Source organism: Ochotona curzoniae, unplaced genomic scaffold (assembly GCF_017591425.1).
Source record: "Ochotona curzoniae isolate NIBS_2020 unplaced genomic scaffold, NIBS_Ocur_1.0 contig_2754, whole genome shotgun sequence".
Classification (NCBI taxonomy): Eukaryota; Metazoa; Chordata; class Mammalia; order Lagomorpha; family Ochotonidae; genus Ochotona; species Ochotona curzoniae.
Genome location: NW_024465582.1, coordinates 19,346,430 through 19,490,608, shown reverse-complemented (window position 1 = coordinate 19,490,608; position 144,179 = coordinate 19,346,430). Strand labels below are relative to the sequence as shown.

Below are 144,179 nucleotides of genomic sequence, written 5' to 3'. Positions count from 1 at the left end.
GCTGGACCAGAGGCACCCAGGATGAGCTCTCCACACAGTGAATGGCAAGCCATGCTGAACACAACCTGGACATGGAGAGCCTGCTCTGACAGTTCACAATGAGTTAGACCAGAACATCAAAGCCTCCTGTTCACAAAAAGCAAGTGCAGAGTGAAGTATATGATTGTTGAATAATGCGTTCTGTGGAGCCACTCAAAGACTGAGGTGGTGTCATCTATTTTTGCATCTGAGTGTGTTAAACCTAACTCAATAATCTCACTGCTTACAGAGTATTTTCTTAGCGCAGTGATAAATTCCACAGCCATAGACAGATAAGAAATAGTTCTAAAATGGTCCTTAGAAATCACCCAAGCCTTCCAGCTAACTTTAAGGGGGAAAATTTGGACATGCGCAGTCATGTGATTTATGTTAGTATGTGTCTGATCTTTCCACCAGGTAATATCACTTCAGAGGTGTGAGAGGAAGTAGAATTCTTGCATTCTGGAATGTAGTCAATCCAGGTAAACAGGGAATGACACCAAAAAAGCCAGATCCCTTATATTGAATCCCCCTGCTACCGTTCACTGCAAATACTTCTGTCCAGGTTCAAAAATCATTGGGCACAAGAGGAGAAAGAGATGGTTTGGTGCATGTGGTGAATTAGGGCAAATCTACTTCCAGTGAAATAGTTAGGAGCAGATAATGTTTCCCTTTTAAGAGGTGTATCTGATTATTGCAACCTATGCATCCAGGTTTTTCTCTCCTTTTAAACATGATTCCTAGAAATATATTTCTGTCATATTTCTTGAACATATCCTTATAAGTCATTCTATCTGTATCTATCAACTGAATTTCAGATGAACCCATTTGCTCTTAGTAGAGAATAATCAGCATGTTTGACTCTGCTCAGTTCTGCCTCCTGGTGCCCAGATGAAACAAAGTATTCTTCACATGTGAAGCTGTAACCCTTGAGCAAGGAAGAGCTCAAAGTGGAGCACAGGATCAATCCAGCTGCAACAACAACGTGGGCCTTGTTAACCTCCACTTTCACTATCTGTGCTTTGCTGCAGGCTATAGCAGAACAGATTATAAATGAAAAAAAAAAAATGCTTCTTTCTAGCTCCCAAGTTCAGAATTTTAAATTCAAGACAATTTATTATAAGAAAGCCAAGTAGAGTTTGGTTGTATACAGGAACTCTGTCTTCTGCAGTGCTTACAAGCTTTTTATTTTCGTTAGGATTTTAACTGCTGAAGAAATATTGAATGCTCAAATATTGTGCTAATCTGATAGGAAAACCTAAATCTTTTTTATAGCAGAATCAAAATGAATCAGATTTACCCTAATCAATTTAACATTTTAGATGGCTTGTAGCACAAATTAAAGGCTACACTTATATTTTACTTAAATGAGACTAACACCAAACCAATATTTATTATTAACCCTTTACTTATATCAGTAATTTTGTTTTAATTTAAGCTGTTTGTGAGTCTGGTTATAAAATTGGTGTTTTACTTCCAAAGGTCAATTATTTAATTGAGTTATTCCCTAGAAGGTAAAGATTATTATTCTTATTTATCTCAGACAAATAACTGCCCATCCTGCTGGTCTGTTTGATTTCACCAGGAGCAGAGACAGAGAGGCAGGTCCCAGACAGGCAGTGTGGGAATAGGGTGGATTTCACAGCCCTGTCAGCCCCTAGGACTGAACTGGGTGCCATTTTGTTTAAGGAGGAAAAGCAAGCAAAAGGACTGAGCATGCGCTGAGCTGGGAGTGAACTTATTTCTGACTCAGTAACCTCAACAAGGTGGCATCATACAGGTTCCATCCAAGACAGGTCCAGGTAGCCCTTAGACCTGATGGCCAGCAGATCAAGACTCTAGTAGTGGCATACCAGTCAACATTTTGTAATGTGTGGCAAAGTTTTAGGACTGCAGGGACAACAGTGAGTTGCACATGTGCTGAGCTCAGTGAGAACACAAAATAATATATAGGAATGAGATGGACATTTTGGGATATGACCATTTATTTTTATCTTGTATTTATGTACTCATAGAATTGTGATCTTGCTACCCTTCATTTGTTGAATATTGTGGTTAGTGGGCATTAAGCCTATGATTATACAATGGACTAAAATTTTTGCATAACTTGAAGGCAGGCAGGGGATTGAAAGAGGGTAAAGGGGGAGACAAGCAGTGATCTACTTTTATTCTTATGAAACACATGAAATCTGTTCTTTATATTGATTATACACACAGAGAGAGACATATATATCATAGCCCTCCTTGCTTGAATATTGAATTGCTTTTCAAACCTTGTCTTCATAGAACCCAGAAGGCCAAATCTCAGTCATGACTATGAATCCTCCCTAACACCCTATTAACAGAGTTCTATTACTGCGGATTTATCATAGAAACAAGTATTAATAGATTGTCTACCTTGGGTTCTGAATAATTCACAGCTGCAAACGTAGCCCTGTATTTTGCCACCTTGGCATTCTTGGTTCCTCTGAGCTTCAGTTTCTCATGATAGTAAAGCTGTTCTGATGTAATTAGTGACGCGTGAACATACGTAACCACATTCCCCTGGCATCTTAAACAAATGCAATCATCTCACAGCAATCTCCAGGCAGAGGCTCTTCTGCTTTTCTGATTCCATAGATACAGAGCACATAGGTTATGGCTTCATTAGTCACCAATCATCAGTTATCAAATTGGAAAAACCACAGGCTACTGAATGTTTCTACTTTTCCCAGGTCTTGCATTCAATCCTATCCAATTAAATGCTCTGTTACATCTGTATTTTCTCACTCTGTTGACTAAATGCCCACTTTATCAGATAGAATTTTTTTTTTAAACACACATATGGGGACTATATCTATCATTGAATTCCCTAATGAAATTATTCTAGTTCCCGGATCCATGCAACATTTACTAACAAAATAAATTTGTGATACAAAACTAAAGAACTAAAGAAAGGTAGATCTATTCTTAAGAATCTGTTTAGCTTGAAAAATATCAATATTTTAACCAAAGTTCTATATGGCAATATTCTCTACTTCTCTCCTACAAAAGCAAGAATGTGACATTCACATGGGAGTGTTTCTTGAAGGAAAGCATTCTATACGTGATAATAGTATCTATGTAACCAGTTTTTTCAAATTCTGGTTACCAAGTCCTTATCTGTATTAGTTAAGCAATATCCATCTATCCAAGCATCGTATTTAATAATACTTGATAGTTCTCATTTTAACCTCAGGAAATTAGTGTGGATACAAACATTTTGTGGGAGTTATTGAAGTTATGTTGATAATGTTACTGTGTGCTTATAACAACACAAAGAGAATAATAAAACAATTTAATGAATGAATAAATAGTGTATACACAGAATAGGGTCTGATATCACCCAGCAAAGCTAAAAGCAACGGTCTGGCCTCATCTGAATCCTGATGCTTATCCGAGAGCTCTTCCAATTTTCTCTGATGGGATGGCTCTTTTTTCCTTCTCAGCTCTTACTGATGACTGCAACTGTTTGTTCTCATGCACTTACTGTTTATTACATTTTGGCAGATGCATTTGCCTCCTTACAAAGTGCTCTAAAAAAAACAATTTCCTACTTCACCGAAACAGGAATAGCAACAGCATGCTTTAACTGCATATGAGTTTAACACACACACACACACACACACACACACACACACACACACACACTTTTCCCTGACAGCCATCCGCTACTACGACGTAGTCTGTGTGTGAAGATATTTTCTATTTGTGGTAGTAAAGCAGTTATACCTTCTGAGGGATCTGAGAAAAACATGGATTTCACAGCAAACAAGTCAGTTATTCTTTCTGTGGACCATCCACCAAGTGACAATGATTGCAATCCTGGCTTCGGATTATCTCAGCTCCAGCCATCACAGCCACTTCGGAAGTGAACCAGTGGATGAAAGATCTTTGTCTCTCCTTCTCTGTATATCTGACTTTCCGATAATAATAAATCTTTTTTAAAAAGTAAAGATAGATAAAACTATCTTAAGACAAATGAAAATGGAAATATACCATAGCAATACATATGGGAAACTGCAACAACAGCTATAAGAAGTTCATAGCTGTAAACACAAGATGGAAAACTAAAGATTACAAATAAATTAATTTCCCAGCTCAAGAAAACAGAGTAAGTTCAAACTTAACAGAGGAAAGAAATAACAGAAATCCTAAAAGCAGCAAGTGTAATGCAGGCCAGAAAAACAAAATCGTTAAGCATAATATATCAAGATTCTAACAGGTAACTTATAGACAGCAGACTCAAATCTGCATTAGACATTAGCAAAAACTATTAAAACAGAGTGATCCTGACAGCCTCTTAATAGGAGCACATACGTGCAGAGCAGGGGAGGACCCAAGAGTGGAACAGCAGGTGGCTTGTATCCTAACCCTGGAGACTCCCAGTAACCTCCCAAATGCTTTCACCACAGAAGCAGTGGATACCTCATCAAGGACTATCAGTATGGGCACCAAGAACTGTATCCCAACTGCCAAGGAGATCACAAGGAATTGGAGTGCCCTCATAGGCCAAGAACTCTGAGGTCATCCATTCCCTATTGGATCTCCCACATGGGACAGAGGAAGCCCAGATCCTTCTTCACAGGTCTCATGACATCAGAACAGCTGGAAGCCTTGAGAGATCCTCAGAAACAGAAGAACAGTAAACTTCCTTCGGGACTCAGAAGAGAAGTTTTCTCTGGTCCTTACTTAGTTCCAACTTTGACCTCCCCACCCTGTCTTGCAGTGGCCATCAGGGTCACTCCAGAGCCCCCAAAATTAGATCAGATAAACAGAGACCAATAAGGAAAGCTTAGAACAGACAGGAAAAAGGCAGCTTGGATTCCCATATACCTTACTTAGGTAGGACACAAAGATCAATTACTCCTCACTGAGGTATTGCCGATTTCTCTGCACACCCCACCTGAAACTGTTGTGCTCCTCAATAGTTAATATATGGCTTGTTAGAATTATAAGACTGTTTGGATTATCCTAAAATTCACTAAGTTCAGTAAAATCACACTTGAATATTGTAAGATGTTAAATATAAATATGAAAAAAAAGACGAGGATGCTGAATAGTACCCTATAACTATTTTAAGGTTTATAGCAATCGGTTATGTATAATCTAAAATTGAGATGTCAATGAAGTAGTTACAGGATGTGGTTAACAACTTGACTTTTCTAACACATTAGTCACTCAGAAGCATGTTAGTGAACTTCATGTTGTTGTAAATTTCCATGATTCCTCCTGTTGTTGAATTGTGTTGTAGCTTTTCATTTGAGGGGATGATATTCCGCAGCTCTACTTTCTGATCAAGAATGGTCTCCCAATTAAACTGTTGAATTTATCTGGACGATATGATGCTGCAATCTCTGCATGGTCCATGCCCACAATAATGGAATTATGACTGGTTATGATCTGTACTACTGTAATGACATGCAGGAATTCAATATGGAGGGAGGGTTTGGGGAAGGGTTGGAGGAATCCCAGAGTCTATGGATCTGTGTCATAAAATGAAATAACAATTTAAAAAAATTGATCTGGTGTTTTGAAAACACTGGTATTGTAAAATATTTCAGAGTAATAAGGAAGCAGTGGATTCAATCAAAATACAAGAAAAGATAACTGATGTGCCAAGGACAAGTAAGATATCAAAAGCCTACTAAGAATAATTATATGCCCCAAAATAGATCATCTAGAAAGAATGAATAAATTCCTAAAATAAGTATAACTGACCAAGACTGAATCATGAAGAAACAGAAGAGATGAAGCCAATAACCTGCTAGATTATTAAATTAGTCCTCAAATATTTGCCAAAAAAGCAGCACCAGATGGCTTCAAAGATGACATCTACTAAGCATTTGAAGAATCGTCAGGGATCAGCACCATGGCTTCATGGATTTCAGCCGCTGGCTGTGATGCTGGTATCCAATGTGGGGTCTGGTGTGTGTCCTAGCTGTTCCACTTACAATCCAACTCCCTGTTAACAGTCTGGAAACCACCAAAAGAAGGCCCAAGTACTTGGACCCCAGCTCTCACCTATGTGACCCAGTTAAAGCACGTGACCTCTTGCTGAAATCAGGACACTGTGGCCAAACCAGCTGTCTCTCATTTTGTCTCTCCTTTTGTTTTTAACTCTCTCACTTTTCTCCTTCCTCCCTCCTCTCTCCCCAAATGACTTTTTTTAAAAAAACTTTAAGGCCCAGCACAATGACTCAACAGATAATCCTCACCTTGCAAGTTCCAGGATCCCATTTGGACGCTAGCATGTCCCAGAAGCTCCACTTCCCATCAATCTCCATGCTAATGGCATGGGAAGGCAATAAAGGATGGCCCAAAACCTTAGAACCCTGCACCCACAAGGGAGACCCAGAAGAAGCTCCTGGCTTCAGATCAGCTCAGCTCCAGCCATTGCAGCCACTTGGGGAATGAACCGATGGACGAAAGATTTTTTTCTGTCTCTTCTCCCCATACGTCTGATGTGACTTTCCAATAAAAATTAAAACTATTCTTTAAAAAACTAAAAAATTGAATATCAATCACCAAATTCTTCCTAAAGTTAAAGAAATTATTTCCATGGTCATTTTATAATACCAGTATTAACCTGATACCAAAGTCGGACAAGGATAGAAGACCAAAAAAAACAGGCCAATATTCCCAAAGATCATCAATGGAAACAACATACCCAAAATTCTAGCACAGTTAAAGAATCATTCAGCACAATCCAAAGAGATTTACTCCTGGGCTACAACAATGAGTCAACATACACAAAGCATCAACAATAATATGCCACAATAACAAAATGGAAGGCACAATGCAGATCTGTAGATGCAGAAAAACCACTTGAAAAAATACAACAAACCTTCAAAGATAAAAACTCTCAACAGATGAGATAGACTGTACAAATGCAATTATGGAAAAAGGCCAATTAGATCCCATAGTAAGTAACAATGTTTTAAAATCTCTTACCATAGGGGTAGCATGATGAAGCTATTTCGTCCATGCGATTTTGGGGAGCTTTATTTGATAAGTTCAAAAGGCAGAGAAATATTTTTACTCAAACTTTCATTCAACCATCCCTTGTAGATAATAGAATCAGTTTTGTGACTCTAATTCACTGGGTCTCTCCTGTTTGCCAACCTTGTCTGACATGTATCTCCCTGATGCCTGGTGTAGTAACAATACCTTTTAATCTCTAAATGTCAGCTATAGGGAAACCATAGAAACCAAAGCGTTCGTTTATTACAGTCAAGCCTGAGGCAAGCTCAGTACTGGACAGAATGCATATCTTGCCCTCAAAGTAATATGAGTTGCACATTTTAGTTCCATGATTACAGATCAGAAGGCTTAACTTACAGTAAAAATTCAAAAGGATTCAAACACATCAATGTTTAGAATTCTTGAAATGCGAGGAGGGTAAGAACTCAATCACATAAAGTGAATATGGTTAAGAGGTTAAATATGCCCCCACCTGAAAAGCTGTATTAGTTTCTATTGAACACGGTAATGGGGTATTTGGGCTTATTTCATCAATTACCACTAAAACAAGTCAACAGAAAATGGGGCAGAAGTTTGGCACAATAAGTCGTCACTGGCGATGCCTGCATCCTGCATCAGAATGCTTGGTTCAAACCCCAGCTCTTCATTTCTGATTAGGTTTCTTACTAATGTGAACCCTGAGAGACAGCACATAATGGCTCAAGTTTTAGGAGCCTGTCCATTGATCCTGGCCCCAAATGACCACAAGGGTCAAGGCTGGACCAAACAGAACCCAGGAACCAGAGATTTGTCTGCATACCCCACATGAGTTCAGTGACACAAGTGTTTAAGCCTTTTTCTGCGCTCCCAAGCATATTAGCAGAGAGTTGGATCAGAAATAAAGTAGCTGGGACATGAACTGGTGTCCATACGAGATATCAATGTTGCAGGGCAGGGGTTTAACGCACAACAACAAAATGCCGGCCCCAAGAGTTTAATAATTTTATAGCCTAACTATTCTGAAAATTTACTGAATAATCATCAGAAAATGACAACTGGCACAGTTAATGCCACAAACACACACACACACACACACACACACAAAACCACATCGAGGAGCTGGCCTTTAGCCTATGATAAAGACACATCTTGTATCTGAGTATCTGGATTTCATTCCCAGCTCTGGTTCCTGACTCCAGGTTCCTGTTAATGCAATCATCCAGAGGTTATCACAATGGCTCAAGTAATTGCCTCTCTGGCACCACATAAGAAATTTGGATTGAGTTCTAGGCTCCTAGCTGTGACCTAGTCCAGCTCTGACCATTGGAGACATTCAAGGAGTAAATCAGTGAATGGGAGTCTTCCATTCTTGGCCTCATTCTTTCTACATCCCAAATAAAAATGATAAAACTTCTAAAATCAAACACAGACAATATTCACTAAATAGCCAGATGCAGTCAGTAAGCATGAACAGGTCACCTCTTAAAATGTAACTTGGAGATGGACCGGGCAATCAAAAAAAGAAAGCCATTCATTTATCATGGATGCCTGGGTATGTCAAGTTCATTATTACTTTTATGTGGATCATCCTAGTTTGGTTAGACAAAATCATACATATTTATGGGATACAGTAGGATATTTTGACAGTGTGTGATTACCAACTTATACTAATCTACATATCCATTAGCACATTTTCTTCATTCACCATAGTTGTTTAGTACTGATCTTATAAAAATTGTGCGAATTATCCATGAACTAATAACACTGAATGTGCTGTGTAAGAATACTCAACAAAATAAAGTACATTTTAAGGAATAAAAGTATGTTGTGTAAGTCTGAACTTTACAGGGTGGGCCATATATCCTGGTCACATTTAAGAAATTTTTTTTTATCATCCCACCCATCCTATCATCTCAATAAACAATTTTCAGCCTTTTAAAGGAGACATCATCCTTGTGGTGAATTCACAAAGATTTATCAGTATTTTGTGGAGCTGCACTGAAAACTGTAGCCCAAAAGCCTCAAGATAAATTCAGTTACATGACAGCAAGGACTAAGGCACGTGGAGATAAAAGAAAAATTAGTTCAACTATGAAAGTGATAGACGAGGAGAGAGAAGACTGGAGGAAGGAAGTGGAGAAGATGAAGTTTGCTGTGTTAATCTTGAGTGTTTTTTTTAACCTACCTAAATAGATTTTCATAAAATAAGAAATGCATTAATGAAATATTAAAATTAAACCTCCAAGAACACATATTACACCCTTGCACTAATGCAGTTTATAAACTACACTGACAGTTTACATCTGGTTTGATGGAAAACATTGTAATCCTGCTGATTGAAAATAAGCCTAACAAGGTGTTTGGGAGTAGCCAGGGAATACTGAAAGATAGTAAGGAACAAAGTCAAACAAGTTCCAAGGGACAGAGAACAACTCTAATTCCTCTTCTACAACTTGCTTGTTGCATTCAGCTGATTGCTCACATAGATAAGGCAATAAAAACATAACCTGTGTGAAAACGGGAGCTGTCACTCTGAAGATTTCAATGTCCTTAGCAGCAAGAAGAAAATACTTCCATCACTCCCACTCTTACCTGGCCCTCTTCATTCTTACTGTCTGTGATCTAATATGCCTTAATTGATTGCTTATTTCCAAATGTTCAGCCTCCAAATCCAATCGCACACCCTTTAAGTATTCTAACAGTACCCTGTTATTTTCATGGAACTTGTATTTACTAATATTTACTTTTGTATCTGCTAATTTAATATTATTAGTTTGACTTAGTATACCTTAAATATGCATGGAAGTAGGTTTTGCTGCTGTTGTTGTTAATTAGTGATTGATTGATTGACTGACTGATACATAGCAACAGTTTGCAATGGTCGGAAATATACTCGCCCAAAGCTAGGAACTGGTACTCTACCCAGGTCTCCAACTTAGGTGGCAGCAGCTAATATCCTGAGCCACTGCCACTACCTCCTGGGGTCTGCACAGGAGGAAGCACGATCAGGAGCTGTACATCAAACCTAGATACTCTGATGTGGGACTCAGACCATCTTCAGTAGCTTGGGGGTGCTGGCAGCAGGCATCGTGGCACAGTGGCATAAACAGTTGCCATGTGATAATGCCATCCCATATCCCACACTTACTTCGGTCCTGGCTGCTCCACTTCTGGTCCAGCCCTCTGCTGGTGCACCTCAGGAGACAGCCAAAGACAGCCCAAGAGCACTGGCTGCTGCCACCCAGGAGGGAGACCCTGAAGGGATTCCTGGCTGTAGGCGTGAACTTGGTTTAGTTGTGCAGGTTTCAGCCATTTGGACAGTGAGTTACCTGATGAAATCTCTCCCTCTCTTCCCCCACCATCTCTCTATCTCTTCTCTCTCTGGCTTTCAAATTAAATAAAATCTTACAAAAATAAACAGAAGCTACATTATAGTCACTAAGGTAGCTATTTGTCTCCAAACTAGTCTTTTGATTGTAATTCCTATGAAATTTATGAAACTCCCTCATAATTTGAGCTCATTTTTCCACTTAAGATCATATTATGAACAAATTAGTAAGGAAAAATTGCTCTTCATCAGGCTAAAACAAGAGGAAATGTGACTAAATGAACTGATGTTTTGTGAGGTTTTCCTTGTTTTTTAAAGGATGTCAACTCATCAAGAAACTTTGTATCACTCAGTTTCACAATGTAACAAAAGTTGGGTTTTTGTTACTATTAGACTATTTCACCATTATTTATAAAAAAAAAAATACAACTACTCAACCATTTGGTACCTCCTCAAATATCTTCAATTTATCCTTAGTATTCTGTTTCATATTTTTTTTAATTTTTAAAATTTTATCAAGGGAACCGATTCCATGTATTTCACATATATACAGTTTTAAGAACTTAGTAACACCTTCCTCTCCTCTTGTGCCACAGTTCTGGTAATAAGGAAGATGGCTGGAAACTGCTCTGTTTCCATGTCAGATTTGATAAACTGTGCATATCCTGCTCATGGAGTTGTCAGGCCTCCAAGCATTTGACTGAGATAACCTCCCTCCTTGAAGTATTTGAAAAACAAATTGATCATTATTTTTGTAAACTGTTTCAGAGAGAGGTTATGTTCCAGCTTTCAGTGGAGTTGTTTACATGTCCCAGGCTAGCCTTTCTTGCTTTGCCTGGAAGCCACAGACCCGGACAAGACTCTCCTAGTACCTGACCTGGATTTACTTCTGCCCACTTTCTATGCTTCAGGTGCTGTGCCCTTCCCAGAGGATCACATCACTGTTACCATCGACTTTCAGTAGTTTTCCACAAACTCAGAATTCAGAATAAAAATTTTCCCTCCAAGCACTTCAAGAGCTCAAGGACCTCATATCCCCTTTTGTTGCCTTTATTGCCTCATTTGTTAGCTACTCACAACCCAGAGAACAATGTCCAACATCACCCAAATCTCTCTTGAAAACTAAACCTGAACTTAGAATGGCCTCTGCTTTCTCCCTTCCTCTCTTCCATCCTACAGGTTACAGATCCTTCCCTGAAGGAATCTGTCCCAATTTATTAGCATACCTCCTTGCCTCTTCTTTACATATTCTAGGAGGCGGTATAATAGGACACCTATAGTACATATTTACAAGTTTACCTGTTTCTTTCATTATTGGTGGTTGCATGTAACTAACAGGCAGATCATGAACACTTGTGCTCAGGGCCAACATCTGCCAGGACAAGTGATTTGGATGAAGTGCACAGCGTCCATTTTAAGCCATTTTCAAAGTGTTTGAATAGCTCTTTTAGAATTGTTTGAAACTTACATACTATATCTTCATTAGGGTTCACTGGTTTGTGATAAATATATATATATTCAAAGTATCATGAGAAATATATACCTCAGTGGAAGGAAAATGTGTGCCTCACAGAATGTAAGGCAAGCTGGTACAGTTGGGCCTCATGAGAGCAACCATTTTCATTCTCAGGGTTTCATGGTTTCAGTTGCCTATGTTTTTCAAGCTCCTACCTCATTCCTCTTCCTGCACAACGGCATTCTCTGCTTCTCCTTGCATGTGGCTTAAGTACATGTCAGATTAGGTTTCAGTAAAGTCTCTGAGTTCCACATGCCAGCCTTGGCGTATGAAAGCAATTGACCCACACTTGGTCCTGACCGTTTAGGCTCATTCAAGGGCCAAAATCATGAGACCTGGAGCCAACTGTAGGAAGATAAGATGTTCTGAGACCAGACTGGACGTACTTACAGTAAGGAAGCACAGGACCAACAGGAAAGAGCAGAGAGAGTCAGGTATTTGCATTTTAGAGGAGATGGTATTTGAATAAAAACGGATGAAATCCTTATTTCCAAAAACAGCACTTGCTTTCTTTGTGCCCCAGTGAATACTTTGCTGTTCTGTCTACTGCTCAGCTACCTACTACAGTGTCTTAGAGTACTTTTTTTTTTGCGAAATGAATGAATAAAACTCTCTGGGTGGTGGTGATTATAGCAAATATGAAGATAATATGAGAAGAGAATATTCTTACTTCATACCCTAGGGAGGTTATAATTTCTATAATTAGTGTCTTACAATGTTCAGTTCTCCTTTTATTGTCTCTTCTCTAACCAACCGTTAATGTTTGGTGCTTAATATTTCGAAAGTCCTAACCAAACTTTTATCAAGTTACACTTGTTCCTATTGCACTTTTTAGAAGTTCTCTGCAAGCTATTAAATGCTATCAAGATGACTGCTTTCATCACAGTACAGCTTAAGGAAAATTACCTCAGTAATCATATTCATGAGGCATGGAGCAATTAAAAGTCAAGAAGAAAACTGGAAATCCAACCCACCAGTTTTAGAAAGATCCACCCAACCTCAGTGGCCTCTATTTACCTCAATAAAATCCTAAACTGGAAACACCCATGTTTCTTGTTTATCTTAGAAAAAGCAAAGTACACAAAGGTTTAACTTATTTGTTCTTCAAACGAGAGTGATATTACCAGGTATGTTAGACCCATTTTAGATTAAGATTCTAAATAACAGCTCCTTTTTTTCTCATTTCAAATTTGATATTACCACGCATGTTAGAATCATTTTAGATTAAGATTCTAAGCAGCAGTTTCTTTTCTTCTCATTCCAAAGAATTGCCAAATGTTCATTCAATCTAATGTCATCATGACACACTGTTCAACAATTCAGTCAATGCGCAAATAAAAGCAATCCTTGGAGCATCATCCAGCAGGCAAGATTGTTGCCTCTTATAACTAGGATGAAAATCTACAGTTTAGCTTAGTCAAGGGAACTTATGTACTCAGAGGATCAAAATATTAAGATGTGTTGAATAAGAATCAAGTATATTATTAATCGCAAATCCTGTGTATACTTTTCAATTAATACCTATTAGTATCCACATTTAATCCAATATAAAATTAATATTTAGGCCTGGTTATTAAAGAACCTTAAATATAAGTAATACTAGATGTAATATAATTTACAAACAACACAGCATCCGATATTGCATGATTTTAATGTAAGTAGAAACTGTGTAAGTTTAACAGAGGAATAATGTAAGAACTGAATTAAATGTTGGAAATGACTATATAATTTAGAAAAAAGGATACACAAATGGAATGACATCTGATTAACAGATACAGTAACATTCTAAAAATGTGGATTGAAAAAGGAAAAAGTTCAAATATAAGTGCAAAAGAAACTGTAGTCCATTTTAGTGATAGCCAACCGCCTGATTTGGGTGACAGTAGAGTATGAAAGACCAAAATAATAATAATAATAATAATAATAATAATAATAATAATAATAATAATAATGATTTTGAAGAGGCAATGTAGGAAGTTCAGCATGGTAGTACACTGGGTTAAACCACTGCTTGTGATGCCAGCATTCCACATTGGAGTCACTCTTTTTTAAGACAGACAGATAATTCTAAAAGAGGAAATCAGGATCAAATTTCTCAGGATACCAAATCCAGAGAACTAGATTGTTCCAAATTTGGCAGTGTCCATAAACAAACAGATTTTGAAGACAGCTGTGTTACAGCAAGTTAAGCGGTAAAATAAATAAGCTGACAAACCACTTTAGGAGAACTTGTAGAAGGAATCCTAAAGCCGAGTCCAGCCAAGTTACCCATGCGGTCTCCAAGGTTTGAAAGTTCTCCAAGGCCAGACAAGTTAGTGAGATGGCAAGCTGTTCTTAAAGAGCAGACACATCAGAAATAACAGCCTTAAATTTTTGAATCTATGCAAACAGGAGAGTGATACTGTGTTCTATCTGGATATTATTAGTGAACATTTGAATACTATGACAGGTGATCCAGGAAGCAGTCAACCATAAGGTTGGAGGAACTTTCTAGTGAAAGAAAAGTTACTTACCACAAAATTCCACAGGGGTAGGGGTGCACTCACATTGGAGACCCAGAGGAAGATGCTGGCTACTGGCTTTGGACTGGCTCAGCTCCAGCAGCTTCAGATATTTGGGGAGCGAACCAGTTGTGAGATCAATTGTCCAATCTATCAATTTTTATCTCCCTCCCTCCTTCCTTCTCTCCCTCATTCTCTATCTCTGCCTCTCCTTCTACCTCTTCTCTGTAACTGCCTTTATAAATAAATAAGTCTATCTTTGAATTTCTTCTGTTCCTTTGTAATGATAGGCTTTTTCTACTGGTCAACTACTAGCAGTTTTGTTGTATTATGAGAACACACAGCATTCTGTGTGAAAAGGCACTCTTTGTCAGCAGCGAATGCTTTAGAAAGCATGCAGTTTCTGAATTTAGCTCAGAAGGTAAAATTCATAACATGTTTTGTTTCTCGGCATCACACATGCATGTGTTGTTTAAAGAACATCAACAGTCTATCTGCCCAAAGCAGACCTGAGCAGAGCTGCGCAACAAGTGTCAGATTCCTTGCTCCAGAAGTCACCTGCCCATCAATCCCAAATAGGACTGCTCTTCCCCCAAACAGCCAGACCCTGTGACTGTACTTATGAGACCAAAAATTTCTCTTTGGGTTGAAATATAGTGTGAAAAGCAAGAGAGTAAATGGTTTAGATCTTTTCAAGCTACTTGGTATCTACTGCAACTACTTAATTCTGTTTTAGTGTGAGGATACCTGTATGTCATGACTCATTCTATGACTTTATTCCAAGAGAACAGTATTTACAAAAACACACAGCAAGCTAGACTTTCTTCGTTGATTTGTAAATGGTTACGGAAACAGAATCATGATGGATATCTCACTTGGAAATCCATAAGGACCCATATGGATAACTCAAGTTATCCCTGAAAAGACACTAGATTCTCAGTTGATGCCAGGTTAATTTTGGTATTTGAATCTCAATTTCCTGCTCCATCTCAATTTACTTGACACCACATCCAACTCATTCCATCACTGCTTTTCCTATGTCAACACAACATTCCCACTTTTCTGTCCTCTTCTTACTCCTCAACAGTCCTATTTAAGATCATTCCATTGGCTCCTGACTAGATTTCTCTAGATCATTAGCCCTTCAATTTACCTTGAGCTCTAAGCAAACTTTGAATTTGGGGGGAGGGAAGGGAATGCATCTTATCAGGGTCTCAAAGATCAACTAGGCAAGAGAAATGCATAAACAAATGATATATTTTCCCATACAGTAACCAAGTAATTACTCTTTGAAAAACCTCCCTTAGAACTCAAGAACTTCATCTCAAGGTTGAAGCTGTTTACATTAGCCTCAAAGTGTCTACAATTTTGGTTTGCAGCACATCACTCTGCTTTCCTCTTTATCCTCAAATTGCATTTTTAAGCTCTTTATACATGAGAGAGGAAAGAAAATTGACAATAAATCAGCTCATCTACGTTCTGGCTCTGACTTGCTCTGGCCTTGGGAAAGTGTGTCCCTTCGAGAGGGGCTAACTCACCTCAGTCTTCAGGTCTGCTGAGATCATCATGCCCTATCACACAGAGAAGCACTGCCTGAGGAGTACCTTTAAAAAAGAAAAAAAAATCCTGTTTTTCATATTGAAGATACAATGAATGCTTCTGAAAGGGGACTTCACCTGATCATTAGGAAGTTTTAAAAACACATTTTACAAAAGACGACAGAATTACAACACAGGTTGGCACCTGCATAGCTGCTCGGTGAACATTAGACTATAGCTCCACATCCTAAATCTCTAATTTTCTCTTTTCCATCATACAATTTGTTCTGTCTCATTTTGGTATATTATCTATATTAGTGTATCTCAATCTATGTTTTGAACCCACAGAGAAGCATAATCATCATTAGATATAGATCCTCTAATCCTCCTGAATTAAATTTTCCAGGTGGTTTTGCTGGTGTAAAATAAACATTCTTTGCATAATAAATTAGAATCCAGTAAATATTACTAATTCATTTGTTAATGCCAATGCTTATCTGCACATTCTTTTGAATTTTTCCATATATTATCATGTTATCTACAAATAGTATTTTCTACATTTTTCTCAATAAAATTTCTATAGCAACTCTGTCCTAAAACAGACCTCTTCCTGCATTTAAATTAAATGGACATTCCTATGGGTGGAGGCAATCTTAGGCAATTATCCCACAGGATTTTTAAGATGGAATCAGGGATGCCATTGCAGCAGCAATGGCTATTTCAAAGTTCATGAATGGGAAAATTACTGAAGTTGCAGAGGTATGTAACAGAGTTTCAGGATTGTTGCTGATTGGAGTAATCATTTACAAAGTCCAGATTTCCACAGACCGTTTATTGTGACAACTTTCTAAGTGTTGCTGGGCTTCTAGGATACACCAGCAGTACTCCTGTTAGCTAGTAATGGGGAAAGAAGGCTTCTTTGGATTATCAGAGAAATCCTTCCCATTTTGCATATCTTTTGCTTCCTTGGCCTTTCACAGGTTATGTCCCTGAACACCATCAATCCTGTTTAAACATCGAGAGTCAAAATAATTGCATTTTCAGCTTGAATGTGTCAAAATTGTAGGTCTTGTTTCCCACAAAGTTGTCATTGAATGCACAAAAATGTGTAACTCAGACCAAGGCCGTTTCTTTCTCTTTTCAAATTAAAAGTAAATACTTTGCTTGAATCTCAAAGGAAAAAAATGGTTCATGTTTTTCAAAGAAATATTCTTCCAGACAATGTTTGACATCTAGTTCCTCTTTGTGTTAAACTACGGTTAGCAGTAGAGCAAACATACTCTTTAGTCAAGGTCAGTCGCAAACCTGGGTTCCCCAGCCCATTCAGGCAATGGTAAACATCTCTTTTGGAATCCCTGGAGCACACAGAATTGAAGTTGATAATAAGAGTCAGAGATTCAAGATGTGTGCAAGGAGATGGAAATGAAGAGTCTACAGCTGGAGATAATACAGAACTTCTGTTGAAACCAGGTAAGACAAACAAAAGTTGTCCGATTATATAAAATAAAGCAGACTTGACTAGGCAGATTCTTTAAATACTCAAAATGATCTTCATTGGTTCAGTACTAGAAGTGAATTCTAGACAGTTCAAGAGGGAATGGAAATGACAAGAAAACGGGAGTTGCTGCTTTTCTATCATGGTACTGAAATGGAAAACTTTTTCAACTATCTTCTATTCACAGAACATTCTCTTGTCCCATGTTCGTATGACAATTATAAGATACTGATAAAATGCTTGCATGCAATTTTAGGTCATTAAAAATGCTTAGAGATCTTGAAAACTAATAAACATTAAATGCAGGGTTGTGGAAACAAAAAATAGAGAATAATTATTTTTATTTGAATGAAAATTATCCTTTTAAAAATAACGATTTTCCTCATAACAAAATGTTATAAAAGAACCAACGAATCAGCTCTTTCTTCAGCACCTCATCAAGTAAGCATTAATGCTATATTTTAATTTACACTGTTTTCCACATTGCTTCAGAACAGTTACAGGCAAAGGAGAAATATTTCAGGAGTGCCCTTCTTGCAGTCTCTGGTGATCATTAGGATAAAGTTCACATGGACTGTTCAAGCTTTTTCAAGTAGTTAGACCAGGAAGCATCTGCTGAGAATAGAGAACTGGTGATCTCTAGCAATTAGATTTATTTACAGGCTGACTGCACAATTAATACATTTTTGTTGTTGTTGTTACGAAGGAGACAATCTCCAAAGTATTCATCTTTTCCAATCTCTGAGAGACATATAAACGGTAAGAACAACCTGTTCAGTTTCCTGGCTAGAATGAGAGGGTCTCTGTCTTGGCTATGGAGCAAGAGGGCAGAGAAGCCTGTCCTAGCGACTCACAGGAAAGGTTCATATTGTTTAGGAAACCCAGATTCCAGAAAGCCACTCCATTTGGACCTAAGATCAGGTATCTAGAAATCATACCACTTTCTTATCTTAGCCTAAATTTCATTTGGCAACTCTTGTTCCAATGTCCTATGGTTCTATGCTTCTGAAGAAAATCAAAAATTATGTAATTTAGGAAGCTAGAATCAACAGGAAGTTGCAGTCATCTTTAAAGGAACTGTTTATACTGCTTTTATGATTGAATAGCCTAAGGCTGCATTTGCTCATCAATAAATTGGTTTTAAAAGCTTGGATAAAAAGTATCAGCAGAGTCTTCAATGTATCCAGCCTCCCAGGCAAGGATCATCTGTTCTATTTCCTTTTGTCTCAGTCAATATCTAACAGCATACAATGTTTACTCAACTGGCTGTCACCATCCTTCCCAACTGAAGGCTAACTCAGCCACGTCAATGAATTTAGCTGTTTTTATTACAGCATTATTCCCTGAGCCTGTAGAAAAGTTCAAAAAAGCTTTCTGATTTGTTATCATAAAATGCACTCATTTTCTAGATACTGAAGATACTATTTTGATTTCAAGCTCTAGGCTTGAACTATGATTTGTAAAATGACCAATCCCATTTTTTTATTGAAGTTTCTTTTTAAAACTGCAAAACTAATCATATTAAATCATAATCAGAAACTCACACTTTGAGATACTTGATGCAGCCTTTCAGTGCAACAATCAGGCAAAAGCATACCATTTTAACCGTAGTTTCTCTGCTGAGCCATCCCTCTGCTGATCTCATGGATACACTAAAAAAATATGTCAAATAATTACAAAGATACTGCAGTATGGACCCAGCACAGTGGCCTAGCAGCTAACGTCCTTGCCCTGAATGCACTGGGATCCCATATGAGCACTGGTTCTAATCCCAGCAGCTCTGCTTCCCATCCATCTCCCTGCTTGTGGTCTGGGAAAGCAGTCGAGGACGGCCCAAAGCCTTGGGATCCTGCACCCACGTGGGAGACCTGGAGGAGGCTCCTGGCTTTGGATCGGCACAGCACTGACCATTGCAGTCACTTGGGGAGTAAATCATCAGACGGAACATCTTCCTCTCTGTATATCTGGCTTTGCAATAAAAATAAATAAATCTTTAGGAAGATACTGCAGTATGTACACTAAATGTCCATAACTATAATGAACAGATCCAATTGTGCATATTTATACGGTGTAAAACTACACAACATTTAAAATAATAAAGTAGAAATACATCCACTGATATGGAAAGAAATTAAAATTATATTACGAATTAAAATCTCAGTAGCACAACATATGTTCATTTTGCATATGTATTTAAAGACACACATGTATGTGTGTAAGCTGATCTTCAGAAGAATGTTCTCTCCTACAATAAAGAGAACTAGCTATACCCAGGTAGAGCTCCTGAACACCAGTGACTGAGAATCCAGGCTTATTTTTCCTTATATTGTGTTAAAAACTTTCAGATATAGGCATGCTTTATTTGTATTTACCATCAAGAGGTTTTCTAGTTGATTATAAGTCATCTGACTTTTCTTCATACATATCTATATTTTGGGAATACAAAACGTGTTATCAAATAAATAAGAAGTGGTCTAAATAAACATGTTTTAAAAGTTAATCTAAGTCAGAGCCTATGAAACATTGTTATAAAATTAAATGCAATAAAAAAGTTAATCTAAATCTCAAGAGATCTATTTTTTTTTAAATTGCACTCAATTTATACAATGCACTGGAAGGTAACCAGTTATATTATAAAGAGTCACTCTTACTAAGTAACGGACGATGGTTAGACCATTGGAACTCTAAAGTCTGTAAAATACTCAGGGCAGTCATCTGGCACAGCAGCTTAGTCACTGCTTGGGATATCCACATTCCCATAGCAGAGCACATTGTTCAAGACCCAGCTACTCTGCTTCCAAACTAGCTTCCTCCTAATTCACATGGGGAATCTTAGATTGAGTTTTGGGTTTGAAGCTTTGACCAGGCCCGTCCTAGCTGCCGTTGGCAATTGGAGAGCAAATCAATAGATGAGAGATCTCTGTGTGTATCTCAGTTTCTCTCCCTTTTAAAATCAAATGAAAATTAAATGCATTTTAGAAACTGAAATATAGTTAGCATTATTAATCCTGCACAAATGTTAAGACTATTATTACACAGAAGTGGCTATGAGCATGTACCCAAGTTAAATTATCCAAATGTCATTAAAGTCCATCTCAAACATCTCTTAGAAAGAAGCAGGTCAACAAATGTTTCTTCAGTGATGAACAAATGTTTCATACATAATGAGTTTCAAATGCTGAGATGAAGAAAAGAATATCAAACACTGTGAATTTGCTTTCCAATAAAGAAGGAGAAAAGGAAAAAAGATCTTTATGTTATTAGTTTTAGCAAGGAATATACTAAAAAGTTCATAAACAGGGAAGAAACACTAAGTAAAACATTGATATGATTCAAAACATTGTAGTCAGCAATCTTACTAAGATGCAAAGCAACTGAGGCCAAATTTTGAAAACATCTTGAACACGAATGATCTAATATCACAAAATATTTTCAATCTTTAATTGCTATATATAAATTGAACAGATATTAATTTGGGGGGCTGCATGACCAATGGTTATTATTGAACTTTTCAAACTTTAAAAAATTATATTCTCAAATGAGCAGCAACTTTTAAGATATTCTTTTTCTTTTAATCTGAAAGGCTGAGTGACAGAGTCAGAGACAGAAAGGGATCCTCCATGGGCTGATTCACTCCCCCAAAGCCCACAATGGTTGGGACTGGGCCAAACTGAACCCAGGATTCAGTAACTTCATGTGGGTTTTAGTGATTAGAATTCTTGCGTCCTCTTCCTCTGCCTTCCTGGGCACATTATAAGGGAACTAGATAGCAAGCAGAGCAGCCAATACTCAAGTTGAAGCAATGATGGAGGCCCATCATCACAGGTGGTGCTTAGCCCACTGCATCACAATTTAATGAGTCGTGATTCCATGTCAAGAATCATTCTAACCATTTTACCTACATTTCCTTACTGGATGTAACAAAAGCCTTAAGAGGAAGGTAAAAGTTTTATTATGGTTAGATAATAAAACTGAGACACCAGTAAGGAAATGGGACTTTACTTTTTAAAGTGAGTTACCAGATTAACTCTACACAAACAGGAGGATTTCAGATTTTTGCACACTAAGTGAATTTTGTCTTTTAACACCTTTATTATTATTTTATTTGAAGGACAGAGAAAAGGACACTCATGTCCCATCTACTGGCTCACATGGCAATGCCTGCAATAGCCATGGCTGGGCCATTCTGAATTTGAGAACTGGGATTCAATCCACACCTCTCATGTAGATGGCAGGGATGCAGGCACTGGAGCCATTCCAGGACATCAATCATCAGGAAGTTAGAATCAGGCGTGAAATCAAGACTCAGGACTATATACCATGCAGTGGAACACAGGTATCCCAAGCAGCATTCTAACCACGAGGCTGAAATCTCAGTCCAAACTTATCTTTCTATTGCATTTTCCATGAAGAACCCTTATGTGTGCATATGCGTACATGTGTGATATTGCATTATTTCAAGAGCAATGTGAGGATCAAATGGGCCATACTTGGTCACAGGGCTCTAACAAGGGAAGAGGTGATTTTGCAACTAATTCATGGACCGGCAGGGCTCCACAACACACACTGGGAGCCACACTCAGCTAAACCCTCCTGTGGACTGAAGATGCTCCAGTAACAAAATGACCAGTTTTACAAGCTTAGCAAAGGCATGCCCCTTACCCAAGATTCAAGAATTCTAGCCTTTACTTCTCACATAGCTCACTGCTACCACTTCTCCCAGATCCCCTTTTCATCTCCAGAGGATGAAGGGATTTTACCTGGAGGCCTCAAAGCTCTGGTCCAGCTCTAATATCTCATCACTTACAGATACAACTGGACAGTGAGCCTTCTCCTTTTAGCCCACTTTTAGGATTCTTGGAACAAAAGAGAGCTTCCAAACAACTGGGTAAAGTGCCTTTCTCCAGTCCCAGAAGAACAAGGAATATCAGCACATACTTCAGAGTATACCTACAAACTAAACAGCTGTAGCATGAGATTGTATCAATCTCAAATGCTTTATGGAATGAATTGAGTTAGAAAACATAAGGGACACAAAGTAATCTTGAGCCTCAAGCTTTCTTGTAATGTGTTGTACTCAGCAAGTTTCTGACTTATATCTCCATTTCAGAGCCTGGAGACTCCCCAGGCATGGCTGGACGCTGCATCCTGTATTTCATTCTGCTTGGTACTCTGGTCAACAAGGGCCAAACCTGCTTCTGTGATCGCTACCAATGGACACAGTGGTCCAGCTGCTCGAAAACCTGCAATTCTGGAACCCAGAGCAGACAGAGGTGGGTGAAAGCCATGTAGACGTTCTTTGTGCCCCCAGAGACCTTGAGGATGGAAGTGGCAACACAGAAGTGCCACAGCAGGCTATCAAGAAAAAAACAGATCTCACAGTAGCAACTAATGAATTTGGATTGGATAGGAAGTCTTTCACATACATCTAAAGTAAAGTCTACTTGTATGTTCTTTATAAAACCTTGAAAGACTGACTATTTCACTTAGCATCCCTACTCAAGCTCTCTTCAGTCAACATATAACTGCTTGCCTACAACTTGTGAGGTAATTATAGAGAATTTTCTTCTCATTAAACCCAGTCCAACAGTACCTCAATTGGGCAACAGTGCTAGCTATTACCCTGATTGTTGGCATGTACAAGACAGCAAGAAATTATTAAATGCAACTAAGTAAGCACATTCAAGGCCTTTCAAATTCAGACTACTCATCCCCCAACTTTCTTTGACTCTGTTAGTTGTTTCTATACCATACTAATGTTGCTATGCCTTGGGAGAAAAAAAAAGCATGTATTTAATGTTGAAGATATTATAGTCCCTTTGACAAACTTTTAGGAAACTATCTTTGTACATATGTACTGTAGATTTCACTAAACCCAGCAAGCCATTTCCAAATAGGCCATTTACCAATTTCGTGCAGATTTATTTACAATACTTCTCTACTTAAGTGCCCTTCAGTGCTTCTCTGCTGCCCCCACCCCCAAATTCAACTGCACAATACAGCCAGTCTGTCCACAGCATGGACTTCACCCTGACCAGTCCCAGAAGTGCCGCCCTGCACAGATCATGCTCTCCCACCTCTCACCTTTATGCATGACATTCCCCCAGAATATGCTTCCTTCATTGCCTGGAGAATACACATGGATTTATCAAGATACCTCTTTTTGCATGTCACTTTCTCCTGAATTCCTGACCCTACCTCAATCATTGTAATCATTATACTGTGTTATCATTTGAACATTAGTTGCCAGAACATTATTTCCTTGCCTTGCTTTTCATTCCCTTCCAAATCTTTGTAAGAGACCCCTCAGGACCATCTGCATGAATGTGGCCTTCACAACTTTGTGGGTCCCTCAAAGAGAAGGGCCGTGCACATGGCTTAGCAATCTGCCCAGGCTGTATTGAAATTCATTTTGGAACAAGACATCTTTTCTGTTCATCTTGCTCTGAGCTACAAAACAATAGATCTGGTCCCGAGTTCCATGAAGTGGTGTAAACTATATAGACACTAAATTACCTGATGGTCTATAAAAGCTTTCCTTCCCTTTTGTCAAGAAATAGTAAACAGTTTCATTGGAAGTCCATCTTTTTCTGCAAATAGAGACGCATACTGCATTGTATCTTCACATCTGGATATGATAGTCTCCATTGCACCAGTTACTACATATCCCCTTAAATGAAAAGCCACAAAACAAAATCACCAACAGGAAAAAAAAATCTTGACAATAGGATGCTGAACTCTGTCATAGTCCAGGCCCACAATGATGGACATGTGATTATGTATGAAGAACTATACTATAGTAATGATTTAGGGGAATTCAGTGAAGGGGCAGGAATTTGGGGAGGGGATAAGGGAAATCCCAGGGTCTATGAAACTGTATCATAAAATAATAAAAAGTAAGATTTAAAAAAAAAACACCAAAAAAGGAATCAACAGGGAGGAAAAATTGCTTTCCTTTCAACTTATTGCAGTTAATGCTCTATGTTTTTCTTATGAGGCTTGAGCCACACTGAATAGACACTCCCTGATTCTTTCAGGCTACTGGTAGTAGACCAATACTACTGGGAAAACTCATGTGACCAGCTTTGTACCAAGCAGGAGACCAGAGAATGTAACTGGCAAACGTGTCCCATCAACTGCCTCCTGGGGGATCATGGACCATGGTCAGATTGCGACCCTTGTGTTAAAACACAGGTGGGTGACACTTGGCATGTGTCAGAGACCTAAATCAAATAATGGTCTCTGATTTCCCGATAGGTTCAACAGGGCAAAAATACCACACTTCTTCCATTACTGCAAATAAACTGTGCCAGCTTTCATTTGGAAATTATTCTACAGAGCACAATTCGGGAGAAAGGATTCATTACACGATTCACTCTTCCATGAACGTCCAAACAGAATTATGTCCCCAGTTCTGGTACAATCCATACTCCATTCCAAATTCCACTGCCTATGCTTCTGAGAATTCTGAAGGCAAAAGCAAATCATTTAAAAATGAGATTTGGGGCCAAAGTTTAAAACTAAGCAAAGGAGAAAAATGAAACCAAAATCTGACACCTTATCCTTTCCTAAATTCCCTCTGCCAGTAAAAAAGTCCCTCAGCCTGTTTCCTGTTCCTCATTGCAATGTTTACCTTGTCCAAAGTCATTCCTGAAAGGTGGTTGGCCCATATAAACCCCAATCCTAGCCCCACGTGGCAAGCATCCACATTTTAGAGGGGAAAAAAAAAAAACACATGAAGAACAAGTGCTGTCTGAAAGAATGGTTCTAGTTGAACAAATTTCACATCATATTGTCTTTCCCTATCCATTTTACAAATGAAGATGTAACTTATTAGCAATTAACTAACTTGCTGGATGCACCATTAACTTATAAGGTTACCCGCATTTTGAACTTGGATTTTTCCAAATTGAGGGTCAAGTGCTTTTGCTTTATTCCTATGATTTTTTTTTCTATCCTTCCCTGGTTCTTCATCTTATTATTCACCACTGAAAATCTTTTAAGGTGTGGGAAACATGTCAAACTTGGTTTCCATGGTGACTTCTTTATGCAAAGCAACCTTAAAATTCCTTCCCATTTATCACTCTCCTTCTCTGCATCGTTGAGGCATAGCTGGGCTCTTATTACTGAATGGAGAAGTTTGCTATGCTCTAGAGTCCCACAGTAAAGAATTTTGATTTATTATTATTGTTGTCTTCTTATGGATCCATACAATTTTCAAATTAGAAGCTTTGGAAAAACTTCACCTCATATCCTTATTCTATGGGTTGGGAAAGCAGGCAAAGACACAGTGGCTTCCCTAAGGATGCACAGAAATGGAATTGTCAGTAAATTCAGGAAACAGTGCCGTAAGGAAAACTGCACTAACTAAGGATCCTTGTTTTCTTAGATGCCTTTGACCTTGCCCCTGTGTTGGTCTTACCTTTCTCTCCTTTCCTTCCAGTTTAGAATAACATCTGTCTTGCGCCCTAGTCAGTTTGGAGGGCAACCATGCACTGAACCCCTGGTGACCTTTCAACCATGCATTCCATCTAAACTCTGCAAAATCGAAGCAGCTGACTGCAAGGACGATTTCCGCTGTGACAGTGGTAATGCATTTTTGTAAAATGTTTAGTCTCATCTAAAAATATCTTGATTGAATCAAGGCTGTTCCAGCTGATTGCCATGTAAAAGCCCTAATGAAACTCCATATTTTAAGTATGGGGTGTTTTACTACAAATTACCAAGCTATCCATGTGTGAAATTATAGCTTTCAAGTTATAATCACCTTGACCAAGTCTGATTCATTTGTTCATCAAAAGCTGGTGCCAGTCCTTACACTTTTATAAAGAGGAAGAAAGAAGAACAAAGGGTATGCAGATATTTTTTTAAATGACTAATTGAAAAGAAGCACATAACGAAAAAAATTTCAATACAGCTTAAAACAAGAACATTAAGATATTATGTCAGGGGGCTAATCAAATTTGATATTACAGATTTTCTTGCCTTGTTACAAACATAATTCCATAAGATGCAAACAAAAATGATTCAAATAATGCCATGTTATTTTTAAGCCCATTGTTTATTCAGATGGCAAAATCTGATTTTTCAACTTAATTGAGCTTTTGTATCTATTATTCAACTTTATTATCTAATAAAATCTTGAGTGTGTTAACTATATGCAATGTCTTAATTAACAGACTCTCAACATTTACCATTTTAAATAGTCTAAAATCATATTTTGCAAATTTTTCATGTAGACCAAGATAGTAATTAGCTTAGCTATTGTAGACCAGACCTGGGATTTATTCTAGGTCTTCTATGTGGGTACAGGAACCCAAACTCTGGAGCCATCTTCTTCTGCTTTCCCAGGAACATTATCAAGAAACTCAACTGGAAGTAGAATGGCCCAGTCTTGAACTTGTATCTATAAATGCTATTGGCATCACGAGCAGAGGCTTAACTTATGCCACAACGCTGGTTTCTGACTTTAAAGTTTTCTCTCTAGACAGGTACAAATCAGTTTTTGTAATGAGCTGCAGTAGTACACTGAATACCTATCCAGTTGATTTCAATTCCATCCACTTTCTACACCCTAAACCATTCCCAGGCTTACGTCAAGCCTGTCACCAAATCTCATCACATAACTCAAGAGATACTCTTTCCATTTCATCCTTGCTCCTGCCAATAAATCATCCCCAATATCCCTAAGTAACACAAAGAAACAAAATTTCTTATATTTTCACATACCTGCTACCTGCCATAAATTATAAAACCAGACCAATCAGAATTGTATCATGAATGTGTATCCCTTTCTCCATGTAAGAAGCAGTGCACTTTAAAAACACATATATTTCTATTTTGAAATGCAGCATTACAGAGAGAGAGGAATAGACAGAGCAACAGAGATGTATCATCCACTGGTTCATTCATTCCCCAAACCGCTGCAATGCCTGTGACAAATTGAAGCCAGCAGCCCAGAGCCCCTTTCTGATCTTCCACAACAGGTGACAGCGGTCCAGGCATTTGGACCATCTTCTGCTAATACCCATAAGAAACTCAGAAAGTCAGAAAAGGCAAGACAACACACAGAAATTACACCATTTTCAAAGCATATCATTGCAAAATTAGGAAGGGACGGAAAGAGGGAAAGAGGGAAAGGAGAGCGGGAGGGAGAGAGGGAAGGAAACAAGGGAAGCAGGGAAGGGAGGGAGGGAAGGGAGGATAAAAGGAAGAAGGAAGAAAAAGAAAGGAAGACAGGTGTCCTGGGGAACATGGGCAGGAGAGAGTGGAGGGAAGGAAGTATCACTAAGCTTCTAAATCTATTGTGACATACATAAAATTTCTTCACTCTGTATGAACAACTGGAAGCATAAATCTGCATGTCAAAATTTTATGCCAAAATAAACCTATCCTTAATTTAAAATATAGAAAATTTCCATATTTCCTTCATACTCCTTTTTGTTAATCCCTCACCTTGTTCTTCGTAAATATTCACATGACATGACTCATATCTGGTGTCTTTCACTCGGTATGAAATTTTAGATTCAGCCATACGTGGTAATCTGTTGCAGTGTTGTGTTTGGCTTTCTTTGTGTAGGCCGCTGCATTCCCAGCAAGTTAGAATGCAATGGAGAAAATGACTGTGGAGACAACTCAGATGAAAGGAATTGTGGGAGAACAAAGAAAGTTTGTTCCCGGCAGTACACTCCCATCCCTAGTGTACAGTTGATGGGTACTGGGTATGTAACGTCATTTTATCATTTGGGGGAAAGAGATATTACAGAACTAAGCAGTTAAAGCAATTAATAAAAAAAAGCAGTGGGGCACATTACTGGCCATCTTCCTCATTGACTCCACAGTTACCACCAGCCTGGCCTCTGATAGTTGGCTCCCATGTTCAGGCAACATGTAGTCATGGTCCTCACTCTCGCTCCTAGCTAATGAACCAATTTAGCATTGTCACATCTAGTTTGTGTCAGGCAAAGTATGGGAACCCTCTTAAATACTGCCAGTTTCCATTCTCGTACATGCCTCTGAAGGCTCTGGATGGCTCAAGGTTGATTAGGTGAACATGAGCTACACTGGGAGGTGGGAGCTCCAGAGCAGCACTAGAGCTAGTTACTGAGTGGGTGAGGAACTACTTACAAATGCCATGATCAAGGTGAAGATAAATGGTGTTGCACAAGTCCAAACACCAGAGAAATAAACCAGGGTTTCCTGTAGGAAGCAAGCCCTGAAGAAATGACAGGAAAACAAAACCATGAAGAACTGAACAAAGCAAACATGGAAAAAATTATAAAAATGATGAGAAAAACAAAACAGTAAGAGTCAGTATGAATAAGAACAGAGATCCCGTGATACAGGGGTAAGCCAGAATCATTAGCAGATCACACTTGTACTACCACTCGATCTCTACTCAAACTGGAAACAGTCTACAGTCTACCAAACAGCAACAAGAAAAACAGGGTTCAAATTCAGATTTCAAAATCTAGATTTTGACACTTATTAAGGACAAGACCCACTTTAGACACAAAAACATACTGGAAGAAACCCCAATAGATCATGCACACTTCTCTCTATAGTGCTCAGAAATTCTGATGGTTCTGTATCAGGAATATGCAATCACGTGGGCACTGTGGGTTTAGCAAGGGGCCTTCAATGCATCATCTAAGCAATGTCTTACAACACTACGCAAATATAAAAAGTCAATAAAAACCCAACTAAGCCTTGGTTTGGGGTTTAAGAGAAACCAGTAAAACAGTCCTCTGTGCTTCCTAGTCCCTGTGGTCAGGCATTTCCCCACTTCAGTTTGTCACCAAAGGCACACAGTATGTTCTCAGTTCCAATTTTTCCTTATTGGACTTTTCAATTCTTCACTACCACCTGCATTATAATATGAAACCTTAAGCCACAAACAGCCAGAGTCACAGCAGCAAGTATAGTCTCATTTGATTTAGAGTAAATGCCAGAAGGCATGGAAACAAACCCAAGGTCACCAGTAAAACGGAAAAGCTATCAGTCTAGATGAGAGGAGCTGGGTGGTAGACCTGGTACTACGGCAACTCACTACATCAAGTGATTTGGCATCTGTGGCTTCAGAACCCTTGCCTTTATGTTGTAGTACTATAAACTGATGTGCGAATCTGACCACAAAGTCCCTAAAGTTGGGCTAATTGCAGTAAGAATGTTTCAACAATGTGTTCTTATCAGTGTGGAAAAATGTACATTGCAAGGCAGTATCAAGCAAAACTCCCACTGATGATGTTATTTTCTTAAAGTCCTGATTGATGAAGGGTGATGTTTCAAGCTCACCTCTTGCCCCATCGCTGTAGACTCAAAAGAATTCACAGATGGAAAAGGTCCTCTGCTCTGTATACTTTGGCAGAAAAACAGTGTGGATTTCCGCCAACCAGAGCTGTTATCCCAAGGATTCCCAGAAATGAGCAAAACCTACTGCCCTCGGGGACAACCAGTCCTTTTTACCTTCCGGTGCTCTAAATGTCTTGAGAGTCAGTTACCATAACATCTAATTTACAGCTTTATCTTTGTCTTTCTTCACACTCTGATCCTCGGTATATTTCTACCACAAAAACAGCTTCTTGATGTTGGTCCCCCTTTTTCACTGACATATCACTAAGAAATTGTTAACAAGACAATCACATTTCTACAGTGCCAACACCGGTCATCAGATCTTAAATCTGAAGGAAGAATCATACAGTAACGACATTCTGTTTCCAAAAGGATCATTCCGGGTGCATGTAAATATATACTTGCACACACACGTTGTTTTAAATTTGTACTTTTCGAGTGAAGACACTACAAAGCATAAACTCAATTAAATTAAAATATATTGGAGGATCCCAAAGGACTCTTGGATTTTGAAACATCAAAATACTTCAACTCAACCTAAATATCCCAGAGAAGAGAAAGAACAGAGCAGTAAACTGCTCTGTGGTTGCCGAGCTCCTAACACATGCCTCAGGCATGCCCTAATAGGGCCTTCATTTAGAAACAAAATCTCTTTAGGCTCACCAGAAACAGCTGTTACCTTTGTATATTCTAATGACCTGTTTGATACATGATACATGTTTGTGACAAATCTAAGTACATAGAACAAGGTAATGCAAAGTTTTTTCCTCATGTATCTTTTAGCCAAAGCAAATAAATGAGAGTCTAAAGCATACCTGTCTGGTCTCTAACTTCAGTAGTTTGACAAACCTTCCCAGACCAGCCTCTCATACTTCCTCTGTCCTATACTCACTGATACAAAATCAGAGGCAGGAGAATATAAATATGAAATTTTACTTGCAGCTATTTGAGTGTGATATGCACCTTGGAGAACCCTCGGGGATCATTCCTTCTGTTAAATAGCCTTATTGACATACAACAAAACTTCTGTACCTATTAGAATGAGGCTCCATTCTGTCCTGAATCAGTACGCTAACTTCTGAAAACTGCTAATGTTTTTGGCTTACGTAAATTTGTTCTAGAGATTTCATTTAAATAGAATTATATAATAGCCTTCTATACTTGCTAATTTCTACTTTCATTAGTATGAGTAAATTGTGATGGACATTCTATTGGTATAGAAATATTAATTCTTGTGAAGATGGTAGTAGTCACTACAATAATGTTTAGTGAGGCAAGTTTTCTTTGTGAAGAACAAAGTCTTGCTTGGACTCAAGATTCTAGAGTCAAAGTTGAAGGACAGCTGTCATTGCTTTGATCTCTGATGACATGAGTCCCAAAGCAGCTCAGGGCAGCATCTGGCAAGAAACCAGGAGCACATATTTATGTATGAGTATCTGTCCCCTTCCAGAGTAAACCTGCAAGATTCAGTTATGAGAGCTGAACTCTAAATGGTCTTGTCTAATCGCCATTCCTTCCCATGAAGTACCAGTATTTCTGTGAACACAAGAATTGGATTAAGTGTGTATCCCCTTAATACCACTGGTTTATGATTTTGAGGGTTAACCTCCTACAGGAGACTGTGGGTAAAACTATGTTGAACATAGGTGTATATCATAGTAAATGTATTTCTACAAATAAAATTTCAATTCCTGATACTAGTTCTATGTTTGAGTTACAAAGTGCTGTCAAATGCCAAGTGGCTGCACCATTATACTTCTTACCTGGTTGTATATTAAAAGTCAACTTTTCAACATCTTTGTCAACATGTCTCTGTCATGCCAGTTAACAATGAAAGTGGCTTCTCTTGATCTGTTGCTCCTTTTGTATCATGTGAGAAAGGGAATATTTCTGCATGTAACTTTCAGGTAGTTACAATATAATTTCTTAAAAAATCATTTCCCCCTATGCCATTATGCTGGCATCCTACTTGAAAATCAATTGATCACAATTATATGGACCATTTATATGTATGTCTATCCTTGCATTAGTATCACATTTTTTTTAATTACTGTGGCTTTAAAATAAACTTTGTCAGGAATTGTGATTTCCTTACATTTTTCCCTCTTAAGATTCTTTCCACTGTTCTAAGTCTTTTTGCATTTCAGTATTATTTTAAAGAATTTGGAAGAGTACTACCAAGCTGGAGAAGCTTCTCACCTAGTGCAAAACAATGTTTTAAGTGCATGTGTGTGAAGCTAACTAAACTGTACCTCAATTGGCTCATTCTTAAAATTGGTGTAATCATTCTAACAACATCATATCTTTAATATTAAGTAAGCTAAGACTTGTGAAGCCTTTTACTAATATTTGTAAAACAGCTTACTACTGTTTGGCCTATCTTTAATAGCAGGCATTTGCTAAATAAAGCATGCTTTAAATTTTATAATAAAAGATAAAATTAAAAGTGACATAATTTCATTAAAACAGTTATTGTTTTTTCACCAGCTCTCTTTCAGAATTATTTTATTGAAGGAAAATGGATTCAGAATAGCATTTGTCACAGAATAATTTATGTCAATTTGTTTTCAAGGTTTGCACCGGCTTTAAGTCATGAAAAAAAACTGTAAATCCAACCTATAATGCCATTTATTATTGAAAGCCCAGAACAATTAATTGAAGAGAATGGGGAAAATATAATAGAGCCAGCATGGTGCATTTCATTGGAGACTCACCATGGACTTTAAAAAGTGGGATTTGCTTCAGGTCATTTGTCATCAAAAATATGCAGAAGAATTTTTGTATAAAATAACAAAAAATTTAAAAATTGCTCTACAGCTATTGAATTCCTGAAAATTAATTTGCTTCTAGGTTTCATGTTCTGGCAGGAGAGCCCAGAGGAGAAGTCCTTGATAACTCTTTCACTGGAGGAATATGTAAAACTGTCAAAAGCAGTAGAGCCAGTAATCCATACCGTGTTGCGGCCAATCTGGAAAATGTCAACTTTGAGGTATGACAGCCCGTCACAGCAGCAGTCCCAACATCAAGAGGGAATAAAACACATTTTCTAACAAAGTATTAGTAATGCACAAAAAGACCAAATGAAAAAGAAATGAGTAAACTTAATTACCTATTATGTGCTTGAATAAGTGTTCCTATCACCCATTAAGGCATGATTTCATCCCTTTATCGGTGAAAACCAAGGTGTGATTTATTTACCAAAAGTCAAACAGCTAGTAAGGAGTGAATTCCAGATTGAAACCAAGTTTTCTGGAATTCAAGTTCAAGCTCTCTCCAATGACCATTCAGCTCTTAAAAATACCCACACAAATGGCTTGATGTATTCAGAATTCCTTCATACCATAGCCAGTTCTCTTAGTTAACCATGAAATTTGGACATGAAGAAGTAAAATTAGTTCTGCTCACTTCTCCCTCGGGGTTCTTATTTTAATCAGTGGCAATGAATAGCACACCATCCACTCCCAGGGTATACCCAGTCACTTACACTTGTTACACTGAAGCGGGCAATCTGTTTAATTTTTAGCAGGAGAAAACAGGATGCACGTGGTTCTAATGGTGACATCCATGCATATGTATTTGAATGCTAACGAGAATTTCAGGTCTAATGATTTCTGAGAACTACCTTATGGTTAGTGCAAATTCAGTGAATTCTTCTGACTCACAGGAGCCAACTGTAAAATTCTGGAAAATTTTGCAAGCCCACAAAGCATAACATTATTAAATATCAACTATGTTGGATTAAAATTGAATACATTACTTTACAAAGGCCATTGTTACTCAAAATTTATCTTAATTGTTTCTTGAATCTATTTTATCTATCATAAAAATATTCCTTAAAATTATTCTTTAAAACTTCCCAATATTGAATTCCAAATATCACATAAGTAATTTAAAATCAACTATGGTATGAATATGTACACTGTGGAAAAAATAAATGTTGGAGCAAATTCGAGCTTTTGAGGTTGTTTTTAACCTCTCCTAAGGAGCTGGCTACTAGAGGGCTATCAAGAGGTCACGAAGGCTATGCCCAGGATTGAGTAACTCAGGCTTGCGCTGCAAACTTAAATTGAGAAATATAGCCTGAAAAATCCTCATTCAGATTCAAATAGATGCATTTCATTATCGGTGTACTTCCAAAATGTATTCAACCTTAGAATCTACCTGAGTTGGTTACTAACAGTGTGACACTGAGTTTTAATTAATATTTAGCTGCTAATTTTTTCCAATGATCTGGGGAAAAAGCAAATCAAGGTTGCAAGCTATTAGTCTATATTTTACTGCCATATACTACATTATTCATGCCCTTATGAGGTGCCTGTGTAACTCATATCTTATTGAAAAAAATGGAGGAGGAGAAATATGGCAGGTATCTGATTGCCTTTCTGTGTAACTGGAGTTTACTAAAATTGATGAAATAAAGGGCACATGAAGATCACACAAGTTCCTGAAAGAGAGGCGACAAATAGGCAGGAGTCACAGCACACAATGGGGAAAACCAAGATACATGGTGGAACAGCCAACAGGAACATTTTTCAAAGTATAAGGATACATCAGGTTATATTGCAATAATAATTCCAAGACATCAGCATCTTAAAACAGTGACAACTTCTTATGTTCCAGTGTAGCTTATCTAAGAGATCTCTGCTCATGGTGGTCATCCAGAAACAGACTTGTGAGTTTCTATGTTGACATTTTTCCATGACCAATTTTCAAAAGATTGGCATTGGCCATCAACCCTTAAGAGTTACAGATTACTTATATTCATAGTTTAATAGCCAAGGTGGGTAAGAAAACACAAGGTTTTTATGTTCCAGGAGAGAATGTAGTAAACTAATGAACACCGCAATGATTGATGTAGAAATGAATAGCACAGTGCATTTTGATGGAAGAAATCACAAAAACTGTATCCTGAGGTCTAAACCTGTCCTCCTGTAAATGCAAAGAGATGAAGGGAAGGGAATGAGGAGAGGCTCAGTTACAAAGGACAAGCATGGTTCCTAGTACTAAAGTATCAACTATGGGGATGCATTTGAGCTACTGTCTGCCCCATCTCAGGCTAAAGCAGACATCAAGTGCTTGACCTGAACCTGTTTGTGAGGCCTGGAAGAGACACAGGGAGAGAAGTCAGTTAAGCCCACCAGGCAGGTCCTCAGCCATTACTCCATCTCTGCAGTCAATGTGTTCAGTATGACTGGTGCTTCTTGTCTGCATGTGGATATTTGTGTTTTGTGTGAAGACTTTGAAAGGAAGTATCATTAGCAGTAGCACTAGAATTATAGCCCTTAAGAATCCTCCAACTGCCAAATCGAGAGCCCAATAACCATAAGCTCCCTGTCTAGTCAACAGTTACAGAGCCAACTTAGAAATCCTCCTCTCTTAGCCAGGGTGCTACTGCTTTGCTACCAACTGTCAACATTCAACTGCAGAAAGCAGTTTCTAATACTGAAATGTTCCTACAAATATACTGACCTGCCAAAATAACTTTCCAGCTCTGAAGTCTTTTGAATCCTCCCTGTATCTCATATGAAAATTGTAACATCACCATCTGTCTCTAATCTTCACACCAAAGGAACTAGATGCCACAGTCCCCTCCACTACCTACACCTCTCAACTCTCCCTGCTTTTCCCTTTAAAAACACACCTTTTTCTGTCTTCAGAAACAAAAGTGGGTAACAAAGCATGCTTACTGACTCCAAAGATGTTATCTGCCCACAAGATCTATAATCAGGATGAACCGAGTTGGCATATGGTCAATGATGTGTAAAATACCCAGGAGAGCATTGTTCCCAGACTCTTGTTGATGTCATGAGAAAATGAGTTCCTTGGGGGCAATGGCACAGTGGCACAGCACACTAATCCCCTGCCCGTAGCACCAGCATCCCTAATAGTTTCCAGTTATAGTTCCAGCTGCCCTACTTCTGACCCAGCTCCCTGTTTATGGCCATGGAAAGCAGAAGATGGCTCAAGTACTTGGGCCCCTGTACCCATGTGGGAGACCTGGAAGAAGCTCCTGGCTCCCATCTTTGGACAGGCCCTGCTCTAGCTGTTGCATTCATCTGGGGAGTAAACCAGCCAACGTAAGATGTCTTTTTCTAGCTCTCTAACTATAGCAAATAAAATTAGCAAAATTTTCTGAGGGGAAAAAAGGTTCCTGCACGTCAATAAGAAGTGCTCCTTGGGAAATTGTGTTTGATTCCTATACTTCCCTTCACGGAATAGCACGCCATCATCCTCAACATCTGCTTCCTCTCCCTCACACCTACTTAATCAGAAACTTCAGTTGATTTACTCTTCAAGTATCTTTGCAACATAACCTTAGCCAAACCCATGTGATGGCGGCACACCCAACTCTTTAATTATTAAGAACTTAACATATGCAAAAAATTGCCTTTATATTAGATCTAAATATTTTCACAGAATGTTAGACCCAACTCCAATTTCCCAGTAACTTTTTCATCATTGCTCACTCATGGTGCAAGTACACACACAGCATACACCAGCTAACAAACAAAATGTGAATTCTTACTAGATTTGAGCCTAGATGCCTAAATCCTCTTATTTGTTTATATCTTTCAAGATGACACATTTCTTGTGTGAGAGCTAACTCAGTAAACAAAATGTTGTAATCTGGGTTTTCAAAGAAAAAATACGGTAATGGTTGTGAGCAGCATGTTTGTGATAAAATTGTATTGCTTTGTTATTAAGAGTTTTGTGGACATCTTAAATGCTACCTAGAATATTGTTGAACAATAGTATTTTGCAGCTGGCTTTTCTTTGGGTGGCTAATTACACAAGTTTAATAATGTGTTTTATTTCCCAGTGCATTTTAGTATGTTTTTTAAAGAGATTTTTTTTTCTTTTCAAATATCTTAATTTTTAAAATTCTGCTTAGTTCTATTTATTTGAGAGACAGAGTAACTAAGGTTCATGGAGAAAAGAGATCTTTCATCTGCTGGCTCATTCTCCAGGGGAGGCCACAGCTGGGTGCCAGGAACTCAATCTGGATCCCCCGCGTGAATGGCAGAGACCCTGGAACATGAAGCATTATCTGCTGCCCCAGAGATACACGTTAGCAGGAAGCTGGATCAAAGGCTGAGTTGGGACTCAACCCCCTACACCTCATTGCTCATCCCACTGAAGTCTCAGCTTAGTTGCCATTTGCTGAAGGGAGAGGCTCTCAACCTTCCTCTCTGGGTTATATGTTATCTGTGGCCTCTTCCCTGGCAGCACAAAGTGACCGTACTGAATTCAGTGCTTATGATCACCTCTCTTCCTAACGGAACTGTGAATTCCCTGATTGGAGACACTAAACACCATTCCTCACTTCAGTATTTGTTGAAGACATAAATGAGTTCGTGAATGAATTGTTACCGTGTTAGGTGCTTTGGAATAGCTCTGTGTTTCTTATGTCATTTTTATTTTGTGTCGATTTTTTTTTCCAGGTAAAAACTGAAGAAGATGATTTTGAAACAGATTTCTATAAGGATTTAATTAACCTTCACAACAATGAAAATAAACAGAGGTCTTCAGCAAGTGAAAGCCAGAGATCTTCTCATATACCGATTTTATTCTCCTCTAAGAGAAGACAAAGCATCACACATAATTATGCTTTTAAACAAGCCATCCAAGCCTCACATGAAAAGGTGATTAAACATGTTACCCTATTTTTTTATTCTTTCCTGAAAATTAGCATCAATATCATTAATCATGAACAGCAAGAACACTTTTGATATGTCAGGGGCAATTCTAAAACTCAAAAATAGTTTTTTTCATTGTTTCCCATTTTTAAAGTCATATTATAATGATCATTTGCATAATGATAGTTCCTTTTATACTGGTTTATTCCTGTGTTTTTATGTTCACTTGTGTTATACTGCTGTAGGTGCTTTTCCTATAAATCACAAAAATTAGGACTTTTTAACTACAATCTGTCAGAATATACTAATAGACCTAAATTGACAGTTGGGTATAAATTGACTATTTAGTATACTTACCAATTTAGTATAGTCACCAAAACATTTGATCACATTCTTTTTCATTTCACTTTACTATTTCCTTAAATCTACTACTTGAGACATTTCTATCTATATTTTGTTCTTCTGATCAATTTTAAAGTACTGTACTTACATATTCTTTGTCTAGTTAACAAGCCCAAAGATGTATCTTTCATTACCCTAAGGAGCACCTATATCCCCCCACCCCTCAAATGTTTCACTTACGCTGGCCCACCTGCCATTTTCCCCTCTCCTGGAGAACACATTGCTTCCCCACCCACTGGCTTCCCACACTACACTTGAAGACAGTTCAAATTGTTGTGTTCCAAGCTATTTCTAAGACTGCTGTTTGCTTTTATATTCTGTATGCTTGTGTATTTTGTCTAAAGATTCCTCATATTTGTACTTAAAGTTCGCAGTTATAGGCCATATTTTCTTTATGAGCTTTGTATACATATAAATGTGCTTTCTCGCACTACTTTCTTCCCTCCTGTCCTTGCTTTCTTAGATCCCTGTTCTCAGCTGTTGTTGCTTCTTCTCATATTTTCCTCAGATAGCGTCTTTTAGCTACAGTCCCTAAATCTGATCAATGGACTCTGCATAGCCACATTCTCATGGATTCAACCAACCATGGACTGAATTTTAGGGGAAAAAAAGTAAGATACACCTACAGTTAACTATATATGGACTTCTTCCTATCGTTCTTTAAATGACAGTTTAGCAACTATTTATGTACCTTTACTTTGTATGAGGTGTTTTAAGCAATCTAGAAATGATTTAATTTACATGATAAAAATAGTTTTTAAGATATAATGACAATATAATAGGAAGATAATAAGGTTAACAGTGGGGATGCTACTTGGGACAGCCACAATCTCACATTGCAATACCTGGTTTTGGTGCCTGACTTGGCTTCCCATTCGAGTTTCCTGATCAAGTATAACCTGAGAGGCAATAGTGGCAACTCAAGCAACTGGCATTCTGCTACCCACCTGTGGGACCTGGAGTTCCTGACATCCTGGCTTTGCCATCCCTCCCTCCACCACCACCCAGCATGTCATCTGAGGATTGAAGCCACAGATAGGTGCAGGCTCACTCTCTCCCTTCCTCTGTCTCAAAAAAACAGAAAAGAAAGAGCAAAAGAAAATGAGGAGAGAGGAAGGAAGCGAGGATATATTTAAGATACATGAAAATACTATGATACTTAAGAGTCTGGAGTATCCTCAGATTTTGTTACCTGTGAGTCTTTAAATCAATTACCCAAGAATACCAAAAGATGACTATTTCCAGAACTGCTTGCCTCCTCCCTTAAATATAAAAAGAGAACATCCTGGTTGTATCATAGTTGTCTTCTCGCTCAGTGGATGTTACTCACCATTTACTAATTTAAATTGCTGCACAGGAAAACAAAGGCATGCAAGGGCTGACTATTTTGTGTTCCCTTGCTTTTAATTTTATTTTTTAAACTCCAAACTCACTCTGACATCCCATCCAAAACTAACTGTGTGAAAAATATAGCCAAAAAGAGGAGGAAGATGCAAATATTGAATGAGACATAGCCTAAAGGTATCATTACTCACATTAAGACTTGTTTCTTGCAATGGGTTTAGAAATATTCCAGAAATACTACAGAACAAATGTAGAATTTTCATCTGCAAATGCATAGTTGTTGTTTGATCCTGAAATACTCTGCACCAATGTGGAAACAGCCAGGGCTATTCGCAGTGCCAGGCTAGGACATATGAAATTGTCCTTAATCAGTTTTGAATTACAAGATTGCCAGCTTCATGAGGCTCAGTTCAATATAAATTACAAGATTGCCAGCTTCATGAGGCTCAGTGTTGTGTTCAAATCTGAACAGATAAAGGAAATCTTAGTCTAAATGTAAAATGTGATTGCAGTCTCTTAATGTTCAAGTAGTGAAAATCACGAATCTGAAATCAATCCCTTTGGTAAGACTTGATGGTCTATGTATTTTGCTCATCTGATTACACTTTGGTTGGGCAGATTGTTTCAAAGCAAAATCATTTAACCGAGAAAACTGCAGGACTCTGATTTACTACACAAAAGAGAAACCACAAAAACATGTTGCAAATAAAGCAAGATCAAAACTTATTGAAATAAATGCTGTAATTGCTAATACCCAAATGTAATTTTTCTCTATAAAATCCAATTGCAGCATTGAGGAATAAAGTATATGCAGATGTTTGTGCTAAGTTGAATAAGCAAATTCTAAACAATTTCCATGGTTTAGTTTTTATTATAAAAACCTGGGAACTTCAAAAGTTCCAAGAATAGGCAGTTCAGATACTCAGGGAGACAGTGGGCCTCACACCAGAATCAAGAAATCCTCCAACTTTTCAAAACTGTGGTTCTATAAATGCAGTTCTAATATTAAACTTAAGAATAAAATATGCAGTTAATAAAATCTGATCTTTAATAACATACAAAATATGTCTTTCTTCAATTGTGAATCCTCAGCCTTTGTGCTGGATAGTTTAGGGCAAGATAATAAAAGAGGAGACCATAACAGAAAAGGGAGATGAATGATGAATTTCTTCAATTTTGTGATTATTTTCCTCTGCTGTGTTAGCAGTCATTTTGTGCCATGCTTACAGGTTATAGAAGAGATACTTTATATGTAAGAGTTACAGTAAAGTTTTTAAGCTAAAAGATGGATCTCATTCTTTAAGTTTCACTCAAAGATGACAATTTGTCAAAATTTAAAGATCAGACAAAGCAGATCAGTAAAGAGCTGGAAGCCAAGGTTGTGGTATAGGGGGTTAAGCTGAATATTGTGACACTGGCATGACATTTGGGCGCTGACTTGAGGCCTGGCCACTGCACGTCCAATCCAATTCCCTGTCAAAGCTATCGAGAAAGCAGCAGCAGAAGCGAAGCCTAAGTTCTTGAGCCCCTGCCACCCACATGCAGAACTCAGAGGGGTTCCAGGCTTCTGGCTTTGGCCTGGCCCAGCCCTGACTATTGCAGCCATTTGGGAAGTGAACCAGTGGTGGAAGCTCACCTGCTCACTCACTCTACCATCTTGTCCCATTCCCCCTCTCTTTCACATGAAATATAGAATTAAGGTTAAGTTGATTTTAAAATAAAAATTTCATGGATGAACTTACTAATCTTAGTGGCTTCTAGGATAATTAAGAAAATGACATTTTAATCATAATATCCATCAATAAAAAACAAAAAATCTCATTGCACATAAGGAGAAATAAATTTATCTTCCTGAATAATTTAGAATCATTGCATCTTTGCATTTGAGAAAGTATGAAATGTCTTTTTTAAAGATTTATTTATTTTATTGGAAAGGCAGATGTACAGAGAGGAGGAGAGACATAGAGGAAGGTCCTCCGTCCAATGATTCACTCCCCAAGTAACTGCAACGGCCAGGGCTGTGCCGATCCGAAGCCAGAAGCCAGGAACCTCTTTCTGGGTGTCCCACACAGGTGCAGGGTCCCAAGGCCTTGGGCCATCCTCGACTTCCTTCCCAGGCCACAAGCAGGGAGCTGGATGGGAAGTGGAGCTGCTGGGACCAAAAACGGTGCCTATATGGGATCCTGGCACGCTCAAGGCTAGGACCTTCACCATTACGTTATCATGATATGTCACTTGGGACAAAGGCTTCATCAATGGAAGTCTGGAGAATTTAAATGCTTTCTCAGGCTAGTGACAATATTACAACTTGAATTTGAGTTGCCTGACTTCCAGCTGAGACTTTACACAACCCATTTTCAATTCATTGCATTAGCAGGCATTCAGAATAAAAACCCAGTAGGGATGCAGCCACGTTCAGCTTTCAAGAAAGGAAGGTTGACTTTCCTGACTATCAATCTCATCACTCAAGAGCATGTTTCTCAGTCACACAGCTGACATCACTCAACTCTTACCAGCTTGGCACTTCGGGTATCTCAGAAAAATGAACAGCAAAACAAACTGATCATTAAAATTTTACATGTGGGGATATGCAATAGAGAATTAAATTTCCATACTATGGGAGGAATCAAATGGCAAAATAGATAACATTTAAATGTTTGAGACCTCAAGCTGTTGTTACACTAAAATTATTTTTTTTTTTTTACTTTCTCCTCGTCCATTTAGGATTCTAGTTTTATTAGGATTCATAAAGTGATGAAAGTGTTAAACTTTACCATGAAAACTAAAGACCTGCAGCTTTCTGATGTTTTCTTGAGCGCACTTAACCACCTGCCTCTAGAATATAACTTTGCTTTGTACAGCCGAATATTTGATGACTTTGGCACTCACTACTTCACCTCTGGCTCCCTGGGTGGAGTCTACGACCTCCTCTACCAGTTTAGCAGTGAGGAACTGAAGAACTCAGGTATGTGTGTGTCTGCCTTCAATTTTATTAGTCAGCATGATGGCAAACATTTTCTTTCTTCTTCTATTACTTATTTCATGACTTTATGTAGATCTTACTGCCTTATTGCCAAAACAAAGGAAATATATACATATATACTTATCAAATAAAAATTAAAAATAGGGGCTATAAGAGAAGTGGGTAACAAGTCTTCCCCCTTCTTTGGGCATGTTTCTTTAAATATCCTGGCATCTCAGAGTATTATAAGTTAGAGTAGTGGGTTCCTAAAAATAGAAACATATGCTAGTTTCTTAAGGAAAACAATGTTTCTCCTAAAAAAAAAAATTCTCCTGGTAAATCACATACAGCATTTTTATAGGGGATGATTTTATAGAATAACTTATAGGAAACTTAATAGCAATCTTTTTTATGATGTTAGGAAGTTAACCTTTAGATGGAAAAAGCAATGAGGAACTCAGTTAAGGAACTAAGTTAAATGTGGTGCACGTATGCACCTACCAGTAAGAAGACTAAAACTCAAATGTTAGGTGCTTTTATTTGACGAAAAGTTAAAATTTTATTCCTTGAATTATGAAGTAGGTATTTTCTGCCAGCTGTGGTCCAGAGAACAATTTCCCACTTGATGAGCCTTTATCATGTATTGGAAACAGAACTTTATAACACTTGAGAGCAGGTCAACTAAAGAACTGCCTAAATCTTCAATCAACAATCAGACACTTCAAGGGTGGAAGCTGCAACAGCAAATGAATAGTGATGACCGCATAATGAACGCAAGGAGCACAGACTCATAGGTGACATACTAGACCTACATGTGGTTTAGAAGTCCTCGTGTTCCACAGCACAGTAGGGTGGCTAATCTACAGTAACCTGTTACATGTTCTATTAATAACTAAGAGGAAGAAACTAAAAGGTTTAGAAATAGTTACAAGAACCAAATGCTGCTGTCAAGCTTTCTGCACCATTTTCATTCTATTTTCCCTTAAGCTTTTCTAACACATTTTTGCGTGCGCGTGTGTGTTATTCAGGACTTCAGTGAAGATAAGGAGATAACCAGAACAATCTGAGGGGAGGCTGAAAGGAGATTATATGTCCTAAGGTCGGAATTTCTAAGACAAAAATTTAAGGACTGAGACAGAGGGTGAAGTAAGCTGCTGAGCCAGCAGGGAAGGCAGAGCCAAGTAAGAGGATGAATGTCATGGGAATGAGAGATGGACAAGCAGGCAGGTTAAGCCAGTGCCTGCAAGGCTGGCATCCCGTATCAGGGCACTGGTTCAAGTCCCAGCTGTTCTGCTTCCAGTTCAGATCCCTGCTAACACAGGGAGAGCTCCTTGGCTCCGAGTCACTCATGTGAGACTCTTGGATGGAGTTCCCACCCCTGGCTTTGGCCTGGGCTAGCCCCGATCACTGCAGACGTCCAAGGAGGGGGAAAAAGTCTGTTCCTCCCTGTAAATCTGGCTGTAAAATACACACAACAAATCTTTTTTTTAAAAAAAAAAAAAAGTTTACTCTCAGGTCAAGAGCAGTGCAACAAATGGAGTCACAAGAATGGGTAAGTCTGTGGAGAATACAAGTGCAGGACTACATAGCAGCAGCCATCAAAAGGCAAGCTCAGAGGTCCATCATGCCACATGGCAGGCAGAGGCAGGCAATGTGCAGAACACAGGGCCATCTCTGTGGGATGGGCCACAGTAACACAAGGTGTGCTTCTCCGGCCCAGTGTGATGGGCTACCAGCAGGGACGCACACATGTCTCTGTACTCTGGAATTATCACAGGACCCACACAGGGCTGAATCTGTGGGTAAGTTGGTTTACTGGACAGAAAGACATTTTTCCATCCTCCCTGCATGGCCACAGTGTTCAGGGCTATTGCAGGCCAAAGCCAGGACTTGGGAGAGACAGGGGCTGATGTACAGCATCCACAGCTCCAGGACTGACCACAGCCTCACATCCCTCTCAGTTCTCAGTGGTTTTGTTTATGCTGCATTTCCTAGGTTTAACAGAGGAAGAAGCTCGAACCTGTGTCCGGACTGAAACAAAGAAACGTTATTTGTTTGTTAAGAAAACAAAAGTGCATCACCGGTGCACAACCAACAAGATGTCAGAGAAATATGAAGGTAACAGCACTTGCTGTTAGCAGCATTCTGGGTGTACCTGGAGGCCGACTGTCTTAAGCGCCATCACTGTGATTGTCTTAGCTTTGCATTCATCTATCTGAGGGCCCTGTATGTGTGCATACAGATAGAACTACCATTAACATTACTTAAAAAGGGAACATGACTATGTGTTTCTAATGTTGTTCAACTTCATAAACAATGTTTTGATTTTTCTCATCAGCAGAACTCAGGCAATGCAAAATAAATGTAGTTGTAAGCCAGCGGTTGTTAAGAACCTTGCAAAATACCAATATGGCAGTCAGTCTTTAGGTCCCCAGTATTCAACATCATGCCTTTTAACCTAACAGATGTGGTTCAACCCAAGTATGACTGGTTAAAAGAAAAAAACAGCAAATGATAACTACTTATTGAACTCCATGTTCAGGCATTGTTCTCTTCTGTATTGGGGTTAACTTTTACAACCCACAACAATCCCCTAGAGAGTAGCTCAGTTCTCTTCATGTTGTAGATGAGGAGACAAAAGCACAGAAGAAAACATTGAATGTATTTCAGTTCAGTTAGAGCATAGGTGTGTGTGATACTGCAACGGAGGAATATTTGGTCCAAATTAAAAAGGGTTTAAACGTCTTGTTAAAACACTTGGGCTTAATCCGAATAGTCTCACCATGCCACCTATGAGCTAACAGGATATTAATGGATGTTAGGAAGAAAGGCTTCAATATTTAGAGTGCAAAATTTTGATCATAAAAGTTTCAAAAAAGTTATCAAAACTTTTAACACTATGAACTGCATTGCAATTTAGTTTTGCCAAGAAGCTTATATGCAACTTATTCAAAATAATTCTTAGCAAATAAATAAATTTACCAGAACACTGTTATGAAACTTACAGAGCAAGAAAAAAGCTTTTATATAGAGATTACTTCTAATTGCTGTATCAACTACAATGCATATTGGTTAAACTCACAAGTCAGCCTGTTTGCTTTCATAATTTGGCTTAGTTGTGAAATAGCTATATGACCAATATCAATAGCTTAATCTGCATTTGCATTTAATTTCTTGATATAAAATTAGTAAGAGTATTTATTTCATATTATTGCTGATAGAATCAAATTTTATAAAGTAAGAACAAAACTTGGCCTACCCTAAATACTCAGTTTAGTTACTACTGTTTTATGGTCATCCAATTGACATGCAATGCAGAGAAAGGGCAGTAGAAATTTAAAAGTAGGCAAAAAGCATTAAATAATCACTTTATTGAGTAAACACATGAAAAGATGAAGGACATCACTGGAAACTGACAAAGTAAAAATAAAAACAAGGAACATCTCACACTAATAGTAAATTGACCAGCATTGGCAGTGTGTAAAACTAGTAAACTTGCTGGTAGGAGTATAAATCTGTTAAAAAAAAAAAAAAGGGGGGGGGTGGAGGGAACAGAAACTTTCTATTGGGATTTACTATTACGAGGTAGTAAATCTGTTCCCAAGAAAATATGCAGTAAAATATGCAGAAATGCTCAAAACCATGTTATTAAGTGAACACAACTCAAAATGTCGTGTCAAAAACTAGCACTCGAATCTCTCTCAAAGGTGAAACAGACACGTTGTGATTATGTTAACTGCTCTGACATCCAACATGGGTGAATTTCACAAAGATCAGGCTGAGTGAAAGGACTCAGATGTAAAACGAACACGCTTTCTAACCACATGAAGTCTGGAAACAAGCCAAACTCACCTGTGGCAGTAAGGAAGTAGGGAGCTTCCCTGGGAATGAGCAAGGACTTGGTGAGGGCAGAATGCAGGCCCCAGGGCTGCAGTTGGTGTGTTGAGATGCAGACCTGATTTTTACAACTAATTCAGCTTATCGTCTATATTATGATTCTTTGTGATTGTTATGCCTCAGTAGAAAATGTTACTGAAAAAATGAGGCAATGCTACACCGGAAAAGGACTTCTTAGGAAAATGACCTGGGAAAGACATACCACATTGAGACAAATGTCAAATAAGAACTTAAAGTTTTCGCTTCTTACAATAGTCTCCAAATAGGATTTTTAAACATTCATTGCTACTTCATTGACGCATCAATGTGAAACACTTAACCGTGTCAACTTTCCACCTCAAACTTTTCATAGTTTCTAGAAAACAGTTTCTAAGCCTAGAGAACTCAGTCTGGTTTCCTTGGATTTCCATTCAGATCCTTTTGACACTATTGTTCTTGCCCCACCTGAGCCTTCAGCTTCAACTCAAACTGAAGCCCATGTGCCTTCTCTTCAGAACATGGCACATCTGCCCTCTTTGAGGCCTTTGCCCATGGTGCTTTCCCCACTTTCAAGGCCACTGTCCCCTTGGGAAGTGTTACCCTTGCTTCAAGATTGGCACCACTCCTCCCTGCAGGGCAAACAAACAAATGCCACATGTTAAATCAATAAATTTTTTTTAATCACTCAATATAACTTAGCAAAAGCTGTTTGCTTTATTGGCCTTTGTGTTTCATATGTTCCTCTCTCTTTCCTATTTTCTTCCTCCCTGGATTCCTTCCTTCCTTTTTATCTTCTTTTATTATTTCTCTGCAGTTTATGAGTGCATTTATGTACCGATCATATAAATATTATAAAGCGTATTCCAATGATTGATTTCAGTCAGACTTTTCCATCACAAGCCAGTTGTTGCTTACTAGAAGCCATGTGGTTATGTTCTTCTGAAGGTTAAGACATGGATCCCTATAAACAACAATCAGGGATGCTGGCATCAATAAGCAGCAAGCAGAGCCACCAAGGACAGTGTCATGTTCACGTCCCAACACTGCCTTTTACTGGACGTATGTTCCAGGACAAACTTATCCTATTTAACATGTACATTGAAACTAATACCTAGTTCTTAGACTGTGTGATCATTATAATTGTATTTTATCAACCCTTTCGATGAACCTCTTGAAGATCTTTTTGTATGCATGAATTTAGAAGGTTTTTTGTATACACACACAAAAAAAAACTTTTAAATTGGATTTCCATCAACTTTTTGAAGGAGCTTCACATGTAAGGTAAGGCATGAAGAGTCCTTGGCATAATGATTAAAGGGTAAGTGTCGGCACTATCATCATTTCTATTAAGCTGTCTGGATGACTGTTCTTGCTTTTTCACTTAATTACTGGAAGAGCCATGGAATTGTACCATCTACTCCTGCCTCTTAAATATGCCACAAAATTGAATGAGCAATTTTCTTGAAAAACCTTACAGGTTCAATTTTGAAAGGAGCAGAAAAGGCCATATCCCTGGTTCGTGGAGGGAGGAGCGAGTATGCAGCAGCTTTGGCCTTGGAGAAAGGGAACTCCAGTTCCGAGAAGGTGTTTTCTGAGTGGTTAGAATCGGTGAAGGACAATCCTACTGTGATCGACTTTGAGGTAAGATTAAGAAATATAATGGATGAGAGAACTAAAGTAGTTCCCCAGTAGCCCAAGCTACCCAACACTCCTCCCTTCATTTTCTCCTCAGATGATAAAGGAACTCCTTATTTAGTATGCCTGCATAATACATCTTCATTTCAATACCAAATTGCATAGTACTTTCATTCTTCAGATAAGAATTCTGTGGTACAGCATGCAGAATGTCTGGCATGCATGAAATGTAATGACTAAATCTGCTCACATTGTCCTAAAGTAGTACTTTTTCTCCCCATCTACACAAGAAATCTGGCTTCTGGGTTTCCCTGGAAGCTTCTTATTGGATAAGTACACTTACATCTTCATTGACAGAGCTGTGGGATACCTGGGACTACACGTGCACTTATTGCCATTATTTCAATCAATTTTGTATCTGTTGCAATTATTTACAAAAGTTAATTATTTATAGATCATTTTCCCACAGCAGTCTTACGCCACTTAGAACCAGCCTTACTTAAACACAACCATATTTGTTAAAGCCTCCAGGAAAGCTATCACATTGATTTGATTTAAATGGAGACAAAGGAGTGCAATCAGAATGGAAATGCAGTCATGGATTCATCACGTTAGGAACCGAGTTCTATAGGGTTAAGGTCAGAAAAAGACCCAGCCACCCAGCCAAGCCCTTGTGAGTCATAGGAACACTTCACTAAGAACCATTTCTTTGGGATTTAAAAATATATATATTAAACAAAATTTAAAATTTTTGTTAACTCTGTTATTTGTTACTCATATTCTTCCATTCATTCTACTGGCCAATTCACCCTCAGGCATATGGCTATTGTCTACTGATCCAATGGTCAACTCTGCTGTATTCTAGAACAACTCCTTGGAAGTGTGTGTCACTGGGCCTCCTCTTTACCTTCTACTCTTAGCTTGCTCCCATTGCCAATTTGGTGAGAAACATCCCTTGTGCAGTCACAAAACGCAACAACCTCAGGAAAGCTTTTCAAGAATATGCAGCCAAGTTTGACCCCTGCCACTGTGCGCCATGCCCTAATAATGCTCGACCCACACTCTCAGGGACAGAATGTCTTTGCATCTGTCAGAGCGGCACTTATGGAGAGAACTGCGAGCGACGGTCCCCAGACTATAAATCAAGTAAGTGTCGGTAATTTATTATGAACTGGGCACATTTTTCCCAACAAAAGATATTTGGGATTGGCCAATGAAAGCAAAATGAAATTTCTATAAGCAACCTGTTTTGAGCAAACTCATAAGCAAAACCACCCTGCAAAAAGTTACACTCTAAAATCAAATAGCTATGAGTCTCAGCTGGAAGCAACCAGTTGTGTAAGCTTGGGTCAATTCCCAGCCATGAAACTAGGGTACCTATCTACCTAAGGAAGTGAATATAAAATAGGTAATCAGGTAGGGGAGATATAAAAAGACAGAAGAATAATTCCATGAGGTCATGAAAACCGGAATTTTTAAAAAATTATTTTGGTGCAAACACAATTGTAAAATCTATGCAGTTTTCATACTGCTGGTTTTTCATGAACTTTTGGCCATTCGTGTGTGTGTGCATGCATATGAGCTGTATGTAAAACAATTAACATAAAGACACTACAAAATAAGGTATTTGGTGCTGTTATCACAAGCCTCTTATCTCTTATAAGCTAGGATGAGGATGACTAACAGAGGATAAAGTAAGCCATAACTGATTTCACATTACATAATGTTTGTAGCTACTTCATATCTTCTTTAGAAAGAGATGAGACATGCAAATTAGTGTTCTATCTTTCAGAATGCAATTCCATATGTATTTTATTCAGGGTATGTTCATATACACATGTAATGTGTGAATATATATACCTACACATATCTTCAAAAAAGATCTTGGAAAGCATCTTGTGAAAAAAATCTGTACAGATTTTAAAATGTTTTACCAAAGTTAGTTCATCTTCTAATTCCATTTCTATGAACTTTTTGAAATATTCTATTTCTCACGCAGACACATACACACAAACACTGTGATATATTTGCTAACAGTTAAAGGTAAATAAATGCTTCCATCCAACCTAGGCTGTGGCAGGGAAGAAAGGGAAATCAGGCAACACTTCAGAACCTTTGCACAAGTAATTACTTTCCTTCTTCACATTAATCCTGTAATATTCCACAAAAAGCCACATGGCTAATAAGTCAAGAACCCAAGTTGGCACGATTTCAAGACTCAAATTCTCCCTGCTACATCATGACTGCAGATTGGTCTGCCTTCATTCCAGATGCAATAGATGGAAACTGGAGCTGCTGGTCACCCTGGAGCACATGTGATGCTACTTATAAGAGATCACGAACCCGGGAATGCAATAACCCTGCCCCTCTGCAGGGAGGGAAACCCTGTGATGGGCAGAAGCGGCAAGAGGAAGATTGCACATTTTCAATAATGGAAAACAAGTAAGTCTGGATAAGAGAAAGGAATGGGGAATCCCACCACTAACTAAGAGAGCTGAGATATATATTTTCCTACTGCTAAGAGAACTAGAATTTTAACATCTGAACAAGCATGCTAGGAAGGCATTGGATATGCTGCTGCCCTTTTCTATTTTCCATTTAACTCACATTTGTTGTAATGTATACATATATATCTCAATGTCCACTGAATATAAATAATTATAAATATAACCATTTTTCCCATTTAGTGGAACACCATGTATTAATGATAATGAAGAAACAAAGGAGGTAGACCTTCCTGAGATGGAGACAGATTATGGCTGTCCACTGCCAATACCTCCAGAAAATGGATTCATCTGGGTATGCATCCTGACTTTCACTTGTAGCTTGGGGTTAAAAACCAAAACTGTGGTAACTATCGTTATTTCCTAATTTAATAGTCTCCTTCTGCCTTTACAAGCACTCAAGTATGATATAGAAGCACTCCGCCAGTCTCTCATCCTGAATTCTCTGCGGATGATTACATACCCAGCATTTGGACCAGTTCAGATGATACTCAGTTCAGATGATAATGGTATAGTTACAGGAATAGAAACTCTAACGTCAGCATTATACAGGTTTGTGCGACTTGTAGGAATTTGCAGTTAAACACTGACTTTTCTTCTGTGAGTCATTATCAGAGAGTCCAATCAGACATGGATGTCAGCTATTGAGTCTTACTAGGTTAGGAACATGAACAATCTCTTAACTTAATGATTTCAATGTTCCTTTCAGGGATACCTTTTTCACCAAGTTACAGTGTTTCTCTTTTTTTAAAAAAAAAGTAAAGATTGTTTGAGAGATACAGCCTTAAGATATAATCTTTCAGAAGATATAAAATATTTAAAATTTGTCACAGAAAGTTTGTTCTTAATTCATTTTACTTTTCTCAAATTCAATAAAGCCTTTCATCTTTTTGGAACTGTATCTATTGATGATGAAAAATCAGTAATAGTATATTCAAAGCCAGAAAATATGTATCCTTAGAGCAGGGTGGGCTAATATATTTTCTAAGATTATTTATCTTTTCTTAGGGAGGAAAGAACCATGGAAAACATTTAAGAAGGAAAATATTTCTAAGGGAAGCAGTTTATTATTCTTTACAATGCATACTCTGAAACTCAACAATGTACTGGAGTGCTTATTAAAACAGAATTTGCCCAAAATGCTTCTGTACAGCAAAAGAAATGGTCAACAAAGAGGCAACCAACAGAGCAGGAGAAAATCTTTGCACACTACACAACAGACAGGGGACTAATATCCAGGATACATAAAGAGCTTCAGAAACTCAATAATAGCAAAACAACCCTGTTAAGAAATGAGCAAAGAATGTGAGCAGACATTTTTCTAAAGAACAAATTCTAATGGCTAATAAACGCATGAAAAAAATGCTCAGACTCCCTAATTATTAGGGAGATGCAAATAAAAACCACATTGAGGTTCCACCTCACACCAGTAAGAATGGCCTACATGCATAAATCAACAAGCAACAACTCCCAACAAGGATATGGGGGAAAAGTTGTCCTACTCCACTGTTCACTGTTAGTAGAAATGTAGACTAGTACAACCACCATGGAAATCAGTAAGGAGGGGGCTAATACAACTGAAATTTGATCTGTTACATGACTCAGGTATGCCTCTTCTTAAAATATACCCAAAGCAAGTAAAATATGCATGAAAAAGTGAAATGAAATCCTGCATTTATAGCAGCACAATCCATTATAGCAAAGACACAGAAAAAAACTCATTGAAAGAGGAATGAATGGGTAAAGAAACTGTAGTATATATATATAGTCCACAGAATACTTCTCAGCCATTAAAAAGGATGAAATTCTACCATTTACAACAAGAGATTCCCAACTAGAGACCATTATGCCTAGCTAAATAAGCCAATCCCAAAAGTACTAACATTGTATGTTCTCTCCAATATAAGCTAAAATTGAAGTAAAATATAAAACCAATAGGTATATAATTGAGCAAGTACATACATATATTGTCATAGACGAACTATAGAACAGAGACTAGCATACCTGGAAGTGAAGATTTGTTGCAGTATGCATCCCTATTCCTGAATAAAAGGGAGCTCCCAGTGAAACAACTAAATATATTTATGTTGTCAGTAAGATCCTACATATTCTATCTATTCCGATGCCTACAATGCCATGATATACTGAAACAGAATGCTAGACTTGCAGCTGTTGCTAAAGGACTGTACTACTGTAATCATTGGGAGGTGCAGGGACGGAGGGGAAGGGGTTTGGGATGGAGAGGGGAAGAGGGGAAGAAAGGGGGCGGGGCGAATCTCTATCTACAAAAATGTAGCATGTAAAATAACTTTAAAACACGTAAATACTTCTTTTATTTAAAAAAAAAAAAAAAGAACTACTATGAGATACTGACAGAACTGAAAAGATGGTGGACCTGGAGAAGCCAGGTCAGTTAAGGAGGTTGCCATGGAGAACATTCCACGTGAGCTGGATGCCGAGCAAGGCGAAGGAGAGAAGGTGCAGAGCACAGGAGGAGGAGTCAGTGAAGCCACGGAGACACATAAACCACTATTGGCTTAAACAAGTGCCAGGTTGTTTCATTTTGTTACAGGCTTTATGGGGAAGAGTGGCCAGAAGACAGGTTGAGAAAGTATGCCAAAACATATTCCAAAGTGTAAGATCCATTTTATCTTGAAAATTCCAGTGATCTGCATATCTATAATGGGGTCACTGCATCCAGGAGATACTGCTCCACAGCAATAGACAGGTTTGTTAAGATAACGGAATGAAACTTAGGGCTCCAGCAGCTCGACGTGCCCTGCCCTGCTTGCCTCCTCCCACATAAACTGCTGTGAGCAGCTCAGCTGTGCCAATCGGCAGTTAAGCCCTTTGGAACGCAGCAGTTGAGTCTATTAGAATGTGAGGTCAGTGTTATGGTAACTGGAAGGAAGGCAGTTAGTTCAGTTAAACTGCTCTCAGAGTTTTGTAGAGCTTAAAAACCCCTGACTTCAGCCGAGCAGTGCTGTGGCTCTGTGTATTTGGAGCCGCTGTCACCAAGCTTGGCCAATAAAGACAGCTCCTTACAACTTGTGTCTGGCGTCATCTCTCACTCTCCGCAATACATCCATATGACAGTAACTGTACTGTAATTATCCATTAACTTGGAGTACATATGATTCCAATGGGTTACTAGGACTGAATGACACTTTCAAATAATTTCTGGTTACTTGTAATAACAACCACATGTCTATCATGTACATAGGATAAAAGTTTATAGCCACTTTACAGTGAGAAGTTTTTCCACTAGTGATAGTAGGCCATGCCATAGAGAAGGTGGACCAGATTTTAAGTAAAAAGAATGAAAAAAAAATTACCAATGTGAAGCAGTAATATGGAAAATGGATTAAAGGAAAGGCCATTTTAAAAAATGTTCTGGTAAAAATCCATGAGCGTCACAAAGAGGATGACAAGGATGAAGAAATGGCAAGAACTTAAAGATACTGGGCTGTAGAAACTGAGAGGTCTCTGTGAGCAGATGCAGAAGGAAAAGGAAAGGCTAAAAGATGACTCAGATATTTGCTGATAATCATTTTATTTCTAGAATGAAAAGAAACTGTACTCGGTTGGAGAAGAAGTTGAAATTTCATGCCTCACTGGATTCAGAGCTGTTGGGTACCAGTACTACAGATGCTTACCGAACAGGACGTGGAGGCAAGGAGATGTGGAGTGCCAACGTGAGGACTGGGCAAACATTCGGTGTAATCCCACCACAGAATCCATCTCAAGAGTAAAGCGAGCAGACACATACCCCCCAATCAGTGCATTTTACAATCTTTGAGTAACTCTGGTATAAACAGATTTAGTGACACCTTGGAGCTTATTGCTAAAATTAAATTTCAAAATATCTCCCTATTTCAGCTCTCCTTCCCCTGCATATGAACCTTATACACAAACTGTGAGGCACCTACTTCAAAGTGAGCCCAGGAAAGCTTCAAATTATATGTAAGCACAGACATCTGCCTCACCTGATGTACAAACTGATGCTTCTACAAGACAGTATCTGCACTCTAGGAGTCAAAAAGATTTCAGTAGAGATGCAGTTTTCTCCAAGGCTCTTCTCCTTGGAGCACATTCATATCCTTTGCTGAGAAATAGTGAATGAGCATGTAGCTCCCTTAAACAGTAAAGCAAAAACAGATTCCAATCAGTTGAAATAGTGACCCCCAAAACTTAATGTAGCACCAGGAAGAGAGTGGGGGCCACGCTAATTTGAACGCCCTACTTCTATGTTACTCAGTATGGTAACTTGCTTTGGGAAACACTCAATGGGCGTAAGATGAAAGAAAATCACTGCATTGCATCAAGGGACAAGGTCCTGATGATATGATAAAGTTGGAATATATCTGGAAAGTAGGAGGTTCCTTTGCAAAGGAACCCTAAATGATGGAACAAAATGGAGCTTTTTCAGTGGAGGGATCACTGAGGGGAGACCTGGGATCTATAATCTCCAAATTTTTTGACAAAAAGGAAGCGCAAGAGCTGAGCAAATGCAACAAACCTTGTTAAATGCATCTCTTTAATTGCATCACATATACCTGCATCTGTATGGGATTCTGCCTCATTAAGCACATTTGAAATGTTCCTTTTCCTGCAGGGACAGACTGCCTCAAGCCAATTGTGCAGGACATCCTGACCATCACACCACTACAAAGACTATATAAAATAGGTGACTCCATTGAGCTAACCTGCCCCAAAGGCTTTGTTGTCGCTGGACCATCCAGTTTCACATGCACGGGAGATTCCTGGACACCACCCATTTCAAATTCACTCACCTGTGAAAAAGGTAAGTCAGCAGCTCAGGATTCTGCCAAGATGACTTCTCCCTGTCTGCCATTGTCTATACCAGCAACATCAGGACACACTTACATTGTCTTCTCTAAACTTAAATAAAATTTTAGGTAGGAAAATGACAGCTCCAGAAGAGTAGAAAAGACCTTTCAGAAGGAATATTTCCACCACAAATTAACACTTTTTAAAAATATGTCTGGAGAAGACAAAAATGAAGGCTCTAACTCCAGGAGATCCACGAGAACCCTTCATCCCTGCCTCTTCTCCTGAATTCAAATTCATCATTTGTACTCCACACTGTGCACTTCTCTCCTCTGTTTCAGATACTCTGACGAAAATGAAGGGCCACTGTCAGCCAGGACAAAAGCAGGCAGGATCTGAATGTGTCTGTCTCTCTCCAGAGGAAGACTGCAAGTAAGAGATGCTCTAAGAATTGTATTCAGAAACAGGGAAATCAGTCTAGTGTAACCAGTTTGACATAAGCAGTGAGATTCTTGAACAAATGGGAAACATCAGTTTCTCACATAACTGATAACTATTGTGCTCAGTTGAATTCTTCCTTTCCAACAGGGTAGCAAGCGTCCATAATTATCTTACGGTCTAGTTCCCAAAGTCTGCATAACTGTTGTTTATTCAAGCAGCACATTTCAAAACTTCAGGCTCAATTCTATCAAAGGCTTCCTCTCCTCCAGAGATATACCAGCTGCTTGCTTATCTCCCAGATGCCTTCAACAGCCAGAGCTGGGCCAGGCCAAAATCAGTACCCATGAATTCATTCTGGCTTTTTTTTACTGGGTGGCAGTAGCCCAGGTACTTGAGCCATCAGCTGTTACTTCCCAAGGTGTTCCTCAGCAAGAAAATGAAATTGGAAGCAGAGCCAGAAGTCAAACCAAGGCCCTCTGATATGGAACACAGCTATCCCAAGTGGCATTAACTACTGCATCAGATGTCTACTCTCAGATTCTTACACAATTATTCTTTTTGGAGAACACTGCAGGGTCTTTGTATAATTTGATCATGGAAATTCAGCACAGGCAGTTCATTCTATTTTTCTCATTTATCACAAGTGACTCCCCCCCACCCCCGCTACAAATCATTTCTGACTGCTAAAGATCCCTTCACCCAGCAAAAGGCTTTCTGGGATGAGTTAAGCATTTCACAGTGTCCACTTAACCCAGAGGAAATGTCTTTGTGCAATGCCAGATCATAGGCATGCTGCTTCCTGGGACTGCTAGTTTAACAGCCTCACCTTTTCCACATCCATCCTTTCTATATGGACTTGAAGGTGTTTATGGGGTAAATGAGTCCACAGTTCAAGTTGTCTGAAGTTAGAAAAGAGGCATTTGTTCTGAGCTGTACACTCCAGCTCCTATACATAATGTAACACTTTGGTATACGAGTTACGTCAGCTCTACAGTTGGCATGAGACAAGGTGGTGAAATCTGCAGTCATAAAGATGATCTTGTCCTCTCAGCCAGAGAACTGCTCTGGTCACTTGTTACGTTGTGGCAGTAGGGCTCATCCTTCACGTCACCCAGGAATGACTTAAACCTCATTCCCTAAATGTCATTATCAATACACTTGATACTGTATATCAAATGTGAACGACCATGTGACATGTTCTAAATTTATATTTAATTATTGGTGTTACAGAATTCAAAAAAAAGTGCAAAATATCCTGGGCTTGACTAAACTTCAAAGTATAGCCATGAATTGAGCTGAACATACGCAGGCACAAAAGATGGAAATAGAGTATGACTGAACAGGCCATGGGTGACAACAAAAAAGTCATCTGATAGTTTATGGCTTTACAGCTTAGGAGATGTTTAAGTGATAAGGAGGAAGTGAGGAGGATCAGAAAATGATACTAGAAAGGAAAGCTAATTGGAGTCGAATTAATGGAAAATCTTGGCCAAAACAGCTCAAGAATTCAAAGTTAATTTAAAGACTATTGGGAAAAACAAGATTAAGGTGAAATTTTATTTTTTATTTCAATTTTAATATATTTTACTTTGAATTTTGAATTGGGTGGTACAATTTCATATAGGCTGGGATTCCCCCCCACCAAGCTCCCACCCCCATCAGATTTTTCCTATTTTGTTAGAATAGTGTAGTCTTTCATAAGGAATCATAATTCTATCAGTCTCTTATTTAAGTGTACCCCAACATTGTTGGTACAGACAATGTCAGACAGTCCAGCATCCCACTGTCTACACATGTCCATCAGTTTCATCAGGATCCATCTTTCATCTGGAAGCAGGGATGCATGTTCTCCATCGTACCCCCATAACTGTACATGATACACCCCAGTACTTCATCACTATACATTTTCCCTAAGTAGGAGCCATGAAACAAGGTTAACAACTGGTATGAGATAGAACAGCCACAACAGCAACAACAAATTATAGCACCATGAAAAAAATATGCTGCTGAGTAACCAACACATGGGTGACAAAAAGGAAACAAAAGTCTCTTGGGAAAAATAATACCATCATATAATCCATGAGTCCATGATGAATTCGACAAGAGAAGAAATTATTTGGAATAAACCAAAATGAAATAAAAAGAACATCAAAACACATGAGATACAGCCAAAAAAAGCAAACAAAAAAAACCAGTATGGATTGGATTATTAAAGTTACACTTTCCATGTTGATTTCCTTATGAGAGAGAATATGTGGTATTTGTTCTTTTGTGATTGACTCATTTCACCATGCATAATGGTATCTAGTTGGGACCGCCTGGTTGTAAACAGAATAATTTCATTCTTAATAGCTGAGTAATGTTCCACGGAGCAGATGTACCACAGTTTAACCACTCTTCTTTGAAGGTGAAATTTTAGAAGAATCACAGGGACCAGTGTTGTACAGTAGTAGGTTAACACTCTGCCTGACATACCAACATCCCAAATGGGTCCCCGGCTGCTCTACTACCAAAATAGCTCTGTAGTAACCTGGGAAAGCCAGTGGAAAATAGTTCATTAGAAGCTATGAAAAGGCCCAACCATTGAAACCATTTGTTGAGTGAGCCAGCAGATGGAATATTTCTATTTTTCCTTCTCTCTTCCTGTAACTGATTTTCAAGTAAGTAATCAAAGTCTAGGAAGTGAAAGAAGGAAGTGAAGGAGGGAGGGAGGGGAAGCACCAAGATCCCATATGGATGCCAGTTCATGTCCTGGCTGTTCCACTTCCAATCGAGCTTCTTGCTTCTGCTTTGGGATAGCAGCAGAGTATAATCCAAGAACTTGGGACCCTGAGCCCATGTAGGAGACCAAGAGGAGGCTCCTGGCTCCCGACTGGCTTACTTCTGACCATTGTGGCCCCTTGGGAAGTGAATCAGAAAATGGAATATCTTTGTCCTTTTTCTAAATCTGCCTTTCAAATTAAAATAAATAAATCTTTTTTAAAGTAGAAAGAGGACAATTAGAAGGAAAACACCAGGGAAAAATAACAGCAATAACATAAGTTAATGTATTGAATTGGCTACCTGGCAGTCTGCATTTTCCTAGTTCTAGAATGTTAATGTTTCCCTTCCTTTCCTTGGCAGCCATTATTCGGAAGATCTCTGTGTGTTTGATACAGACTCTAGCCATTACTCTACGTTACCTGCTTGTCAGTTTTTGGCTGAGAAATGCTTAAAAAATCAGCAACTCCATTTTCTACATATTGGTTCCTGCCAGGACGGTCCACAGTTAGCATGGGGCCTTGAAAGAACAAAACTTTCATCCAACAGCACGAAGAAAGAACCTTGTGGCTACGACACCTGCTACGATTGGGAAAAATGTTCAGGTATGCTCTACTGGTGCCACATACAATTGTGCACTCAACTTTCATCTCAGCTGGTTTATCTTATTTGCTTTGATATATCATCTTACTTAAAATGATCCTTCCTCAATCAGAAACAATTTTATGGCCAAAAAGACCTAAAAGAGGAAGGAAAAAATAAAACTGTTGACAACTGGAAATGACCACTTGTAATATTCGTACTGTATATCATTTCCTATATTTTTCTCTGCACATGTAATCAGTACCACACTTGGACCCCAGTAAGAAAGCACCTACCCTGGATTCATGCTTTAACCAACTGTCTGCATTCCCAGTTCTGGGTTGGCTTGCAACAGAATTTCTTAAGTTTCTCTTTAATAATTGGGACCAACTGTTCAGACAGAACATACAGACATCCAAACTTGAGGGCACCTTCGTTAAATTGTGTGAAATCTTATTCTAGGGTCTGGGACTAGCCGGGGCTGGCAATGTTTTATGCAAGAAGCCTTCCTCAAGCCTAGATAGGGTCTCATATGAGCTCAAGTGTTGGTTCTCTCAGATGAACACTCCGAGCCCCTACCACCTCTCTTCCTCACTGCATGGGGTCAACTGGATACCCTGAACAGCTCTGGGATTTTTTAACTGGAGAGTCATCCTAGCCCCAAACTAAATATTCACACTCATAGGGCATTTTGCTCCTGTAGGAGAGCAACTCAATGTTGCTTGAAAATGCACTATCGATATAGTATTGCCGCTCTCATTTTAATGACTAATTGCTTACAAAGACAGGTGTTCACCACCCCCCTTGAAATTCTTTCCTGGTGCCTCACATACCACAGTAGTGACCCTAAATGCTTTTTTACATATTGCTGTTTTTCACTTGATATTATCATTATTTCTATGTCATCACACACATGTTATCTTGTCACATAATTTTTAATTTTAAAAACAAATTTTCAATGGATACATTAACATTGCAAATATTTATGGAGTTTCATATGATCTTTCAATACATGTATGCATCATATACTGTGTAAGATAAGCATACCTGTATTGTCAACTGTAACATTTCTTATTGGTGAAAATATCCAATATCCTTTTTTCAAGCCTTCTCTCTCATTCTGGAGAAACACATAGCACATTATGATGATCCACAATCATTCCTTTGGGCAACACAATAGCAGAACGCCTTTCTTCTTCAGAATAACTTAGTGCCCATTAATCAAAATCCCCATCTATTCCTTCCTGCTACACAATTTTCCTTGTCTGAATATATGGATATTGTGGGATTTATTTAACCAAAATATGATTAAACATTTAAATTTTGCTTTGTATTTCAGTATTTTAAACTGTTATGATGTATAACTATCAGAGGCAAATTTATAATCTACACTTATTACCTTGGAAAGTAATTTGTAAGTAAACACTATTTCAATATATAAATTTTTACTGATATTGTGTAAAAACTTTTCAGGAATGTTTTCACATTAGTTTCCAGTTGACAACATGATAAATATTGCCTCACCACACCCTCCCCAATCTTAGAATTATCAGAATTTATTTATCTGTGAATTTGATTTTTGAGAAGTGTCATCATTTTCATTTTCAAGACAAATACATTGCCTACTGATACAACAGCTAGGAATTTGAGAGAGGAAACTTCACAATAGTACCCATGTTCTAAAAAGAAGCCTAACCCTGAAATAGCCCAGCTAAACTTCACATCATTTGTAAAGCTGAATTGGATATCAGGATGTAATAGAACTCAAATAAGCAGCACAGTGGTAGATTTAAAAAAATCACCTTAAACTGGGGCAAATATACATACATGCACGCACACACATATATACATACATACAGAATAGAAATCCGACGTTTGCTAAACCAGCCCTATGTTTGCAAAAGGTAAGCCAAACGTAATACTATTCCCCTGAGATCCTTTTTCCATTTTCTGGCCCAATATTTTCTAGCATACTCTTAGAAAGAGAGAAGTCTCACTGCCCAAATCTTGGCCTTTCCTGATCTACATGAAGTGCATCATCAGGATCCAGCCCCTTTGATCACGGGAGTGATCCATGACAGAGGCTTGGCAATTAGGCTTCAGCTAGCAACTCAGGAGACAAAAGCCTGGGATATTGTGAATACCTGACGAAGACAGCCTGATCAAAATGCTACAGGTTACTACTTTCAAAGCGCTCAGTTTTGTAGAAGAAAAGACATACACAAGGCTACTTAACAACGTATGTCAGATATCATGCTGAAATTCTTGAAGCCCAAGATGAGTGTGTAGGAGGAAGAGGCTATGAATGCTTCACAGGGTGGGCAAGACTTGGAAAAACTGGACATGAAGATGGAGGAGGAGGAGAGGGTATTGGTTCATGTAAAGAATGGACAAGGGGAGAAAGAAAAAAGAAACTTTGGGATCTTGTTTGAGAAACAAAGGGTTAATATGCCTGGACTTCGACCGGGAGAAGATAATGCTGCAAAGAAAAGTTTGAAACAAACTACAGAACACTGTATATTTAGTAACACACAGAGTTGAGCCTGTATCCCTCTATTCAAAATTGATATATTTGGTTTTCATAAATTTACCCCCTAACTTCCTGCTTTAAAATTATTTCATAAACACAATGCTTGTATAAATTAGGAGACTGGGTGTTCCAAAGCCAGGCATCATGAGAATTGCCCAAATTAATCATTTCTGGAGAGGACTGATCCCCCAGAAAGAAAAAAAAAGATGTACTATAAAGAACCCAAGCAAATTAGTCATTTATTATTTAAAATAAGTCTTTACTACCTATCCATTGAATGCCCATGGCCCTATTGCTAAATCCTGGTAAGTTCAATCTTGTAAGCTATGGAACTATGATAGCACAGTCCATATTTTACTATTACTGATCAATTAAATAAATCTACAAAGCACTAGGCCAGTTGTGAGGTTTCATAGTCTATGTTTAATAAATAATCACAATAATGAACAACTTGGGCAATGTCCCCAATAAATGAACAGAAAGGACAAGCTAGCAACATAGAAACATCCAGTGACTGACTGGATATGTGTAGTGAGCTAGACAGCGGTGTGTCACAACTGTCTCTCTCGTTGCAGTCTCCACTTCCACGTGTGTCTGCCTGTTGCCCCCTCAGTGCTCCAAAGGTGGAAATCAGCTCTACTGTGCCAGAATCGGATCATCAACTCGTGAGAAAACAATGAACATCTGTGAAGTGGGAACCATAAAATGTGCAAACAGGAAGGTGGACATACTGCACCCTGGGAGGTGTTTGGCCTAGTGCAACTACTGATGAGCAGAGTTAATCTCGGAGCATAATCCCATACAAGGGCCATGCAGCACTAACTGCACACTGACAGCCTCAAAAGTTACTGACACAATTGTTCCGTGTTAGTTGATTATACAGCTTCTCCCATTCTTTTATTTTAGCATCCCCTGTCCAATTCCAGCCAGGACACTCTGTAGTTTATGCTTAGGTAATAACTTCCCTACTGGTCTAATAAATGCTTCTATTCATGTTACACAAAAGTTTCTGATAACCTTACTTACTATGTAACCTGACATTGTAGGTATAGACAATGGTAAGTAGTCCAGGAAGGGATCCCAGTTTTTCCAAATATTTGAAAATTTCTGTTCATATGATGGAGTAGGGATGGGGTGCTAAAGGAGAGCATAAGAGGAGAGAGAGAGGGAGGTCTTCCACCCACTGGTCTGCACCCCAAATGGCTCCAGCATCCAGGACTGCAACAGGCCAAAGCGATGAGCTCCTTCCAGGTCCTCCACATGGGTGCAGGGGCCCAAGTACTTCCCCTGCTTTTCCCAGGATCTTGAGCAGGAAACTGGATTCAAACTGGGTCAAAGTGGATGGGACTCACACAGGGCAAATGGGAGACATACCCTATGACAGTTGCTGCCCTGGTGGACTGGAGGCTGTGGATTTTTAGTGCTGTCACTGGCAAGGCTTTTGTGGCTGCTTGTGAGGGGGACTGATCTATGCCAGAGCAGGTCTCTCTTCCACACTGCTCAGCTTCCTGTCTAGAGTGTGTTGCAGACAGGACGCTACCGAGAGTGGCCTGTACTCCTTACAGCGTGAAAAGGCAGTAGGACAACCTGACTGAGGAAAAGATGAGCGGAGCACTTTTCCACCTAAGCTCCAGACCTCGGGCAGGCACAGGGAAATGGGCTGCTTCTGCGGCTGCTGGTGTAACGTCCCAAGGGAGAAGGCAGGCAATGGCCTCAAGTGAAGGAGGGAACTGTCACTCAGGTGTGAGATCCAAGACCTAAACTGGACCAACACAGAAGTTCACCAGACATCCACACACTCTGTCCCAGACTAAATTAAGCAAAAAAAAAAAAAAAAAAAAAAGGTGAGTCTTGTACAACATAGTGAGAGCTGAGGCTTTCATGGAAAAGTAGCACAAACTTGATCTTGATGGTTTAGAACAGGTTTGCTGCCACATGGTCCTGGATGGCAGGACTCTGAACCAATGTTCACAGGGCGGGCTCTCTCTCTTTGTCTCTCTCCTTCCCTCCCGTCCCTTCTTCCCTCCCTTCCTCTTTCTCCACCCCTGCACCACTCCAACCCACTCCCCAATCCTCTCCATATAACTCTGCCTTTCAAGTAAGCAAAAGCACTCTATTTAAAAGCAATCTGGGTTTTGGCTGATAATTTAGCCTACAATTTTTTGGCGAAAAAAAAAATTCCTGCTTATACCCACAGTATAATCAGAGTTATACCAGCCATTTCATCCATATTGCTTGATAAAAACCAGTCACACTGGCTTTGAAGTATCTTGTTCTTTTAGTTATAGCAGTCTTCTCCTTTAATGGAGATTTGTTGGTCTTTGATTTTTTTTTTTTTACCACTTCAGTTATCTTTTGTTTCAAAGAAATTTTTTGAGTGCACTAATCCATTAAAATTTGCATTAGGCTAATTTACATACCATTTTCCAATTTATCAGTTGAATTTTTCACTCTGACATTAATATTTATACAGTAATCTAGCATAATGTATTAAGAGCTAGTGATGAAATTATCATCAAGAACGAAACTGAAGCATATTAAATACCTGAAATTTGGAACTAAAATCTACAATTCCGTTCTAGAAGGTTAAATAAATTCTAGATTAAAGGTAGATTTATCCTCTTAGGCTATTATAGTTGAATATGAAACATGCAAGCCTGTCACTTAAACAACAGGAAATCAATTAAGGTCCTTTATTTCAATGTGGGTATTAATTTTTGTTGATTCTGCAATGTGATGACAAAGTGAGACCCCAATTTAAAGAACTTTGTGAAAACATGTTTACATGGTCTAAGTGCCCTAAAAGGAGATGTGAGCACAATTCTAAAATGCTTCTGCTAAGCCAAAAGTTTCCCATTTCTGGCAGCTGTCAGTAAAATTCACTAGATTGTTATTTTTTCCTTCTTTCAATGCAAAGCTTTAACTCCCAGAATCAAAATTCCTTAGTTTTATAAACTCAGCATCCCTGTTATTCCCAAAAGAGATCTCACAAACTCAATCTCATCCACATTATTTCTTCCCAAATTCTGAGTAACAAGACTCAGATAGACCTTGCTGCTTCTAGCTGGTGTTGGGAGCCAAACCATCCTGAAGCTTGGTTAATTGGATTTTAAATGGCTGGCTCTCTCCAAATGTCACCTTCATTCTTCTGAAAATGTGTTGTGTAGGCAATCAATGAGGCATGCAGCTTCTCCCCAAACAAATGGCCTGCAAAATCATGGCAGGATCCAAACTGTTTTATGAACATGAGACAGGCCGCTGCTCTGCTATTTGTCTTTCTGACAAGTTCTAGCCACACAGCTTCAGTCTCACACATCCAGTGTCAGTTAGCAGAGACACGTGTCACCAGTCAAGGCAAAGATGGTGCATTGGGAAAGAAAATGATGCTCAAATATTTATAAAGACATTCATCCCAATATTACATCTAAGATAAAAATTACAGACCTTAAATGTAATTGATAAATTATGGCTTCTCCATTCAATGAAATAATGTGAGACCATTGCAAAGCAATTTTTACAAAAAGAATTGAAGGGACATAATTAAATGTGAAGGATTACAAAACTGTACATGATTATAATAATGAAATCTGTATGGCTATAAATATTTTAAGAACAATGACTAGTAGGGCATGATGTTGTGACACAGAAGGTTAACCCACTGCTTGTGATACCAGTATCCCAAACTGGTTACCAGTTTAAGGTCCTGCTGCTCTGTTTCCGTTTTCACTTGCAGTTAATCCACATATGAAAGCAGCAGAGGACAGCCCAAGTGCTTGAGTGTGGCCATTCCAGGGAACACTTGGACTCCCATCTTTGGACTAGTACAGCCTTTACTGCTGTGATCATTCAGGAAGTGACCCAGTTGATACAAGAATACTCTGTCTTTTCCTCTCTGTCCCTCTACCTTTCAAATGATTAATACACTTTTTTTGAGAAGATTTTTTTAGAATCAATTATTGAAATCTGGAATGGCTTTCATGAGTAGTGTTTACATACTATATCCAATCAACATTCTTTTTTGTGTTTTACACTTGAGCCAAGTCAATTTTTCCCCTTCTATGAAGGGGAGAACAGATAGTTTATCACTTTTGTGTAAACACATTGATGGCTTGTACAATACAGTCCTCTCTTGTCTGAACTGCCCATAGGAGAGAGGTTTGCCAACTTTCAGCCAAATTTATGAGCCTACTCTGCATCATTTGTTTACTACCAAGCACTTACTGAATGTTGACTAGTCACAAGTGTTGGGCCTAAAACCACAGAGATGTTGAAGATACTCGTAGTATAATGGAAGTATTTAAAAGATACTGTAAGCCAGCACCACACAAAATAGGAAACAGTGAGTTGCTATTTAAGAATTACAGATAACATCTTAAGGTAATTCATTTTTAAAGCTACAGCTGATGTAATAAACTAATCCCAAATACTCAAAATGTGATAATGGCAGGAGATGCTGAGCAGATCTGTAAATTTGGATAAACCTCTCTGAAACTCAGTTTTATAATGTAAAATATGAGGACTATACCAGCCAATCCACTCAGCTGAGAACTGGCTGGGGTAAACATTAATCACATGTGTATAATGTTATATGCAAAAAATTTAATGGTTGTAGTTTTATAAAATGACATTGTACTCTGTCATAGATATAACTACTCTTAAAGAATCTAAAATGAAGTGTACATTCCACTATTTGGAATGAGTATTATTTGGGTATTATTTGACACTTGTCAAGGAATGACTAGACTACTTTTACTTGCTCTCATTTCACAAACTTCTTCCAATGCCAATATTGCCACTGAAGCCTTTTTTATTAAGGAATGCACATGTTTGGGGCAACAAATGGTGAGAGTTCCAGAATTTGTATCTAAGTAAGCTGATGAATGCATGTTTTCTCTGATTAGGCAGGCACAAATCAGCAACAGCAATACAATGCTAAAGTCCTCCTATTAGTCATATAGCATCATTTATGCCAACTAGAAATGGTCCGATATTCACCATGAAACAAGCTAGGAGAAAAATAACCTTAACCATCTTCATGTCAGAGCAGTGTGGTTGCAAAGCGCATGAGTAGAGAATATGGCAGAATTTAAACCAGGTAGTTGGGAACACATCCCCCACAAGAACATAGTAGGCTTAGATAAAAACCTCATTTTACTATAAAGCATGGCCCTTCAATTCAGTATATGCCACATTACACTGCAAAGCCATGACATCAAAACTCATTTTACCTGAAAACAGATCAGTTCGTCATGACACCACGTTCTAAGCCAGTAGCCTAACTGAAGCATTTCCATTTTGGATACCACAAATGAAAACTGTCACTTGGGAGCATAACCCAGCTGCAGCTGAAAGGCAGAGACATACACAAGGTATATGTATTCTCAAACATCTGCTTACAAGTATCAGCGGCTCTCTACCCACTAGGGACCCAATAAGATCAAATTTTCTGGCTTCCATGGATGGAGGTGCCATGTGATTGATTCATATCAATGAAATGTGAGTAGAGGAACATGGGTAGCTCCAGGGCCAAGCATTTATCTTAGAGTGCTATGAAGATTCCCCTAGAGTTTCTATTTCCCTGTGGAAACAGTCCCCGATGGCTGCACATCATGCAGAGTTCCTGACTTACTAGAGCACCCCCTATCTTCCATTGAACTTTGGTGGAAATGCAGCATGAGCAAAAACTAAACCTTGCTTGCTTAAAGTTACTGAGAATTGAGGGCGCCTTGTTTGCGACATAATTATATAGACTTCCGGTGTGATACAGTGAGTCTAACAAATGACATGCCATGAAAACTGCTGTCTTTCACTTCTCCCAATTGCATTCCTGAATTCTTTCGCTTGTCTCTGTATATTACTAAGTAAATAGGAATTGTTACTGCATTATCATCATCACTTGGGGGAAAAATGATACTAATTAAAGTTAGTAGAATGGGAGGATTGATTAATTTTTAAATACATCCTGAAATGTAACCAAGAAGCGAGTATCAGTTGTGAAAAGACATGGAAGAAACTTAAATGGGTATTACTAAAGCAAAATAAGCAGCCTGAAATGGTTATATTCCCAACTACACGACACTGAAGAAAGGCATGAGGTTAGCAGAAAGATCAGTGGTGGCCAGAAAGTTGTGAGACAGAGACTAAGGTGAATACCGATAGTTAGGACAGTGGAATCATTGTGTATGATCGTTTAAAGGCATACACATGAAATTACCCATGTGTCAAAGAGACAAAGAAGTGTGTAACATGAATAGTGAATCTTAGTGCATACTGTGTGCTTTAGCTAACAGTTTACAAGTAGTTTACTAATTACAATAAGATTACTACACCAGTACAACATGCTAATAGTACAATAAGCTAGAGCCGGCATTGTGGTGTGGCATGCTAATGTTCAGCCTGCAACTGCTGTCATCCCAGATAGGTGCCAATTCATGTGCCACATGCTTCCCTTCCAGTCCAGCTCCCTGCCTGCTAATGTGCCTGGAAAGGATGGAATAAAGTCCAAGTGCTTGGGCCCTGCACTTACATGGGTGACCCTGAAGAATTTCTGGGCTTGTGGCTTCAGACCAACCAAGCTGCAGCCATCGTGGCCATTTGGGGAATGAACCCTTAGACGGAAGACCTGTTTTTGTATTTCCGTCTCTAATTTTAAATAAAAAGGCAGGCTTTTGGAATCTTTACAATAGAGGAAACTAAGGCAAGGAACGATATGGGAATATTCCACAAGGCTCAAGGAAAATGTACATTATTTTATTTCATATTGTACAAATGAATTAGAGAGGTTTTCATACTTTCTGTTCAATGTTTACATAAATCTGAAGCTGCACTAAAAACACTTTTGATTTAAATAAGAAGTATGCAAGTGAATTGCAATGACATGGCATTCTAGAGGTTCCACCCAAAATAGGTCCAGGTAGCCCCCAGACATAATGGCCAGAAGATCAAGAACTCCAGAAGTGGCACATCAGGCACCACTTTGTACAGTGTGGCAAAGGCTTTGACACTTCAGGGACAACAGTAAGCTGTGCATGCACTAAGGGAATTTACTGAGCTCAGAGCATTTCACTGGTCCCACATTGAAAATACCAACTTTGGCATCTTATGACTCAATAGGTCTGTGTCAGCCAGCAGGTTCTGGCAAGATCAGCATCACAACAGAGACCATAATGCAAGTAAAACCAAAGAGCCCAGATCTGAAGCTTGCTAGAGGGAGTGACACAAGTAACTGCAAACAAAGAACTGGGTACCAACTGCAGTAAGTAAAATCAAATTGTAGAACTGTGGGTGACACAGCTTAGAAACCTGCCCCCAAAGAGAAGACTCTGCCAGAAGTACAATGACCAAGAGCAAAACAAGACAAAATAAATATTACTAAATACTCCCCTGCAAGGGAGCAAAAGCCTTTACCAAACTCAGAGTTAACTGAGGAATACACTGAGAAAATGAGATACAGAAATCAGCAAACTCAGCATAAAGCTTCTTACCAACAATGAGAAACACATACAGGAGTTCAAGGAGTTTAAGGAGTATGCCACACAGGACAGAGCACATTGGAATAAACTCAAGCCGAATTACTGGAAATAAAGGACACAACAGAGCAAATTAAAAATTGAGTGGAAAGTCTCAATAATAAGAATGAAGGGGGCAGAGGAAAATCTCAGAGTTGGAAGATATTTCTTGTCACAATGGGGAAATAATCAAAAACCTGGAAGCAGAGCTGGGTCAAGCTAAAAAAAAAGTATTCAAGAATTAAGAGACACTATTAAAAGGCCAAACATATGTTATGTGAGTTCCAGAAGTTGCAAAAAGAGAAGCTGGGTTTTAAAAATGTATTTAATGAAATAATAAAGGAAAACTTCCCTAATCTGGGAAGAATTTGGAAACAATATCCAGGAAGGACACAGAAATTCCAAAAGTGTTGACCAAAGTGATCTTACAACACATGATAATCGAGTTCTTCTCACATCGAACAAAAGGAAAAGACCCTTAAATGTGCACGTTAAAAAGCTCCCTGCTCGTGGCCTGGGAAAGCAGTCAGGGACAGCCCAAAGCCTTGGGACCCTGCACCCTCATGGGAGACCTGGAAAATACTCCTGGCTCCAGAACAGTGCAGCTCTGACCATTGCAGCAGCTTGAGGAGTGAATTATCAGACAGAAGATCTTCCCCTCTGTCTCTCCTCCTCCTCTGCATATCTGCCTTAGCAATAAAAATAAATAAATCTTCTTAAAAAATCAATTGACATATAGAGGAATGGCAATTAAATTCACAGGAGACCTCTCACGGGAAACTCTACAGGCAAGAGAATGAAGCAACATACTCCAGTTTCTAAAAGCAAAAAAAAAAAAAAAAAAAGTTGGCACAAGATAATGTACCCAGCAAAGATTCTTTGTCTTTGAAAATGGAAAAGAAAAAGTTGAAAAAACAGAACACTTCCAAACCTGCCTTACAAATGATATTTAAAGATGTGCTCTTGACAGAGAAAAATTAGCACCCACAAAAACCAAAGGCAAATGTGAAGAACATCCCAGTAAAATAGCAGAATACATCAATGAACAATCCATTGCTAAATGACAGGACCAACTTGCCACGTATTTAGATTAACCCTAAATGTAAATGGCTTAAATTTATCAATTAGACTGGATTGAAAAAAAAAAACATCTATTTGTTGTCTACAGGAGACACATCTCAAAGATCAGCACAAACTATTTCATGGATTGATGTTTCCATTTAGTTTCATTTCTTCAAATCACCTTTTTTCTCATAAATTCTTCACTGACTCATAGATCATACGGTAGCATCATTTCCTTCAAGAAGGTTGATTTTCATTTCTTCAGTAACACATTAGTCATTAGATAGCATGTTATTTAACTTCATGGTGTTGTAAATTTGTTTTTCTTCCAGTTGATTTTGTTTTGTCTTATGGCTTTTCATTTAAGGGGATGTATAGTAACTGTATAATGGAGACTATCATATCAAGATGTGAGAATACATTGCAGTATGGATCTCTACTTCCAGAAAAAAAGGGACTCCCAATTAAACCAGGAAATAGATCTTGACAATAGGATGCTTGACTCTGCCACTGTCCATGCCCACAATGATGGATTTATGAGTGTTTATGAAGAACTATACTACTTTAATAACATATGAGAACTCATTGGGAGAAAGAGGTTTTGGGGAGGGGAAAAGGGAAATCCCAGGCCCTATGGAACTATATCATAAATTGATAATTAAAAACTGGAAAAATATTTTAAAAGAAAAAACGCCAACAGAAGGAAAAAGTATGCTGTTCTTGCAACTGGCTCTGCCAGCTGCCTTTCATATTCAAGGTTTTAGTTTATATAGCCTATTTTCTATACCACACCATATTACAAACGATAGTTTACTTCATCCTTGCCAATTTGAGAACACAAAGCAATCTAGATTTACTCTGAATTCTTTTTATAACATCTAATAAGTGAAAGAATATTTATAAAATCTGACCATGTGTTAACTTTTCTGATTATGTGCATTTGAAAATAAGTATGATTTGTTGCTTTGAAGGAGCAAAAATTTAAAGGAATCCTCATTATCTGTCATTATGAACTGCTTATTAAAGCTGCAATCAATAAACAAGGGCAGAAAAATAAGTTCCAAGCAGATTGAAAATATTTTTCATTACACTTGAAGTAAACATTTGGAATTACCTAAGCAGGGCAAATATTTTGTAAGCACAAAATGAAATTATGAAGACAATGCCTCTATTTTAAAAACTGGAAATTTCTGCTCCTCAACAAAAACAAAAAGAACTGCCCAAGTTTTGGTGTCACAGGATGTCTTGGCTACATTCCACTACTTTCTTACTGAACTCACTGGATTGTAACTGTACCCAACAACTTTATCCAGAAAACTTGATTATCCTGTAAGAGATTACAGTCTCACAATCTCAATGAGAGAATGAAGGCATACAACTACTTGCAGAAGAGGCAAATGTGGGCACACATTCCGTCGGAAATAAAACCGTTGCAACCATGGGGCTATAATGAGTTAAGCTGTGGTGCGCAGCACCAGCATCCCATTCGGTTGCCAGTTCAAGTACTACCTGCTCCACTCCTGGTCTGGTTTCCTGCTAGTGCAGCTGGAAAGCAGACCCTTGCACTCATGGAGACAAATCTAGACCAGCTCCAAATCTTGTGGTCATTTGGGGAGTAAACCAACAGATGTGAAATCTGTCTCCTCTCTCGCTCTGCATCTTGCTTTTCAAGTGAAGGAAGTGAATCTTTAACAAAAAGAATTTTTAAGCTTTATAAATTATGATAAAACAAAGATTAGTGTCATTAAATAAAAGTAGCTTAGAAATTAGAAATATTCGGTAAGAAAAGCATTCTTTTAAAAAAGATAAATACTAAAATGCCTACAACAGAAGCAAAGAAAAAGGTAGGAAATCTTGAAATTCTCCAGAAGATAATCTTAAATAAACTTAAGAGTTCAGCTAGGGCATGTGCATCCCAATGCTACTCAAGAAAACAGAGACCTCCCTGATGTGTGAACCCAGTTCACCTGTCACTCAGAGGGTTGAAGAAGAGAACCAGCCGCCCTGGCCATCTGACACCAAAGCTCTGTCTCTACATGCTCTCATCAACAGCAGCACAGACGTGTGTAACCCTCAAACAATACTTCACAATAATTGACGTTCTACTGGAACAGAACACAGGTCCTAACACCTGTCAGTGAGGAAACACAAGGCAAGCTGTGTCCGTTAAGGCTAATACATCTCAGGGGAGAAATAACATTTGAAAAGATGAATTTTAATTTCCTCATGTTCAGACATCAGCATTCACTTTTAAATCAGACTTTAGAAAATGGATGATAGTAAAAATCAGAGGAATGAAAATCAAGACTGAGACTAACTGATCATTAAAATTGATATCAAAATGGATGGAAGGCAATGACAGTGATGTTTCTAGTATTGCAATTGTATTTTTCCTTCAGGACTAGGGAGGGGAGCTCTCGGGTCCTTGCTTGGTTCCAACTTGGGGTCCCCACCCTCTTGCAATGACCATCAGGATCACTCCAGACACCCCTTAAAACAAATAACCAAACAAAAAATCTAGGATAGAGAACAACAAGGAAAGCTTAGAATCAGACAGAAAACAGCGTGGATTCACTTATGCCTTACTAAGTGAGATACAGAGATTAGTTACTCCTCACTACGGTATTGAAGATTTCTCTGCACACCGCTCCTAAAACTGTTCTGCACCTAAACTGTTGACATATGTCTTGTTAGAGTTATAAGCCAGTCTAGACTACCCCAAAAAAAAGCCAGGTTCAGCAAATTATGCTTCAGCACTATAAAATGCTAAATATTATAATGAAAATAGACACGAGACAGCTGAATAGTAATCTATTGCCATTTTAAGGTGTATAGAACCCAGTCATGTATAAACTAAAATTAAAAAGTCAATGGAAGTAGTCACAGGATGTGGTTAAGAACTTGCATTTTTTTTAACATATTGGTTACTCAATACTATGTCAATTAATTCCATAACGTTATCAATTGTTGCTGATGTTATGTTGGGGATTTTAATTGATTGGGATGATACTCTGTCGGCTCTACATTCAGACCAGAGAAGGTCTCCCCAACAAGCCGTTGAACTTATCTGGACAATAAGATGCTGGACTCTATGCTTGGTATATGCTTGCAATGAAAGAATCTTGACTGAATTTGAAATGTAATACAGCAACAAGGTGGAGGAATCCACCATAGGGGGAGGGTTTGAGGAAGAGTGGAGGGAATCCCAGTACCTATAAAACTGTCACATAATGCAGTGCAATAAAAATAGATAGATAAATAAATTTTATCACATAAAAAAGTTGGTGCAGTTCATGCAGTTGAGGGAATACACAAAATGGAAGCAGGAGACCCTTCAGGTAGTGAGCAGGATATGCATAATTCCAAAGCAATGAGACCTGAAACCACAGGGACTTGAGAGCTTGAAGGGACTTGAAGTGATGACTTAGATACAGATGTCATAGAAGCTTCACTGATAACAAAGGGAAAAAACAAGCTGGTGCATTCATGAGCCAGAGGCAGGATGGTCAGGCTTTGCTGCAGCAGCCTTTGGCAAGTCCTGGGGTCCAACCTGGGGTCAAGTCCTGTCAGAATAGGCCATAGAACTACCTGGAAAGTGAAGATCCAGGGCTAGAAGTGGGCCTAGTAGGGAAACTGTGGGCACCTCTCTGATGGGCTGCAACTCTAACGAGTGAACGTGAGAACCATGCTGGGGGTGGGCCTGGTGGACAGTCAGTAGCACCCACTGACATAAATGTGGGCTGAACATTGGGGTCAGTAGAGCTGAGCTAGGCTGCAGCACCCACTGATGTTTAGGAGAGCTGAATGAAATGCATGATGGACAGGGCCACTATGCTGCACACACCTTCATGCAAAGGAGCCGAGACTAGGTGTGGGCCTGAGAGGGGTTACTGGGGATCCCTCCAACTGGGCTGTAGTTCCTGCTTGTGTGCATGTGCAGTGAGTGTGTGGTGGATAGGGTTAGGCTGGGCAGCAGCATCTTTTGGTTTGCGTATGATGGAGCTGGGGACAGAACTGACCAGGCAACTGCAACCAGCACTTTGTGTACAGGCTAAGGTGGATGACAGACTGAGCTGGAACCCATACTGGCTGGCACACACAAGAGTCAGGTCAGAGGTCACCTCTGGCAAGGTTTCTTTGGGCACCCTCCAACACCAATTGGACCACTGGACTCAAAACTCCAATCATGGGGGGAAAAAAAAAATCACAGAATCTGTGGTCTAACCGTGTAGTGCATGTGTCAGAATGGGCCTCTAAGGTTGCTGAGGCCTCTACAGTGAGAACATGCCTAGATTCACATAAGGGACATGGCAGCTCATTGAGGCATATAGAGGATGTCTAGTACCATGGAAGAGAATGGAGGGCAAAACAAACTGGACAACTCTCCCAGTCAAAGCTTTGACTACAACTATCTGGGAAAATAAAATTCTAAAGTGAACTATGTCAACCAATGGACCTTGGAAGGATTTCCTCAACCTTGAAATAATGAAATCACCACGATATCAGAACTATGCAAACCACTTAAGCAGCACGCTTGGAACATGTCCTACATCAGGGACCCTGGGCTGACATTGAATACTGAGGCAGTTAGGCTGCTGGGAATAGTCCTCTCCCCTTATATTAACCCCTTCCGCCAGATACAGGAATTAAAAAAAAAAAAAGAAAACAATTGTCTCCTGCACTTCCACGTATATCTCAGTCCTTCCCACCCTGATCAATGGTCAACATGGGCATGCATCCTTTTAAACTATATAATAATTATCAAAAATAAGATTTATTTTAAAAAAAACAAATGACAGATCAGATTGGATATCTGCTGCCCACAAAAAAAATACACTGTAAATACTAAGGAATAAATATTAAGTAGAGGGGCCAGCACAGCAGCATAGCATTCCCTATGTGCAGAGGTTGTAGTCATGACTGCTCCATTTCCAATCCAGCCCCACCCTATGGCTTGGAAAATCAACTAAGAATGGTTACTGCCCTTGAGCCCCTGGCCCCATATTGAAGACTCAGAAAAAGCTTATTGCACCAAGTAAGTCAGCTCTAGCCACTGCAGCCATTTGGGATGTAAGCTAGCTGATGCAAGTCCTCATTTGTCTTTTCTTTCTGAAAACCTCCCTGTCAAATAAAAATTAAATCTTTTTAAAAATGCAGATGTAAAGTCTTCTCATGCTAGCCAAATCCTAAGAGTCATGCTAATACCAGGCTATGTGTAACTCAGAACAAAGAATGTTGACATTCATGAAAAGCCTTTACAGAGCGACAGAAAATTTCACCAAAAGGATAAAACTGAGTGTGGACATAACAATTTCAAACTTTATGAAGTTGTAAAATAATACATTAGGAGAAATGTCCAAGTTTATAAAGAATTCAACAGTCTCAATAATTGATAGCATGGGCTCACAGAAAATCAGTGAAGATATAAAGACTTGAAAATGCCATCAAACAATTTGAGTGAATTGATGTTTATAGAACATTCTGCTCAACAGCAGCAAAATATAGACTTTGATTAACTATGCTCTGGGCTATAAAACAATGACAAATTGTAAATAATTGAAAACATACAAAGCATATCTTCTGACAGCAATATTAAACTGGTAATAAATAACACAAAAACACTTGGAAGAGTCTCAAATATTTGGAAATCCAGTATCACCTCCCAGGTAATCCATTAAGTCAGAGAAGAAATCAGAATGACAAATTGGATAATTCTCGAAATTAAGCGAGATGCAAGTGAAACTGGGCAAAGATGACAAGTTACATTTGGATATAAGATTTTTCCAAACACCGATTTTAGTTTTCACCTTAAGGAAAAACATAGAGCAAAAAACAGATTCAACCCAAGGCAACCATGAAAAAAAAAAACAAAAATATCTGCACAAATAAGCAAAAATAAAAATAGGAAAAAAAAAAGGCTAGACCCTCTTTCAAAATGATCTTTAATTTCTCGAAGATCCTGGCAGTATAAGAGGTTGCTGACAATTAAAACAGATTTGGCCAGGATCAACAGAGCTCTGGAAGGGACCCAGTTCCCACACAGCCCAGACACTGAAAGATGTCATCCAAGATGAAGAATCCCTGTTGCTTCTACTGCCCCAAATTACAAAGCATTTTGAGGTATCCTAGTACCAGTCAGTAAAAAATTATGTATGCCTAACATGAGAGGTTCTGAGAGACAAATTGCTAGTGAATCCCTCTCTCAACCTTGGATGCTTGAATTAACTATCAGGTTAAACTGTTTTCTAAATAATTCTAGAGAGATTAAATTCTAAGCCTTTTTTTAATTTCTAAAATCCCCAAAAGACACAATTAAAACCATAATCTCAGGCCATTGTGGTGGCTCAGCAAGTGAATCTTCTGACTACACGCACCAGCATCCCATATAGATGCTGTTTCTAATCCCAGCTTCTCCAATCCAGTTCATTGCTTATGGCCTGGGAAAGTGGCAGAGAATGGCTCACGTCTTTGTGTGTCCCTACATCCACATGGGAGTCCTGGAGGAGACTCCTGGTTTTGGATTAGCTCAGCTCTGGTTATTGTGGCCATTTGGGAATTGAATCAACAGATGGAATATCTGTTTCTCCTCTCTACAAATCTGCCTTTCTAATAAATAAATTTTCATAAAAAGTTCAACTCTTAAGATTTATTTTGCTTTGATTGGAAAGATCGGATTTACAAACAGGAGAGACAAATAGCTTCCATTCATTGGTTCATTCCCCAAGTGGCCACAACAGCTTGCAGCTAAGCTGATTCAAAGCCAGGAGCCTGGTGCTTCTTTGGAGTCTACCACATGAGTACAGCATCTTAAGGCTTTGGATAATCCTCTACTGCTTTCCCAGGGTATAAGCAGGGAGCTGGATGCAAAGTGGAGCAGCTGGGACATAAATTGGTGCCCATATGGGATCCCATCACTTGCAAGATGAGGCTTCATCCATAGAGCTATTTTGCTGGGTCCAAAGTTCTCAGCTTCAAATGCAACATGTTTAATGACATACAGGAAAGTAACTGCTACTCTCATATGCATCAGATTAGTAATTCATGGATACTAACACTTCAGGATTTTTCATCAGGACCTACTAACAAACTCAGTCATCATATTAACCTTACGGTGTATTTCCCCACGTACCTGCCATTCAGTCCCTGCAGATTTCTCCAGCCTCTGCTTCTTGCAGTCAGTGCAGAAAGAAAAGTCTTCATACTTAGTTTATGTGGGAAAGAGTATAAGCAATTTCCTATCACAATAATTTCTAATACAAGATTACACTGAAAATTTGCTTCAGGATTGAAAGCAACAAAATACATGGTTTCAGTTTAACAAAAATAAAAGGGGGGGGGAGACACAGATGCTTGACATAACAAGTTATCCTTACACAAGCCAACAAGTCCAATCCCTTTGCATTTGCAAGGGATATGTCAGACTCAGACCAGGGACTTGGTGAATTCTCCCAAAATAAGAACATTAGTTTGAAGCTGAGCTTTGTTACAAGATTCATGCTATTTATTTTCCTCATTTTCAAGATAAGTATTATATTACTTGAAAGGTAGAAATTGTCAATCTGCTTGTTCACTATTCAAATGGCCAGAGCTGGGCCAGGCTGAAACTGAGAACTGGGAGCTTCTTCCAAGTCTCCCACGTGGATGCAGAAGACCAAGGCTTTGGGCCATCCTCCTCTGTCTTCCCAGGCCATCAACAGGGAGATGCCTAGGAAGCAGAGCAGCTGGGACTAAAACTAGCACCCATAGGGAGGGCCAGCACTGCAGAGTATTAGCCTGCGCCGTCACTCTGCTGGTACCCTTTTTCTTTTCTCATCCCATTCAAGCAAAAAAAGTATTTAGATATGTATTTTTATAATATTGAAACATTAGTATATCCACTATTTAAAACAACATGCTTCTAAAAATCTTGAGACATATGGACAGCCATATGGCCTAGCAGTTACTTGCAACACAAGAGTGCCTTGGTCCGAGTGTCTTCTGCACTCCAGATTCCAGCTTCCTGCAAATGTATACCCTGGGAGGCAGCAGGCGATGGCTCAGGAGCTTTGTCCCTGCTGCCAAATGGGAGACCAAGACCCAGCCTTGGCACAGCCCTGACTACTGCAGACATTGGCATACTGAAGTGAACCCACAGTTGCTTGTTCATTCTCTCTCACGTTTATATATTATACATACATACACACACACTGGTAAATAGGAAAATCAAGAAAATGCTATTATCCATTCTCTTTAAGGTAAAGGAAAACAAGTATATCATCTATGTCTTATAGCTAAAGAAGATATAAAGTAGATCCTGCTAAATATTCTAAGGAGGATTCAAATCTACTCAGCAGAACTCCAATGCAACCTGCTGCTATATGGACACAACTCACAACTCATCTGTGCTCTTTGCTTACTCCTCTAACGATACTATCTTGGCTCATTTTTCAGCTCTTTTTGTCAGTGAACTGGCTTCTCCTGCTAGACTTTGGATACTACTTGGGTAGTATCATTTGAAAAATTGCATTGAAAATAGATGGTTATTTTATACCACGGTAGACTCCTGGTACCTTAACAGGCTGAATTTAAGCTTCTAGAAACAATACTTGAGTAGGTTGCATGTGTCATCCTGTTCACCCCAAGACTTAAGGATGCTCCTATGGCCTGGGCAATCTAACCCACATTATGTGAGTCCAGCGTTAAAAAAAAAAAAAAAAGAGGAAGAAATGAGAAGGTACAATAAATCAGCTCCACAAAAATGGAATGTGAGACAGAAGATTAGCTGTTTGGGGAATTGTGGGTTTGTTTTTGTCTTGTTACAATATTGATTTCAAGGGGTAAATTTATCTGAAAGAATTCTAGCAAAGATGTTTTGATTGCCTTGATGAGCCAATTACAAAGTCGATACAAATCAGTCACCGCTAACTTTTCTTTTTGAAACCAAGGAAATTCATATGCATGGAGCAGCAGAAAAATGGTACATCATCCTTCACAGGAAGAGCAACAAAATTGTAAAAGTCACTGAAATGGCTGGCTTTCTTACTATTGATTCCACTGCACATAGTTTTTTGTTTTGTTTTTTAGATTTAACAGAGCACATAGTTATTTTTTTAAGAGCACATGATTTTTAATATTTTTTAGAAGACCATGAGTTCCAGGCTGCCTCTGAACACCCAAGATTTCTGACCCACCAATATTTCTTAGCCTATACCTGGAAGGGAGCAGATGAGTCATAATGCTGGGAAGCTCAGGTATGTCTCCCCACCCAGAAAGAACACCCTCAGTTCACTGCCCAACCGTCACTGGCCCACTAACAGGCAATTGAGCAAGGACCCTGGCCAGCACTTCCCAGACTTCGGTGAATTTTAGAATCAACAAAGGATCACCTTTAAACTATATACTTTGGCCCTCTCATTCTGAGTTACCAGATCTGAAGTACAGCCTGGGAATTGCCATTTTGAATAAAGACACTAGATAAATATCCTATGATAGGAACTTTTAAAGCAACATCCTGAGGGGGAAAAAAATGATGCTGATGTGTAAAGCTGAAAATGTTCTGAACAACGAGGCTGCCGAAGAGCCTTGTAATAAACACATTGTAAAATATCTGTCTGAGAGGAATGAATTCATAGGTGTAGCTGCAAGCACTTGGCCCTTGCATCTGAAATATGCTTTGCTAATGAAGGAAAAATAGCTATCGAAGCAGTAGCAGCTGAGAACTCTCATGTGTCCCTTGCTTGAAGCCTGTTACATTCAGTCCTGTAGACTGCTAGAATCCCCTTCCAAACCCTTCATATTATCATGCAATATGACATATCAGAGATTGTGATCATACAGATTTAGGATTAAGGAGCAATGGGACCAGATTTAGGATCATGTTAGTCAAGTCAAAAGCAATGTGGCCAAACACTCTGGGTGAAAAGATGACTTGACAACAGAAAGACACACCCTGGTCCTGAGTGGAGGTCCCGATCCTGACCAAATCAGTGAGGAAGTAGAGGGAAGGGAGGCAGCAAAGGCTTTGCTGCTGCCGTCCGTTGGACATTCCTATCAACTGCCCCCGACAGGCATTCCGATCCACTGAGCATGCTCAATCTATGTGACTGATTTTTTTTTTTTATCAAGTACATCAACAAGATCACCACCATACAGGCTTTATGAACATCAGACCAGCAAAGTGACCACGGAAAGCCATTCCCAAATTTGTCATCAATGGACCCAAACTTAGGGAGAAGAACTGCTTCGATCTGTAACAATGGTTTGAGTCCCAGCCTCTAATTTCTTCCTTCTCAAACACTCCAATTTCTACCAAAGGGGCAATATTTGGGGAGATGCAGTCATTTTGTTGGTCAACAGGAGCAAAGAAGCAAGATGATGTCCTAGCAGTGGATCACAGCAACAGCCTCCTCCAGAACAAAACCACCACTGGAAGCTGCCGGACCACCGTGCCAACTAAGTGGAGGAAGACCACCATTTAGAAAACTTCATGTGAGCCTTATAGAAGAAACTTTCCAACTCACTTCTTTGTTTTTGCAGTCTTACCATTTCTGATAATTAGGTGTGGTCTCTCAGTCTGAAACAGCCAAGACATGACTCACAGCACGGAGGAGCCTGTCGGTGAGCATCACTGGATGGTGGCAAGTTAGAGGTCCACTGTGTTGTGTGTGTCTGATTCACAGGCACATATGGAGGCTGAGGGACAGTGTGTCACTGTCAAGGGTGTGTACACTGAAAGGTTTGTGAAGTTAAATTCTGGAGATTGTCTCAACCCTCCCTTTACTCCAAAATAGTAAAAATGTGCTGTGAAGGACCAATGAAGCCTGAGCCACAACTGTACCTCTCCTCATTTAAAAAATGTACAGTCTAGCTGAGAAGGAAGTGGCTACATATCAAAATAAAGCCATTATTCCTTGTTCAATTTTAAGTGCTAAATGCATCCTTTGGAAATGTTTTTCCCAGTTTTGAAGCATGACTGCACATATGCTTTGCTAAGAAAACTTTTTTAAAGGTTTCTTGCTGAAGGTTTATGGAAAATCTCTATCTCCAAAACTATGTTTTCTACCATCTTTGCATGTAGTCTGAAATAGCTCTATTTCTTGGGCTGGAAATTTTTTCTATTCTCTTGAATGCTTTTATTCTGAAACATACGCTCCTGAAGAGTTCAAGTTAAAATGTATATAGGTCATTATCAGAAATATGGCCTTGTGAGCTGGGACCAGAAAGGAACATGATAGGAACAGGAGGGTACATGAAAGAGTATGTAAAAGCAAGATGGGTGAGAAGGGGGTTGTTGTTGAAGGGGTAAGAAATAGGCAGATGTATTACACCATTGCCTTCTTATGCTCAAGTAAGGAGTGAGGCAATCTACTCACTGAGTCATAGCACCAAGTCTTGCTACCTTGATTCCCTGTATAGTGGAGAAATAAAACCAAGTAGCTATAAATGATGCATCTTCCACCTTCCCTTCCACATTTAATTCACATTTTTGAAAGTTACTGGTCATCTGCTATTTCCAAATATGTAAGGAATTTGAAATAATCTGAATTAAATGGAATTCCTGCCACCAAAGAACTAGTGGTCCAGGGGGAAATTACTTTCTATGACTATGGCAAAGCAATGGTCTCTCAACACATATTGGTCTTCTTTTTCTATGCGTTTTAGAAATGTTTGGAGATATTAACCTCACTCTTGGGATGCTGAACAAGGAAGATAATGGTAGTAAGGTAGGACCAATAGAGAAAAGTATCTTTTCCATTTACTTTTTCTAGTCCAGTTATTGCAGCATTTGACTACATCCTTTCTGAACTCAACTTCCCCATTTTCCTCTAGCTTCTTACATGGCATTATATTCATAAAAAATGTAGTTTTACCTGAAGCCACTTAAACGGTTGTATGTAGCATCTCAAGAAGGATAGTATTCGCTTCTAGAAGCTTGCAAAAGAATGTTTTCACAATTTTATATAAATATGGGAAAGGAGGGACTCACAGTCACATAGATAAAAGCATTTTTCCTTTATGATTTGAGGGCTCCTACAAAGATCTTCTAATGTCCTTCCTACTCATTCACAATGTTATTTCACAACTATAAATTTCTCTGAAAATTGAAGGCTTTTCAGACTTTGACAACCAAAATGACAAAATTATCCTTCATTGGACACTTATCTAGAAAGCAGAGTGCTAGATGTTTTCCAAAGGAAACCAAGCTAGTACATTATGTAATATCCATTCCTCACAACTTTATGACTGGTATTTGACAACTAAAAAATACACAGAAGTTACACGACTTATTTGAATCATACTTGCCTTACGCAAGTATGTCTAACCACTACCCAGTGTCGCTTCCCTAGGTCTGTAATTTTTCCTCTTCAGTAAAATCTCTTAGGAAACAGTCACAGTAACATTTGGAAAACATGAGGGAAAACCATAATCTTACTACTGATGGATTTATGAACTACCTGGCAGTTTCTTACTCTTAGAGATTTACGCAAAAGCAGTAAAACCTACATCTGCAAAAACACTCATGCAGAAATTTTTGTGGTACCTCTACTCATAATAGTCCCAAATAGAAGATCCAAATGTCCACCCAATCAGGATACAAATAAGCCATAATAGATGCATGCAATGTCCAGCGATAAATACTATGACTAAAGAATAGAGATTATGAAAGAAAGCAACAGTCAGGCTCCACTGCAGGGGACTGGGTATAATGACCCTGTATAATGACCCTGAAAATTTGAAATTCATGGGACCAGCCCTACTTTTTAGGTTTGGTTGTGAACTACACTCGCCTCTTAGTAGGCAAAGTTTTCCCAAACATTATTCCTCAAACACTGAGAATCACTTAGGGAACAATCTCTGAAGCATGGAAACATGGAGAACTTTCAGGAAAGGATCTAGCACTCCAGCAAATTCAAGAGGCAAAGTTGCCAATAAAAATTCAGATGATCAGTTTCACAGTTTATCTTCACTGCTGAACATGGACCCCGTTAGGCTCTCAGTGGTTCCATTCCTTTTTCTGTACAGGGAAAAAGTTAGTGGCACCTAACACTGAGGCTCATTGTGTACATTAGTGAAATGCTCCAGCCAAAGGGACTTGTAAAGTGATATGAACATACAGGGACTCCATAAATGGGAGCCTTGTTAACAGAACAAGATCTGCAAAGACCCAGAGATCATTAGGCAGGGTCTGTAAGTAGTTACAATGAAGAAAGCAAATAGTGTATTATCCTCTAATTTTACAAATATCAGTCATGAGAACTAGAGTTAAAGAAATTATTTCATACATTAAACATGGTTGTGATATGGTATACATGCTTGAAGCTGTAGGATACATCAGTCTCTCATCTTCTGTAAGATACAAGGCCACCCAATGAAATTACTGGGCAAACAGAGACTCTATGATGGTCTATGTCAATCAGTGGATTCTCCAATGACCACATCATGCTGGGAGTGGTGAGAATGGCAGCAATTCAGAACTGTTGAACTATCAAAACCACTTGAAAAAGACCCTCGGAGCATGCCCCACATCTGGGACCTGGGGTGGGTGGGAGACTGGGTGGGGTTTCTCCCTTAAAATCTCCTTTTACATCAGATATATTAAGGAAACAATAAAATAATAATTAAAAGATACAAGGCCACCTAAGAGGTTTAGAGGAGCCTGTACACAAGACATCTGATCAACCCATGTGTTTCAAAAGGACCGAAGCTCTGCCTAAAACAATTCCCAACTTTCCCTCCATAAAAGCATGAATGAATCCAGAATGTATGAAACTCCATTAGGACTTAGCTTCATAGCTTAGCAGCCTCCTTGGAGGCGAGAGTGCATTTCCTAGTGCCATACTCACTCCTTGGTAGTAAAAACAGAAGTAATATTAACACTTCCATTCCCTTGAGTGTCCTGTAAGAGACTAAGTTGGGCCTTGTCCCCACCTTCACTTAACTATTGAAGAAACATAGGTTAAACCAGCTTTTGGAATTCACTTCAGCCCCTCTATAAGCCTTTGGCTCCTAAAGTTGTATACTGTTTTTCAGACAACTCAGTTATGATATATAAAATCCATTTTGTGTTAATGACACATGGCTTATCTTAACAGTATAATTTACTTGGACCTCATCCAATTCCTTCGTTTTTGCTACTCACATTTCCGTATAAACTTTTGTGTATCCACAGGAAGAAATATACAGTCATCTCACTTCTGTTATTCAAAACACTGACACCTTAGATGATGCAATTGTTCAACGGTTGATTTATTATGCTTCAAAGGACATGAGAGACAACAATGTAGGTTTGATTCTTAATGGTAAATCAGTGTCAGGTCCTCAGTAGAATCCTTAAGTGATCCAACTATACCAGTGGGGATGTGCAAAGATTTTTCTGCATCTCTACCAAAACCATGTATCTCTGCTGTTGGTTCTTCACCGTAGCTTGTTACAGTACCTGTTTTCATCCCTTCAGATGCAGATATTGAAGCAAAGCTAACAAAAACTTCAAGGGCAAACCATGTCCTTTGAAAAGAGGACACAAATGCTTAGAAAAAAAAATTTAGAATATGACTATTGCAGAATGAGTAACTAAAACCCCATTTTCTTGGTTCTCATATGACTTATCTTTTTTATTGATCTATGTGGAGAACCTGGTTTACATGTATTCAAAAATTTTTTTCCACACGAGTTAAATTTTTCCTTTTGTAAAAAAGGATAGCTCTTGGAAAATTTTTTTTTCTTCCAGAAACGATTACCTTTTGCTTCCCAGGGCACTAACCAATTGTGCTCACTTTCTGGAATTGGTATTTCTGAATGATTTCTATCATTCAATACTGTATTGTGTTTCATGGAAGGACTGATTTAACCTTTCACCTAATGCAGCCCCTTGGGGTTTTAGTCAAAAAGGGATGAAAATGGAGATGGGATAACCAGGATCTCACCACTGGTTCACCCTGAACTCTGATTACTGTCTCAAAATGGTGCAAAGCAATCTCAAGTAAGGGCATTTTTCCCTGGATTCTCAATTATTTCCAGATCTTCACTCTGTAATTCATCCCATTTGCTATTGTGAGTTCCTCAGTCCATTTATATCTTAATATCTTGTTCAGATTGATATTTTTCTGAGTAAGAGAGTAGATCCATCACCAATAGCAGAAGTTCCTTCCCACATCCAACATAAAAGATAATTAGAACTGAAAGTTCAACTCCTAGCCCATTCCATTTCAATCACAGATTCTTCCCTTATTATCTGGCAAATAAGCTAGAAAATAACTACTGACCCTCAGGTTTACAGCAACTCCAGCAAAACTAATATTTTGAGGGGTTTTGTTCTGTTTTGTTTGGGGGGGGAGGTATGTTGTTTCGTTTTTTTGTGTGTGTGCATTTAAATTATATGTTTTTCTGACTGTAGACAATCATTTCAATAGTCTTCCATTATGGTTTTATAACAGGCCATTCTCCCCTGATTGTGATTGTTATTTTTCTTTTCCTCCTCAGATTCCCCGAGAAATCAGAATGCTAGCTGGTGAAGTTCTGGTGTCTCTTGCTGCACATGATTTCAATTCTGTGATGTACGAAGTCCAAAGTAACTTCAGGATCCTAGAGCTGCCAAACGAGTTTGTTGTGCTTGCCCTGGCTGAACTAGCAACAAGTTATGGTATCAGGGATATAATCATACATATTTTCCACAAGAAACCACCCCCTAGAAAATTGTCTGCAACCCTCATGGGAGCAAGTAGCAGAAGGAAGAGCATCACTCTCTTGTGTGGCAAAGAATACGATGCAGCTACTATGCTCAGGAAACAAGCCTGCTGAACAGCTAGTAGTTCAGGCTGCACTGAATCTGCCTGCACTGTCTCCCAACCTCACACTCTCCATCCAGCTTTGTGCTTGTGAAAACATCTTCTCCCTAAGGCATACTCTGAAATTCACTCTACAGTTACATGGAGAAAGGTTTTCCTACCCTTAATGTAATTATTGGGCACTTGTTATGTATCAGGCATTGAGGGCACAGTCAGGGTTGGGTGGGAAAGATTGACTACAATAAATATCCAAATGAACAGGTGCCACTGACCACTAGGTTCAGAAGTCCATGCAGCTAGTACTTGCTTGGTTTTCTAACTCCTTGACTCTCTTTGATCCTTTAACCACAGCCTAGCATTAAGTGAGGGAAGGAGAAAGAGGAGTGTCTTGTTACTGCCCTTTACCTGCCACCTTTACACCACCCTGAAATGTTTGGTGTTAGTGCAATGGAGACTCAAAGGAATCCAGTATGGGAAGATAAACTACTTTATTTTCATCTTTGTGCTTCTCCATGCAGTGTCCCAGAGCATCCCCTTCATGATGATGACCCTGCTCACAATGCAGACCATGCTCAGACTAGCCGAGGATGAAAGAATGAAGCAAACTTTCTGTATAGGTGGGTAATCCTAGGATTCCCTCTTTGCTCGAGACCAGATTACATACCAACAAGTTAAGCCAGAGTCTTATTTTTCCTTTTACTCCAGTCTTCCCCTTTCTAATAATATGCCTACCACATGGAAGTCCCTCTTCAGAAAGTTCTCTCTCAATCCTCTTAGTTAACAAGGTACATGCTACCATCCAATGTTACAGACAAGGCATGTGAGAATTGGCAATTCTCCCAAGATGGTGACACAATGAGACACACAGGGGACATTTAAATCCAGATCTCTATAACCACTCAATCTATGTTTTTCACATTGTCCTATTTAGCTTCCACTTTACCAGCCTCCTTATTTAACTGGATCATACTCTCTGTGCAATGAGTGAGAGCTTGCTAACTCTTGGCAGTCAATTAAACTTTGATATCTGATTATAATGAAATATTACATTTCATTATAAGTGAAGGAATCAACCAAAATGCATTATAAGAGAAGGAATTAACTAAAAATTCATTGTAAGTAAAGAAATTAACCAAAATACAAGTAACCCTAAAATAATGGGAAATAGTGAATCAAGCAAACTATAGTCACAAATCTCCTCTTTCCAAACCTGAGAAACATCAAGTTTCTCAAGTAATCAAGAAACAGCAGAGAAGATTGCTAAGGAATCCTAGGAAAGCACAGCTGCAGCGTGGAAGGGGTTAATGGATGAGTCCAGAGACTCAGACTCCTGTCTCCGCAGCCACTTTGCTGCCAGGTGGCCTTGGATTCTGTTTGCTCCAATGTCACCCCTAAAACCATCCTGAGCGATTTCTAAGATCACTTTTACCCTAACATTTCTATGTTGTCATATATAAAAAGGCATGATGTTAGAAACGTCTTTTACCTGTCAAGTCAATCTCATCTATTCATTTCCTCCTTTCTCTCCTCAATAAAGGTAGCATTTTACTATTTCATGTGCCTGGAAACTGCCCTGAGTATTTTAATGTTACCATTTCATGTAACTCTTACAGCAAGTCCATTAGGTGGGTAATATTTCTATCATTCTACAGATGAGAAAATTGATAGTTAACTAGGTCACTCAGCTGGTATGCGAGACAAGACAGCTCTCAAAGGACATGAGCAATACAGTAGATTTCACTTTACAGTCATTCTTACTATCCCTAAATACCATCACAGCTTTCACTTTGTTCCTACAAATAAACTCTGGATTAATAGAACCTTACCATGTTAACATCCAAGAACAGAAAATGAAACAAGGGAATCTTGTTACAATTGCAGAAAACTTCTCCATTTGTGTTACAAGGCTTTGTAAGCACGCTTTCATCATCAAGCAACTTTTAGCCTGATTGTCAGTGAAGTATAATATTTAATAGCCATTTGCAGCTAGTTAATCAGCAAGTATAATCTCTTGCTGGCTGCGTTATGCACCATCAGCTGACAAGATATCATCTCTTCCTTCTTATTTGCTTATTAGCCAGTGGTACACACGCATACATGACTATCATAAAATGTAGCTAAAGATTCTCAGATCAGTTTGGATAAGATGTGCATAAGTCAATAAACAACCAGTACTAGAGCCAATCTTCCAGTGTCTTTTCCAAAGTACTCATTTTCTCAGAGATGCCCTCAAGGAAATGACCTATGAAATGGCTTTACGAGTCCATGAAATGGGTTGCATGATGACTGAAAAAAAAAAATTTTAACACATCTGAGGCAAAAAAAAAAATGAATAGTATTTTAAAAGCCGAATACTTTTATTGAATTAAGACACAAAGAAAAGCATATAAATCAAAAATGTATAGGTTGATGAGCTAATACAATGTTATCCACGTACCCATCACTCAGGGCAAGATGTGACAAGTAACTAGCTTATAGAAGCCTCCATCCCTTTTACTTCCTAAGGAGAACCACAGTACTGATTTTATAGCATTGATTTCTCTTGTTTGAGACTTGCACATGCTGTTCTGTGTAGTTGTAGTCCATTTTCATTTCTTAAATATTTTATATTTCACTTAACACATAATCGGGCTAGTTCATGTTTGATGCTATTAACATAAAAAGCTAATGTAAATAGACTTGCCTAAGATTTTAGTGATTTTATGTACCTCTATATAATGTATATATACCTCACACTGGATTCGCTGGGTCATATAGAATGTATATTCAATGTTGTTATCTCATGTTTAAGCATTATCTAAAGTATTCATATCAACTCCCACATGTAGTATGTTAGATTGAAGTTCATCTTAGACTTGTAACCATTAGCATCAAAGTCTTAAGTTTTAGTCATCATGGATAATGTATCTCATTACAATTTTAATTTACCTTTTACCAATATTACTGCACACTTTATATATTTGATAGAGTCTTGATTGTACAGCAACTACTAAATGTTAGCCAATCATCAGTATTTTGGTGTCAATTTACTTTATGGTCCTTCTCACCTTATATTTTTCTTAGTCTGTTGTTGTGTTTTTTAAATGCAGCCCTGGAGAAGTTCAGCAAGGCCATTTACAAGTATGTCAACCACTGGAAAGATTTCCCCTATCCCAGATTGGATGCTAACCGGTTATCTGACAAGATCTTCATGCTGTTCCAGTACATAATGGAGAAATGGGCCCCGACAGCATCACCTGCGCATGTGAGTGTGTCCTCAGTGTAACTCAACCTGCATTCTCCAAGTCTCTGACTAGATTCTCTTAATGACAAGATAGTTAAGCTCACTCCATCTGGACACTAGTAGTTTGTTTTCAAGTTGATCAAATCTTTCACTTTCCGCCATTTATTTGTTACTCATTCTTTCAACAAATACCTATCAAATCTTCATAAGTCAAACACTGTTACAGGTGATGGGGAACAGCAAAGATTCAATAAACCAGAATTCCCTCACTCATAAATTGATGCTTCAGCACATGGAAAGAACAAGAAACCAGAAAAAAAATGAGTAAGCCATATTTGAGATGGGTCACTCATTAAACAGAATAGTTTCTGTCAATTTCTTGTCTATGAATATCACAATTAAATAACGTAACATCTTAAAAACGTGCTTGGCTGGATCAAAATACTGCAAAGCCTTAAGCAGAACTAATTAGAAAGCATATTCATATGTATAATCCCATCTTTAGCGTGTTTAACGGCTATAATCTTCTAAAGTAAGCTAAATTATGTTCTATTTAGGTTTCTATTCTATATTATAAAAGGTTTAACACTTAGCTATCGTCTTTAGTTATTTCCTTTGTGTACTTTGAGCTGTTATATATCCTGGGTTGATCAAATTACTAGCAAACAAGAAATTTTTAAGACATTCCAACAGAACATTGTCCTTCAAGATACCTGGAAAAAAAAGTCTGAATTCTTTGTGATGGCTACTCCTCTTATTTCCCATTGGGAGAGTCAGACAAGTGAACACAAAGTGAGAAAGTGGTGGGAAAGCTCAAGAGGGAAGCACTTCTGCTGTCCCACATGCTGGGAGGACTGAGGATGCTAACCCCACAGATGGCACATTCCGTGGGAGGGATTCATTGCTGCCAGCTGGAGATAGGATAACATGCATACTTGAGTGTGATCAAAAAGGGGACAGAAGAAAAAGGGGACAGAAGAAATAAAGTAGAAGGGCCCAGCACCGTAGTCTAGTGGTTAAAGTCCTTGCTTTGCATACACTGAGATCCCATATGAGAGCTAGTTCCATTCCCGGCGACCCCATTTCCCAACCAGCTCCCTGTTTGTGGCCTGAGAAAGCAGTCAAGAATGGCCCAAAGCCTTAGGACCTGCACCTGTGTGGGGGACCTAGAAGAGGCTCCTGGCTCCTGGCTTTGAATCAGCTCAGCTGCAGTCGCTTGGGAAGTGAATCAGATAGAAGATCTTCCTCTCCGTCTCCCCTCCTCTCTGTATATCTGACTTTCCAAGAAAAGTAAAATAAATCTTAAAAAAAGAGAAGGTAGAAGACAAACAAAACATGTTGTCCTCACCACATAATGAAGAATATTGAGTGCTAAGCAGAGCTGAAACTTTTCTCTTATAACATACAAAACATTTTTTCCTCTCCTTTGAGGCAAATCAACATTTGTGGCTCTTCATTTCTCTACACTTTGCACCTCCACCTTGCCTCTTAAAGGATTTTAGCAAGCACTGGAGTGTCAGGAAAACTCATTCAAATGTTAACATGAAAGATGGACCAGGTACAGAAGTGGATTGATGGAATTATCAAGAGACCATAGACATTTCAGGTCATTTATGTAAGGCACAGCTGATATTTGTTAATTCTCTATCAGAAAAATAAGATGAATAATAGAATGAACAATTCAAAATCTAAAAATAAGGGAAAATGAAAATACCTGGGTGAGGTCAATATTTCTGACTGAAAAGATCTTAAAAGGTCACTAGGATGAGAAAAAAAATGCAAGAGTTTGTGACAACACAAAATGGGTATCATTAATATTTTGACAAGAATGTTTTTATTATTTTAAATGAAGACATACTGATCAGTTTGGGAATGTTCACAATTAGAGTTAAGAACAGAAACTGGAAATACGGGTAACACAATCACACAAGTAACAAGCGAATCGATGGTATTGATTACACAGAATTGTTCAAGGGGTGTTGCAGGGGGATGTACCAAAATTGGAGTTCTGCTGGTGTTAGGAATTAAGGAACAGCAGAAGGATCATTCCTCATGATAGATAGTGGAGAATAAACCACTGAACAAGAAGAGGCAAACAGAATGAGATTCTAGAACATATGAAAGAAAAGACTTTCAATAAAAGAGCTACAAAGTTCTTAGTTACAGAGCTCAAGCGAGAAAATCCTTGAATAGAGTCCATTGATTGGAAACGGGTGACAGATGACCATCCAACTGACAGCCTTGAGTAAAACAAATGGCTGCTGCAAAGTTTTGAGGCGGCTTACTGTATGAAATTTAGCCAAATCAAGTACCTCCTTCCTCTACAACCCTAATTCGAAGTCCACAAGGGTCTGCAACCCCTTCGTCCATGTAATCAATATTAAGATTTAGAAAAACAAAATAAAGGTAGTGGTCAAAAAACAATGCAAGACAAACAGAACTGGCTGGAAATAACAAGAGTAAAAGTAACATCGAATCAATGCATTTTCAAATTAGGGAAATTTTAAATTTATTAATACATTAAAATTACCAAGAAGTTAAAGAATATGGAAAAGAAAGGTGAATGATTGAAATTAATACTAACTTGGACATGCAGGTAGGTATGCGTTAACACACCTCTTGCCATGACCTTTATCTGAACAATTTATATAAATTAGATTTCATATTACATGATACAGATTTACAAGCTCCTCCTCATCCCCTTCCTCCTTCCCCGACTCCCCTTCCCTTATTTTTTCCCAAATTATTTCAATAGCATTATTGACTTCAGAGTCACAAGCTTAACATGCCAATATATAAAAATGCCATGACATACCAGATAGATTAATAAAAAAAAAAAAAAAGGAAATCCTACTATTCTTCAGGAGTATAGACAGAGGCTGGAATGGCAGCTCAATCCCAGGATGGATCTGAACACTTTTTGAAAAAGACTTTAAAGAATCTTTCCCTAGTTGAAAGTTATGGGGAATGAACGTACAACTCCTGGTGCTCTGAGAAACGTGTAAAGAACACAGTGAAGCCTGAGCCGTGGTATTCATTTGCTGCCTCTACAGATTTTGGTCATCATTAAGGCCCAGGGCCCCACAGTGAGCTTGCTGCTGCACCGAGAGGACCTCTATGAATACGCCATGAGCCAGGTATCCTGGCTCCTGAACCAATATAAAGACAAAGAAACCGACTTTCACATCACTCAGGTAAGGGCTACCGTGCCGAGGATAAGCATCAGAGAATCTATCCACACATTGTCTCAGGGTGATTCTTCTCCAGAGGGTCTTTTGGGACTGTGGGGTAGAGAAGAGATAGAATGACGGAATATCACATCCTAAAGGGGTGGAGAATTTCCGCTCCTAGCTGCTGAGACACCGACAAACATGGAGGAGTTTCAATCACTATGGGAAAAGTGCAACTGCAGGAAAGTCAGAAATTTTCAGTATTTTTCTTTGACATCCCATGCTGCTGCCTCAACAGCACGCTTCAACTAACCTATGAAGGCTTCCCTTTCAGAGTCTAAAGCAAATATTGGCAGCAGCCGTCCTCTATGACATTGTCTTTCCGAGGAACTTGAGAAAATCCATCTTCATCAATTTACTCCACCAGGTGAGAAGAGCATGGTTTCTGACCTGATTATTTTATTTTAACCCATTTTCTGTTGTTAACATGCGCCTCCTGATTTTTCCCCTCCCCATTCAGATCTGCAGGGTTCCAAAACCTCCGGTGAAAGAAAATGAAATTGAAGCTTCTGGCTGCTTTCTCATTCTAGGTAGGGCCCTGCATCTGGTGGTTTTAAACAAAGCGCCTCCCCCTGATGATGCCAATGGTGGTTACGGGAAAGGCTCTGCTAACAGTAACAGGGGTTGCCTGGACACACATACCATTTTGTCAGAACACAGTATTGTACATCTGTCCCTCCACCCCAACACACTCCCAGGGAAAATAGGCAGAAAGACCAGTCATGCCATATGTCTGGACTGGTGGCTTCATGGAAATAAAATTTTCAGTTCTCAAACTAGAACAGTCCCAGCAAGGCAGAATGATTTTTTTTTAAAACTTGAAATAATGGAAAAGTGCATCAGATTCAGATACCTCCTCTCCTGGACACCTTTTAGTATTGATGCCTCTTGAGCCACTAGTCAGTCTTCACATCTCTGTCACTCCCTCCCTTTTCTCCCTGCCTAGACAAAACAATGTGCTGTATCACTTGGTGAGAAGACCTGACAGCACAGGTGAATGAGCCAATAAGGTCCCATGTCAAGAGATGAAACTGTTGGGTCCATCTTACAGGAGAACAAGCAGCACAAAGCCAGACACATCTGTTGTGTCCCCTAGCTAGTCATCTCCGCTACCCCATTGCATGCTTTCCTGCTATGTTCTGCTTCTCTCCTCCACTGAGCCCTCTGCCTCTACACTTTCTCCTCTTCTTCCTCCTATGCTCCAGTTAAGTCCCTTGGTAACTAATTGCTCTGAAACTAGCTTGCTTTCCTCCAGCTAGGCATCACCTCCTTCTCCCCGCTTTTCACCCTGCCTCCCTCCACAGACCTCTAGCAACCTGGCGTACTAGGCCCTGCCCAGTCCCCGCAACACCACAGCATATTCTCACCAAGGCTTCGACTGGATCACTTCTTTTTGGCAGGGAGGACTCTGGTCGTATTGAGCCAGGGCCTACTATCCAATGCCTTCTCACTTGGTTACACCTGGAAACACCCAACTTCTCAAATGAGGGCACATTCACAGGCAGGAACAGAAATGAGCTGAAGTATATGAAGCTGATCACTAGGAAGTGACCAAATCACTTCATTTACACCGTGACACTAAATGTCACTAAATGTCACCTGATGTCAGTTCCTGACCAGCAGAATAGTGACTGGATAAGGTTCACAACAGAATGCCTACCTTTCCATGCACAACTACCTTCCCAGGGATGAAAACAACTGCTTACAATCCCAGTATTTCTCACACCTGCAGCCCATTCCAGCCCTGCAGACCTGGTGGAATTTTTTGATGAACAAATAAGAAGTAATAATGAGAGCATCCGGGTGGGAGTCCTGACTTTGTTAAGATCGGCTATCAACGCTGAAGGTAAACACAGGGATGAAGCCAAAGGGGCTTAAGAAGCACACTGAAGCCATTTCATGAGTAATCCTATCCACTGCCCTTTGCATGCCACATAACCACATGTGCAAGCGAAACTCTTCTGTATTCTACAACCCTGACCTTTCAAACCAGCCTTTTCAGTTGCCTCTACTTTCATATCTACGGGTATATCCAATTGAGTAGGAGCAATAGAATTCTTGAGAACCAACATTAAAATCTCGAAGATTTGGATTAAGTGGTTGATTAAAGGGATGGAGAGAAACATACAACTTGCTAGAAACTGGTACATGTAGGAAAACAGAATTTAAAGAACTACCATGTTTTATTAAAGATTCCATATGCTTTCCCCTAAGCCGGTACCACAGTGTCTTTTACCTTTACTATAGTTAAGTTTGGAAACTGTCAGACATTGTTCTTTTTTCGAGTCTTATTTTTCATGACACAGTACCTTACACTCAAAATATTAAGTGCTTCTTACTACTGATAGTGTCTTTAAATGGTTGGCCACAGGTTTTGTTGTAAAATATAAAATAAAGATGTATCATAAAATTGATAATAAAATATTTAAATTCAGCTTCAAAATGCATGATAGGATTCAGTTAGCACTGCGGCTCAGCGTATAAGAAACATCAAGCAGTGTCAGATTTAAACAAATCCATTGAGTATGATGTATTAAATTCACTAGGAAACCTAGTATATTAAGCAAGATAAAACAGGGACTGGTGCAATAGTGTAGCAAGCTAAGCTTCTGCCTGTGATGTTAGCATGTTGTTTGGGTGCCCATTCATGTCTCAGCTGTTCCACTTCTGATTCAATTCCCTGCTCATGGCCTAGGAAAGTAGCAGATGATGGCCCAAGGCCTTGGGCCCCCTCTCCTACAGAGATCCAGAAGCAGCATCTGGCTCCCATCTCTGGATTGGCCCTCTGGTCATGGTGTCCATCTGGGGAGTGAATCAGCAGATGGAAGGTCTCTCTCTCTTCCTCTAATTCTCTCAAGTTTAAAAAGAATAAATGTAATTGGAAATCAAACAGAGCATCTCTTTAAAGACTTGCAGCAGAGGGAGGATGGGAGGGAATTAAATGTAAACAATTTTGCTACTATAGATCATAAATACTAATTTATGCTTGTCATTAATCCTACAACACTGTTCTCCCACTGAGTAGGACCTCTCAATTTCTGTCCTCCAGAGCCTAAGTTGAGAGACCACATCATTCCAATTGAAAGAACAGTCAAAACCATCATGGGTGACCCCAGTAAAAAAGTAAGAGAATTCATTCACTTTTATTTGGTTGATGGTAGTTGCTAAACGGCAATTAAATGATTTTGTCTCTTTAAGGATCTACCTTTGAAACTGCTTTAGAAAGAACTTAGTAAACCAAGTCCACTTTTAAAAGAACTCTTTCCCAAAAAGATAAACTGTAGCAGGACTGAGCCATCAAGCACACACAGCCCGAGAATTCTCTGTAAAAGATTTCTTACAGAGCATCCCTATGCCAGTAATCTTCAGGTAATTTAAAATGTAGTTGCTGATGAGTAAGAGGACATGCCTCCTCCAAAGTCTATAAAGAACTCTTGGATCTCATTTTTGGCACAGACATCCTACTTCTCCACCAAGGAGAACTTACAGCAGACCATGCACGTGGTTGATTGTTCAATATTTCCCAAGTATTTTCTCAAGTATTCCCCGTTAGGAGATGCAGAAGTTACACTGGGGGGAAGAAAATCAACAACACTGAGACATTGGTGTATTTCCTGTATGAAAATGGCACTTTGTTTAGAGGCCAATGAAGAGGAGGAAAATCCTCCAACATGGTTTGCTCATCGAAGACTAAAAAAATTAAGTTTTGTGATAAATAACAATGGGATAGCTATATATAAAAAACATGGCCTAAAAACAAAACAAGTCAACGAAAAAATTCAGGAGCAGACATTCAGGGAGAAGACTGCCAGATCTCTGGGCCAAATACAGGCTTCCCTTTCCACTCCTCCTTTGAATGACTGGGATGCAGTCTTTGTTTTGGTCACCATAGAGCCCTGCTTTTCTGTTCAAAATTTTTATCCCCATTAAAATATCCATTCATAAAAGGATTAAATTTTTAGCTTTGTATCCTCCTCCAAAGCAATCTAATAAGTTTAAACAAGAGTTAACAAATATTATAATACATGCTCACAATCCCATACTCCACTGACAAAGTGAATTAGCACCAGATCCCAAACACAAAAGTCTGGTTTTCACAGTCATTTGCATTTTGAAATTATGAATAATTAATTGTGCCTGGTCCTGTAATTTAAAAGTATGCTTCCACTGAGTATTTTAAAAGTGAGCCCCAAATAACCAATACCCCATAACATAGGGTAATAGATGCTATGTTTTGAGGAGCCAGGGAGCAGGACGTGGTTTAAGAGACCCTTTTCAGGGAGTTTATCTCATAAACCATAGGTCACTGATAGCACCATCTATTTACTGTGACATTATTCCATGTATAATCCTTGTTGAAAGGTTTCCACTAAATGATCCATGGAATAGGAGATGCTCAATTTCCATTCTTTCAAGTACCATTAAATATCACAATTCTCCCTAGGTAAGAAATTCCACCCTTCTCCTTATCCAAACCATGTGTGAAAAGTGCTATGTGGAAGCTCGGGAAGGATGGCCGCTGATCGACTATGTCTTCTCTCAATTTGCCTTGTCCAACAAGAACTTGGTATGAAGAAGCTGCAGTGTGGAGGTCTACAGTGCCATAAATGCAACTGGGTTCAACTGCCTTTACAAAAAAAGCTTATGTTTGTCAATTTTGCTCTCATCACTCTGATCAAGGCTTTCAGCCTCAGGTTTCCTCCATTCTCTCTTTTAGATCATTTACTTACAGTAAACACAAGTTCAGTTAAATGAGCTTTTGTTAAGAAGGTAGCCCAAAGGCTTGTGTTGATGGTGGTGTGGGAAAAGGCAGTGGGTGTATCATTTTAGAGGGAAAAAAAGAAATATTAAGCTTAGGGCACTGCTGTCTTAGTTCATTCAACTACTAAACTACAAAGCCATAACTTGGTGGCTTTTAAATGGCAAACATCAATTTCTCATAGTTTTGAATTCTGGGAGATTCATTGCCTGGTGAGGGCTCACTTCCTCCTAGGCAGAGGCTTCTCTCCATGAACTCATATGGTGGAAGGTGCCAGTTAGTTCTCTGGGGTCTCTTTCTTGAGATCACCAGTTCCATAAACCTTGAACATGGAATCACTGCCTCCTCCACTGGAGTATAACTCACTCATGCAAGGCTAGTGGACCAGCCTTTGGAATTATTAACCAGACACCTGTTTCATCTTTCTTAAAGGAGAAACCAGTGAAAACTAATTGTCAGGAGGATGATACAGGGGAGAAAGTGGTCCAAGAAACAAGCTTAGAGGTCTTAAGGACTCTGGACCCTCTGGTCATTGGAATGCCTCAGGTAAGGGATTTTTGGTTCCCACTTCCCACCCATTTGCTCATCTTAAAATGCTGCCACTTATGAGTCAGGTATTGTAGTTCATATGTTATCAGCTTCTAAGTCCGTAAAAGATGTGTGCAGTGATGTTCAGTACCTAACATTTGGTAGTTCCTCAAAAGCAAACGGTAAATGAATCAAAATAACTCACATCTAGATCATCACAATTATCTGTTAAAACAGAATATAGTCACCTTCCTGGATTCTTTCTCTTCTTCCCCTAGAGTATCTGGAAACATGGCAAAGCAATGGCAATTATAATGCAGTGAAGGTCCAAACTTTGCCTCTTTCTCTGAGAAGTTATCTCCCCTTCTCAGGCCTCCCTGGTGGCCTGATCTGAACCTCATCTGGAGCAGGACCCTTTAAAATCTGCATTTTTCTTAACCGATATACAGAAAACTTTCGTGGCCAGACATACAAGGCATAGGAGACAACCAACAGACCACCCTGTGAATCATAAGCTCCACCTAGGATCCTATATTTTTCTTGAGCGATCTGGGTTTTGAAATGCAAATTTCATGGGAATGTATCTTGCAATGGAAAAGGACTAGGCCTGGTGATTAAATACAGATTCCAGAACAGAGGGTAAAGATGTACACAGTGAAATCATGCACAAACACGTTCTCCCAGGACCAGGAGAAGCATTGGATAAAGAAATCTGCAGATACTTCGTATCTCCAAAATGGAAAGATCAGCATCAAAAACCTCCATCAACAGCAGCAGTTCAGGTGCTGCCAATATTTCTCTACCAGAACACACCACTGCATTCTTCGGGTTTGGGGAATCACATGAACAATTCTAATTGTCACATTGACATGAGGGAGATGTAGGCCCTTGGTAAGAAGGGTGCATGAATTAGAGATCCCACAGTATCCCAGTAGTCTCTCAACAGAGTTATCCTGACCCCAGGTCCAGTGACACCTTCAAGGATAAACACTGACCAACACCCACTGTGACTACAACCTAAGACAGAATGCACTGTGCAGAGTTTATTAGATGGTTCCATTTTTATTTATGAGCAGCAAAATGATAGCAAGAGACAAGATGCTAAACCAGGAGGACACACACAGAGAATCAGACATGAAATAAGCCATTTTTGCATTTGCCTTATGTTGCATAGGTGTTATGGCCAAGAATCCTGACTTTTGTGGTACCTATGGAATATACGGGAACTCTGGAATACTTATTTAACATCATCAGAAGTCTGATTATGGCAGAGGAAAGAAAACAACAAAATGTCAAGGAGTCCACAGCACTTGTCATCTCCACGGGAATGGGTTTGTACATCCTTTTAGGAACCAAAAATTGTCTATTGAGACTCATCCCAGAAGGCTTTGATCTTACACACAACCCCAAGCTGGGTTTTTTCCTATCCCCTATTGTAATGACGAAACCTGCTTTCTCTTTCTAGTCAAACTCCCTACATCACAGCAGCTCCTGGCCAGGCTTCTGGTAAGTTAGAAAACAAAAAACAAAAACAAAAACAAAAACAGAAAAACCAAGATTGGATAAAACTAAGTACAGATAATTCACTTCCAAAACCAAAAGACCCAGAAAAAACAGAATTCTATGTTGTGCTAATTACACTCCAGAATGTTTACAATTGTCAAGATTATGTTCTAACACAATTATTAAACTGTACAATTTTAAAATAGTAATAGAGTGTCATCCAGGATAACAAAAAAATTCTGCATCTATTGTTCGGATTTCCCCTCCCACTGTGACAATAACACAAAACACCCTTGCATGATTTTCATACACTCCAATTAAACAGATGTACATACTCATTCTGGTTCATTCTGCATTTTTGCTTGGTGATTCCTAGGAATATTTTCATATGTGACCTCCAAAAAAAAATGAGGGGAAGGAATTGCCTAAGTCTTGACTTTCAGAGAATAGACTGTAGTGATATGCTTCAAAATGATCCAATTTAGAAATCAAGAACATTCATAACAGCAAAAGAAAAAGGGTGGGAGGGTCATTCAAATGCCTGGAAATTGACCATTTTGTCTTCCATCTTACAGGTAATATCCATGCTTGCCAGTTTAGGGAAATTGTGTGGGGCTGGTGCAATAGGACTTTTGAAGATACTGCCTGAGCTAATCCATCCCAAATTAGTAGGACTATGGAAAACACGCTTACCTGAGCTCCTGCAGCCTCTGGAAGGTACGAGAGGTTGAATCAGATCTTGGTCCAAGGTGGCGGGAACATGTAGTCATGGTGTATCGTTTCTCTGGAAAGAACAGGAGGCAATTTTAAAAGGAAATGCAAAAAAAAGACAACCATGTTTTCTTTCTGGACTTCAATTCTCTTCCTGTACCAAAAGTCATTCTAAGAGAAGATCTGGCAGGAAGCACTTTTAGCAGGAACTTTCCCTTTTGTTCTGGTCTTTACTCTGTACTTAGAAGAGCTCTCATTTGATAGTACTCCCAAAAGGTATTTTTAATACACATAAGAGCATATTTTAAGGATTTCAGTGATTAATGTTGAGATTAGTGGAAACTCTAGATCTTTAATCACCAATTGAAGAGCTGTATCTGATTAACACCCCAAAATTTCTCCATGTAGAAAATTTCATTTCTAGTAGCCATTCTGGGCAAAGAGAATACCTGAAATGGAACTCCAGCACCCACTGGGAACCCGGCGATAGAAAATTTGGTCTTTATATGTAGTTATCGCATCAATTTCTATTTCCAGGAAATGCCAGCATCGTGTTATGGGAAACCATGCTGCTTCAGGTAAGGGTGTCTTCTAGATTAGTTGTTGACTATGAGGTGATAACCTCAACTGATTTTACGCATTTGAACAAAAAATAACCAGATTCTGAAAGGCAGTAAACAGAAATGATTGCTCTTGAAATCACCAAAATTTGATGGTGCTAGGATTGTGATGAATAAGTACTTTTTATACTGCCAGCATGCCATATTAACACCACATCTCATCCCAGATGCTTCCTTTCTGACCCAGCTGCTGGTTAATGCACTTGGTAAAGCTGCAGTACATGGTAGTGGGCCCTGCATGTAAGGCACAGATGAAGTTCCAGGCTTTCAGCTTCGGCCTGAGCCAGCCCTGGCTATTGTGGAAATTTGGTGAATGAACCAGCAAACGAAAAGTCAATCTCACCTCCTCATTCTCTCCACTTTGCAACTCTGCCTTTCAAATAAATCTTTTGTAGTCACCAAAATTTGAACAACAATCTTTAGTCTTCAATTTAAGAGCCTAACAGTTTTGCAGATTTTACTTACTCATTTTTTGCATCTTAAATCCTAATTTTGAAGTTTTCTTCTTGTATTTGTAACTATTTTTTTACCTTTCTCATCAAGAAACAGATTAATGTACATTACACTTCTATGCTATGCACCGTTATCTCTCATCTATTTCTCAGGCTTTTCCTCAATTTCTAAAAAAAACCAAAGGATGACACTGCATCCCCTTTCTAGAAAAGAAAGCATTCTCTAATTCATAAATGACACTTTCATCTCTACAGTTAAACAGCGCCCTATGCAATATCAAATGCTAGAAATGGAAAATTGCAGTCAGGTATTGGACATCAGCCGCCTAGGGATTTTTCAGTTTCAGGAATCCACAGAAAGTCATGGAGGCTGTGCCCAAGGAGTTCTTACTAGGTTCAATTCACAAGCCATCTATACAGAAATACCGATGGCCAAGTATCCATTTTCAATGAGCTCTACACAGTGCCTCTTCTATCTCCTATCACTATCCTTTCCAGAGTAAGGATTTCCTGGGTAGTGCTTGAGCACTGTCAGGTTTTAAAGGCTCTCAATAATGATTCTTACCCAATGAACAATCCGAAAATTACTGTTCTATGACTGCTCAATTCTAAGCTATCGCTCCTCCAAAATTGGTCTTATATTCCTAGCTAGTTTTAGATTTAAAAAAAGCTCGAGATGCAACAAGAGTCCGAGAGAGGAGAAAGGTAACAAGTTCCAATCTGCTGGTTTACTCTCTAGTACCTGTAACAGCCAGGGTTGGGCCTGGCTAGAGCCAGGATCTGGAACTTAATCCAGATCTCCTGCACGGATGGATGGCAGAAACTCAACTTCTTCAGCTGTGCTCTTCTACCCTCCCATGTCCACATTAGCAGGAAACTAGAATAAGGAGGTGGAGCCAGACATCAAAGCAGATAGGATACCCGTATCTCACATGAGACTAACAGTCCTCTTAACCACTAGGTAAAAACCTTGTCCCAGCTACTACCTTAAGGCTAACTGCTAGAGAAAAAGAAAAATTTTCCCTTCCAATCTTGAGTATACAACCAGCTGAAATCAACTGCACACATTATTCCCTTAAACTTCCAAGGCTCGTTTCTTTAAAGGCCTCTGAGCTCCTTTTAAGAAAATGAATGCTTTGACCATAAGTATCTTTTATAAGCTTAGAAAAATAAAGGAGAAATAGTATATTTTAAAGATTGCTATGATTTTGCCCTCCAAAAATGAAACCACATTTTTAATCTACTGCTCTATGAAGGAAGATATGGGTCACAAGGATTATGATTCCGAGTCAAAATAATTGGTGAAACCAGTCATCTTTAGTTGCTAAAGTTGAAACTGGCAAAAAATATTCCTGTACATTTAATCGACTCTTCAAAATACTTAATTCTGTATTCCAAAATTCTATCCTGTGTTTCATAGGTAAACCCAACAAACAAAGTAGGACTTTTCTACATCTATCAAAACTTGAGAACTGTTAAGTTCACAGCAGTTTCCATTTAAGAAAGCCGAGGAAGACACTTTCAATGAGTTATTTCCATACACTACGTCTTATTTCAAAATCATCAGCTATTTTATAGGAAAAGGCATATCCCATTGAATACACAGTTAACTGTTAAAAAATGCCAAGTAACATTCAATAGTCACACTCAAACCTGCCTTCCGCTATTACAGCTGCTCAAAGAATCTTTGTGGAAGATCAATGACACACCCTGGACCATTCAGTTGAGTCAGGATTTCAACCAGCAAATGGGCAGTTACAGCAACACCTCCACTGAGAAGGTTAGTGTTTCAGCTAGGCCGGGGGGGGGGTGGAAATGAACCCCTCCTTTACCTCATAACCCAGAATTTCTGCTCAAGTTCCATCTTGTCTATAGTGAAACCAAAAGGTGGGAGGCAGAGTTAAAAGAGGCTTGGAATTTTCCTTTTAGGACTACTTAAAGTACTGTATTAGCTTACATTTAGCCAAAACATACTCTTATACAAGTATCTATGTTTTAAAAAGACAGATGTGCCTGGCATTCAGCTGTGTGTGTTCTAAAAGAGGAAGATGAATGGGTGGGAAGGAAGACAGCTATCCTGCCATAGCTTCAGTATCCATTGATGTCTTGATTCACATCAAGCCGACCTTGAGATACTGCCAGAAACAACCCACTACAAGTTAAAGGCTTCAAGCCAAAAGAATGCACAAAAGCCGATTTGCCCATTTTTCTGCCTACCACAACTCTCTCTCCATTGTAGCTACCCATTCCCAGTGAGGCTTGAAACGTGGCTCCTTGCTTCTAACATAACCTTAATTATTTAGCCTCTCCAGTTCACCACTATTCTAGTCTATAACAGAAATAATACCCACCTCTGAAGGCTATAGTATTGTGAGATCAAGTTTTTACTGTCCCCAGTGAAGTGCCTAGTTTGAGACACATGCCCAATGACAGTTGTATCATTATCACAATGTTAATCTCAGAAATTTGCCTAAAACATATTCCCTCAATTTCATCAATTCCATTTTTGCTTCTTCCCAAAAATTTCTTATTGCCAACTTTCAGCTCTCCTACTCTGGTGATGCACTATCCCATCTTACTCATCTAACAACGTCCAGGCTCACAAGACGGCTTCAGGAGGAGGGTACCCTAGGTAGGCAGAACAATACCAGCAATGAGCAGCCTGTATGGTTCTCAGTGCTTACACCAAACAAGGGTAAAGAAGATACTAATTAACTTTTCCTGCAAAAGAAATTACCCGTAATTGCTTAAAACAGCCACATATGTATCTGACAATTTTGTAGATTGGCAATTTGGGCTGAGCTCAGCTGGAAAGCCTTCTTGATGTGGCTAAAGAACATATTGAATGTTTTTAAAGATTTGTTTTATTTTTATTTGAAAGGCAGAGTAGGGAGGAGGAAAAGAGATTTTATATCCAGTGGCTCACTCCCCAATGACCAAGAAGGCAAGAGACGAACCTGGCGCTTCCTGCAGGTCTCCCACATGAGTGAAGGGCCCGAGCACTTGGCCCATCCTTTGCTGCTTTTCCAGGCCATAAGCAAAGAGCTGCATTGGGAGCCGAGCCGCTGGGACTCCAACCAGTGCCCCTATGGGATGCTAACGCTGCAGGCTTTTAATCCCAGTTCTTATATCCCAAAAAGATAGAAATACTAAACAGGAAGAGTTACCTTATGAGAATAGGAACAGAATTTACTTGCTAGTGAGGAATAAACATAAATTCACGCTCAAGTATGGGCTGTTCCACATGGAGAAACAGCCAATGTGAGTGGGTCAAAAAATTACCCAGAAACTAGAGAGAAAAGAAAAACAAACAAACAACAACAAAACTGTACCTACCCCTAATCAAGAAGATCTGCTGAGAAGTGGGAGAGCAGGCCTGTCCCAAACCAGGGAGCAAAAGAAGAGCACACTGCAGAGCATTCTGCCCGAGGACCTTCCATGGCACGAAGCCTCTCCTGCCGTCCACCTCTTTTTATAACAAAGCGGGTATGCAAATAGGTTGGAGTGAGCATGCGCACTGGTCTGGCTGCAACAGCTGTACCCTGTGAACATAGGTGCATCCAATTAACAATTAAAGCCTAGGGTTACACAGCAGGGGGAGGAGAGTTACATCTCACCCACATTTTAACCAAGTGCCTCCTTACACATCATTCTAACCTCAGCGAGGTTCATGGGGAATACTGCAGACCCACGTCTATAATAGTCTTAGCTAGAAGAGCTTGTGGGCTTGCCATTTTTCAGCAGGCTAGGTGACGCCTCTCTCTTTGGCAGAGGCAACAAAACATGCAAGGTCTGCTCAGACACAAAGTCAAAGCTGCCCCTGTCACTTTTGCCAGATTTCATCATCCAAAGTGAGTCACACTCTCAGCCCATATTCAAGGACTGGGAAAAATAATTCCTTTCCTGACTGAAGTAGCTACAACAGTCACAGTCAGGAGGCAGACACTAGAGGTAGGATGAGAATATAGCAGCTACTGGTACACTCAAACACATTTGTAGACATATGCCTTTGTTTTTGGTGTGTGATATTCCATGCCAAGTCGCAAAGCAGAGATGTTCTATATACTGGCTCAAAATCAGCAGAGACAAGGTGAGTGCAGCTGGGAGGCACTGAAGTCAACCTTTTACCTCTAAGTCATATTTTGCCTTCATAACATCAGTTTGATTTTCTTCATCTACTCATTTCCTCAATGACAGTTTTCGATTTGCAGTTTTGCACCTAATTAATATTTACTTCTGTGTTGCACAGTCTTTCTCATAATTTCTGGACTATAGGGACCTTTGTCCTGGGCAGCCAAGAGTACAGCAGGTGCTACTTTGTCAGAATCTCACTCTGATCAAGTCTGCACTCTGGAAGGTGAAAAAGCAATCCAGTCTCCCCTTATTTTTTATTTATTTATTTTATTGTTTAATGATACGGTTCCATAGGCCCTGCGATTTCCCTTCCCCACTCCTTTAATCTCCTCAGCCCTACCGAATTCTCCTATATTATTACAATAGTATAGTCCTTAATAAACAGACATAAGTCCATCTTTCTGCTCTTTAAGTGTATCCTGACATTATAGGTATGGACAATGGTAGAACCTCCAGCATATTGTCAGGATACATTTAACAGTCCTTCTGGTCTACACAGTCTCTCCTGAATTTATTCATAAAGACTCACCTGTTTCTATTCGCCTTGCCTTCCCTCTTATTGCATGCATTCCCCTGCAAACATAAGGAGCCCTCTTTGTCACTGCCATCATGTAGATTCCTCAAAGAAGTTGGCCAACCACACAGGTGTGTCTCCTGCAATGTGATTAGGTGGAGATTCTAAATAGAAGCACTAACCCGAGATCATCCAACCACAGATTATTTGAATCTTAGAAAACTGATCAAACTTATCTTAAAAATGACCCATTTCGTTGAGTGTGTTTCTTCAGTGAGCATTTGTTAAGCATTTATTAGCTACCAGAAATTATAATGATTAATAAGATGCTCTGGTACCAAAAATTCAAATCTCAAGCATGGAGACAAAGAAGAATTTTATTAAATGGTATAAAGTCAGAAGTGTTAAAATGGTAACACAAAAATCTAAACAAGAACAGAAGAACCCAGCTGGGGCACGGAGGCAGTAGAAGAAACCATTTTCAAGAAAAAACAGCCATTGCAGAACCTGGTTTTTAAGCAAATACTACATCACCCCCAATTTCTTCCTTTTAATTACTATTTTAACTCATGCCTAATTTTCACCAGAATCTGCTCACCAAACTTCAAATTCCTGTTTTTTTTTCCCCCAGAAATTCCTTTGGAAAGCCATAGGAACCACCTTAGCCTGCTGCCAAAATGCAGATTTTGTGAGTTCACAAATTAAAGAGTTTTTGATTGCTCCCACTCAACTGGGCGATCCAAGACAGGTGAGATCGCTTTCGCTCAATAGCCTCACATGATGGCAATAACTCCCATCCACAAAGCTGACAGTTCTCAAGCTGAAATTCGACATACCCAGAATTATTCACAAACTCAAAAGAATTCTTCAAATTAAGTTTCCAACACATGAGATGTGGGACTGTTCCCAACTTAAATTCAAATTATAGCCATGTTTATTAATAGTTAGTTTCTAAATTCAACTAGAACCTTTAGCTAAGCATAAAAATCTTTATTTGAACCAATTAATAAACAGTTACTAATAATATATATTGTATGATACAGATTCTATGGCTTAACTAATGTGTGCCAGACTAGTAACTGGAAAAGACAAACCTCAGTGCCAGTTGGACTGTGTGTCTGCTGCTCAAAGCCCTTACATATTTAGCTTCTAAAACCTTCCGGTGCTTGCATGCTTAGAAATGTATCCCTCTCTTCCTCATTATCTCAGCAAGTTACCCTGGCTGAGTTAAATGATAACATGTGACTGTTAGTCTCACTGAGCCAGTCTTTTGACCTCCTAACCAGGACTCTGGCTCGTGTAATCCAAAAGGCTCTAACTCGAGTCTGGCATGAGCAGATTCCAATCTTGCTCCTACTATATACCATCTGTATTTCTCAGGTTCCTCCAAAGTCAAATGGGAAAAATAGAACCCAGTCTAAGGTCTTATTCATGTACAATTCGTAGTAAGCCATTACAAGTGAGGAGAATATTTGATACTGAAAGTGAAACTTTCAGGAATTACAGTGTGAAAAAAAGGTGATTAAAGAAAAATAGTAGGTTATCTGTGCAGATTTGAAGAACTAGTTGAGGTTGAAACTACAAACTTCGATTGCCATCACTTCCTCAGTGCTATCACTTTATTTCTGGCAGCACCCAGCAAACCAGGTTTTAGTTAAGTTGAAGAGTCAGATTCATCCATAGCTTGGATTTTGCCAAACTGAAATGCAATGAACAGCAGAACACAGAAAACAGAGTAAAGAAACTGGGGGAGGAGAAGGAAGTTAGGAAGATGAGTTCAAAGAGGAGAAACAGAGAGATCGTGAAGTGATAGTACAAACAATAAAAGATACAGAGAGGGTTCTTGATGAAACAAGGAACAGGAAACACAGGGATGTTAGACCATGGGCATTAGAGTTGACATGTTGTGGCCTTGATTCTAAGGACTAGGAACAGTTCTGGTTGAGATCTTGGTGACAAGAGCCTATTTTATGTGTTTCCTGTGCCTCTGGCAGAGTTATGATGCCAAATGACATATAACTGGATTTATGACCAAATGTTAATGAAGGCACCAGTTTTGGAGAAATCACCCTTGGAGAAAAGAGGTGGAAAGGGGTGGAGGTCCAGAGAATGGGGTGGGATATGACCTCAGAATGGTTCGTCAGTATGCCAATGACAAGGCATTGTGTATTTCAAAAGAGCTGAAAGAATAGATGTAAATATTCTGACTACAAAGAAACAACACACACTTGAAGTGGTAGATACATTTATTGGTCTGATTTATTTGTGATACAAGATATTGCATGTATAAAAACATCACATTTTGCCCCACAAAGGTATACAATTATTTTTTGTTTACTAACAATTTTGGTTACAAATAAAATTTATAATTTAGAATGAATTAATAAGTTAATCAAACTTCCTTCAACTTCTCACCAATCAAAGACTGAAACTCTAAATCTTGAGGGTCACCTAATGGACCTTGCACCCTACCACCACCACCCCCTGTCTGATCACCTCTGTGCCTGCTTATCCACTCCTCAATGGACCTCACCACATTTGTACTCACTTTCTGTTTGGAATTCTCCTTCCCACATAGTCCAATAGCTCACTTGCTCACTTATATCAGGTTGCTACTTGATGTCACCTTGTGGTTGATGCCATTTTTAACTATCTAAATTGCAAACTGTAGTATCAGCCTTGTGGTTTAAGACTTAAGTCACCACCTGCAATGTTTACATCCCAGCTGAGTGCAGGATTGAGTCCTGACCACTCTACTTCCAATCCAGTCCCCTGCTGTTGTGCCTGGCAAAGCAGCAGAAGACGGCTGGAGTGCTTTGCCCCTGCCCCTGAGAGACCTGGATGAATTTCCAGACCTCTGGCTTCAGCCTGGCCCAGCCCTAGTCATTGCAGCTGTTCTAGAAGTGAGCTAGTATATCAGACCGTGTATGTGTGTCTAACTAAATCTTTCAATTAAATAAATAAATCTTTAAAATATAAACTGTCCCCCCAACTCTAACCAGCTAACCCCAATTCCTGCTCTTCTTATCTCTATAGTCCGTATTATCATCTGGCACACTATATAGTTACACATATACTGATGCATATAGTTAGCTGTTTTATTTCCCAGTTGCCTCCCTGACAGTCCTCCTGGTTAGACACTGCATACAGAAGAGATTGTTGTACATTCTGTCCACTATTGTACTGCAAACACCCAGAAGGGTTCCTGGACATAATGACACTCAATCAACATTTGTTGAATTAATAAAGGAATCAATGAATGGCTAAGCTGAAAATTCATGTCTTTTTTAAATTTTAGGGAACAACATCTGTTTTAGGATGCTGTGCTGAGAACCACTTGGATATTGTTTTAAAAGTTCTTAAAGCATTCCAAGACCAGGGAAAGTTTTTCATGAATCGATGTAAGGTAAAAACAATAATCCCTTCCAAAGCCTTGGCTGTCACAGAACAAACTGCAATGGTATTTTTTCCATGAATATGCTTTGGCTTTGTCATGCCCACTCCTGTTTAAGGGTCCTATTCCAGGTTAGAACTGTCTAAGCAAAGACACGGAAGGAGGATGAGCTATAGAATAAGTCTGTCCCATCCCATATACCCTGTCACTAATGCTGGTAGGAGAGGTTGCAATGAGCTCTGTGTGTCTGAGTTTATCCCGCCATTAGCTGTTCAGGTTTCAATAACAACTGCCCTTACACATACACTGCTTCCCCTGATGGAAGGTTCCAACAAGTGAATAACTATCAAAAGCCCCTCACATTTACCTCTTTTAAGGACCAATAGGCCCAAGACACTAATCTGGCCATTCACAAGTGGACAAGAATATATTGTCCAAATTTTACACCAACTTTTTTTACACTAACTTCATATAGATCTCCTTCCTTTTATAACCTATTTTATTTGCATAAAGTGAACAAGTTTTATCAATTTCATGATACACATAAGGAGCATAGTGTTACTTTTCACCCACACTCTTTCCTCCTTATTTTTGTATTTTTTTTACAATGATATACTTTCATTTCATTTCACAATGACATTTTTAACAATCCATTAGGGAGACATTTCAACACGTCCAAGTAGGGGGAAAAAAACTACTATTTCTCGAGAGTATAGACAAAGGCTATAAACAATCATCAAAATGTCAATTTCACTTGTACAGATTACATTTTTGTACTCTGTGTATTAGTTATCAGAGATCATGGAAAACATGTGATGTTTGTCTTTTGGTGACTGGTTTATTTCACAGAGCATAAAGGTTTTCAGTTATCCCCATTTTGTTGAAAAAGACAAGATTTTGTTCTTTTCAATGGCTGAATCGTTTTCCATAGTGTATAATTGTATCTGCCATATGACCTGTTCCATAGTGTTAGTCCACAGGCAAATTTGTTTCACACCTCCTTCTCCCGTTCTTCAGGGCATTTTTTCTGGGAAAAAGAGCCTGACTAAGACAGATGTCATGGTGATCTATGGAGCTGTGGCCCTCCATGCTCCCAAAAAGGAACTTCTCTTGAGGGTTGATCAAGATATCGTGTCCCAAGTCTTGTTTCTTTACAGCCAGTGCTCTCAGGTAACGCCCCCACAGAGCTACCTCAATTTCCAGGCTGGGTTTCCCAAACCTTTCCAAGGCTCAACTCTTGGGAATCTTCATGCTCAAAGAATATATGCAAAAGGAAATATGGACTCCAATACGTCTGGGAGATGAGTCCATACGTATGGGAACAGAAAAATGCAAACAATATAGTCGGTGATTTGTCCCTGAGCAACGATCCCTAGCAATACCAATTCTACTGTGTCTAGGATGCCTTCCCCTCCAACATCAGTAACTGTCATGTGGTTTCACTCTTGTATGAAACTAAAATAATTACTTCTCTATAATTGATTGCTTTCCTCTAATAGTCTTGAAAGTGTTGCTCCATGGGGATTATTTAACTTCCTACATGACAATATCCATAAACCATCCACACCAGTGCCTTGCAGGGAGTAATTAACATGTGTGCTTTTAAGGGAGCGGCTCACCCCATGCTTCTCCATTCATTTCAACCACTCTGACCCTTCTGCATGCTTCTTGAATGAGCAGAGCTTGTTAAACTCAGTTGGGCGTGTCTGATCCTTTCTGTCCCCTGTAGCACTTTTATCTTGTGTTATTAATAAATGAGTTTAGATACAGTTCCATTTTTCTGAATAGTACCAACTTGGCCTCTTAAGATTATCACCTAGAGATCATGCATAAAATGTGGCTTCCTAAAGTTATTTTCTGGGGATATCGATTTTGTAGGTTTTGGAAGGAGTTTGAAAATGTGTATAGTTGGCAGATCTCAGAATAGTGTTTATTATCGGCAGGGATGTGGAGCTTCTCCCAAATCCCATTGGATTGTCAGAATCATAATACAGATGTTAATACAAACCACATATATGACACCTACACTCTCTTGACACTTAATTATATGTGTATGTGATAAGGATAGAAGTATAGGAAGCTCATAAAAATCATACATATATGCCATTGATGCCCACAGCTTGGTTGCATGAGAACTGCCTGAAGCAAATGTTGAAAACAAGGATACCAACACAAGCATTTAGCCTAACAGTTAAGACTCAGTTAAGATGTTGGTATCCCACATTAGGAACCACCTGGGTTCCATATCCATCTCCAGCTCCTGACTCCACCTTTCTGCTGATGTAAAACCTGAGAGGAAGTGATGAAGGATCAAGTAATTGGTACCTGCCAACCCATGCAAAATCTGAATTGAGTTCCAACTCCCAGTAGATTGGAACTCAGTCTTTTTCTGTCTCTACAGCTATTTCTCTCTCTGACTCTCCCTTTCTATCTTTTTCTTTTTCCTTCTCTGCTTCTTGAATAAATAATTTTTTAAAGGTAGAGACATCTAACGAGTCACAGCCTTTGGGTTTGATCACTGAATTTGCACTTTGAACATTTTCCTTGGGAGCTGATTCTAATGCTCTCAAGTCTGATAAGTAATCATGGGAAGCAAAAAACAGAGTAAAATAAGTTTTGTGTTATGGTAATTGCTAGTCAATCATTGAGCAAAGCTATTGTAAAAATAAAACAGGAGGGCAAATAAAAAGATTGAGTTAAAGAAGACTGCTGGCTGCCAGGTCTAACCTCCTTTAGCAGAACATATGTAGAAGTCACTGAAGTGCAGGGGAAAAAATATGGATTATGAAGCAAATAAAGAGGGGTACCACACACAATAAACTCTAGTCAAGTAACAGGGGGGAAAATAGAGCCTAATTTTGAAACAATTAAAGAAATTCTGCGAAAGACTATCACCCTTTACATTGGAACACATGAATTCAATTCTCAAGGTTCTGAGTGAAGGAATATTGACTGGAAGGGGGATTATCTGAAGTCCAATGTGTAGCTGTTACACCAGACTTGGATGAGCAGTGACTCATTACACTTTATGGGTAGGTAGTAAGTAGACATGTTGGGTACTTGTACATAGGCACATTCTGAGTATTCCTCCATGACTCCATCCAAGTGTACACATGGCTCAATTTTGCTTCAGGCAGTTCTCGTGCAACCAGGCTGTGGGAACAGATCAAACTGCACGGATATATGCATGAAAGCAGCACAGGCTGAAGTTATTTTGTAATATCTCATTTTCATGAGGATACATCTGCATTTCCAGCACCAGTGTTGGAACCAACTGTATGCTCAGATTTAGAACCAGCTGACTCGGGGCATTTCATTTTATAGCTTTTCACTCCCCTTTGCCCCAAAGCCCTGACCCTTATTTCTTACCAAAGTCTGTAAGAGCCTCCTTAAACTTATTATAAACCATAGACACCCAACGGCTTGAACTTGCTTTCTGTAGCTTACCTGAGATGTATCTGGGGAAGCAAATCTGCCAGTGCAAAGATCCCACTGGAAGGGTGAAGAAGGGCCAGCACTGTGACACAGCAGGTCAACTGCTACCTGCCGTGCCAGCATCTCATATCCAAGTGCTGGTTAGAGTCTCAGCTGTTCCACTTCCAATCCAGCATCTGCACATACACCTGGAAAAGCAGCAGAAGATGACATAAATACTTGGGTCCTGACAGTCCTGGCCTCTGGCTTTGACCTACCCCAGACTTGGCTATTGCAGCTATGTGGGAAGTAAATCAGCAAACGGAAGGTTTCCCTCTCTTATTTTAAAGAATAAAAATAAATGGTGAAGGAAGCATGCAATCCCCACTCCCACCTTGGCAAGAGCTCATATATTACTGCCCTTCAGGTTGGTGGGTGGGACATCAGGGCTGGAAATGTCTCTGACTTCTGTTCATTGAGTACCTGCTTTCATCTTTAATTTTTCAGGTTCTGGGCATGTCTGTGATGAACAAGGTATGACAGAAAAAGCTGATGATGATGATTAGATGAATACATAGATAAACAGAATTAATACATAGCTCAAGCATTCTCCCTAGAAATATGCCAAGCACAGATAACCTCATGATTCAATTGTAGCATAGAAAATTGCTCTCTATAACTAGATAATCTGATTCTAGAACCACATCCATGAGCCTAGTCTAGGGCAGAATAAGGAAATATATTCTGGTTCCATGTGGTTTCGAAGGTGAATTATAAATGTGCAATTGTGATGCACAAGAGAATTATACAATCAATGTAATAGCAAAACATGTTTCTTTAAATAAAAGGCAAAACAAAAGAGCACATTGTATATAACAACAATAAGCAGTATTAGATTCTTACTTCCGTTGTATATTAGAAACAAGTACTGGATAAAATTGAAGACTATTCCACAAAAAGTTTGAAAGCTATTGCTTTAGAAAAACGAAACGTCAGCCTGTGGGGAGACACTCTGTTTTTCAGTTTCCCTGCTGCTTAGAGCATAAGCTGAGGTTGAGATGGCAAAAGGAGCAATGAGTTTTACTTCTTTCTGGATATGCATTTCCACCCTAACCACTCACTTGTGGACCCAGGTAGTGCACCTGATGCCTTGGCTTGCTCTGTGACTCCTGCTTTAGGACATGGATCTGCAAATGAGTTTCACCAGAAGCATCACTGAGATTGGCATTGCTGTCCAAGATGCCGAGGATCCAACGTTTCAGTTTTCCTACAAGGAGCTGCTCATTGGTCGCATGCTGGTGAGTTGCAGAGAGGAAGTGAGCAATGCCAGGGGTGTTTCAGGGGTACATGGGTACCTACTTGGGGAAAATGAATAATATCAATGAATAATATCAAATGAATAATATCAACAGCTCCACACATGAGATCTCAGCCCATATTTCTGACTCAAGGCACCTTAGAGTCCAAAGAAGTTGCAGGCGCATCTGGGCACTCCACTGAGCTTTTCTTACCTGTGTTGCAGGACTTCATTAGGGATGAGCCGCTGGATTCCTTAGCAAGCCCTATTCGGTGGAAGGCATTAATCGCCATCAGATACTTAAGGTAGAGTTCTTGTTCTCATCTTAAAAAAGTGTTTCATCTCCATGTATCTATATGACCAACTGACACCTACCAGTATAGCACATTCTCCCCAAAACAAACATGGTTCACTAACAGGGATTTCAAATGAGCAATTCTTTCTTCTCTTTCCCAGCGTTAATGAATTAGTTAAAGGATTGATTACTGATGACTGATAAGGACTTAAAAGCATGCACAGAAATCAGATTTATCAACATAAAAGAACAGAAAAATCTGTACAGAGGGAGATTTCTCTTCCTATAGGCAAACTTTAATGTTCTGATTAGTAAGTTAGGAATGTGTTGCTCATATTCTACTTGGTTAGACATAGCAAACCTGAAAAAGAAATAAATGCATTCTTTCACCCTGCAGTGAGAAATGGCCGTTTACTGTTAACATTTGAGAACTACAGAAATCAATTTAAGAAGCACCCACAATCTCACTATTGACAAACATGCCTCTGTCTTTACTACGGAGCTGAGATACTAATCTGTAAGGGACTTCTTACCTTTTCTCACTTTATGTTAACTATTCCCAGGTTATCATTTCCTGGACAATATCATTCTTTTTCCTGTTTTTGTTTTTGTCTACTTCACTGTGATAAGGCTTACAACACAAAATCAGTCCTTCCTCACTGTACAGTTTACTAGAGTACATCCACATTGTTAGGCAATCAGTCTCCTGAATTCTGCATCTTGCAAAACTGAAACTACACTAATGGGCCACAGATCTCCTTTCTCTCCTTCACCGCAGCCCCTGGCAACCTATCTTCTGACACTGTGAATTTGTGACTGACTTTCAAGCAAAATAAGTAAATCTTCTTTAAAAGAATGAAAGATGAAATATACAAAATTCAGTATTTGCATTTTTGTGATGACTCATTTCATTCAGCATAATGTCCTCAGGGTTGTTTTATGTTAAAGCATGCTTTCTTCCTTTTTAAGGCAGAATAATATGCCATTGTATGGATCCACCACAATTTGTTCTCCATATTAATGAAAGCTTGGCTAGGTCCCAGATTTGGATTGAGTACTAAGACAGAAAATAGAAAAGGGAAGAAAGAAAAAAGATTCTATATCATTTATTCCCATGTGCATTGAGAACTAGAATGTAAGAGGACATGCAAACTTATAAAAATTCACTGCTCTCAATTTTGATGCTAATTAGGAGATCTCTTTGTCTCTCACACACATACACATAAATATGAAGAAAATAAGTATATAATGTTATAGCACATCATTTAATAAGTATGATAAATAATGCAAAGTGGGTTTTCATTCACACATCACTCTAATAAATTGGTACTGAGGTGCACTGAATATGCTCATAGATGAAATCTGATTCTATGCCACCAAACTCTTCCTGCTCCTGCAGCCACTCCCTCATCATGCTAACTTTCCAAAGATGCCACATACTTATCACACGTTCATATCTGATTGCCCATTCTTGGGGGCTCTATTGGGCATGTCTTACTCTTATTTGTAACGTCTATTTCTCCATGTGGTTCTCATTCCAGCAAACTGAAGCCTCGGCTCTCACTAAATGATAACCTCAATATTCTTGAGGAGAATATTCGGAGGTTGCTGCCCCTTCCACCTCTGGAACGTCTCAAAAATGAGGGTGAGACAGACAAAGACAAGGAACACATACATGTAAGTGGCAGTGGGTCCTGAGTAAGAGGAAAAGCTGTAGACCATCCCTAGTCCTTTGCCTCAGCCTGAGACTCATGTTTGATTTCAGTTTCTCTACGAACGATCCATTGATGCCCTAGGAAAGCTGCTGAAGACCATGATGTGGGATAACGTGGATGCTGAGGACTGCCAGGAAATGTTCAGTGTGAGCAGGGCTGCCAATCACAGGGGTCTCAACCACAGTCCCTCATGTTCCCTTCCATGTGCCACTCGGACTGAACTATTCCTCTTCCCAGGATATTGGCCTCACCCACCCACCACAAGAAATAGGGCCAGTCCACTAGATGTCACTGCTGGGGAGGGTGGAACCTGAGCATCATGCTACAGAAATGGAGGGAGAGACGCAGGTCTAGAAAAACAGAAGGTGGGAGACAGAAGGAGATGAGGAATCCCATGGAAAGGCCATTTATTCTTTGACCAACAGCTGCTCCGCATGTGGCTTGTCTCACAGAAAGACTGGGAAAGAGAAAGAGCCTTCCAGATCACCGCAACAGTACTATCCAATGATGTTGAGGTAAGGAATCCCTTAGAATACACAGATTTTTGGTGATTTGTGAACAGTAAGGATCTCTGAAGCATGTGGGATCCATCAGCCTGCCTGGGATCTGGGGTGCCAGAATGGAGTGTTTTGTTTTTGAGGACCCCCTTAGTGGAGTCTCCTAACTCCAGAATGTGGCAAGCACACTAGAATTCAACTCTTGGCATGTCTTTGGGTGCTAGTTTGCTTACTTTTCTGTAGCCCTTAAAGAGCAAGTTCCTTTTAGAAGAAAGTCAAGATTCAATTTCATCATATGTATATATCATATATGTATATATCACATATATGTATATATCATATATATATATATGCAGAGAGAAAATGAAGGATGTTAAGATCCAGTGTTTCAAATGTCTTCAACTATTTCAACTATCCCCTATTCACCCTACCACATGAATATCCCTCTTTTGTTTTCCAGGCCCCAGAGAACTTTAAAATAGGTTCACTCCTTGGGCTCCTGGCACCACACTGCTGTGATACGTTACCCACCATTCGTCAGGCTGCTGCTAGCTCAGCCTTTGGTCTGTTCTCTATAAAGGGTGAGTGAAATGAGGAAAAGGCACAAATATTACAAGAATAGCCCATCTTTTCTCTTGCACTCTCAGTTTTTCTCTTTGTGCTTATGTGTCTCTCCTTCACTTCCAGTAATCATTCCCTCTCCTCCCTCCTTCTCCCATCTCTCCCCAGTTCACTATATCTCAATTCTAATACTTTTATTACATCACAGAATGTGTTTCCCTCTTGAATCTGAAACAAGTCATTTCCCCCACACATATACCATGGTGATTGTGTTTTCCTGGAATTTTATTTAAAGCAAAGACAATTCTAAGGCATTATATAAATCCTTATAAGTAAGTTAAACATTTAGAGAATCTTCGATTTTAATCACTGGACAACTAAGCACCTTAGCAATGCCTCCGCTATCACATGATTTTCTTCAGGGAAAAATGTACTATCCATTACTCTAAGTGATTTCCAATGCTTGCTAAGAGAAAGGACTTGGTGGCGGCTTTTCCAGCTTGCAGGGTAGGACCTCCACCTGCTTGTCAGGAACATGTACTTCACTGCCGTTGCTGTAAAATGTGAGGAAGCCTCAACCTCATGCTGAAGCCAACAGTCAATGCCTCCGGCCCACACCAAGGACAGCCCTAATGCAGGGCTGCGTGTACACATTCTGTGAAGACCAGGCACAACCAGCAACACTTGGTGTAGATTGAGTGATATCTCACACCTGCATTCAACCTCATCCTCCTTTCAGTGACTCGAAACGCTTATCGAATGCCTTTTGATGTGTCAGGCAGTTTTGACTCTGGGGACAGAGACATTGCAATTCTAACACTCATGTGTGAAAAGCCTGTTAAATGCCAAAAGATGAGATTTGGTAGAGGGGATACAAAAAAGGTGTTAGTCAAAAACGGAAAACTGTTCCACAGAGTCAGAATAGGTATGAAAATCCTTTGGGGTATAGGAAGATAATTCATGAAGGATATAGGATTTTACCAAACTTCGAAGGTGGGGAAGGGAAAGTGAGAACTAAGAAACCATCCCAGAAAAAAAAATATGCCAAGAGGTAAATTCACAGAAAGAAAGAAATTTGAACTCTGTTTACTATTAGACTTACTCTCCCTTCAGGCTCCCCTGTGTTTTCCAAAACACACAGTCAGGTTCTGCTACAGTCTTTGTCATGGGAAAAAAAGAAAAGGGAAGGGAAGGGAAGGGAAGGGAAGGGAAGGGAAGGGAAGGGAAGGGAAGGGAAGGGAAGGGAAGGGAAGGGAAGGGAAGGGAAGGGAAGGGAAGGGAAGGGAAGGGAAGGGAAGGGGAGGGAAGGGAAGGGAAGGGAAGGGAAGGGAAGGGAAGGGAAGGGAAGGGAAGGGAAGGGAAGGGAAGGGAAGGGAAGGGAAGGGAAGGGAAGGGAAGGGAAGGGAAGGGAAGGGAAGGGAAGGGAAGGGAAGGGAAGGGAAGGGAAGGGAAGGGAAGGGAAGGGAAGGGAAGGGAAGGGAAGGGAAGGGAAGGGAAGGGAAGGGAAGGGAAGGGAAGGGAAGGGAAGGGAAGGGAAGGGAAGGGAAGGGAAGGGAAGGGAAGGAGGGAAAGAAAAATATTCCCATATTTCATAGCTCACATTAACTCTTTCATCTTGATTGATCAAATAAGCATGGTAGAAGAGAAAAAACATGTATTAAACACCATGCATAAGTAACTAGTATGTTACTAAATTAAAACTCATGGAGATTGCTCCATCAGTTTTGCTTTGAGACATCTCAAATTGAAACATGTACCAATTATTGAGGAACTGACAACTTAAGGTTTTGATCCCAGGTGGTTGGCTCCTTAGCACATGTGTATTCCATTGGGCAAGGCTGCCTCCCACAGAACCATTCTCGGTAGTTTCCATAGTTACCAAACATCCAAACAGCAGATTGAAAATTGTTGTCTAGGTCTGTAATGACACAGTTGCAGATATAGACTTTTAATAGAATAACTACTTTGCAATTTCCCTCAGGGTAGCCCCTTGAAGAATGGTACTCCAGAAAAGAAAGCAGTGTAGCAGCGTGGTTAGACCATTGGAATTTGTATCAGGCAGACCAGGTTTCAAACTCTGACTCTCCTGTTCTCATTCACTGCATGACCTTGCGCAAACAGAATCCCCATGCATTTCTCCTTCTGTTGATTTTTAGGCACTCGCCTGGAAGTAGAAAGGCTGCAGGCATTACTGGAAGGGCTAGAAAGTGATGACATGCAAGTGCAGATCAACATTTCCTCTAAAATAGCTAAGGTAAGAAATATGGAGAATTGGCCAATGGATATAAGAATGATTCTGTATTGATTTCCAGATATGTAAATTATGCACTCTTTACTATGAAGAAAAGTCACAATTTAGACATTTAAACTGAAAGATCTTGTGCCCTGTCATTTTAACATTGGGGGACACACACCTAGTCATCGCCTGCTGCTACTGGTTGTTTCATTCTGTGGGTTAGTTTGTGAACCAAGTGGTCTTCCCCAGCATGTGGAAGTGGAATGGAGTGGGGTGAATTGGAAAGAACAAAGGTTTTGGAGGTCTTCGGGTGTGCTCTGTGTGCTCTTTTTGAAATCCAGGCTCTTTTTTTGAAAATAAAGACTCTGTCTTACCCTCTCAGAGTCACTGTGAAGACTGATTGACCTATCTAGCTATAGTCATTCAGCCATGGATTTATTCATCCACTTTGTATGAGCACCAACCACGTTAGGCTCTATCCTAGCTTTAAGGTAGAGGAAGCCCTACTTGCACTGAGCTGACCTCCCAGCAATGGGAGTCTGACAACTGCTATGAGGTGATAAAAACTTTAAGTCAAATGAGGGGAGAGGTGATCATTCTTAGAGCCACCCTCTCTGAAAGCGGGAAGATCATTTCAGGCAGAGGGGAAGGAACACGTGGCAAAGTCCTCAGGAGAAGGAAGAGATGGAGAGTGAAATAGCCAGAAACTGATTCAGGGACCTTCAAAGGCCTGTTCAACAAACCTTGTTTTCTGTTCCCATTGAAATCAAATTTTGACTCAAGGCCACTAAGAGTCAAGATCACTAAGCACAAATATGACTATTGGGGAATATAAAAATGGCCCCCTTTGTAAAAGGCAGCATCATTCATAGTGTGGGCAGCCTAGTGTTTTTCCTGGGTGACAGTGAAAAATCCAACAAAATCAATAGATTAGAACAGTACACGTACATAGGTTCAGAGGAAACCAATTTCAAGATAGTAAAAACAGGTCCAAGCTACCTCAAGGACCAAGATGACAGCAGCAGAGACAACAAGAAATTGCTCAAAAGCATGGCACTGAGGCATACAAGCTAACCCTACAATGCCTGCATTCCATACGGGTGTTGGCTTACGTTTTGGCTACTCCACTTGGGATCCTGCTCTCCACTTGTGGCCTCAGACAACAGTGGAGATGGCCAAGGTACTTGAGACCCTGCACTCACAGGGAACTTCAGAAGAGGCTCCTGGATCCCTCCAGGCTTCACATCAGCTCAGTGCAGGCTATTTTGGCCTTTGGGGGAGGGAACCAGCAGATAGAAGACCTTCTCTCAAATTCTCTCCTTCTCCCTCTGTAAAATTGGCCTTTCCAATAAAAAATAAATAAACCTTGAGAGAGAAAAATGGCTCAAAATATAGGGAAGAAGCAGGCTGGGAACAGGGAGGGAAACATGGCAAATACTGAAGAAAGTGTGTAACACATAATAGGCACTCAAAAATAAGTTGTGTTCCTTCCTTTCCTCCTAAGTCACCATCCATCCCAACGTAATAACAAAATAGAGATTGTACCCCATACAAGCATTTAACATTACATACAATAGGAGGAATAACCTTGACTGTCCTTTGATATTGGAAACAGTGATTCAGCAAATGGCAAATGCATGCAACTCTTCATAGAAGGGGGCTTTTTTCTTCTCACCTCAATATAGTCAGACCATTTCATGCAGGGGCAGAGTCAGTTGTGAATAGGAAAGCTCCAATGTCTACAAGTCCAAAATCATTACTATCTTGCTTAAAGGAATCCCCAAATGATGCTCCTGGAACTCATTCAAACAACTAACCATTTACCTACCTCCCTCACTGCTTCTAAATTAATGCATACACACAGACATACATATTTACATTCACACACACACCAGACAACAATGTAGAGCTCTTGGACCTAGAGACCAAAATTGCAAAGTTTTTACAAAGCTTGACGTTTTACTAACTGCCCTAATGACCCATGCCCCACACAGCTTCTGTCAGCCACATGAGCATTCAGCAAGCCTCCTAAAACAGGTGGTGATAGATTTTCCTGAATTCTCAAGGCTTAGCTATTCTTCAGCACGTATATTTCTATGATATATGAAAGTATGAGAAGGAAATTTACAATATTAAATTGCTAGATTTGCATCACCTTTCCTTTACCAGTGTGGGATCATTTTAGATTTGGAGAAGAATTAGCCTCAGCAGGGTTCAGATTCAATAAAGTACAGAATGATAAAAAGGCAGCTCCAGGGAAAGTTTGCTTAGAAACATAAGGTCATACATATGTCATATTTTAGTATTCTTTCTAGTTTGTGCAGCTACCATCATATGCTAACCATTTGGGGACTGTGGTAGTTTCTGATATCTTAAAACAAACAAAAGTAGCCTGTTGTAGGTGTCCAGGTACAAGAAGAAGTATTTGTTAACATGAGTCTTTCTGGATGTATTCTCAGATTGCCAGCAAATTCATCCCAAGTGAGGAAATTGAGGTGTTCCTGGAGGAAACACTAGATGGTCTGGAAAGCCTCAACCCCATGTGCACCAAGGCCTGTGGCATATGGATGATCGCAGCCCTGAAGGAGCATGGAGCTGCTCTCGAAGATCAGGTGAACCAGCAGCCACGTAGGGCATGGAGCACAACAGTCGCCCTTTGCATCACCACTTCTCAGCTGGCCCTCTGACAAGCCACAGGCGTGAGCCTGCGCATCTCGAGAGGCCTCAGCAGAGGCTCATGTGGAGTGCCTGTCTCAACAGCCTCTCTTGTTCCTGCTCCAAAACTTTACCAACTGCCCAATCCTGGCCAGAGGAAGCAACTCTGAAAACCAAGTCGATTCTGGAAAGACGGGCTGTTAGATTTATGAGGATGACAGTGACCATGTGTGTGGATGCCTTCGGGATGCCCACTGAGGACCACCAAGAGAGTTTCTAATCCCCTGCTGCCCTTCAACCTTCTCTTACACACACACACACCCCACAAGGTTCATTGTCTGGTAAGGAGGGCTGTCATTGGGCTGAGCAAGTCCTCAGTCTGCCAGTCACTCTTCACCATCACTGGAGCAGGAAGCAGAGTGAACAGGATTTAATTCAGGAAGCTTGGTAAAGATTTCAAAGTGGATGTAACCTGTATTCTCTCTCCTAAAGTCATAGAAAGAATACAAGCTATTCAGTGGTCAAAAAGAAAAAAAAAAAAGAAACATTTTTAACTAAATGAAGGTATCTCATGGTGAATATGAGAAGGAAATTCACATTCCCATAACCCAAAGTTAACCACTGTCAATTTTAAGACTCTGCGTAATTTTTATGGAAGGGCATCCAAAATTGCCCTGTGCTAATTGCTTTCCAGGAGGTTTTTTTAGATGAGTCTTTTAATAATTATTGAGCCTGTACTGTGCACTGGAATAGACGTGAGAGAATCCAGGTTGCTAATTATGGAATGCCCAGGCATTTTATATGTTTAGCATGAGGAAGTAAAGAATTGCAAGAGAGATTTAAATTTCCAAGGATCATTGAACTGGGACTGTTGGCAATTATATTTAAGGGACACCTATGATTAAGAATCTGTAATTTAAAGAAAATGGTTTACTTAAATATCTAATTGCAATGTCTGAGTAAAACTAAAAAGAGAAAGAGAAATATCTACTTGAAACAGTTACTTTAGCAGATACATGTCCTTCTCCATGTGAAAACCTAAATGTGAATCATCCCTTCTCCCCCACTGCAGCAGCCAGTGTTAGAAAGGGCGCTTCCACATCCTCAGGGATCTGGCCTCATCTTTTTTATGAGATACCTTCCTTTCAACACCTTCATCTTATTTACTCTGTGAACTGGCCCATTCTTTCACTTACCTGCATTTTTTATATACCATGCTGCCATAGTTTATTTAAAAATATATATATGGGGGTCTTTACTTTTACATAAGTTCAGGTTCAGAGACAAATAAAGCAAAGTTGCCATATTTCTCCTGCCCTGACACATGTACACTCTACTATCCAAATCCCACACAAAACCAGTATGTTTGTTATGATCAATGAACCTACAGAGACATGTCCTTATCATCCCAAAGTCGTTGGATGTTACCAAAGCCTGACTCCAGGGATCACAGTTTGTTCTTGTGTGTTCTGAGTTTTGACAAATGTATCATGACATGTAGCCACAGTAGGAAGGTGTGCGGCATAGTAGTGAAGCCCTAGAAACCTTCAACACTCCATCTATCCTCCTGGCTTTTTTATTTTACATCTTCGCTCATGTTCTCTCAGACAAAAACATGCCCTTCTCCAGCATCTCCACTTTGCCCCTAGGAATTGGTGCAGATTCTTTAAGATCCAGAGCAAATGCCAAAACAACTCAGCTCCCTCTGGATTACCCAATCAGTTGTTACCATTTGCTATACACTGTCTTATGGATAGTCCTTTGAGTATATAACTAGAAACCTTCATAAAATCATTTGCTCCTTTCGCCAGAGGGATATATCTTTGCCATCTTCAGTAAATTCTTCACAATGCCCCACACAGCAACTTACATAATGCACATGTTCACTAAATGGTCTGTTGAATGACAATTAAATATTCAACCAATTAATCGTCTTCCTGAGTAAGACAAAGCCACAGGTAGAAGCAATGATTTTCTTTAACATCGTTTATAATTCACCAGCCACTCACCCACAAGATATTGATGGCATCATCCCTGAGTCATTCGGATAGAGGGGAACTGGCATCATAATGTTAGCTTTGGCTTTTTCTTTATAGCTGCTGGAGATCTTGGGTACGATTTATCATCACATGCCAGTCCTCAGGCAAAAAGAGGAAAGTTTCCAGTTCATGCTGGAAGCCATCTCCCAGATAGCCAGCTTTCACATGGATGCAGTCACCGTCCACCTTCTAAGGAAGCCTCTGCCTTTTGATAGGTAGGTTCCAGTTGAGCTGGTCTCTTCCCAGCAAAGGCCAATCTGCATGCCACTGGGGAAGAATTCATTATTTGAGAGAAAACAGCAAACCGAGATTGAAAACATTTCAGCTGAGAAACAATTTTATAAATTGGTGCTTGCAGCACAATATTTTCACAGATGGTTTTTATTGAGTGAAAATGAAATTTTAAGAGATATAAATGTCTTGATGATATAATGATATGCATATGTATACATATATATGTCATACTAATCAGTAAATAGTAGAAAGCAACCACTTCGCACTCTGATTGCCTAGAAAACACCTATGTGAGAGATCTTCATCTTGACAGACCTTAACAAACATCAGTAACCCAAGATCAGAATGCTGGGTTGTGAAATACAGCATTATATTTCCCCCAGCATGAAACACATCCATTAGTCCTAGTAACAGCATAGCTCTAGAGTGAATCAGATTGAGTGAGATGCAAACACTCCCAGTTCAAGTAACTGTGCCGTATCTATCAACTTTCTGCCTTAACACCATAGGGATACAAAGACACTGTGGAAGGCACTGGCAGAAAACCCAGCCTCCAGTGGTAAACTCATGCAAGCCTTGATAGAAAAGCTGGGCGTTGGGTTGGAAGATGACATTGCTGGGGTAGACGCGATCTCGGTGAGTTGGACCACCCATCTTTGCCTGAAACCCTACCCTATTCCCGAGCTCTTCCCATTTGGGACTTAGTGCTAACCACAGTGTTAATCACACTCCCCTCCTCAACCCTAGCTTTGACCATATTCTATTTTTTGCTGGACAAATATAGCAAGAATTTTATCTGAGGCTGATCATTTTGGGGAACAAAATTTTTAAGTCAGTCTTAAAGAAAATCTACATAAACATCCTTCCAAAGTAGTATTTTAAATAAATACTACTTTTTGTTGGAAAACCTCAGTACTGAAAACATCTCATTTTATAAAACCAGTGCCTGCTGGCAGCCATGGTACCAACATGGCAGTCTAGAGAAGGAAATACAGTCTGGGTTGAGAAGTTTCCAGGTTCCTCTATGTATTTTCACCTTGGCCATGTTCAACTTGGAAAGCAATGTCTGAGAGGGAAAAACAGACTTTAAGTGGAGCTAGGGAGAAGATGGCTTTTGAGGAAGAGGCTACCTGGCTAAGAGGTCCTTTCTCCCCTCAGGTAGCCTGTGCTATGTACGAAGTGATCTCAACAGGCACCCCCATCAGCGATGTGTATCCAGAGCTATTTGTTCTCCTCCTGAAGCTGGTCAGTGTCACACTGGGCCAGAAGATGTCTGCTGTTAACTTGAGCCGCAGGCGTCACGTGATTCAGCAAGGAGAAAGACAGCAGATCCCAGACCCATGCAGGTAAATGGCCAGAGAGGGAGAGCCTTCCAGAACTTTTATGATCGCAGACTCTAGACTAGAGATTGTGGAGGACAAGGTCTGTGCCTTTTGGAGCCAATAAGGTTCTATTGTGCTTCAGATACCATAGCAGACGACCAATAGTTCCTCTTCCATGAGTCGGCACCCAGTGTTGATTCCCAGATGGTCATTTAAGGAATACTGGGCTCTACTTCCTTCCCAAGAGAGTCTACTCTATTTGTTTGATTTTTTTTTTTTCACTGACAGCTTTCTGGGCAAGCTAGAATTCTGTAACAGTCAAGTCCATCATGTAAAGAAGAAAAAGAAATGTATTTCCTCAAATATAACATTTCACCAGTTGAAAGAAAAATGTCATTTTATGTATCACTGAGAAACAAAAGGGTCTAAATCAAGTCACCAATTAATTCTTTTTTATGTCCTCTAAGGTTTATTCTGTGTTTATTAAAAAATACTTTCAGATGCTCATGTATAGATTCCATCCTATATAGTATCACTGTGCTTCTCTGTGCTTTTGAACAGCTTTTCCTTTCAATGTCAAAACATAACACAAGCATTTTAAAGACATTTTAAATTTGGCCAGGGCATTTGAGATGCAGGAAAGCAGTTAGGCAGAGAGCTACCATCTGCTGGTCCATTCCTGCAATACCTTCAGTGTCTGGGGCTGCAATAAGGCTGGGCTGAGAACAAAGCAGGAGCCATGACCTCAGGTCTCACAGGCCAAGCACTCAATCACTTGATCCTGCCTCACCTCCCAGAGTCTGCCTTAGCAGAAGACCGCCATCGGGAGCTACAGCCAGGAAGCAAGCCCAAGTAGTCCCATGTGGGATGAAGGCATATTCATTGCTAAGCTGGGCACTCACTACATACATCCATTTTGGACAGCATTTAGACACAACGTATATAATTCCAATAATACAGGTAAGTTTACTAAAATGATGATAGGAGGGTTAAAGAAGCTATAGCTAGTGGGCAGCATTGTGATGTAATGAGTTACGCTGCCATCTGCAACGCCAGCATCCCATATGGGCTCTGGTTCAAGGTCTGGCTGCTGCCCTTCTAATCCAGCTCCCTGCTAATGCAACTTGAGTAAACCATGGATGGAAGTGCTCTATCTCTGTATCTCTCCTTTTAAGTAAATAAAAATCTTTAGGGGAAAAAAGGTATATCTAAATCCTTGTATGATCATATGACTAGATAGACTGTAAGAACTACATTAAAGCTACTAGTTGGCTGACAAAAACTGTAATGTGCCCTACACTGCAGAAGACATCTTGATTTAAAATGTGCTATTCAAGAATCAGTAAAACACAGTATCTTTTACTTTCCATCTTTAGGACTTTTGGGTCATGGAACATTGATATTTTTGAAGCATTATTTACTGGTTCAAGTCAAGTGAATGCCCACTTTGACCTCAAGGCTAAAGAGTGAGAGCAAGGTTAAGGAGTGACAAGCAAGCACATCCAATCGAGGGGTGATGGATCATTGTAGGGAGAGTGAACTTGGGAAACAATTCGCAATTCCCTATATGGATTACTTTACTTTTGTGATACGGACAGTCTCCTGGAGGCTCTCAACTACTGACTTTCTCATTTTAGGCTCTCAACTAACACTCTGAAATGTCTGCAGACCCAAGCCATGAAAGAAGGCCTTGCAAAAGAATCTGATGAGGGGGACAACCTATGGAGCCTCCTCAGCAGTCCTGCCACCCATCATCTGGGAGTATGTGCACTGGGCAGGTAATGTGTGGATGCCAAAGAGAGATCCAAAAACAAAATATCAAAATGCAATACAGGCAGCTTTACTGAGAGTAAGTGACCCACCTGGGTTTTATTTTAGTCAATGGAGAACAGGAAAGAAAGAGCAAGAGAGTGGTAAGAAATATGATGAGTAACACATACTCCCATATTCCCAAAAAGCAAATCAAGTGAACAATTCTAGGGGGAAAAAATACATTTAGATTGAACTCCTCATTCAAAGTGTAAGGCTTGTGGTCTTTGGGCAAGTGTTTCTTTTTAGATCAATTATTTGCCTAATAAATAAGCAGGCCATGATTACCCACACTGTTCTGAAAAAACAACTGATCTCTGTTAAAATCTTCTCTTTCTAGAAGTATGGCAGCATGGCAATATGGAGTCTTACTGGACATCATGGAGCAACTATTCTCATCTCTGACCTCCTCATCAGAGAACTACCGGATAACTGGAACAGCTTTTTTCTCTGAGGCAAGAGAGTAGCCATCAGTGCATGGTCCCTGGGGTCCTTCAGGGTAGTTCTCTCAGGGTCTGGGGCTCAGTTAGAGCTAGAACCATGGAACAGAGGCCACCATGGAAAGAGCAAAAGGAATTGCTACTGCCCGAGATACCTACAAAAGTAACTCAAGAACCAGAACTAATCACTCTCAGCCACCTGCTGCCTGCTGGTCTGTAGAAATCAATCTCCTAGGGCAAAGAAGGGAGGAGAGTAAATCTGGGAAAGCAATAATAATAACCAATATGCATAAAATTACTGACCCTTCCAACTCTACTCTAAAAACGAGCCCCACCAATTCAGAGAAGAAACATCATCAGGAATTGCTGTTTTTTCTCTGTTCCATTTTTCTATTCAGGCTACAAATGCTCCCTTGGTTCAGCATTCTCATAGCCTTGAGACGCTAGGACTTTGACATCTAGAGCTTAGCTTCTGCAAGACATACTGATTCCTGCAAAGGCTTCTTCCTTTGTTCCATAAGCAGGGGGCGTCACTCATTTTAACTGCAGTCTTTCAGGCTTGGGAAACTTCCTGGAAGGAGGTCACTCCCTTAACTAAAGGGAAGGAGTGTGTTGATTTCAGCTCATGAAGGAGCCCATCCTTTGGAAGCATGGGAATCTGCGGGAGGTGCTGATCTTGATGGATCAGAGTGCCTGGGACTCCAATGCTACTCTGAGGCAAATGGCCATCCGAGGACTTGGCAACACTGCAGCTGGAGCACCTCACAAGGTAAAAATAAAAAAGGAGTGCTTGGGTCACAACAGCTCATTCTCATTAAGAGTTGTGAAATTATCATTTACCAACCCACTAACCTAGTCATTGCCAAATATTAAGTGAAAATCCCAAACAAATCGCTGAAGTGGTGGCTCTCGAGTTGAAGCACTTGGGACTATAAGAGAGTTTCAGTTCCCTGGTTTGGGGCCTCCTAGCCTCTTCTAGATAATACTTGGATCAGTGTTCCACATTAAGAGACCTTATTTCAACACAGGTGAGGAAGCACAAGCAGCTGATGCTGGAATCTGTCATCAGAGGCCTGTATCACTTGGCTCGCACGGAAGTCGTCAGTGAAAGCCTGAAGGCCCTCAAAAGGATCCTGGAGCTGCTCACTGACAGAGACGTGAGCTTCTACTTCAAAGAGATAGTGCTGCAGGCAAGAACCTTCTTTGAAGATGTAAGTACACTTGTTCAAGAAGTTTCCCTCCACCCAGAAAAAAAGAGTGAACAGAAAAAGGTTGAGGTTGTGGTTGTAGAAGACAATGGCAGGACCCCACCCATTTTCCTTGGCCTGAATCAGAGCTCACCTTCCCATCACATCCATATAGGCTGCTGGCTCCATGAGTCTATCTACCTGAAGGGGAGCTCCAGTCTGGGAATCACAATTGCTCCAAGCACCTGTGGGCCAGCGTTGTTGGGGAGAGAGGGATCCTGGGAAGGACCACCAAACAATGACAGCCAATGGCTTGTAGGCAAATTCCCTAGCTTGTCCCCTGCTCAAAAGGCTGGAGCACAATTGGCTCCTAAGGGGTAAAACACTCTACTAATAATCTTTTTCTTGCCTTTTCTTTTTATTTTTTTTTTTGATGATTTTTACATAGTTGATTAGGGTGATTAGGGTCAATGGCTACAGCAAGGTGGGTGAGATCACCATTTCCACATTCTTTTTTTCCTTCCTGTACCTGAGAAGGGGGGAGATCAGAGGAGAAGCCAAACCCAGCCTCCCAAATACCTCTGCACCCTAGGATGGAGGACAGCCACCCCACACCACCCTAGAGTCCCCGATGTGGAGCATGCTCTGAGGGGTCTGCTCATGAGGTTTCAATGGTTCAGCAGTTCCAAGTTACTGCCGATCTTGCCACTCCAAGTATGATGAACTCTCCAGAATCCACTGGTTGACACAGTCCACCTTAGAGTCTTCGTTTGCCCAGTTATTCACTTCTTGCCTTTTCTCCCCACTCTATCTCATTCCCGTTCCCCCAGCATGCTTCCTCAACCAACCTCCCAAATAAATCATGTGTGCTTCCAAGTTCTTATCTCAAGGTTTACTCTGAGAGAAACAGAAAATAGGACAGTACTCAAGGCAGGACCAGAGCCTGAGTGAAAACAACACAGTCCCCAACACTGTCTTCTCTACGTACAAGCTCCCAACTCATTTCCTCTGTGAGTCTATGGTCCAAAGATGCCCCATAGACTACCCTGTAAATAAAGTTTGATTGGAGCACAGCCACACCTGTTGATTCCATAGTTTCTAGGGCTACTTTCCACTTGGCACTAGCAGAACCAAATTGTAAACTACTCACCGTCTGGCCTTTCACACACAGAAAGTCTGCCAGTCCCTAACTAATCCATAGCTTCACTTCAAAAAAGATCAATTAGTTATCCCAGGCAGAGAAGGGTCATTTTCCTTTATATTGCCCCAGGAACTATATTTGGTATTCATTTTTGGTTTATTCAATGCCATCAATGTCAAAATCTATTTAAGTCTAACTTGAACCTATTATTTTGTCATCTAACGCTGTCTCCTCTTGTTCTGTTGTCGGAGAAGATGGAAAACTGCTGGTTTCCTTCCCCCCTGTGTATCCTTCACAAACATCAAAATTTCATTAAATTACCTACTTACCTTTGAGTCTCCAGACTGCAAAGTCTTCATTATTCATCATAAACCTAATTTTTTTCTGCTCATTAAATATTTTACAAACCAGTGACTGAATTGTGTGTCTAAAAGTGGCTCTAGAAGTATTGAATACAATCAAAAGAAAAATTGCCTCTCAAGTCCAACCTTATTTATTTGCTTCATTTTTTTTAACCTTGACCCTTCTTTCTGACTCTGCCAATTTGTTAGCCAAATGGGACTTTAGAGCTGAATCAACTATATATATATGTGATCAATATATATATATATGATCAATCATACAGTTCTATGTTTTTAAACTTAATTAATTACCCTAAACCTAATCTTTGAAAACTGTTTCTGAAAATCTTCTACAATGCACCAATATCACTTTTAATTCTCACTTCATCCTCCAAACTGCTTATCAGACTCCCATCTAGTTTAGTATCTTTGGTATAAAGAAGAAAGTGGTTATGTTATTTTTCTTTTTTTTTTTACTATGCAGATAATTAATGATAAACTTTCACAAGAGAGGGCTGAAATAATTGCTGCAGACACACTCACTAGGCTTTCTGAGTTACTGTTGACCCCACAGTAACCATTCTCTTAGACCACAACCCTCCAGGAAGTCACAAATCTGCCTAGCCATTTTGTGCTCAAGAGAATGTGTCTCGGTGTTTCTGCACAGAAAAAAAAAAAAAACAAAAAACAAACAGAGAGGAAAGTTAAAGTCTTGTCCATTCTGATCTATGTCTATATCTATATCTACATTTGTGTAACCATAAAATTTGATAAAAACCTGGTTCTTAGAAATGACATGCTATCTGTTCTCTAACATTACTCTTCTACAAGTATATTTAGTTCTGGGATATTTTACACCTGTAATTTTTTTAAATAGACTTAAGTAAAAAACCATTTTGTGCACCCCAAGTTTTCTTTTCTTTTTTTTTCTTCCTATACATATCCAAGTACTTTCTTAGAATTCTCAAAATGTGGGAATGCTTCAGGGAAACAGAACACAGAACATATCTCCCATGTTCATGTTCCTCTTTGTGCCCCACCTTGTCCTAAACAATCTCTTCACCTCTGACTGCTTTCACAAGTGAAAAGAGGGCCGTGGACCCAGTGCTTCCAATATCTCTCCCACCACCTAAAATGTTTTTGTCATTTCTTTTTTCTGCTTTCTCATCATTCCAATCAGTTGATTCTTTTTGGACTTTTTATCAGGTCATTAATTTTCAGAAAATTCTAAAAGTTGGATTTGTTTTTTAAGAAAATATCTTTATCCTTTTGGTTTGCTTTCTTTTTGTAGAAAGACAACTTTTAATATGACCTGGCTTTATCCCTCGTCTAGCTTAAACAACATCATTCCACTTTTATTTCCACTATACCAAAATCACATTTCATGTACTCAATTAGCCCTTCGGGGCTTTTTTTCCAAGAAGCCATCCTTGGTTTTCTGAAGTATCCATATTTAGTTCTTCCTTGTTTACAGTTTACCTACCAGTTAGAACCACTTTTCGTTTTTGCCTCCCTCTGCATTCGCATGGATATCTGAAACTACTTTCACAGGCCTGTTGAAAAAAATAGCAACCACAGAAAATTCATCTAACTTCATTTCCTCGTTTTATTTTCCCCAGTGGGAACGCTGTACCATATAAGCAAATTACATATGAGAGATAGAAGGAAGCCATCTTCCTCCACCACCTGAATATTTGTGTCCTTATATACATAAATTAGGGCTAGGCACTTGTTTGCCTCACCTTTTTGACAAACAGGGCCCAAATTCTTGAACTGATCATAAACCCTTTAGAAAATATTTGGCACCTTAAAGAACATCCTAGAGCTTGGGGTAGAGTCCTCATAACTTGAAACTGGTGAGGTAACTAGGCTTGTATGTGGCAAGCACACAACTAACAAGAACCACCTCCTCTCCAAGTCTGCTGCCAGCACCCCATTTGTCCTTGCTGTGGTCACACTTTTCCCTCTAGATACTCAAAGAAAGAAGCCCAGTCTCAAGATCTACAACAACCTGTCAACCCCATTCCCAGGGTTTGTAAACTCCTGTAGGGCAGGGTGATAGCTTCTGGGAAGGACAAGGCATTCTTGAAACTTAACAGGGGCAAGCCTGCCAAGGCCTGGGATCCAAACCCCCCTTTCCACAGTAGGGTAGGATGGGGAGGGAGCTGTGGGGTGCTGTTCACCCAGGGCATGCATTTGTCACCACAGGAGCAAGATGATGTGAGATTGACTGCCATCTCACTGTTTGAGAATTTGGCATCCCTACCAGGAAAAAGATGGAAGGCGTTTTTTGCTGAAGAAATTAAAAAGAGCATGATTTCGTTCCTTCTCCACCTCTGGGATCCCAATCCCAAGATTGGAGCTGTAAGTTGCCCTCCTTAGGCACCTGCACCTGCTCCCCTCCCCCAAGCTGAGAAGTGCCAGTAAACCTATCTGGATGCACAAGAAGTCAGCTCTGGTCACCTGTCACAAACGACCCAGAAAATCTTCTATTCTGGCTTACTGCTTTTCAGCTCTCCCAAGGTTCCCTCTTTCCATACTCAATAGGTGGAGAGCACCAGCAATGACAGCAAAGCCCTTCCCACCACTGACTTTTATTCCTGCTTTTCCAATTCTAAGGAGCATTTATTTCTTTCAGAAGTGGGTCTTAGCATCACAGTCATGACTCAGAGAACTCTTGTTTTCTAGGCCTGCCGTGAAGTCTTGGTTGTCTGCATTCCTTTTCTGGGTCTGCAGGAACTCTATGGAGTGTTGGACTATCTCCTTGACCAGGAGCTACCACGAGCCAGGGATTTCTACAGGCAATTCTGTGTGAAACTGGTGAGTAGAGAGTGGATGCTGCCTCCAAAAATTCAGGACAAGAATCTAAACAAATCCCAGAGGAGAAAATGCCACAGCAAAGAACCTCTAGACAAAGCCAGACGTGTCTTGAAAGGAAAGCAATGATTCTTGGTATTCTATCACACTGTCCTCTGGATCTGCTTTCTTGCATCCCCCAAACATCAGTTGAAGAGTCCCTTAAGCCCCTGGCTACAATGAAGTCAAAACAGTCATAAGATCACTTTCAATCAATCATGTGTGGCTGTGACTGCATTCTCTGTCCTTTCTAGTTTCCCTCTGAGGACAATGAAGGCCACGTTACAGTTACCTGCATTGTGACCCCTACCTCTTCTAGGCAAAGAAAAACCAGGAGATCCTGTGGATCCTGCATACACACTCATTCATCTTCTTCACCAGCAACTGGGAGATGATCAGGAGTGCAGCTGTCAAACTCACAGGTGAGCTCACTTCCTAATTTCCGGCTCTTGACTGATCAGCTATTTTCCATCAGGTATTGCTCCAATCCCTACACTGCTCCAGGGGGTACTGCAAAAACAGAAAGAAAACAAGACCAAAAGGCCAGGAAAAAAATTCATTTTATGAAACAAACCCATTTTGTTTTTGCTAATGAAAGTGTACAAACCTCTCCTGGCTCAGCAACACTCATTCTCCTCCCATCAGTCAAGTCTCCCTACTGGGCCCGTGTGCTTCTTGCAGCTAAGTTATTGCTCCCTCTTTCCCCCCAAGTCTTGGCATCAAGCACTGCTGCCCTGGAAGACACAATTCCCTTCACTTCATCCTTTGGTACAAGAATAAACCAGACTCAGTAGCCCGTGCTCAGTTCACGCCCGGTATTGGCACAGCATCGTGCTGTGAGTATAAAGCATGTTGACCAGAGTCAACCAGCCTGGGTGCCACTGTGTGAATCTGGACAATTGACTCCACCTCCCTCTGTTCCCTCTCTTAGCTGGCAAATAACAAAGAAAATCACATGAATTTCTGATGATTCTTCCACCATGAAATTCTAGGTCTTATCCTGAAGACTCTTTCCACTAATGTGGCCCATGGTGAGCAGAAGCACCCTGAAAAGATGAGTTAAAGTTCAAGGCTTTGCAGTTACATCACACATATTTTTTTCCTCCCAAATCATCCTCAGACAGGGTCCATCATTTACACAGATTTAAAATCCTGTCAACCCTACTGGCCCCTTTTGAAAGCTTTCACAAATACATTTTGCATGAGTGACCACTTTGGAAAACAGCACTTCATAATACAAGAAACCACCGTCATAGCATCAGAGTGCTGTGAAAGGACTTATATAATTTGCTCATTCACCTGCTATATCATTTGCTTCTGGCAAGCAGTATAATCTGACCTGATCTACTCTTCACCTATAACAAAATCAGTAACACTGACTCCCATTGGTTTTAGATGCCATTGTTCTCAATCTGACCAGCCAATATGTGGAGTTATTAGACAGAGAACAACTGACCACACGTGAGTATTAACCCTGGTGACTGGCCAGTGTGTTGTTAGCATATTAAGAGAAACTATTGCTCCTCTAAATCCCATATGATCCCAGAAACTGAAAATGTTTAGTACATGATTATTGCCTTTGACACCTTCAGAAAGCAAAATTTCTTCAGAATATAAAGCAACCTCTAGCTCTGCCCCTTTACGGGCATACTTTCTAACAAACTACAATAATTTATTTGTCTAAACCTATTGATTACAAGATCAGGATTATTTCTTCCCCAATTTTAATACTAAAATCATTTTTCAACTCTTGGGTCCAAATCCTACTCTTCATGGCAAACTGTAAGCATTAGGACCTAAGCACCACGCAGGGTAGACTCTCAGTATTGAGCCATACAGGGCCACATCAATGGGGCCTTGACTTGGGTTGTTCTGCCTGTTGGGCTCTGAGCCTGCATTGTACTCACTGTGCTGTTCTCTCCATCTCAGGGCTCCAAGCACTTCGGCAAGATCCCTGTATCAGTGTCCAAAGAGCAGCTGAAGCTACTTTACAGACCCTCCTGAGAAGATGTAAAGAGATAAGCATCCCTCTGTAGACCATCAAGAAATAAACAGCTAGGCTTTTTCTAGAGCTGATTTCCTTCATCCAAGTAACTCACAAGCAGGCAACATCTTCAAAGGGAAAGAGGCGATGCCTGGGTTAGAGATCTCAAAGTGGAGGCAGAATCTCCAGGGCAGCTTCCACTAGTAAAAACTAAATCCCACAGATATACTTCCAGGATAACATAGGATTTGAGTGGTGTTGGCCACATGGCTTTACATGGGTTAGCTCTCTATCTTCAGAAGTGGAAGTCCCAGCAGATATCAAAAATAAGAGAACATGATTCAATTCCACAGTCATCAAGAAGAGGGCCACTATCATTTTTCATGCATAGCACGTTCCTCTCAAACTTCTGGCAGCTTTGAAATACTACCCACACTTGTCTTTCTAAAATACAGTCCTATGATAAACTTTGGCCTGTCTATGCTGTGCCAAGTTGTAATTTATGTGTCAAGATTATACCAGGTGCATTTCTACAAGAGCCTCATTCTGACATTCTATTAATCTCATGGTTTCCTTTCCATTTTTGTTAGAGTCGCTAGCCATACATGTGAATCTGTCTTCTCCATAGTATCTGTATTATAATTCTTTACTGTTTACCACAATGTATAAGTAAAAATTTACATACATATGTGACACACAGATTGAAAGGAAGTTTCTAACACAGACTCCAACGCTCATTTAATAATAGCATTAAAACCATTTTTTAAACAACATTCCATTAGAATGTTTCTGCAAATTCCTGCTGGTTATATTCTAGCTTCTTCAATCACCTAAGCTCTTTGTGAAACATGTTTCATTCCTACAAAACCCAGAAAAGAATCATTCATGGTAAAAGATTTTAAGTTAGAAATCCATTTATTCATTCATTTAACAATACTTATTGAGTGCCTACAATTTGTAAGTCACTGTTAACAACCTCGTAGGCTACAAGCAAGGAAACATCTAAAAATGTCTGCTTTTGTGGCATTTATATTCTTTGAAATCTGTATAAATTCTAGAGGATGGAGTCAACTTCCATGGTAGCTTCTAATGACTCTTGTCTGCTGATATTCATGTCCCCATGTACTCCTCTCTCTTCTTTCTCTCTCTCCCTCTCTCTCTCTCTCTCTCTCTCTCTCTCTCTCTCTCTCTCTCTCACACACACACACACACACACACACACACACACACACACACACACACAAATAGGACTGGCTTGTATAACTTATGAAATAGGCAGAAATGATTAAGCATCACTTCCATGACAAGGTCACAGGTGATATTTTCTTCTCTTACCTCACTCACTCTGGAGAAGGCCAGAGAACATGCTGTGAGGACACCCCAACACACTCACACACAGGTCCACATAGCAAAAGCACAGATGCCTCCTAGAAACAACCAGTGTGAGGTTGTGCAGAGACATGGGAGCTGTCTTCAGAAAAAAGCTCCAAACCCCAGCTGATTCCACTATGAGATAAACCACAGAAGGCTCAGTTAGAGTTGAATGCACTTGGAAACCTGGAACTGAATCACTGTTTAAAGCAGTGTTTACAATAGAAATACTAATTATATTAATAAATACATCATTAGACGCACATACTCTAATGTAAACTCAGGGCTGAGTACGTAAAGCCAGCTGATTCCCCCATGCCAGCATGGCCATATTCCTACCTTGGCAAGTGTTGCCACCATTCTGGGGAGGCTGCAGGAGAGAAGCTTCTGTTACTGATAGCCAGCTCTGGCTGCTACTTAGTCCCCTGCTAAGCCCCAACACGGCCTTCTTTTTCACTCTGCTCACATCAAGCATTTCTACTCACTCCTCCTAAGGACCACTCTCCCTCTCCAGGAGAGGGGTCATCGGTCTTCCTTGATGCCTGACTTCCCAGCCCCCGCTGTCTGAGCCAGTTCTCTGTGGGTCTTTGACATTTAAAGAGAAACACGTGACTCTAGTGAGACTCAGGAAAATTGTTAGAAAGGAAAAGTGCATTCAGGTACTCTTTAGGACATGTTTACAGGTTGCTCTTACACTCACTCCCATTCTTGCCTCACTACTACTTGCACACGCCATCATTTTTCAATGAATGTTTACTTTAAAATGGAGATTCTATGATACTCATAGATTGCATAATGGGTTAGTGTGGCTTTGAAGGGCCCTGAATCTTGTTATTTTGCAACCCAGTCCTCTGCCCTCTAACCCGATAGTGACAGCCTGTGTTCTGCTGGTAAGTCAGGGACATTGAGCTTGGCTGACCCCTGCTACAAAAGCAGTTTTACCAGAAAATAAGAGAACAAAGATCACAGCTGGGAAGAAATAAATAAGCTTCCAGGGAAAGAAGCCAGAAAAAAATTGCTTAACTAGAATTGTCCCTTCACTGTTAGAGCTTCAAAGAGTAACTATGAGGCACTTCATCTGGAGGCTTCAACAGACTTCAAAATCAGTGTTTTATTATTACTGAAATTCATCTCCAACCCACTAATACCCTTCATATTATCCATCTGTAGATACAGAACATGTACGATCCATCAGACATGGTGGTAACCTGGTTGCTAATCAGGAACCTCAGACAAACAGCAACTTTCATTTTTTAAAAGATATTTCTTAATTTAAAATAATTTGAAGAGTTACAGAGAGAAGGGGGGAACAGAAAGAGAGAGGCAGATAGCATCAGCTAGTTGGCTCACCAATGGCTACAACAACCAGAACTGGGCTGACCCAAAGCCAGGAGCCAGGAGCTTCAAGGTTTTTCATGTGAATACAGGGGTCTTTCATGTGAAGGAGATAGGCCATCCTCAGCTACTTTGCAGGCGCCTAGCAACTGGATAGGAAGTGCAGCATCCAGGAGTCAAACCCGTGCTCATATGGGATTATCAATGCCACAAGTGGCAGCTTGACCCACTCTATCACAGCACTAGCCCCGTGAATATTTCTTATGAACATTCAACCCTTTTAAGTCTCCCAGTGGTTGGCAGAGACTGAATCAGAAGTAGAACAGTCAAAACTCAAACCCGTGCTCATTTGGCTTGCTGCTGTTATGGGAGTGGCTTAACTCACTGTACCACAACACTGGCACCAAAGAGCAACTTCCTGACAAGCAATTTAAAAACTCCACAGCCAGAAATGTACTATTTCTTCAAATTCAACTTTGTTATTCGTTTATTATAAATATATCTCAAATAAGAACACTATAAAACTGATAATTTCATTTGGAGCACTACGGGTTGACATTAGGACTTAATTAAAAAATGTGCACGTCTGTGTGTAGCAAAAACACCAAGTCATCACAGAAAGAGGGAATTTGTTCTGCCTCAGTGTGACAATTTTAGTTACCAAACAAAGCATCCTTCCTTATTTGTATTCCATTTATCAAAGCTGTCCTAGATTTTATTTATTGAATTATGGGTTACCCTGAAGGCAAGAAAAATTTGTACAACACAATTTCCAACATATAAGTGACTCATAGCCTCTTAATCTAGAAGCCACAGACAAACAAGATAAGAATTCCTTCTCCTATATTACCTACTTCTTCTTCCAAATACTCTCAGAGATAAAGCCTGAGAATTAAATTAGACAGTGCTCTAATACTATTGCACAGTGGTCCAAAAGAGGGCCTCTGTGCTAAAATAGAGCCCGGGCAACTTCTTATCACCATGCAAGATAGCTTCACCAGGACTGTGGAATTTTGCTAAAATGTAGGGAGCAGTGTGACTACATCTTCATGCTGCTCCCATGAGAACGATAAGGAAAACACAGATTACGTTACACAGAATACTTCAAGAACATGAAAATTTCAGAATTTCAGAACATGAAAATGTGCTAGACACTTGAGTCAAGCAAAGACTGTTGCCTGGCTTTGTGGGGCACCTTTGTGTCAGGCTTTTGTAGTCTATGAAGGATGAAACGCAGAGCTGATCTTATTATAGCAGAACTTTGTTTGTGGGTACCCCAGGTGAGAAGTGGAAGGAGGGATGCTTAGTCCTACGGGATTGGCTTCTAGAGAGAACAGAGGGGAGTGGAGGGAACTTGGGGAAGGAGAAGGGGAGAGTCCAGTGCCAACTACATTGTATCAAAAAGCAATTAAAAAGAGAGAGAGAGAGAGAGAGAAGAGCTGTCAGATAGGGGCCAAATGGGCGGGCCTCTCAGGTGGAGAGAGAAAAGGAGCGAGGAGGGTAGAAGTTGCAAGGTGGGAGTGGGGAGTGGGCACGCCTGCTTTTTCCAGGAGAGCCTAAAGTAAGGAAAGCTGACCCTGAAAGAGAAAACATGGCCCAAATATAGGGAACCTCTGACCATTTGCATTTCTCTGTATTTAGTTATTAAAATCCACAGGGAATTTTTAGACCAAAGGTGCCAAATTCTGGCCACTTGGTATCATTTTATAGTTCATATTGCAGCCAAGCTTTAGTACAAAAAATAACTAATTGGGTTCGGCACTGTAGCCTAGAGGCTGAAGTCCTCACCTTGAATGCACCAGGATCCCATATGGGCGCTGGTTCTAATCCCTGCAACACTGCTTTCCATCCAGCTCCCTGCTTGTGGCCTGGGAAAGCAGTCAAGGACAGCCCAAAGCCTTAGGACTCTGCACCCACATGGGAGACCCGGAGGAGGCTTTGGACTCCAGGCTTCGGATCAGCTCAGCTTTGGCCATTGAGACCATTTGGGGAGTGAATCATTGGACAGAAGATCCTCCTCTCTGTATATGACTCTCCAATAAAAATAAAATAAATCTTTAAGAAAACAACTAATCAGTTCTGTCTTATCTCCCCTTTCAGGCCTAACTTGCCCAAGTTTTGATAAGAGACAGGCAAGTCTCTTATGCTGCTGAAATGTGAGACATTTTGGAATCCTGGGATTAAGCAAGATACAGCCTGAGGGAAGGGGACTCCTTCACAAGACATCCCTTGAGGAAAGATCCAAATCCTGTGAGAGGAAAGCCTTACCAGCTTCCCAGTCAAGTCAGCTCCTGATGCTATTAGAATTCCCAAAAGTAGTCCCTTTAAGTAGTAAAGTAGTCCCTTTCACACAGCATTTCAATAAATCAATTGAACCTTCCAGAGTTTCCTTCCAACGGCCACTGAGGCAAGACCTACCAAGGTTGAAAATGCCCACTAAAAGCTATTCTAGTGCCCTGTCCACTTCCCCATTTCTCCAAACTTTCCCAACTCTCAGAACATCCCAGGATCCTAAAATTATGAAAGGTCCAACCTGCTGAAGAACTGGCTCAATGCTATGAGATTCTTCTGCCCACACAGTTGATAGCTGGTCACCTCTCTAAATTTATCTCAAATTAATTCAATTTGGCTGTGAGTTTTTGTTTGTTTGTTTGTTTAATGATGTTTACATAGTTGATTAGGGTGGGAAGAATCAAGGGTTTGGGGAAAGTAGGTAAGACCATTGTTTCAAATTTTCTTTTTCTTCTTCCTGTATCTGGAGAAAAGGGGGAGTGAAGGGGAGAAGCCACATCCAGCCTCCCAACTGCCCAGGGATGGGGAAGGACCATTCAGTATCAACCCAGGGTCCCCAGTGTGGAGCATGTTCCAAGTGTTCTGCTTAAGTGGTTTCGATAGTTCTGAAATGCTGTCAGTCTCACCGATCCAAGGATGAGGAAATCCTTCCAATGTCCTCTGGCTGACATAGTCCACCACAGAATCTCCATTCACCCAGATATCTGCTGTCATCACTTGACTGGGATAGTTGTCCAATTTTTTCTGCCCTCCTTCCTCTGCCATGGTACCAGAAGTCCTCTGCATGCCCCCATGGACTTCCATATCTTCCATGTACATCTGGGCCTACCATTCACTGCTCCATCTTTTCCACTGAGGAGGCCCAGTTCTGACACATGTATTCAACTGTCAGACCACCACTCATGGACATAAGCCCGCATGGCCCCACATATTCCAACCTGTACCATCCACCAGACCTCCTGCAACCCCACACACCAAGCTCCCACCACCACACTGCTGAGCAGCCAGTATGACAGCAGTAGCCACAGCACAGGTAGGCCAAAGGACTAGATCAGGAAACCTGGGCCCCAGTGAACTCTCACCCCGGGGGTTCATGGACCTGGCATTCCCCATACACATAAACATATCTTTAGAAAAAACCAAAATAGAATAGGGTAGGCAACTATGCTGATACAATGGTATGGTTAACACAGATTTGGCAGTAACCAGGCCCAGGATGCCCGCCAGCTAGTAGCTGTTTTTTTCCCAGCAGTGTAACACTTGCCTACGTACAATGCAACTTAGGCTGTTGTCCACAGTTGGGGTAAATAAATAAATCTTTAAAAAAACTATAAAAAGTGAGTAGACGGAAAGTGTTCAGGGTCAAGATAATAAAACAGAAAAAAAAATTTAGAATGTAACAGAGAACATAGGTTAACTGATCAAGCATTAGCTGACAGACTACATATTTAAGTATTTTAGTTCACTCCCTAAGTGACTATGATGGCTAAAGTCAGGAGTCAAACCTAGGCACTCTATTGTAGGAGTGCATGCGTCCCTAAATACATCAACACATCATTTTTTTAAAGAATGACAGGATAGATTATCTCATCAGGTAAAAAACTACAGTCACCTGAGATGCTTGACCAAGTGTCAAGCATACTGAAAGGGTAATGGAAGACGGTCATTAGAAATAACAGGTAGACATATGATCAGTTATAGAAATTAGAGAGAGATACAGAGACACGCGCAGAACTTCTATATGCTAGCTCTTACATGCAACAGCCTTCACGGGGCCTGGTTGAAGCCAGGAGCCGCAAAGTCAAGCAGTCTCCTACATTGGACATCAGGGATTCAAGCACTTGGGACATCATTTGCTTCCTCCCAAGGAACACACTGGTAGGAAGTAGAGATTTGGATCAGAAGTGCATGTACTCTAGGCACTTGAACATGAAGTACAGTCACTCCAAGTGGCCTCTGACCTTGTCCCAAATGCCAGTCCCTCCTCCTATCCCTCTCTATACAAGTAAAACGTGTGTAATATATCCTTGCTTTCCTGTTTTTTCTTTTTATGTTTTGATTTCCTTTCTTTTAATTCCTAGGCAATAAATTATTAACTTTATATTGTACTATTTAAATATTATTGATTTGATATTACCGTATCTATTTATAATTTATCATCCTGAACAGAAAACCTCACTCAAAAACTTTACCCTTCTTCTGGGGAAAGAGCTATTATGTCTTCAATAGCTTCAACAGGATCATTGCATGACGTTAGGCAAAATTATGACCAGGTGACTGTTTCTGTTTTGCATTAAATACAGTTCATACAGCTGTGTATGCATGAAGATGACAAATGGTGGGTTTATGATGCTTAGTTTTATGAGTCAACTTGATTGGGCCAAGAGAGGCCTAGATAGCTAGCTAAACATTTCTGAGTTGATAAGTAGAAGCAATTAGCATTTGAATTAGTGAACTGCCCTAAAGTATACCACACCAATCCTGGAAAACCTAAATAGAACAAAAAGGCAGAAGGAAATAAAGGAAAAAATTATCTCCTCCTCCCTCCTTTTGTGCCTGTGGCCTAAAACAGCGGTCTCCTCTTGCCTGTGGACTGGTCCTGGTTCTCACACTGTCAGATTCAATGCTGACTTTCCTGATGGTTCAACAACTCCTTTAACTTCTCTGTGTTCCCAGCCCACAGATAGTTACGCAACGGACCCTAAGGTGGACAACGTTTAGGCTTCCTTTCTCGAGTCAGTTTTTCTCTGGCTCAGACATCAATGACCCTCTACGCACGTAAGACTCAGAATTCAGTGCCCGTCTCATCTCAGGAGGGTATATGGAAATAACAGTGACAACAGAGCAGAGCTTCCCATTTGTCCATTCGTAGGAAATCATCCTCAGTTTATGAATGAAAAAGGAACACTTTCACATTCCTTCCTCCACTGCCATGTCACTTCCAGCCCACCCCTTCTGAACAACAACAATCTTTTCATCCGGTCTGGTTAACCCGTGGCTCAAGAAGCAAGTTTTTCTACATGACTGGTGTTTCATATGGGAATCCAGAGCTCTGCCTTCAGAGCCCAACAGAAATAAATAAAACAACAAATTGTCAGTGCCTTGATCGTCACAGCAGGGGCGCCTATCATATCATCAGCTTTCTTGTCCCAAAACGTATGAACTGCCTGAAAGTCCAAAGTAATTGAAAGGCAGGCATAGCGCACACTGGTTTCTCAGATATTCATGGAAATTGCCTCCTGCTGAGGCTGCTTTCTGCCTTAGTGTTTTAAAGAAGAAAACAGACTATCCTGTCCATAACGCAAGCACTAAATACACTTTAGTTCATCAAGGAAGAAAGCTCTCAGTGGACCAGGAGGAGGCTGCTCAGTTGTGCCAGCCCTGTGTTATCAGGGACCCAATCTCCCTTTCCTTCCTCCTCTCCACTCCATTTCTCATCCCTCCATGTCCTACTCTACTCTGCCCTTCTCTTTTCTACTCCCTCACTTCAACAGAAAAAACAGAAATTGCATATACAACTGAACCCTCACTTCATCTTATATCCCAAATATGCAGCATCTTAGCTTATCTTCAAATTTATGGTAATCAGCCTCCACTAGCCATTAGGATGGTCTCACAAATAATCTACAGGCATACAGTAGGACAGCATAAATGTGATAGGTGGGCATATGAAGTCTGGGTTTGAGTGAATGGTGGGCACAGTAGTTAAGCCACAAGTCAAGTTGCTCAGTTAGTGTCCTAGCTTCCGCTCATGATTTTCACTTCCTGATGAAGCACACCACAGGAGGCGTGGGGTGATTGCTCAAGTCCCTGGGGCCCCGACACTGACTTGGGAGACCTGGATTGGATTTATGGCCCCCAGTGCATTTGGCAAGTCAACCAGTGGCTGAAAGCTGTCTATCAATTTTCCTTTTCTTTTTTCTTTTCTTTTTTAAGAGCAAAGCCAGATTTTCATTTTAAAAAGAAAAAGGTGTACTTTCCAAGCCATGATTTCATGGTCTTCACCAGTCTGGCATTCTCAAGCCTATCCCCTAACCAGGTCTATACCTACAATGTCATGATACACTTGAATAACAGAATGATGGACTTGTGACTATTGCTGAAGGACTATATATGTAATAATATAGGAAAAACAGTGGGGAGAGGGTACAAAGGGAAATCTCTGAGCCTGTGGAACTGTATCATGAAAAATGAATATTAGAAAAAGAAAAATAAATGAACTCCATAATATCCAACAAATGCAACAGAAGTATCTGAATGCTATTATTTTTAACTACTTAAAATCTCCCTCCTTTTTACTTCCATATATTCTATCTGCATCCACCCTCAAGGGTGCTGTAAAACAAAAAACTAGATCTGGATCATTTATAAAACTTTCAACAAGAACATGCTCACCATTCCTCATGGAAATAGCCTCTGAAATTAAACATAATACAGACCCAGGAAATGACAGAGTAGAATCTTTTACAAACATGCCCATCCTTGTCATCTTAAGCTCAGTTGAAATGTATTCACTAGTATCAAGACTAGAAGTAATATTTAGACATAAAAGTATACTTTAAGT

At 39.7% G+C, this 144,179-nt stretch overlaps 2 protein-coding genes across 2 annotated transcripts; both read left to right on the top strand.

Moving 5' to 3' along the window:
* Positions 1 to 17,236: 17,236 nt before the first annotated feature.
* Positions 17,237 to 62,190, top strand: C6 (complement C6). Its single transcript, XM_040977675.1, has 18 exons — positions 17,237 to 17,352; positions 22,488 to 22,650; positions 24,415 to 24,571; positions 25,821 to 25,965; positions 27,957 to 28,098; positions 32,579 to 32,717; positions 37,171 to 37,371; positions 41,836 to 42,076; positions 44,069 to 44,191; positions 47,427 to 47,590; positions 48,505 to 48,730; positions 49,855 to 50,026; positions 50,272 to 50,383; positions 53,651 to 53,783; positions 54,704 to 54,892; positions 55,221 to 55,311; positions 58,444 to 58,685; positions 61,768 to 62,190. Exons 2-18 carry the CDS (start codon positions 22,508 to 22,510, stop codon positions 61,947 to 61,949), a joined length of 2,802 nt encoding a protein of 933 aa, XP_040833609.1. The 5' UTR covers positions 17,237 to 17,352; positions 22,488 to 22,507; the 3' UTR covers positions 61,950 to 62,190.
* An 18,140-nt stretch (positions 62,191 to 80,330) lies between these two features.
* MROH2B (maestro heat like repeat family member 2B) lies at positions 80,331 to 134,702 on the top strand. The gene is made up of 42 exons (XM_040977674.1): positions 80,331 to 80,358; positions 81,403 to 81,464; positions 83,912 to 84,022; positions 85,222 to 85,381; positions 86,045 to 86,143; positions 88,616 to 88,770; positions 91,803 to 91,943; positions 92,254 to 92,346; positions 92,440 to 92,509; positions 93,712 to 93,825; positions 95,029 to 95,102; positions 96,424 to 96,546; positions 97,171 to 97,284; positions 98,441 to 98,597; positions 98,732 to 98,772; positions 99,345 to 99,486; positions 100,018 to 100,058; positions 102,225 to 102,332; positions 105,832 to 105,948; positions 108,499 to 108,606; positions 109,612 to 109,764; positions 112,516 to 112,542; positions 113,187 to 113,306; positions 113,531 to 113,610; positions 115,142 to 115,277; positions 115,366 to 115,461; positions 115,741 to 115,830; positions 116,273 to 116,393; positions 118,530 to 118,627; positions 121,069 to 121,221; positions 123,361 to 123,518; positions 124,047 to 124,173; positions 124,696 to 124,883; positions 126,497 to 126,637; positions 127,009 to 127,123; positions 127,731 to 127,877; positions 128,137 to 128,319; positions 131,986 to 132,141; positions 132,466 to 132,597; positions 132,953 to 133,055; positions 134,029 to 134,094; positions 134,563 to 134,702. Exons 1-42 carry the CDS (start codon positions 80,331 to 80,333, stop codon positions 134,667 to 134,669), a joined length of 4,755 nt encoding a protein of 1,584 aa, XP_040833608.1. The 3' UTR covers positions 134,670 to 134,702.
* Positions 134,703 to 144,179: the final 9,477 nt, after the last annotated feature.

Coding starts and splice junctions, on each gene's coding strand:
- C6 (XM_040977675.1), top strand. CDS start 22,508: ATGGCTGGACGCTGCATCCTGTATTTCATTCTGCTTGGTACTCTGGTC. Junction 24,572..25,820: donor ACCCTTGTGTTAAAACACAG/GTGGGTGACACT, acceptor CTTTCCTTCCAG/TTTAGAATAACATCTGTCTT. Junction 50,027..50,271: donor TTTTCAATAATGGAAAACAA/GTAAGTCTGGAT, acceptor TTTCCCATTTAG/TGGAACACCATGTATTAATG.
- MROH2B (XM_040977674.1), top strand. CDS start 80,331: ATGACTCACAGCACGGAGGAGCCTGTCG. Junction 96,547..97,170: donor CCTTGTCCAACAAGAACTTG/GTATGAAGAAGC, acceptor TCTTTCTTAAAG/GAGAAACCAGTGAAAACTAA. Junction 102,333..105,831: donor GCAACACCTCCACTGAGAAG/GTTAGTGTTTCA, acceptor TTTTTCCCCCAG/AAATTCCTTTGGAAAGCCAT.